This window comes from Caretta caretta, chromosome 2 (genome assembly GCF_965140235.1).
Source record: "Caretta caretta isolate rCarCar2 chromosome 2, rCarCar1.hap1, whole genome shotgun sequence".
NCBI classification, from domain to species: Eukaryota; Metazoa; Chordata; order Testudines; family Cheloniidae; genus Caretta; species Caretta caretta.
Genome location: NC_134207.1, coordinates 217288382 through 217424595, shown reverse-complemented (window position 1 = coordinate 217424595; position 136214 = coordinate 217288382). Strand labels below are relative to the sequence as shown.

Sequence of the window (136214 nt, the reverse complement as noted above, 5' to 3'; positions counted from 1 at the left end):
CATTATGCTTTAGTTTACCAAGTTGATAAAGGAAAATTCTATAACACCAGTGTATGAACAATAACTTAAAGGAAATGAAAAATAAAACTTATTCAAAATAAGTCTTGTACATGGTTTATTAAAATATACTGAAAACCCTTTCTCATTCTTAACACTTTCCACTCCCTTCCCCCCCCCCCAACATATAAACAGATTAATTTGTCACTAATGCCATTAGTCTGGTTTCTAAATGCACTTCCACTAACGTCAGTCCAAGAGTTATTGTCTTAATGGGCCAGAAAGTGGATGCTAGAATAACTTGTGGTGTGAGAGTTTTGAGTTTACAGTTTTAAATTTATAAGGATAGGAGGCAAAGGTGGGCGTAGTTAGGAGTCAGCTGGGATACCTTGGGGGCTGAGGGGAAGAGAGAAGTTTGTTTTGATCTCTGCCCAATGTGGAATTACTGATACCGCCCCCCCCCCCCCCCAAAAAAAAAAAAACAAAACAAAAAACCAGCAGATGTTTCTCTGATTCTGGAAGATAGGGCCAGGACACCAAGATTTTGGGGGTGAGGGGGGTCAGCTGTTAGGCAGTAAGTAACAAACCCTAGATGTAGGTGATATCTCATTAATGGGGGAAGAATGGTGTAGTTTGTGTCTGACTTGCAACTATAGTTTGGATCCAATGTTACAAAAGTCTAATAGCATTGTTCTCTTTTATGAATAAGATTAAGAATAGTTACATAGGCAGAATAAATAATTGTTGATGGAACATGTAAATGATTTGTAGCCTGTGAACAGAACGTGGCTAAGTGCAAATGAATTCATTTTGGTATGGTAAATTGAGGGGGCTAACAAAAGAAAAAATGAGGGTGGAATTTTCAGAGGCAACTAATGCAGTTAGGTGCCTGACTCCCATGGACTTTAGTGGGAACTAGATGCCTAACGGCTCTCAGAGCCTTTGTAAATCCTCTCCTCCCCTCCCCCTGCCCCCAGTTGTGAATCTGATATTTCATGCAAAAGAGAGGATGTTTTGAGTATATCCCTGCTATTTTCCTAGATTTCTGTAGCTGTCTTGCTTTATTCTTTGAGTGATTGACCATATACATTCCATTCTTGTTTTGTATGTGCACCTCACTGTTGGAAATTTTTCCCTCAGAGGTACTTGTTGGGGCAACTCGAGCATCTTCTGCTGCTGTGTGCCACTGCATGCCGGTATAAAAGGCCCCACCACCCCCAAGCTCCCTCTGCTCCTTCTCATTGCCTGTGATTGTTGTTGGAATCGCTTGACTTGCTTTAGCCAGTGCTCTGAGTATTCATTGTAAATTTACAATTGTAGATAGCTTTCTAGATTTATATTAGTACTTAGTGGAAGTTTTCATTTTTGCCTTCAGTTGGATTTTTTTTTTTCATTACTCTGCATTGATGGATGCCTTGCTCATCGAGCTTCAAGCCCTGCATCTCTTGTACTAGGCTGATGCCTTAGCTCCTTGAAGTCTCTTGGTGAAGCTCCTATTCTGGATCATTGCCAGAGCTGCAAAGACTTTCAGCCTTGGACAAAGTCAGAGAAGCCAGGATAAAGATTTTGCTCATTGAAGCAGTTTTAAGGCCTCTGTCAGAGCCTGGTCAGACAGACTCTTGAAGGACTATAAGACATGGTCAGACTCTGCACCAAATACCTTGGCATTGGCAACATAGGAGGCGCTCTCCTAACCAGAGTCTCAACAGTGCTCACCTTCCCCAGTGCCTAAGTGGCATAAGACTTCTACGTAGACTGCTGACAAGGGAAGCTTGCTACCACTGAAGTCATCTAGGCATGGGGATAAAAGTAGAGTGCAGCCAAAACCTAAGCCTTCCTCTTCTTTGGCATTGCAGAAGTCAGCACCATTGACTGACACCAAAACATGTGCTGTTGAGTCTGGTGCCTGAGGGAGCGCCTTCTACGGTCTCCTGAGGGAGCGCCTTCTGTGTGTAGCACCACACAGTCCTGAGACCATCTTGATACTGACATGCAAGAGGCATTTGGGGCCTTGAAAGATTTGCTGAGCCTTTTGGTGTCAGTTTCTCCAGAAGTGTGTAGTAGTAGGATTTTTGCTTGCATTTTGTATGATTTAGAATGAAGGATAAAGAGTATTGAGATGATGTAGCATGTATTAAATGTATTGGAGTATGATTTGATCATATCCTCCCAGCCACCCTTTTTGAAGAGCAGAAAGGAATGGCCTAATGGGCCATTTGGTAAAGATGCATCAGCCAGAATCTGTGTCTGGGCTGATTTCAAGGCAGTAACAGACATTTTAAGGTCACTATTTTGTTGTAGGTTTAGCATTTTAAAATAAGTAAAAGAATGCCATGATTGTTTTCTTGTGCATTGCAATTTGATGTTCCTATTCAAAATGTTCTGTGTAAATTCTGTTTTGTGAGTGAATGAGGAATGTATGTGTGAAGAGATACGTGTGAAGGCCATCACTGAGCCAGATGTAGGAGGGAGGAACCAGAAACAGATGCAAGGGTGCCAAGAGGCTGCAACACGCCCCTAATGAAATGTCAGAGGAGGGCAGATTGACGACTCTTAAGATGAGACAGGCCCTATCAATGGGGACAAGATTGCTGTGATAAAGAAGGACAAAAATTCAAGAAGACAAGCACTCGTCAAACAACAATTGATTACAGCATGACAGTGCAAAACTCATCGGTCCCAATGAAAGAAAATCACTATGTAAACAGGGTGCCTTGCCATGAAACTTTGGGTTCGTCCTGCCATGACTTTCCTGGTGCATTGTGTCGTGACTGACTGAACCCAGCTCCTCCCTACCGGTGGTCAACCTAGCTGGCCACTTGGTTTTCCAGACTTTGGACTGGTAACTATAACATTGACTGGTGGCACGGGGTGTGTGTGTGTGTGTGTGGTGTGATTGAATGTATATGCTAATTGTTGTTTCTTCAATAAATGCGGCGTATTGCCTTTTCTGCAGAAAAAGATCCCATGTGCTTCTTATAAGCATAACAAATGCAGAAGACTGTGTTCTCCGTACCAGCAGCACACAGGCGCCAGCAGCATCAGTGCAGTGCTCAGTACTGTCAACCATTGCCTCAAACTGCACGTCTGTACTATTGAAGGGGAAGTCTGCAATGATGGCTGCTCTGCGTTATTCAACTTGGCACTGGTCTCCTGGAGCAGCTCCTCCGTGGTCAGCAGAGGGAGAGTGTCGTCCTCTGAATCGGACATTGGCTCCTATGTTTCCCAGCTTTGGAGCCACTTTTGCTACTCCGTACTAAGACACTACTACACTGTTAGGAGACATCTGGGAGTATCATCAAGAGGGTGGCCAGGCTGGTCCCTGAGGCCCTCCACCAGTTCAATGGCCCTTTTTGGAATCCATGGGGTTTCCCCATTGTTTCTAGGTCATACATGATGTGTCTTTTTTGGGGGGGAGGGGGGTCCTTGGAGAGGCATGGGGCACCCACTCACTAGGCACTGCCTGTTCCTGAGCCCAGTACCGGGACCAGTAGTGAGCAGCAAGAGGTAGTGCAGGAGCACCCTGCTGGACAACTAGTGGAGAAAGAGCAGCCTCAGCCTGTGCTTCTCTCATCAGGAAAGGAGGAAGACTCCCCCGGGGTCATTTTGCCTCCCCCAATAACCGTGAGGCTCACCAAGAGCTGTTAGAGTGTGGCTTTAAGCCTAGGGATCAAGGTGGAGGTGGCTAAAGAATCCTTACACCACCTTGTTGACGTTTTGGCCACAGTAGGGCCTTTAAGAGTGGCCTTACCTATGAATGAGGCATTTATGAATCCTATTAAGGCTCTCTGGCATACCCCATCATGTCTTCCCCTTACCTCAAAAAGGGCCAAACATAAATACTATGTGCCTTCCCAGGGGTTGATTACCTGTATTGTCTCTCACACAACCTTCCCTGTTTCCATCCCTGGGCTCTGTGGTGGTGTCAGTGGACAATGAAATGGAACAAGGAGCAACCCCAAAATCAAAAGATGCAAAAAACCCTAGATCTGTTTGGTAGAAAGGTTTATTATACTGGGGGGTTGCAACTTAGGATTGCCAACCAGCAAGTACTTTTTGGGCTGGTGTGATTTGAATGTGTTGGACTCAATTTTAAAGCTTAGAGATATGCTTCCAAAGGATGCTAGGCATGAGTTCTTGTTAGTTGGTGAGGGGAAATCTGTAGCGAGATCTTTCCTGCAAGCTGTGCTGGATGCAGCAGAGTTGGCAGCTTGGTCCATGGCTTCTACAGTGGTCATGCACAGGAGCTCTTGGCTGTAGTCTTCAGAGCTTCCACAAGAAGTCTGACAGACTTTACAGGAGCTGCCTTTTGATGGGTCTACTCTGTTTTCAGAGCAAACTGTAAGCACCACAGCTTGAAGAACTGTAGGACAACTCTAAAGTCTTTGGGGTTGTCTGCTCCAGTCCTGTCCAGAAAGCACTTTCACCCACAGCAGACCTCTTCTGCCCTTGCTCCTTGGGAGGAACTGCAGAAAAAGCAGAGTAGTGGTTGCTGGCATAGACCTATTTCTCATTTTGCCTTTGCATCAATGCCTGCACCATCTAGACACCCAGGGGATGCTCAACAGGCATGTTGATGGACACTTGAGGATGCCATGCCAGATTCCATTTTTCCCAGATTTGCAAACTGCCTTTCCTACTTTCTCAGTGATTTGGTCCCGAATTACCTCAGATCACTGGGTATTAAGCACTGTGGAAGTGAGAGATACCATCCAATTTATTTCTACTCCTGCCTCCCATTCTCCCTTCCCATCTCTGTCAGAGACCACTCTCACAAGGAGCTTCTAATCCAGGATGGTGTCTCTCTGTAGAAGAGATTCCAGAGTGTGTCACAGGGAAGGAGTTCTATTTCTGTTGTTTCTTAATACTGAAACTAAAGAGAGGTCTCAGACCAATTTTAGACCTGTGCCAGCTCAACAAATATCTGAAAAAGATTGTTTCCATGCTCACCCTGGCTTCCATTATTCCCTCCCTGGAGACTGGTACGCCACCCTCGATTTTAAGAGATGCCTACTTTCACGTGGGAATTTATCAGGTTCATAGTGAAGAACTCTCATTACCAGTTCACTGTGCTGCCTTTTGGCCTGTCAGCAGCAACTTGGGTTTTCACAAAATGTATGTCTATGGTAGCAACATTTCTGAGGAGACTAGGAGTACAGGTCTATCCTTATCTGGTCAAACAGCTAGTCAAGGGCTAGTCCAGGGCTCAGGTTCAACTCATCCAGACAACCTTCAAAGCTCTAGGTCTACTGGTCATCTTTTCTAAGTCTACCCTTTGTGCAGTGCAGAGGATAGAGTTTATTGGAGCGGTGCTGGACTCTTACTGACACCAGAGCTTTTCTTCCATACACAAGAGTCCAAACTTGTGAATGCATCGCCGGACTCTTAAGTTGTCTGGCCTCCGTTTATTTACCAATTTGCCACCATCTGGACACTGTGCCCTCGCAAGTACTAACATTACTAAATTGGTGGGCGGACCCACACAATGTTTGGGCGGGCATTCCATTTGTCCACCCTTAGCCTTCGCTGAACTGATGATGGATGTGTTTGTCCTGGGATGGGGCGCTCATCTGGGCCCCCTCTGAACTAAAGGTTATGCACATGTCCATTCCATGACTTACCCTTCTACCCCTTGGTATTGGAGTTGTCTGCCAAGAAGGAACTGAGGTTGCTCGGGGGGCATCTGGATCCTTTATACTGGTGCGCAGTGGTGCATGGCAGCAAAGGGCACTCAAGCTGCTCTTATAGTTACCACTGAGAGAAATTTCGGGGTGTGCACACACCAAGGGTGGAATGGACAGGTGCACTGCATCTCGAAGAACAGCTACAAAAGGTTAGTACAGTAACTCTTCACTTAATGTTAGTCCTGATTAACATTGTTATGTTGCTGATCAATTAGGGAACATGCTCGTTTAAAGTTGCGCACTGCTCCCTTATAACGTTGTTTGGCAACCATCTGCTTTGTCCACTGTTTGCAGAAAGAGCAGCCCATTGCAACGAGCTGGTGGGGGTTTTGAACCAGGGTGGACCAGCAGCCCCCCATCAGTTCCCCTAAGTTCCCTGTGTGGCAGCCGCCCAGCAGGCTATCAATTGCCGGGCAGTTCAGTTGTCCCTCCCCCACTGCCGTGTGCTGCTCCTGCCCTCTTTGCCTTGCAGCTGCTCCCGGGAGCCTCCTGCTTGCTGTGTGGGCGGGAGAGAGATGAGGGGTGCTAATGTCAGGGTGTCCCCCTCCCCCGTTCCTGCCCTCCCCACCCCTGCTCCTTTACCTCATCTCCATAGAGTAGGGGGACACATGACAGGGCTCCAAACCAACGGAGCTTGCTCTCAGAAGCTGCTGTCTCAACTTGCTGATCAACTTAAAAAGGCAGTGTACTTAGAGTGGGGTCAGCATACTTAAAAGGGCAATGTGTTTCTCTCACACACACACACACTCTCTCTCTCTGTGTCTCTGTATCTCTCACACACATGGTGTGTGTCTCTCTGCCATGCTGTCTCCCCTCCCTCCATTTGTGCTGCCCTGTAGAGTGTGAGGCTACATTAACAACAATGTGTTAACCCTTGAGGGCTCAGCCGAGTGCTAGTTCATCATTTAGCAGCAAGGCATTCCCTGGGAAATATCCCACCCCCTTCCACCCTCTGACTTCGCCACCTCAACCAAGCTTCACAGTCATCATTGCTGTGTACAGTATTAAACTGTTTGTTTAAAACTTATACTCGTGTGTGTGTGTGTAACGTTGGTTAAGCCGGGCCCCCATGCCCTGAATATTGCTGGAGCACGGGCACCATGGGCCCATATAACTCCCTGTTCCTGGCTACAGGAACAAGGGATCACAGGTTGATGAATTGGTTGGTAGGGAAATCAGAAATGACCTTTGATAAAATATATGGGACTAAGAACTGTCTTATTGTTATGGAATTAGATACAGGAAACAGTCCAGCAAGTGGTGCTTCGGTCCAAGAGCTTCTTTGAGCTGATGTGATTTTTTTCACCAAAGATTGCATTCCTAGTGGTAAATGGTGCAGCCCTCGCCCCTGCCACCAATGAAACAAGTAGATTTATGTATGGAACCCCCTCCCTCCTTGGTTTAGAATAGTTTTGTTAGTTTTTACACACTGCAAGGCTCATCTTTTTATAAGGGCTTTAGCACCAGTAATTCGGGTGCATTATAGACATAATTAAGGGGCAAAAAAATAAAGTGAGCACCTAAGAAATGTTGCTTTAGTTAGGAGTACTGGTGACAATGAACAAGAAGAAAGAACCCAGACTCCCAGAGACCAGGTTTAGTTTGCAGGGCTAGCACTTGAGGGGGGACGGGGGAGAGCGGGGGGAGGAGAAGCGAGAGACACCCTTGTGCCTATAAGCTGAGCAAATTTTATAGCGTTTCATTGAGACAGACAAACGTAGAACCCTGGAAGCCTTTTTGCACAGAATACAGGTGCTCTTTAAATATGCAGCCCTCACTAACTAGCAATTGAAACATAGTCCTGTGTTTTTATAATTCCGAATAGATTGTTTTCTCAATGGGAATGTTTTCAGACCTTTATTCTGCAAAACAAGTGAATGCCCTTTGGAATACCTGTGGGGTAGAAAAAGAAAAATTAACTTGGCTGAACTATTTCACTAAGAAACATGGGTACTGCACCTTTGTAAAAAATAATGAAATGTGTATTTCTTTTGAATGCATTTATTGAACTAAAACCCCATTTTTAAGTTATTTTATGGTTAAACTGCAGTGGCACTGAAGCTACTGTGATTGTTTAAGAAAGTATTACATATCTCAAAATTAAAATGTGCATAAGTGGGAATGCATTCAACAGATCATTATGATTAGTTGTGTAAGTCATATGCAAACTGTTGATTAACTGGGGAAAGAGGAAAAAATGTATGGACTAGGGAGTAGTTTTAGCTTCTTGATTACATATGATGCATTTTATACCTTTTCCTAAAAGGGTATTTTTGCTTCTAGTTACTTTTAAACACAATAGTGACAAAAAATGACAAGAGCAAGGAAGTTTTATTATAATTTTAACACTGTCTTTTCATGCAGCCACTTTTGGTTTTCCTGAAGTTAATGCAAATCACTCCCACTCTTTAATAACACACTTCATCAGTGCACAAAAGTATATGGCACCATCTATTGAAAGAAAGCAGCACAGCATCTTAGTGTGCGTATATTACTGCTCCACTTATAAAAATGTATGGCACTAAAAGCACTGAATTATGAGTAGAGCACAGGCTGTCTTAAATTCTGTTCTAAAACACGAAACATCAGGGGAAAAGCCATAGTTATTTGTAAATCAATCACAGCGAGGCAACACAGGAAATCTTATGATGGTGGGAAGTCTGTGCCACTGATATCCCAAAGCAAAATACACTTTCTAATCTTTAGAAGGCTCACCTACTACTGTTATAAAGGTAACATCTGGGAGGTAGATTTTGTGGCTTAACCAACTCTTTGTATTGTTTCTCTCTCTATAGCCATCTCCAGATGAAATATCCATTTTATTCTTCTTTCAAACACCACACATGCACCATCACTTTCTAGACCAGACCTCAAGAATGATACGCACATTTTTCACGCACCTCGAGCGAGAGAGTTATACCGATATAGGTCTGTAATGTAGTGTTTACACCAGAACATAGCACTGATGCAGCTGCACCGCTGTAGTGCTGCTAGTGTGGACGCTCTAAGCGGACAGGAGAAAGCTCTCAAATTGACTTAATTACTCCAGTCCTCACGAGCAGCAGTAGCTATGTCGGCGGGAGAAGCTCTCTTGCTGACCTAGTACTTAGGTCGGTGTAACTTGCGTCGCTCAGGGGGTGGCTTATTCACACCCCTGAACGACATAACTTATACCGATGTAAGCTGTAGTGTGTACAAAGCCATAGTCACATACTTCCCTTGTGGGAGGCAGGGCAATGATTTCCTTTTAAAAACAAACAAACAAAACCAATATAGCACTGTCTAACCCTGGGTATATGTACCATCACACAAAATTAAAATCCTACAGAACCTACTAGTGCAAGATGTCACATTATTGGAACTACCTTTGTACTGAATCTTACATTTTGTGGGTGAAGTAGTCATCACAAATCAGCAGCCTGAAGCATTCAGATCAGTGGCTGTTACAATAAATCATTTCCTTCTATGAAAGAAGTCTTGTAGCATGACAGTTCAATTGCAATTTCTCACTACCAAGCACTTAAGGTAATAACGTGAATAAAAGTCTTGTGTCACTTCCCTCGGTTCCCCCTACCATCAGATATTTTCACTAGTGAAACAGAAGGTAGTACAACTTGAAGGAAATCCAGGCTAATCTTTAGGAAAACTTTTCCAACAAGGAGATTGGTTAGATGATGGAATAGCAGAAGCAGTAGTAGCCTTAGTATATGGGCTCTTTAATGTTGGCCAAAACAAATCTGAGATATGATGTAGAGAGCAATTCTGCATTTACAAGGAATGGCGCTAGGGACTTCACAAGCTCTATCACAATCAAAACTGCATAGTCTAAGCAAGCTTTGTTCAGAGTCACTAAAAACTGAACAGTTCGTATACACTATTCAAATCTAGAGTATACTTATTACTTGTTCAAACAGATTGTTACTGTATTGATAAGTTGATCATCTCATGTTATGTATGTTGTACTGCTCGTACAGGACATTTACAAAGATTGATACCTTAGGCTCCTGGTTTAAGGTTTTGCACAGTAAGGGAAAACAAACTACTTACAATGTAAACAATGAGAGAAGGAAAACCTAGGAGGGAGAGGGTGTGGGAAAGTCTGTGAGATAAAAGAACAAAAGTCGGGGCAAGTTAAATGCTAACCTTTTCGCTGTGTAATGGATTTGAAATATGTTTTGCCTGCCAATCTCCACAGAACACATATACGTCTGTGTGTGGTTTGGCCTCAGAGGTTTTGGTTAGGCCTCATCTCAAGTGGACAATTCCGTGTGCTATAATTTCCTCATGAAATGGATCAGCATTTTCAGGTCCTGCTAAAGCTGAGATTCCCTATCCAGTCTAAAAGTACTTGAAACTTAGATAAAACTGGTATTAAGGTCTTTGTTGATCTGTCCATCTGCCTGTCTTTTATTCAATGCTCATAACCATTGAATCAGAGCAATTCATATATTTTTATTTTTTCAATGTGTTTTATATGTATTGGGCCAGATTCTATTCCTTTATATTGACTTTGGCACAACTGGAGTGAAAACTGCCCAGAAGTCCATAGCTGGGATACCATTGGGTCTTTTACCAGTTGCACAAAGACCAGTGGTTTCATTGCAGGAAGACAGCCTGTAAATCCTATAAAGCCTTCATCACCCAGGAAATAAGAGGTGTTCTCCTCTACCCAAAGTACTAGGAATCAAAGTCTTATTTAGCAGTTCATTTGGTGTAGGTGAAACATCCTCACAGGAGACCTAACTGGTGTTTTGTTATGTCATTCTTGTTATTGTGTGGATGTGAAATACAAAAAATGTCTAGCTGTAGGTGTTCGTTAGCTACCAAGAAGTCTCTAGTTCTTATTTTCTTAGTATTTTTAGAGGTTCTTGATAAACTTTACTTTGCAGCTCAAAATCCACTGGAATATTGGATTTGGGATTTGAATTGTTCATGCCAGCTCCCCTAGGAAACATTCTCCTCCAGAGAGGTTACTCATACCTGGTCACAGCTTCTGAAGCTCCAGTTAAATGAATGTTTCCCTTTATAGAAATTTACTGCTAAAAAGTTGGTTAGTTTGAAGGTTTAGAAAGTAGATTCATCGGAATCAGGGCATTTCCATTCTTTGCACACAATCCATTGAGATAGTTAGTTAATAATTTTAGAACCTGATCCCTAGCAAATATCATAACAAAGATACATTTATTTAAAAAGTAGCCAGGCAAATATGGCAACTAGAATCTTCCCTGTGTCTGTCTGGCTAAGCATATCTGTCCTTCAAGAACATACCCAGGAAGAACATGAATGTGTAGACTGCCTGGGGTGTGAATGAAGTGTAAAGTCAGTTTGTCACAGAAGGGCAAAAACCAGAATGCCATGCTGAACCTGAATTTTGCAAATGGCCCGACTCTATAATGGGCTACTGTAGAACTCTGGAGTCAAACATCCCAGAATGTTACACAGTTCAAACCCTGTACCAAAATGTTGTTGCTTGAGTTCATCTCAATTTATTTCGTGGTTTGATACTTTTATTTCAGAAAACATGGTATAAATATGTGGCTATCGTGTGTGTGTAAAGAGGACTGATTTTTCAAAAGTACTCAATGAAATCAGTGGGAGCTGCTGGCTGTTTAGTACTTTTGAAAATTAGGCTATTTATTTAGATGGCTAAATATGGATTTAGGAGCCTAACTTTGAGCTCCTATATTTTAAGCTCTTGGCCGACTGTATTAGGTACGGTTATTTAGAACAGCAAATGCCTTGCCTTGTCTTTGCTGTTGGCAGGTGGTGATTGGAAAAAAGCACAATCTGGAGAAATTAAGAATGAAAAAACCTTCCACCAGTGAATTGACCAAAGAAATCAAGACTAGAATCAGCTCTCGCAAATCCTACAGTATTTATTTCTTGCATAGGGGTGTCAGTTGAAGGAACTGGAATACATATATAAAAATAAACTCTAGCCGTTTAATGAAACAAGATCTAATTCTCCTCTTATTTTTCTACTATGGATTCATTTCTTTGATAAAGCGCTTTTTTTCCAGAGGAAGGATAGTCACTTGGTAGTTTAATTTTCTCTTGCCTGTTACAAATCCCTTGATCATTTCCTTTGTCAGCTTAATCATTTAATTAGACGTATAAAACAAATCATTTTAAGTCATTTTGAAAAATTGAAGACCATGCTAATGAAATCTAAAATGTGCTCTGCATATGAAATGCAATCTTTTAAATATAACAAAGATGGAATATAATTAATTCTATAATTTTAATAGAATTTCAAGTAGTTGGACACACAGATAAACAGCCCTTATCCATGAGGAAAGGATGATCTATACCGATGAGAGCTTGCATCATCTGTGTTTCCATTTTAAAGGTACAAAATAAGCTCTATAAATCAGTACACCCAGGAAGAGTCATTTCACTTTAAAATAATTTTTAAATGTGTTTTGGACACTTACTTGAAAATTTAAAAAAAGAAAACGCCACCAAATTATTATTTTGGGGGAAGTGTCATGTCACATGTGTGCTAACTGTAACATCTTTTGGATTGCATAGAAACACTGTTAAGAGCATGTCTGCATTCAAAGTACCAAACCCATATTTGGTTTCCATCCCTGAAACATCTGAACACCGCATAGTTATTTATGGATTTATTCTCAACATCCCTGTGACCTAGGGAAGTATTATCCTGTTTTACAGCCTTGGGGAACTAAGGCACCCCAACCGTCACCCAAGAAGTCAGTGGCAGAGCTGGACCCAGATTTCCCAAAAACCAGTCAGTGGCTGAATCATAAACTATTCTTCCTCTCCTATTTTGGAATGGCCCCGAATGCTTAGGATGTTGAAAGCATCCTGTCCCATTTCTTTAATGCCCTGTGGTATATTTGCTTGGTCCTATAATAAAGGGTATGATAGGTGATGAACCACAGAGGTGAGAAAATCCAATTCCCTGCCACTGGAAAGTAGGCAATCCAATACTATGGGTATTCTGACACTGATCTCTGTAGATGTTGTTTGTTTCCCTTTGCATATTTATGCAACCGTTTAATCCAGATAACATAATGTTGAGGTCTGACAGCTCATGAACCACCAAATCCAGAATAAACTGCTATGCATCACTACTAAAGACAAAATAATTGATAGAAGATCTAACTAATTAATATGCATCAATGTATTGCAGTTTATTCTAGATTTTGGTGTATCATAAATGTAGACTTCAAAATGGTGGTTCAGATTATCCTTTTGCATAAGATTTGAATCCAGCCTATAAATTCATCATAGAATTGGGTTATGCCAAGTTAGTAGTGAACAAAAGTCATTGTTTGATGACTGCTCTTTACCTGGCACACACAATATAGGTTATCTCAGTAGGCAGAGGTTCAGATGACAAATGACACTTATTCCTAGGAACCTCAGCAGAGAAGTCAATGTCTTAACTGATATTCAGACAGTGTTATCACTGTTTTCCCAGGGAGATGGTCCCTCTAGGTTAGTGTAGGGGGGAAATGGTTTCTTGACCAAATAAAATTTAAATTAATCTGTAAGTAGGAGGTGCTTTTTGGTAGGTTCCCGTATGGGAGAAAATCCCATGTTAGGTCAGAGGCACTACAAAGCTTGGGGCACATCATTCTATTTATGGAAGAATTGCTGCCCATATTCATTTTCGGTGTAATTCCTAGTCACACAGTGCAATTACTCTAGGGATGAATGAGGATTTACATGCTAATACTTTCATTTGCATAAATACAATAAATAGCACACAGGAGGCACTTCACAGGTAGTAACTCAAATGATGACATCAACAGCTTGTGTTTGGCAAAGTTAGCCATATCTTTCGACAGGGTTTTTTTTGCCCCCTCACGCCCAGATAGCAGTATATTTGTAACACATAAAACACTGTAGCACCCAGCTGCTCATAGTATACATGATGAAAATATCTGACTTATAGGTATACATTACATAGTAGTGGACTCTATCTGAAAGCATATTAATTTAAAAGCTCCAACCTTCAATGAGGCTCTGTGGTAGCTGTGATATCACAGCCTGGTGGATGTTGGATCTATGCTTTGAGTCTCTGATGCACAACCAAATGATAGAGCATAAATTCATTTAAGTATTGACTATTTTTCTTGCCTATGTCTTTTGGGACAATAAGCAGAGAACCCTACACTTATTCCATTTACAAAATAAATGATCTGATCTTGCAGTGTGCAGGTGGACTGTTGTGCCTACGCAGAGTTGACCAGTGCCTAATAGTCTCAATTCACTGGTAATGGATGGGAACAGCCGGATAGGAACTAGACCATGAAGGAGAAGATCACATTTAGGAAATTCCCCAGAGTTTTGGAAAGAAATGCTTAATATTTGCAAAAGATGTGGAGGGATTTGGAGAAGAAAATAAGACTTGGAAAAGGATATTTTCCTCACTCACAAATTTCTATCCTTCAGGATTCACCTTTGGATGAGGAGTTCTCCAAGAAAGTTGTGTCATGATTATATGCTACTGCTTTTCTAGTTATTGTGCGTGAAGTGTGTGCCAGGTGTCAGGGAAAGCTACTACTATGTTTTGCAGGCTTCTTTGCTTATTAAAACATTGTAAGTATGTTCCATGCTGTGAAACTGTGCTTGTGTGTGTGTGAAATTTAGTTAAAATATATAGAGGTTATATACACCATTATAGATGGATCTATAGAGTAAATAAGCACACACAAAATATTTGAGCAAATACATATATTAATATACCTAAATTACCTACTAGCAAACCATAATCCATATGTCCCTGTGAACCTATAGATTTCAGTCAGAAAAAATGACCCCATATGACCACATTCTGCTAAAGCAGAGGACTGACAGGAAGAATTCATGAACTGAATCATGGGTCTAAAACAGATTAGCTACAGACCGGATCCAAAGCCCAGTGAAGTCACTGGAAAGACTCCCCTGACATACATGGGCTTTGGATCAGACCCTGTTTGAATCTCAGTAAGTCACTTAACCTTTCTGTATTTCAATTTATCTTTCTGTACAATGGGGGAATTAACTTACCAATTTGACAAAATTGTGAGGCTTAATAAATGTTTACAAAGTTCTTTGATATTCTTGGAAGAAAGTTTCTATATCAAGAATAGTAGTACATAACTAGATAATATTGCTCATTGGTTCTCATGAAACCAAAGTGACTGTTGCAGATTAACTGAATCTATTGTTCAAAGTTTCTTGTGCAATGGACAATATTCCCTCAGTGTTCTATTAATCATTTTTGGCATGATCTGGAAAGGCTGGCATCTCTACGGCTCAGATAAAATTTGCTCCCCACTTAGGAAGCAGCTCAGAGCCAGAACTGTAACCAAGTTATTTCTCCACATCCTTTTTCTGAGCAAAGGATGTTGATAGGGCTAAATTATAATGAATGTGATGTGAAATACTGTCTTTTGGAGATTCTGACCCATTTCACACTATCTCCTGCTGCATTTGACAGTCATAGTCATAAAGTTTAAGGTCAGAAGGGCCTATCGGATCAGCTAGCCTGACTCCCATATTACAAGCCAAAAACACCACCTAGCACCCAAACACTAAACCCAACAACCAAAATTAGGCCCAAGTATTACAGCGCACAGGAGACTAGTTTATTATGTGCCACAGGCAGAAAAGAGGAGGAACCGGAGTGCACCTATGTCTGTGACTCGTGCAGTGGCAGGGACATGATTAAGTGAAATAATCTCAGCAAGTGACCCGCACCTATATACTACAGAGGAAGGCAAAACAAAACACCCAAACCCCAAGCTCACTGCCAATCTGACCTGGGGGAAATTTTTTTCTTGATCCCACATGTGGCTATCAGTTATACCCTGAGCATATGAAGAAGAATCAGCCAACCCAAACACCTCCATAGCAAGATTTCCACCAAACTAAAGTTCGGGGGGGAGAGTGTGTATGGAATGGCACTAATATCAAAGTCCTGTGACATCCTTCAAAAATGATATTTATTTATTTGTAGAACCCCAAGCAGGATCAGACCCTCACTGTGCTCAGTGATGTGGTGTGAACATTTTGTACAATGTTCTCATTCTTTACAGACTCATTCTTCACAGTCCAGACTGGGGCTTCCAAATCATGTTGGAAGTGGCCCACGCTTACATAAGCTAAGTGTGGATAAAAAAATCTCACCCCATTTTGCATTGTTCTAGCAATGTGTGCTTGAATGTCCCATCACCAATCCAGGCCTCTAGATGTACTGTGGACAAACTGTAAACTTAATTTCCTTACATTAAGAAAAACAGGCTGAGAACCTGTCTCTCCTGCAGTTCTAATATTTTGAGGCCAAAATCAGAAGTCAGGCAGTGTAATTTATCCCATAGCAAAGGAGTGTACATGAGTCACATTTCATGTAACATGCATGGTGAGGTGCCAGCAGAGAGGGCGTAGCAGGTAAAACACCTGCCAAGCAGGCGTAAGTTAAAGTACTCCCTCCCCTCCTGCACACCACTTTATCCTACACTTTTTTATGGCCGCTCACTGTGCAAGTTACGCTGCCTTAGACTCTTTATCCCCACAGATACCTAGCTTATATTACGATATGCATCGCCTCTGTGTTTGGCCTATTTGTGTGCAATGTGCCATTGACCACGAGCTTCAGTACAAGTTTTAGAGGTTGTCTTACTTCAGTGGGCTTTTTTTCTTAAAATAATTTGTCATATTGGTATGTTTCCAACACCATGAACATGAAATGGCTATTAAATGCTGGTGTGGTCCAGTAACGTTCCAATGGGAGCTTCCTAGCAGTCTCAGCTTCATGACTCTCAAGGTACAGTCTTCACTTTATTTCCTCTGTACTGCCGAGCAGTGGAGCAGTGGTGAGATACAATTCTGGGTTCATTCGTGCTAAAATAAAAACAGCAACTCTTTCATCCATGGATCTTGAAGCACTGTATAAAGGCTGCTGAATGCAAATGACAAATAGGGAGACTGAGGGACAAGAGTGAAGTTTCTTGTGCAAGCAAGGTCACACAGCAAGAAAGGGGCAACACGGGGTGTAGAATTCAGATCTCCTGCCTCTCTCACCACTGTGCTCAGTCCATTAGGCCATACATTCCTCCTAACATCCCAGTCTCAAGCTTTGTATAGGTTTAACATAGAAGGCAAACACCTACGTTTGGTAATATCTTCATTTAAGGAATTAGTTTGTTGTTTTTGAGTCCTTATACAGTTTGTCGTATTATATGGCCATGCTGCCCTGATTCACTACTTGACTCATAGGCTTCACAGAGGCAAAGGAGCTCTTAAAAAGGAAGAACAGAAAGATCAATTTTGACTCTGAGGCATTCCTGGTGGATTTGGCTCCCTCTCTGAGTGTTAAGAATCAGTAAGAACTGCGTATGGCTTCTGATGTTTCCCGATGGGAAGCTGTCTAGACAACTTTATTTATTCTTTAGCAAAAACATTTTTACCTTTCCAAATTCCTCTACCCCATAATGATTATACCATTTTATGTGAACTCCCCACTGCGGCTCCCATCATCATGCCATATGTTTTAAGGACTAAACAAGATCTCTACACTGTTGTTTGTAGTGTTCATTGCCAAGACTAAAGGATATGGTTCTGATAAGACATCTGGTGAGCAAACCACTTTTGTTTTCCTTTAAATCAGAATGCTGTAGATGGGCCCTTTCAATCTCTCTCTTCCCCCCCCCCCCCCCCCAGCAAGCATAGCTGGGCTAGAAATCTTGTGAGGAAATGCACTCATAGCATTTATGACACTTTCTCCTTTGGGATTCATTTCTTTAAGGGATTGTATTTCAAGTCCCAAATTTAACCTTTTTGTAAATTCTTATAATCCAATCAAGCAATTTCTCTCTGCATTCTTAGTGTCTCTCATTATGTCACCAAGATCTAAAACTAAAAACCAATAACCAGTGTTGTAATAAGATGCACAATGCTTTGCACCCTGCTGACAGAGGACCAGGAAATAATGGGAGCATAATCTAACTTATTCCCAGAGTGAGGGTGACATCTTTTATGAGAGGCTGTGTGATCTAGAAGAACCTGCTTTCAGTGTGGCACTTGAAATAGGCTTTGCAACTGGCATGCTGTGTGGTGGTGGACAAGGGCGCCAGGATGGTTAAGTGGATAAAGCAGGAACAGGGAATCAAGAAATCAGGATTCTAGGCCTGACTCTACCACCGACCCATGGGGTGACCTTGGACAAGTCACTTACTCTGCTAGTTCATTAGTTTCCCTATGTGTGAAATGAGGGCAGGGTGAATGATATTTATCTGTTTCTACAAAGTGCTGTGAGATCTGTGGATGAAAACCCTATATAAATGCACAGTATTATCATTACTTAAATCGTCTGCTTCAGTTTCTCCATCTGTAATAATGACTGTTAGCCTTCCTCACATGTGGTGTTGTGAAACTGAATTTATTGCTGTTTATGTGACACTTCGGAGATGTGAAGCTTTAAGTTTTATCAGTTACGTCAATCGTACTAGTGCACAAACAAGCAAATAACCAGAATTAAAGGCAGATTCATCCAGGCTTGTGACTGTAGCAGGTGAGAGCCTATGAGCTGTGTTAATTTTAGCCCTTTTTAAAAAAAAATAGGAAAGAAAATGGAGTTTTGCCAAGTGGTGGAAAACGAAAGTCTGCAATTGGCATGAAACTGAATGTTATTTTCCAGATTCTAAAAGAGTGTTTCAAACAAGGGGCGGGGGGAGGAGGAGAGGGAGGGAGGGAGGGAGGGAGGTGAGGAAGGAGGGAGAAACTGAAACTATGTAAAGAGCACATAGCAATGCCACTTAAAAAATTAATATTTATTTTGGGGCCATAGTGCCCCCTGTTGGTCTCACAGAACTTGAGCTGCTTGAGTTTCAGGGTGTGTGCCGGACCTGAGGCAGTGGGTCTTTAAGGGAGGGAAGTTCCAGTTCTGTGGGGTGGATCCCAGGTAGGCAGCAATTTTGGGGGAGGAAAAAAAAATGTGTTTGCTGGAAAATGCCAATTTGTCTAAACTGAACCTTTTTTGAGGGAAAGTACCAGGTTCATTTAAATTTTGACAGAGAGGGAGAGATGACCTGAAAAACAGCTTTAGTCACACAAAAGCACATTGAAACTATTTTTAAAAGTTTTAAAATGACAATACATACACAAAAAGATATGAATAAAATAAAGTGCAGCATGTCTTCAGCACTGTTAAACATGGATACTGAGTATCATCACTACCAAGTTCACTCAAAATATTGTTAGCACACTAAGTCAACTGAAAAGTGTCCAGGTTACAAGTCAGTTTACAAAAGGTGTAATCAATCCACAGCCAGACCACAATCAGTGCGTGGAACAGACCCTAGCCCATCACCCTGCTCTACACCAGCCACTCTGTTCTGGAGGGGTTTCAAAGGGGCTAGTTTTGCCTAACCCATCAAAAAGTTAGCGAGGCAGGAAACTGGCTGAATGTGAGCACTCTGTCTCACTCTGAGAACAAACAGAAGCTTAGAGCAAACCAGTCTCAAACCACTGAAAAGCTGCTGCAAAAACCAAAGAGAAGAATCAAACAGGGCCAGTGTGGAGGGAAAAATGAAACACTGTGTTTGAAGCCAAACAGAAGGGGCACTGCACAGACACCTCAAGAGTAATATGATGCATAAAACAATTGTTTGCTTTGATGCTATGTAGAATCCTCCATTGCAACTCACTGGGGTACTTAGGTACAAGGTCCTCCAAGCTGGGGCTATAGAGTCACCCAAGGACAGAGGCCTCTTCCAAGCTGTATCAGGGAGATCTGAGAGGATGCCATAGTGCCGAACCTTGACACATATACCATAGAGCAGCTTCTTGGTCATGGCTGCAAAAGAAACATTCACCAAGAAGCTGCCAGGTATTGTTAAGACCATTATAGAATGTGGTAAATGTAGACTGTCATTGATGAGCAAACACAAGTGAGTGTCAAATCCCATCCCCCAAGTACAATGGCAGAGAATAAAAGCAAGGGACTTCCAGGCCAGCAAGAAGGCAGAGTACAGTAACCGCTGAACAGCCTGGAGGTGAAAGGCTGCCACCCTACTGACTACAGCAATAAGCCTTGGCTCCCTTCATCTAATGAAAGGAATAGCAAAGCAGGGCACAACCCGTGGTAACTATTTTTTTTAAAAAGGTAAATGTGCTTCTGAATCCAGAGGGGAATGTCCAGACACACTACATGGTGCCACAACACTGAGGCCACAAGATTGTTGGCAATCAAAACCTGCCCCCAGAAAAGCGTGTGCAGGAAGGAGCCAGCACCATTTCTGTGGGCGGCTTTGCACCTTCTTCTCAGCCCCCTCCCAGTTCCTTAGCATATATTGTTCAGATCTGAAAAAGACCCCCCAACACCTTAATCCCAGATGTGCCCCATTGCAATTGTTGGGGCAACAAAGGGGGACCGCTACATTGCCAAGAGCCCGGTAAGATCGAATTGCTCTTAGCCCAGTTAATGTGGGCAGAAGATGCCTGCTCAGACCCTTGTAAACAAGTGCAAAGTGCCTGCGTGTCAGTCTGTTAGGTATGATAAAAACTGAGATATCCTCCTCACAGACGAGCTGGGAAAGCATCTGTCACAGCAAGGCCAGTCAGATGGCTTCTGCAGAGCTGCAGGAATGGCTCTAAACTAAGAACATACAGCATCCCAGACAGAGGGCACCCCGATGAATGCCTCTGTGAACTGGGAAGCAGCGGCTAAGACCTCGGTTAATCTTTAGGACACTAAAACATTGTGATGCAATAAAGAAGGGTATGAAGAGAACATTGAGGCCCAATCCTGAACGCGTCTAACATTTTTAAAAGTCAGCAAGGGTTAACTCTAACAAAGGCCTCCTGGTCCATTTGAAATAAGCCTCATATCCAGATTACAAAGTTTGTTAACAGTAAAAACATCATGAATTAAAAACAAATGATCAAAAATTGAAGTGGATAAGAATATAATATGTTTGTACAGGGTGTATCAAAGAGTCCAAACAGTCCTTTGGTCAGTTAGCTAAGGACCTGGATAAAATCCTATAATCTGAGAAAAGCCATAGGTCTCCAGTTCTGTAAGTCACAGGAGTCCGCTTTATTGTGATCACTGCCCTGTGGCAACTGAGGGGCAGTTCTATCTCCTGGATACACTCCAGCACCACTAGAAAGATGATAAGATGCCAGAAATGCTTGTAGACTTCAGATGGCAGCCCATCAATATCTGGGGCCTTGCCTGTAGAGAGATGCTGGACTGCAACAGAGAGCTTCTGAAGCAACAGCAGGGCATCTAGGCACTGCTGTTCCTCATCACTCAGATGGGGTAATCCCTGGTGCAGTACCTCCATTGCTAACACATTACAGGCTTCAGTGAAGTACAGAGTACTGTAAAGAGAAACAGGTACTTTCTGGATCTCAGCAGGGTCAGCTGTCAGCTGACCAGCCAGCAGCCAGAAGCAAAAAATCAGCTGACGGTCTGTAGACTATTTCTCCAACCCAAAAAAGGACCTTGGGGGAATGTCAGTTTTGTACAGCTGAGTAAATGGGGCCTGAACCAGGGCTCCTTGCAGCTTCTCTTCCAACAAGCACCTCAGGAGCTGGTACTTCTTGGTTAAGGTTTGGTGAATCTGTACTGGGTCTCTAAGGTACCACAAGTACTCCTTTTCTTTTTGTGGATACAGACCAACACGGCTGCTACTCTGAAGGTTGCCATGAAGGCTCAAGCTGTCACGTTCCAGGGCACTCATGGCCTGATGCAAGGACCACATGGCATTCTGGGTATACTGCTGGCAGAAGTGTTGCATCTGGACCTTTCTGACATCCCACCATTGTCTCAGGGAGTCACAGAAGGGCTAGTATGGCTACCAAAGCTCCCAAAACATAGCAAATGTCTGGGTGAAATTAAAGTCCTAACTTGATATTAACGTGCCAGTGGGAAGCACAGGCAGAAAGAAAGGGAGAGACACTGACATGGACATAATGAGGATGAGACAAGTGAGTGGGAGATGTGGAAGATCGAACAACCGTATTCACACTGGTCTTCATGGTACAAAACTGATCCTATCTAGCCCCTCAGACATGGTTGGGAGTAGTCTTCAGTCAAGAATACTGGCTGACTGAGAGTGTGGATCCTCGTGGTTCCTGTCTAAAACACAATCTGCAGGGCAACTGAAATCCCCTCCCAGGACAATAATAGTATCAGGGTCACTGCCAAGCATTGTCATGGACACGTGTCTGGAGAAAGGAGACACGATCTCACCCCAGAGTAGGGGCACATGCAGTAAAAAGATTAAAAACAATAGTGCCAATAGTGTCTCCACTTGGAGGAGCCAGCCCTGCACAATCTCCTTCACAGAGAAGACCCATGCCCCTACACCCTGGGAAAAGAGAACAGCATTGACATTGGAGCCATCGCTCAGGAAAACTTCCCCTTCCCATTCCTTCAACTAGTCCCCCTGATTATCAGATTCTGAGTGCATCTCTTCAAAACAGACAATATCAGCCCATTTTTGTCTGGGAAATTCAAAAAGTTGTGCCCTTTTATGACCATTCTTACATCCATTAATATTTAGAGAGCCAAAGTTGTGAATAGCACTATAGAGACTAGGAGAGAACAGAGCAGCAGAGAGAAGCAATGGAAAGTGGAAATATTTTGAACAAAATGAGCCAAGGGGAAGTATGTATATCTTGAACTATCCTCACATGCTTCCTCACCTTGCTCAACAACTTTCTGAGATAGAAATGTTTCCTATGATCAGCTGACATATCTCTCAATGTAAGGGCAGGGAACAAAGCGCTGTACATCAGGGAAATAGGCCTCTACCTCAACTCCCCACTTCCCTTTAGTGCTATCCAAAAGCTTACTAATCTCCTTCACACACTATCCCCACTTCCCACCTAGCTGACTGGCTGGGACCTCAGGAACCAGTGAGGAGTCAGAGACCACCATCATCCTCTTCATCTCCCCCAGACTTCACCAGCTCAGAAGAACATTGAGGTGCCACTATAAGATTCTCATCATTCATGAAGTACATCAAGCAATTCAGTGGGAGCAGCTCACATATCTGTTTTCTCAAGAGTGCAAGGCAGTGCAACCCCAGGCTGGGATCCACTGTCATCACTCTAGCATGCAGGATCGGGAGCTGAGGACTCTACGTGCCAGGGGAAGATAGTACTCCACTGGGAGTGCAGGCATAGAGCAACCACCCAACAAAGCTATTCTCTTTCTCAAGGCACACATCTCCATAGTCAGCCTCTGCCAGCAGTTCAAGGTATATCTACACTGCAATGTAAGGGCAGGGTTAGTAGAACTTGAGTTAGCAGACCCTGGGTTTGTTAACCTAGGGTGTAAGCGTCTATGCTTATTTGTAACCCCAGGTTAGGAATTGTTGAACCCTGGGTCCCAACCTGGGATGCCAGTGTGTACATTGCCTTACATGGGCCCAAGTACAACCACCAGTATTGCAGACTTCCTAGTGCCTTTGCAAAATGTGGCTGCTCTTGCCCTTTTTTCATGGAGCACTATAGGAAAACTTGACTGTCCACAAAAACAACTGTCCAGCGGACAAAGAAAGTTGGCTCATAGGATTGTAGGATACTTTTGGGGGCCCTCCAGAGCATAAGTCAAGTGGGGCTGCATCTACATTCAGGCTCAGATCTTCCTTCCTTCCTTATGGGGTCCTGGGACCCATGATCCAAGCTCTGGGTTAGTGCAATTTGTGTGTTGATGTTGATGTGTTAGGCTTGAGCCTGAGTTTGAACCCTGGGCTTACACTGCAGTGTAGACATACCCTCAGAGGCCTCCAGAGTCTTAGCCCTTTTAGAAATAGTCCCACATAAATCTGTCTTGTCAGTCTGTTCTTCACTCCCATCTTGAGAACCTGTTTCTGCTTCTTCTGCACGGCAGGGCTTCTCAACCTCCAGGACTCACTTTTGTCCAGGCACAATTGCTGGGGTCATAATAGAGGGTTTTTCAGGGGGAGGGGGTGGGTGCTCCCTGGACAATGGTTGACCACATATGGTAATGGGAATTGATTGGCACTGCAGATGGAGGCTCTGTTTCCTGCTGGTCCCTTGATGTTCCAGCCCCTTCCCCACTATCCTGGGATTCTACATTCCCAGGGACGCTTGAGCCAGCAGTGCTGGCCAGCAACCTCTCAAATGATCAAGGTCACCACACAGAAAATGTTTCAAATTTCCAGAGGTAGCAAACACTGTATAATCTGCCCCATCTGTGTGCTTTGAAACCAAGTTCAAGGGCTGTTCAGAGTTATTTAGAACCACATAAACCTGGTGCCAGAATTACATAACACGCCTCACTTTTGGGTTCTTGCAACCTAATGGAATTATCCTAACAGCAGAAACTTATTTCCTGTAATGGGAGAGATCAGATACTAGCATCTGGTTGTGAAGGAGGGGCACTGGAAAAAACTACCTGAGTTGCTGGAGTAAACAAGGGAAAAACTTAAAAAAAAAAAAAAAAAAGATTCCTTGACCCAGAGTCCCTCCTGTACCAAACAAGTCACAAGCCACTCCTGGGCCAGGAAAATCACTATAGATCTGCTAATTTGAGATGCAGATTTTATAGTAGCACAGCCAGTAACCTTACCTACACTCAGCAACACGTGCTCCATATTGCAGGAGACAGCAGGCACACATGGAACCCCAAGCTTGCAGGTCACACTGCTAAACCCAGCTGAAGTGGACCCCATGGAGAACAGCTCTGCCCAGGAAAAATGTGTGTGGGGGGGAGATGAACAACACCCCTAAAACAAAGAAACAGCAAGTAATCAAAGCAAACACAGAGTAACAGAAATTCAGCTGGTGCACACAGCACATAACAAACACAGCCTCGCTCACAGAAACTCCCACAATCCCGAGAGAGAGTGAGAGCATGTGATCCACTCCAGAATAGCTCCGTGATGTGAGAGACTCAGGTTCAAGTTCCTGGTCTGAATCAGGTGAGCGCCCTACCCACTGGGCTGTTGGTTAGTCTAGGGGGGGTGAGTGGGTCTCTCTCTTTCTTTCCCACTTCCCGCTCAGCTCCAGTCCCAGAGCATCTCTGTAGGTAGCCTAAACATCTTGCCCTCTGGTTTTCCTTTCTTCCTTACAGCACAGCTTCCGCGAAACGTGTTTTGCCACTGGCTCTCTCTGCTGTGGCTGCATCCAACCCCCTCCATGGAGTGGTAATTATTTTTGGTCCTAGCATTACTAATCCCCTCTGGCTTTTGACAGAAATACCACCATATTGTCTGGAGAGTATCTCCTATAGAGTGACTCTTCTCTGGTTCCACCCTCTGGCCATCCCACAGCCCTCACAGCAAGGTGTGGCTGCATAGATATGCCTGTGGCCCTGTAGCAGAGGGCCCACATGAACAGCATGTTGCTTTGGCTCTGTGCCCTGTTCTGTTGTGAGTGCCTTCCATCTAGCCAAATAGAGAGGTACATGCTTAGGACCCTTGCTTATATTCTGAATTTGTTATGAGACAAGTTACTGTAGCTGAAAAGAAGTGTGCTTCAAAATGTTGAGGAATGGACAGCATGGTGTTTTCACCTGAATAGAAAAAGTTATAGTAAATAGCTCTAAATGGCCATCCCACATTCAAATAAAAATGATTCCAAACTAATGCTGTTGCTGAGAGACTACATTTATTGTTTACCATACACATGGAGTTCCAATTTCAGAGTTTTATCTAAAGATATTTCACGCTTAGACCCATTATTCTTAAAGGAAATGAAAGTGGCTTCATTAGCTATTTGTTTGGATGCACTTAATCTAAATGGATCCTGAGTTTCCACTGAGAAAAGCATATGCATGCAGTAAATCGTTGAAGGCTACAAAGGTTTATTCAGGAATGTAATGCCCATTTAATTGATCTATTCACAAATCAGAACAGAGAGACCAAGATTTATAAGGCTTCGACACAAGAATTAAATATGTGCCTTTTGTTTCAGGATGACATTTTCCTCCTCTCAAATTTAGTTGAAAATGCTGTAAACCTTTCAATTCAACACAGACTGACAAACCTCCTTTGTCCCTTTTTGGCCATCCATTGACTTTCTGTAAAGCCCAACAAGGAATCTCAGTCTTAATGGATAGTCCCTCTCTGCTGTGGGGTGAGAGAGAAGAAATAACATGAATTACTTATAAAGTTCACTGAGATACAGCCACTGACAAAAAGACTAATGACTAGCTTCTAGGCTTCGCTACTCTATTTTTTTCTCACATGCAGACTTTCATTACCAAACCACAAAGGTGTAAATGGGCTGAAAGTGTTTCTGGTGTCCTTGTATTCACACAGTGATGGAAAAGCTATCAAATAACATGAGACATGCATTTTTCACAGTGTCATGTTTTATTTTTAAATTGAGAAATATCAGGCACCGGAGAAGAATGAACCTACAGACTGGCATACACAGCCGTGGTGCTGCCTGCTTTCATCTCTTCTTTTCAATCCATGGTCCTGCTTACATCAAAATTAGGTGCAAAACATCCACTGGGAACAAGAACATCAGGTTCAGTCTTAATATTTTGGTATAAGATTTTTAATATAATGAAGGAAAAGTGGTAGGTGGATTCTGAAGTACCTGAGAGTGAAAGTTGGTGTTGCACCTTTGAAAGGCACAGCTCAGAACATGCAACCCCCATGGTTTTAAGGCACATTTTTGCCCTCCAAATCCTGAGCTGCTCCAGGGGCCGGAGCAATCCCCTGCGTAATACAGACACCCCTCAGGAGCCTTCTAAGTTATGGCAGCCTGTCCCTGGGCTGCCTGATGGGGTAGCAGTGCTACCCAGAATCTCCACAGCGCTACGTGTTGCAATTCCATCCCTGATGCATCCCTCCAGCATCCCAGTCGTGTCCCCTGTACTGGGGTTTTCAAGGGAGTCCTCTGAGAACAACCTGCTACTCTGCTCCTCTTGCTGGAAATATATTAAAACCTGTGCATAAGCTTTTATTCTTGGCATATGTAGAGATCATCAAGGGCAAGATAGAGTTTTGCTGAGGTTTTCTTGAGTTTTGTTAAAGTAATAAGCAACTACTATAATTGTTGCCAAATTGTTAAACTAACTGGGTACAGCTATCCAAGAACCTGGTATGTGAAAACTTCACAGGAAAAAAAAATGAGAGTATGTCATGAAATAAAGGAATTTGGGGATATTCCTGTCTGTGGTAACAGACTAAGGTATAGATACGGTTGGTAGTGAGTTAATATTTTTGGATCGGACTACACTGTGGCTGCGTCCCCAGATTAGGCAAAATTAATCTCTACCTGTTTGTTTGGGCTGTTATATGTTCACTTAGTAAACTTGATTGAGTGTAGTTATCCGATGACTTACCCATAAAAGGAATCCTAATGGAAACCAAAGGAGTGCTGCTCCACCTACGTGGGCTGGTCGTTCCTTATGACCTATTGTGTTGAAAGCATTTCACCCAAAAACAAATACGTCATTATATACATTGAATGAAGCCAAGTTCACAGATATATTAATTAAATAAATAGATTTTAGTTGGTCTGAACCTGTGAAGTACTGAGTGCTATCAACTCCCAGTTGGGGAGTGATTTCATTGCCAGTTGGGGGTCACCCCGAACTTTCCTGGAGGTGCTCACACCTGGCAGGGTTGGGCTCATAGTGAGGTTTTGCATATTTTCTTTTCAGACCTTGTTGGCAATGTTTACGAAGTGATATATTACTGTGGTGTTATCTACAACATATATTAAATTTGGAGCAAGGCTCATGCCTTTCTTTGTTGTCGCTGAAGACACACTTTAGGGGGCTATAAAATAGTGAATAATAATGTAACAAATACAGTAGTACAAAGCCATAAGTAGATTGCTATGCGATTCTATTATAAGTGTCAGGTTGCAGAGTAACAGCCGTGTTAGTCTGTATTCACAAAAAGAAAAGGAGTACTTGTGGCACCTTAGAGACTAACCAATTTATTTGAGCATAAACTTTCGTGAGCTACAGCTCACTTCATCGGAGCTCACGAAAGCTTATGCTCAAATAAACTGGTTAGTCTCTAAGGTGCCACAAGTACTCCGTTTCTTGTTATAAGTGTGAATCTCAAGCTGTGTGCACTTTTCAGATTAATTGAATCATTTCTCCCCTCCCTTTGCCTCCCGCACCCCGCAAAAAACCCAGACGTTTGAGGCTGTTTCTAGTTAATCTTGGCCATAATCACTTATTATCACCAAGTATTTTTTCTCAGTTCTCTGTTTCCTCCCTAATACTCAACCTATTAGGAAACAGGTTTTATTTTAATGCTTATTGTCTACTTTGATGACTTGCCCACAGTAAAACATGGAACAACTGGTTAATGTGGTGTTCTTCTGAAAAGGTTACCACTATATCTATGCTGTTATGTATTAGGCTGCAGATTGTTAATCTGATTTTAGAGAGTGAGCGTAAGTGGAGTGTGTCTCCATGCATGTGGGTTGGGAATTGAAGGGAGGGATATATATAGGCCAACAAGGCTTCCTGGCTTGCTTTATTAACAAATTTATAGCTCAGACAATAAAACTGGGGTCCTTCATTCTTCTGCTGGCTAGTGCGCTCTCTCCCCCTTCCCAAATGATGTAAAACCACACGGTGTTTCTCATACTTGTCATAGTAATAAAGAAAAATGTGCTTTGAACATACTTCTCTCTGTCTCATCTCAAGGGCAGAGTCTGAAATAGAACAATCTTAGCTGGGAAGTAAAATTTGGAAAAAAGAACATTGCCTTTCAATTGCATTAAAGAAAAAACAAATATCCATATGAATGCTAAACCTAATGTGAATGATTCTAAATGGTTCTCTATCTGTCTGAGGGCTTTCTACAGCACCCACTCCCTAGTATCCTCTCCTCTCCTGGCTAATCTAATCTGATTATGTACCCATCACTGTGGAATCGGAATTCTAAAAGAGAGACTTCTGTGACAAATACTTTGGAATGGGTATGTTGTATACTTACCTTAATGATCCCAATATTGTGTTTTATATTTCATTATAAAAATGTAATATAATTTTACATGCAATTAAACTAATGGCTGCTAACTCATTCTGGGCACTAAGGATACATCTATGATGTAAGCAAAGACATGTGACATGGCTGTGGCTGGCCAGGCAGCAGGCTTAGGCTGCAGGGCTAAAAAATGCAGTGTAGACATTTGGGCTCAGGCTGGAGCCCAGGGTCTGAAACCTCTAGCCTGACCTGAATGTCTACACTGCAATTTTTAGCCCCATAGCCTGAGCCCCATGATCCCGAGTCAGTTAAGCTGGGCTCTGAGACTTGGTGCCACAATTTTGTTATTGCACTGTAGAGATTCCCTAATATATATAGAGAGAATTAGCAATGGACCAAAGTAGTTTTTGTTTGCATTCTCTTCCCTATCCCAGATCCTGAACTTTGGCAGATTGGGTAAAATAGCACCCAAATCTGAACCATTGCTGGCTTGGGTATTGGTTCCACAAAACCCAGGTCCAGCTTCCTTGACCTACTTCTAATTTGAATACTTTAGGCTATTGCTTTCCCCTGTCAAGTATGGATCAAAAGATTCATTCGGCAAGAAAAATTAGAGGCTGAAGCCTCATCCTTTCCTTTGACCTTTACTACTACTACTACTACAGGGCCACACAGCCTGCTGCTCCTGTAGGCCTACCTGTACACCGAATGAGAGCGAGCAGCATATTAAGGTACTGCCTGTGGTATGTGTAGGCAGTGATAGAGGGCGCCAGAGATTCCTCAACCTGCAGTAATTTGGGCAGCGGGGAGGGCAGGATTTGTAGGGACTGGGGGAGAAGTAACAGGGACTAGAGGGGGGGCCAGAGATGGGGGGGCGATGGAGGGGTTATAGCCCCTGCACTCACAGCTCCTTTGTCCTTCAGTTATTTGTTAACCAGTCCCCACATCCCCTTCACACCTGACCCCAGAAGTTCACACACCCCTCCCAAGCCTTGGCTGGTAATCACTCCCTCGCTGCCACAATACCTAGGGCCCTTCTCCTTCCAGAGTCAATAATATTAGCAGAAATTGAGCTGATACAACTGTTGTGAACAGTTCCTGTCCCCTGCTCTCTTCTTGCTCCAGGTTCCTGTTTCTCCCTCCCCATCTTCAGTCCCCCAGGCCGGGGTTCCTGCTTTCCCAATCAGCAAAATTTCTTCCCCCACACACCCCTCTGGGGTCCTGCCTCCTCTAGCCACACACCCCTTCCCCTTCATACCTCTTTGGGTCCCTGCTTTCCCTGTCCCCATTGCTCCATCCTGCCAGGCCCTGCTGCTTCCCTTGCACCCCCATTTCCCCTCCACTCCACTCTATCCCTTCCCCACATCTCCACTCCCTCCCCTGGGATAAAGTCCTCCCTGTAAGGCTCTCTTATTCTGCTAGACTCCAGGCTAGAGCAAGTTAAATGGTTGAGGTAGGCAGCAGGAGGGGGTGCCAGAGAGATTTCGGTGCTTGCAGTGCCAGGCAGTCTGGAGCCCTGATTTTGCTCTGAATCAGGCTTTTCCCATCTTGTGGTGTTCACTAAAATCAATAGGGTTCTGCCCCTTGATGCCTAGAACATTCCATGAAATTTTGGAACTGATTGGATGCCGTGTTTCAAAGTTATCAAATTACGTACAGACAGAGAGATGCCTTGAAGCTGAATGTAGCATCTTACTTTGCTCATTCATTAAATTATAATTATTTTAATTACTTGTGTTGTGGTAGCACCTAAAGTGCCCCATCAGGAATCAGGGCCTCTTTTGTTAGGCACTGTACAAACACTTAATGAAAAGACAGTCCCTGTCTCAATGAAAATCTAGATAACAACAGAACACAAGTTTCAGAGTAACAGCCGTGTTAGTCTGTTTTCGCAAATAGAAAAGGAGTACTTGTGGCACCTTAGAGACTAACCAATTTATTTGAGCATAAGCTTTCGTGAGCTACAGCATACATGAATGCATGTATGCATCCGATGAAGTGAGCTGTAGCTCACGAAAGCTTATGCTCAAATAAATTGGTTAGTCTCTAACAGAACACAACTGATGGATGAAATAGGCAAACAGTGGGGGATGGATGAGATAAAACAAAATTTGGGGACTTAGATAAATGTTCTGGTTTTGGCCTAAAACCTGCAGTGGTTTTTGTTTTCCAAAAGTTCATCAGTTTTGCGGGTTTGTTTTGCAAAACCAAACCTATGGCTGTTTAGAGCTAGCTAAAAGAAGAGGAGTACTTGTGGCACCTTAGAGACTAACCAATTTATTTGAGCATAAGCTTTCGTGAGCTACAGCTCACTTCATCGGATGCATACTGTGGAAACTGCAGAAGACATTATATGATGTGCATGGTCTATGAACTATCATTAACCAGTTCTCACAGCAGCCTTTAAAACAAGTGTTAGTCTCTGCATTATACAAATAGGAAAACTGACATCAAGTGACTTGCCCAAAATCATGCACTAAATCAGTGGCAGGCTTGGAATTAGCACTGAGGTTTTCATTTTTTCCAGGCTATTTACTGAGCCCACACACTCAGTTTTAGCCAAATCCCCAAAGTTTTCTTTTCATTTTTGTAGGTGGAAAGGAAAGTGAGTGGTGTTTTCAGAAAAATAGTTTCAGTTTTGGCCCATTTCTAGGTGGAAGTCTAACTAACTGTTCATTCTGTTCCACAGGAGTTTTTGCTATCTCTCTTCACATCTTCAGCTCTACATAGCAAAGATCTGCATGAGAAATTCTGTATCAATTATTCAGGATTGTTACCTAACTAAACAGCAAGTGGAGTACACTGGCATTCTTACTATTCTGTACATGTTTATGTCTCTATTATATATTGTTCAAAGTTTGCACTTCCAAAATGCCCATTCATTATACTGTTTGGACATTTTAATTGTTGCTACGTAGTCTTCTTGCATCTAGTTAAACATGAACCAAATAAAAAAAATTGATAAATGTTGCTCAGATGAAGATCAGTGATACATCTGTGGCCAGCAAATGACCTAGTGCATATGGAAAGAAAAATCATTTTGGAAAAGGCAGCAAGTCACTGTTAATAAATAAATGGCAGGAAGTCATACTTCACATGGGACTATGATAATAGGAATGACACAGTAAAACAAATGCTAATAGCTGTGCAGGCATTCTGCTGGGGGCAAGTAATTGAGAGACACAGAAAGCAGTTTTAGGAATGCCATAAAATACATCACTGTTGGCTGTGTGATGGGACATGTCAAAAAGTCGCAGTCAGCTGAAACCTAACCCATATTTTCAGAACCATATTCCTGTGGCAGCTGGGACAATATTCCACAGATTCACCAGACAGTTGAGGCCCAGGAATGGCAGTCACAAGATAGATTTTAGGTATATACTCTGAAATTTGACTCTATTGTGTACATAAATTGTGAATAGCTCAGGTCTAAACACAACATATTGCACCCTAACGATACAATGTGATGTACTAAATGGGCTATTCATACCGTTGCTCAACTTGTTGTATTGCAAATCTATTCTATAATAGCCAAATGCTATGATTGCAAAAGGGACAGAAATTCTAAAAGTGTCAAATGATCTCCATTCACTGCTCTGATTTTTATTGTTAGTAACTTTTATATCCTCCTGCTAATATACTAAGGTACTGGGGAAAAAACTAACTGTGAATGTTATGATGTACCTTCCTATAGTGTTTCTTAGTCCTGGAAATATGTAGCATTTTTCTTTTTCAAACATGCAACTATTCATTAAATTATTTTTTCTCTCATTACAAGATAAGACAAGAGAGCGAAAATCATGTGTTAAGGTAGCCAGCCAGTCAGGCAGCGGCACAGACAGCTGCAGTGGCACGGGAGCCAGCAAACAGGGGAGTTTGAGTGGGAGCTCTGTTGGAGGAGAAGGTATTGTGGTGCTTGTTTGGGGTTTGGTTTTGCTGTGGGTGGTGGTGTTTTGGTGTGGTTTGTGTTTCCCAGATTAACAGGGTTTAGGGGGGAAGGCTATGACAGATGCAGAGGCAGCAATGGGAGCGACCCATGTCGTGGAAGACACAATGAGGATGACTGGATGTGGAAGCTGTGGTATGTACTTGATCCTGGAGGGGGTACCTGATAAGAGTTTTGTCTGCATGAAATGCCGTCTGAGAGAGCTGATGGAGGAAAAGATCTGAGGTTTGGAGATGCAGGTGGAAAGTCTGGTTGGGTTTAGGAAGGGGTTTGAGCAGATTATGGAGCAAAGACATGAGGTATCTGAAGGGAAAAGCTCAGACTTGCAGATGGAAGCAGGGCTGGGGAATTCTGAGGGGACACTGCGTGAGGAAAGTGGACAGTGGAAGTATGTGACTAAGAGAACCAAGCAGAGGAAAAGAAGGGTTAGTGAAGGAGAAATAGAGCTCAAGAACAGGTTTGCAGAGTTGAAAAATGAAGAAGGGGTTCAGCAGGTTGTCGCTGAAGGTGGAAGGGCAAGGGAGAAGAGCGGCTCGTCCAATAGGAAAAGGGGAAGAGTCAGTGGAGACTACACCAAATATGAGCCCCAGGAGGATACAGGATGGGTTGAAGAGGTTTACAAGGGAGAATAGGACTGGAAAGAACTTGCAGCCAGAGGGAACGGGGATAGATTGGAGAAGAGCACTGTCACCAGGAAAAGACACTATGTGATCAGGGACTCTTTACTGAGAAGAATAGACAGGCCTGTAACCAGAGCTGATCCAGAGAATAGAAGGGTGTGCTGTCTTCCAGGTGCTAAGATATGGGATGTAGACCTGAGTTTGAAAAGGATCCTAAAGGGAGCAGGAAAGAATCCCCTAATTATCCTTCATGTGGGAACAAATGATACGGCTAGATTCTTGCTGGAAAGTATTAAGGGAGACTATGCTAGGCTGGGAAAGACGCTTAAGGAACTTGAGACTCAGGTAATCTTTGCCTGTTCCTAGAGAAGGGCAACAAAGATGTGACAAGATTATGGCTATCAACAGATGGCTTAGGCAGTGGTGCTATAAGGCGGGCTTTGGGATGTATGGCCACTGGGAGGCATTCATGGACAGAGGACAGTTCTCTCGGGATGGACTTCATCTGAGTAGGGAAGGAAATAGACTTCTAGGATGGAGGCTGGCACAACTGATTAAGAGAGCTTTAAACTAGGAATTTAGGGGAGATGGTTGGGAGATGTCCAGGTAATCTCCACGCCGGATTTTAGCATTGAGAGGGAAGAAAACAAAGTAAGAAAGGATACAGCCGTGGGTAGGAGAATGGATATAAGGAGTAAGGGCAGTGTGGAGACCAGTCTAATAGGTTATACCAGCTGTAGAATGACCGTGCCTAATCGGGTACAGAATGTGAGCGAGGCCAAACAACCAAAAATTAAGATGTTTGTACACCAATGCGAGGAGCCTCGGTAACAAAATGGAGGAACTAGAGCTACTGGTGCAGGAAGTGAAACCAGATATTATAGGGATAACAGAAACATGGTGGAATAGTAGTCATGACTGGACTACAGGTATTGAAGGGTATTCACTGTTTAGGAAAGACTGAAATAAAGGTAAAGGTGGTAGAGTAGCATTGTATATCAGTGATGAGGTAGAATGTAGAGAAATAAGAAGCAATGGAATGGATACGACAGAGTCCGTCTGGGCAAAAATTACATTGGGGAAGAAAACTACTAGAGCCTCCCCTGGGATAGTGCTTGGGGTGTGCTATAGACCAACGGGATCTAATTTGGATATGGATAGAGCCGTCTTTAATGTTTTTAATGAAGTAAATACTAATGGAAACTGCATGATCATGGGAGACTTTAGCTTTCTAGATATAGACTGGAGGACGAGTGCTATTAATAATAATAGGGCTCAGATTTTCCTAGATGCGATAGCTGATGGATTCCTTCATCAAGTAGTTGCTGAACCGACTAGAGGGGAAGCCATTTTAGATTTGGTTTTGGTGAGTAGTGAGGACCTCATAAAAGAAATGGCTGTGGGGGATAATCTTGGTTCAAGTGATCATGAGCTAATTCAGTTCAAACTGAACGGAAGGATTAACAAAAATAAATCTGCAACTAGGATTTTTGATTTCAAAAGGGCTGACTTTCAAAAATTAAGGAAATTAGTTAGGGAAGTGGATTGGACTGAAGAACTTATGGATCTAAAGGCAGAGGAGGCCTGGGATTACTTTAAATCAAAGCTGCAGAAGCTATCAGAAGCCTGCATCCCAAGAAAAGGGAAAAAATTCATAGGCAGGAGTTGTAGACCAAGCTGAATGAGCAAGCATCTCAAAGAGGTGATTAAGAAAAAGCAGAAAGCATACAGGGAATGGAAGATGGGAGGGATCAGCAAGGAAAGCTACCTTATTGAGGTCAGAACATGTAGGGATAAAGTGAGACAGGCTAAAAGTCAAGTAGAGTTGGACCTTGCAAAGGGAATTAAAACCAATAGTAAAAGGTTCTATAGCCATATAAATAAGAAGAAAACAAAGAAAGAAGAAGTGGGACCGCTAAACACTGAGGATGGAGTGGAGGTTAAGGATAATCTAGGCATGGCCCAATATCTAAACAAATACTTTGCCTCAGTCTTTAATAAGGCTAAAGAGGATCTTAGGGATAATGGTAGCATGACAAATGGGAATGAGGATATGGAGGTAGATATTACCATATCTGAGGTACAAGCAAAACTCGAACAGCTTAATGGGACTAAATCGGGGGGCCCATATAATCTTCATCCAAGAATATTAAAGGAATTGGCACTCAAAACTGCAAGCCCGTTAGCAAGAATTTTTAATGAATCTGTAAACTCAGGGGTTGTACTGTATGACTGGAGAATTGCTAACATAGTTCCTATTTTTAAGAAAGGGAAAAAAGTGATCCGGGTAACTACAGGCCTGTTAGTTTGACATCTGTAGTATGCAAGGTCTTGGAAAAAGTTTTGAAGGAGAAAGTAGTTAAGGACATTGAAGTCAATGGTAAATGGGACAAAATACAACATGGTTTTACAAAAAGTAGATTGTGCCAAACCAACCTGATCTTCTTTGAGAAAGTAACAGATATTTTAGACAAAGGAAACGCAATGGATCTAATTTACCTAGATTTCAGTAAGGCGTTTGATACTGTGCCACATGGGGAAGTATTAGTTAAATTGGAAAAGATGGGGATCAATATGAAAATTGAAAGGTGGCTAAGGAATTGGTTAAAGGGGAGACTACAAAGGGTCCTACTGAAAGGTGAACTGTCAGGCTGGAGGGAGGTTACCAGTGGAGTTCCTCAGGGATCAGTTTTGGGACCAATCTTATTTAATCTTTTTATTACTGACCTTAGCCCAAAAAGTGGGAGTGTGCTAATAAAGTTTGCGGATGATACAAAGCTGGGAGATATTGCCAATTTAGAGCAGGACCAGGATATCATACAGGAGGATCTGGATGACCTTGTAAACTGGAGTAATAGTAATAGGATGAAATTTAATAGTGAGAAGTGTAAGGTTATGCATTTAGGGATTAACAACAAGAATTTTAGTTATAAACTGGGGACGTATCAATTAGAAGTAACGGAGGAGGAGAAGGACCTTGGAGTATTGGTTGATCATCGGATGACTATGAGCCGCCAATGTGTTATGGCCATCAAAAAAGCTAATGCGGTCTTGGGATGCATCAGGAGAGGTATCTCCAGTAGGGATAAGGAGGTGTTAGTACCGTTATACAAGGCACTGGTGAGATCTTACCTGGAATACTGTGTGCAGTTCTGGTCTCCCATGTTTCAGAAGGATGAATTCAAACTGGAACAGGTACGGAGAAGGGCGGCTAGGATGATCCGAGGAATGGAAAACTTGTCTTATGAAAGGAGACTCAAGGAGCTTGGCTTGTTTAGCCTAACTAAAAGAAGGTTGAGAGGGAGATATGATTGCTCTCTATAAATATATCAGAGGGATAAATACTGGAGAGGGAGAGGAATTATTTAAGCTCAGTACCAATGTGGACACAAGAACAAATGGATATAAACTGGTCATTGAGAAGTTTAGACTTGAAATTAGACGAAGGTTTCGAACCATCAGAGGAGTGAAGTTCTGGAATAGCCTTCCAAGGGAAGCAGTGGGGACAAAAGACCTATCTGGCTTTAAGATTAAACTCAATAAGTTTATGGAGGAGATGGTATGATGGGATAACATGGTTTTGGTAATTAAATATTCATGGTAAATAGGCCCAATGGCCTGTGATGGGATATTAGATGGGATGGGATCTGAGTTACCCAGGAAAGAATTTTCTGTCGTATCTGGCTGGTGAATCTTGCCCATATGCTCAGGGTTTAGCTGATCGCCATATTTGGGGTCGGGAAGGAATTTTCCTCCAGGGCAGATTGGAAGAGGCCCTGGAGGTTTTTCGCCTTCCTCTGTACATGGGTCACGGGTCACTTGCTGGAGGATTCTCTGCTCCTTCAAGTCTTTAAACCACGATTTGAGGACTTCAATAGCTCAGACATAGGTGAGAGGTTTTTCGCAGGAGTGGTGGGTGAAATTCTGTGGCCTGCGTTGTGCAGGAGGTCAGACTAGATGATCATAATGGTCCCTTCTGACCTAAATATCTATGAATCTATCTATGAACAGGAGTTAGTGCTTAGTCCTTGAGAGTTTTGCTTGAATAAAGGACTGTGGAATTGGATTCCATTGAAATTACTGGCCCCTAGAGTACTCAGCTGCTCTCAGAAGATTCTCAGGAAATTAAAGGTCTCTTTCACAGCACCAGCGCTCCCCCCCCCACCCCCTCCACACACACACACACACACTTTCTTTTTTTGCTACAAAGTGTTCCTTAAAATCCTTAAATCTTTCTCAGCTTTCAGGGATGACCTTGCATGCTGAGAATACCAAACGGTGTTGGAAGGCAACCTGCGCATCGAACAACAGGTTTTCAAATGTGCAGTGCTCGGACTGAGGAACCTGCCTGAAGTGGCCAGGTTTTCCAACGCTCTCAGCATCCTGCAGAGCAAAGAGAGCTGCTGAGCCCTTCCGAAAATCTGCCAGTTTGTGTATGTGCCAAATGGCAACTGAGTGCTTTTGAATGTCTGACCCTTGGGGCCTGAGTCAAAGCCCAGCACAGCCCTGAGCCCCGCTCATTGGCTTTAATAAGCTTCAGGCCAAGATCTTAGGGAGCATTATATGATCCGACATCTCTTTGGGGGTCAGTGCTACTCCCAATGGCCAGACACAGTGATTTCAGTAGTGTCAGGATCAAGATTTTCTTTTGTATTGCCCCAATATGATGCAATATTATTTTACAACTTTAAAACCAGGTGAAAAGCCGTCTTAGTCCCCTCCTGTTCACTGCAGGATTCTTAGCTTGGTTGTCACCAAATGTTTCTGAAAGATAAGATTAGAGCCTAAAAGAGATTACAGTGTGATGGCTGGATTACTAGCTGTTTGGAGTCACTAGAAAATAACACACATTTCAATCACTGTGTTCACTTATCTCTGAATAATTAAAAACAAACCTTCTGACCTTTGCTGTAATTTATTTCCAGAATTCAAAAGAACTCTTGCAGAGGTTGTGATCAGCTGGACTTAGGCATGCAAAAGCAGAAACAGCCTCACAAGGTGCTGAACTGTTTCCAGGAAGATTTGCTATTGTTATTAGTTTGTATAATTTGCGCTGAAGTAGTACTTACAGGCCCCAAGCAGAGAATGAGGTCCCATTGGTCTAAGTGTTATACACACACATAATTATGTGAAAGATGTGTAACTAATTGCAGCAATTAATTTTTGCCTTGGAGGTTTAAGTGAATATTTCCTTTTAAAACATTTCTTTATTCTGGAATACACAGCTAACTTACCTTGGAATGTGGCAGGTTTCTAGGCATACACCCAAGTGCTCCTCCACCTGAATTCAGAGGGTTGGAATAGCTGTAGAAATCTACCTCTGCCTGGTTTCTGCAGCTCTGATGGTGTCAGGAAAGCTGGGACGAGGATGTGCCAATAGTCACAATTCTACTTGTAGTAGGTCTTGATCTCACTGGACCTACTTAGCCAACCTGACAAGAATGTACCAGACTGATTCCATCTAGTAGCTAAAGTAAGTCCTGTCAAACACCATGCGCTTAGGTAGCATATTGGTCCTGCTAGCCAAACACCCAGGACCTGCCTGGAAACTGACAGTGAGTTATGTTCTGGAATGATATTTCTAGGAGTTACAAAACATGCTATGTATGGTCTCTAGCTGTAATTTATGTGTTAGATAGAGGAATTAATGATAGAGTGTGCAAAAACCAAGTCTGGCCTTGTACACATGTATTACTATGAAGACACAAATGTCTTTGCTCTGCACCTGCACATTGGGGATTAGTATGCACTTACCTTTGCACACAAATATCTGATGTGTGTGCGCAAATTGTAATTGCAAACGGGCGTGTGAACAATCCCTGATTTCTGCTTACCTAAATCAGCCATACACCTGCTAGAAAATATTTTTCCTTTTTTGTAGCAGAATAACAATGACATTATTCAGTATATTTCAAATGCCACTCTAGCTCAGTTGGTTTAAAACGTATTCAGACAACAAGCAAAGAAATGATGCTGGCCATAAGTCGTTATTATCTGAAAGCTGTGACATGGTCTTCATCTGGAAAACTGTCATGATCAATTGTGCAAAACTGCACGATTTCCCACTGATTGATGTGCTAAATTGTAGATAGAATAATGATTAAAGCCTGCTACAAATCATTTGAACATCTACCTACTAGTGTGACTGCGGGTTGATAGACAAAAAGTCAGCTCTTGTGACGTTTATGAATGAGTAGGTGCTTTAATTCTATTGTAGTTTTTATGCATAATCATTTTGTGACTTCCCCATATGGCCCCCCTTTCATATTTTCTGTGGGAATTTAGCATTTTCTTGTAAACCAGCATTTTGACTGCTAGGTAGGAACCACTAGCATGTTTTGTGGCCCTGAGAGCAGATAGAGGTTGTGTAGCATTGGCAAAGCCAGATTTTGATACACTTACTGCAGTTGCAGAGTACATGATTTCATAAGAAAACAAGTTGAAGTTAATGATTAAGGTGAGTTGGGATAGCTGAATCTTGCCCTCAATAAATAATGGGGAATGATTATCATTGTTTCAAATCAGGTTCTTCAGGCCCCCTCCATAAAACATCTGCAGTCAAATGTTGGAAGGAGCTTGTCCTTATTTTGCCCGATGAACAGCGCTTTATATGTAAAGCCATTTCTACATCATACAGCTAGAACTGCTCAGGATTTTTTGGACGGAACATTTATTTGTTGCAAAATGATGATTAGTTGAAACCAAGCCAGTCATTGGGAAAGGTTTCTCAGATCTAGGAAGGAGTTGAGAGAGAGACTCCCAGACCAGCCTCTCACTAGGAACGTAGGAGACGCAAGTTCAAGTCCCTCCTTCCAAAGGTCATGGTCTCATCTCTGCGTGAGTGGGATTTTTTGAAATATCAAATTATCACAGGATGAGCAAACTATTTCCCCCCAGGGCAACATACCACTAATCACTGAGGGCTAAATTATGGCTTCACCACAAACACTGAGCACAGGCAAATTCCACTTCCTTGTCCACCCTCGCTTGGGTAATCTGTGCTAGCCATATACTTAATGTAGATTTCTGCCATCAGCATGTCAGCACAGCTGTGTTGGTCAGGGTGTTGGGAGGGGAGGGAGCCGTAGCTCTGTCCACCCTCCTTCCCTGACCACCCACTTCGCACCTACCTACATAGAAGGGGGAATAGCGGTCTTGTAGAGGCTGCATAATGCTGCTACCCATGATGCTGGTGGCCAGCCCAAATGGAGTAAAAGCGTGGCTTGCACTGCGTTACTCCCCTGCGTGGGAGCATTAGATGGGCCAGACTCAGGTCCTGATAAATCCTGTCACAAAAAGCTGGTAGTGAAAATATAAGAAACAACAGTACTGTACAATATGCAGCTTTATTTTTATTTTACAATTTGCAAATAAGTATCAAATGTAATTCCTCAGTGTCTGTGTTTTCTTGTCTCCATTCGCCGAGCTGTTCACACAACCCAGTTCAACAGCGCCCGTTAGACATCCTTTTGTGTTTGGTTTTCATTTTTAAGACAAAAGGGTTTTATGGTTCCTTGTTTAAATTAGACCTCTGTGGAGTCTGACACAAGCCCTTTAACATGCAGAAATGCATACGGCAAACTTGGTAAACCCTTAGATTAATTTAGATGCACAAAGATAGTGACTCCGCCTAATCCTTAATACCACAGACAATGGTAAAACAAATTTATTTAATTCAATGAGACACCCAGGCAAGTTTATTTAATACACTCTATGCATCTAATTAGCTCCATAGGCAGGACAGTTGCCATATTTTACTTTAAGGATATTTTCTTTCATGTTAATTCTTTTAAGACCCTCAAAGGAAGCTCAGAGGGAACTGGGAAAAGCCTCTTAATAACCCAGACCATCAGCAATCCTCTTTGGGGGGAGAGGTAGAGATGGGACAGATGATAGCAAATAGATAACAATTTAGAAATGAGGCTCTGCACCTGAATAATAAATAATGTAGGACCAGCCATTAAAACTGAAAAAGAATCACACACGACCGAATTGTTGCAAGGTATGACAGTGTCATAAAGATTGGTGGTGACATGTAAAAAACATAAGGGTATGTTCTGGTGAGCGTATTAAACAGAAGAATGAAAAATAAATTTTATGATGGAGTATAACTAAGATTTTTGGCAAAAGCTTTATTAAGGGCTAGATTATAAAATTATAATCTGCCCTGAGAAAGAGGCAGGAGCAGACCGGAGACAAATGGTGACTAAGATTTTTGGCAAAAGCTTTATTAAGGGCTAGATTATAAAATTATAATCTGCCCTGAGAAAGAGGCAGGAGCAGACCGGAGACAAATGGTGACTCAGAGTTCCATTTCTTCCCCTGTTCTGGGGGGGAGGAATAAGTTACTTCACTCCATTTGATGAAGGAAAGTACCCCCACATCTTACTGGCTTAGTCAGCATCTCTGGCCAGTGAATAGGAGATGGAGCCAGACATCCTCTCATTTCCCAGCCTTGTTGCCCACTTACTGACAGGAGGTAATATTACATATGTAGCCCCTACTCTGCCCACCACAGTTGGAATCTCACCATGAGCAGCCAAGTAAAGGGGGTCTAACTGTGTGGCCAAATAAAGGCTGTGACCGTCTTAACTCCCAGGAGTTTGATCATCCCCTTTCTGTGGCATTAATACTACAAAAATGCAGAGGTCTGTACAGCTAGGGATTCACATAGCCACATGCACATTGGAATCCCATAACGATCTATACTGAAGTGGGGTTGCCTGGGTACAAGTGAGTGGAGAATTTTGCCCATCGTATGCAAAGATATTCGCTTTGCACCTGTAGATTCACCTTGCTCATTCATATGATGTAATATAACACCTGGTTAAAACATTACTTTCCTTATCAACAGGCTAAATCCAGTTTTGTTAAGATCATGTCATATATGCATGCGTATTACTCCGTACACCCAAAAACCCCATTTGCTCAGAATTGAGTTTGCTTGTATCAATTTTTCCACAGGAAATTGGTGCTTTCGTTACTGCAATCAACAGATTGGTTACCTGTTTTAATCTCTTCAAGAAGAAGGGAAAGAACCAATAGCCAGATTTAAAAAGATATTTAGGTACCTAACGATGCAGCTAGGAAGCTAGTAGGATTTTCAAAAGTGCCCATTCCCATAAGAACCCCAAATGTCCCAGGCTTCCTATGTATAAAGGGGATCAAAGCAGGTTACTAAACCAGAATGTGTTTTCAAAGGAAAAAATATTCTTGTCTTTATTCCTTAAAGCAATTAAGCCAATTTTTATTTCCAATGAAAATTAATTAAGTTTTCAGATCACGATGCCACTTACTTAAGACAAATGATTAACCTCCATTTCATGACACTCTTTCAGAAGAAAGAGTACCAGAAATAGGATTGCTACAATAAGGGCTCTGTTTAATTTAAATGAGAATTAAACTACAGTAGTGTATAAATTATGCTATCCATCAGAGTACTGTAGAGTACAATTACGAGGTTTTTTCACTCGTCTCTAGACAGTTTGTACCAGTGCTTCTACAAGTATTTATCATTTTAGGTGTTTAAAACTTACCTTATAAATTCCTTCTGGGGTGAATCTTGGCAAAGAACATGTGAATCTGCTCTGGGTAATATTTAAATGATAGAAAATCTTATAGCCCATAAAAGCTATGGAAGTCATAAAAAGAAAAGGACACATTTTCTGATCATCTTTGCTTTCCTGTAACTGAAAAATTGTTCACATCTGAAGTGAAGTTTGTTGACAATTTGCTTGTAAAATGGCTCATTAGAAGCAGCACACTCTAATGGCTTGGGGGACAATGTGATTTTTGGCACGTCACTTCCCCTCTTTTGCTTCAGTTTCCATTTGTATAATGGTGATAATTACCTCTGCAAGGCACTTTGGAATTATTATATATGTGGTAAATGTAGTTATTATTAACACCTTTGGATATTTAGGTGCGTGGTGTGCAGAGAAATGAACATAGGAAGTGTTTAGCAAGCTGTCTTCTAGCCTGCTGTCCTAGCCACTGTTTAACAATGACTAACTATCCTGCCCACCTGCTAAAATGATTCAGCTGTGTCAGGCACCCATATGAATGCTAGAAGACAATTGCAGAATGGATCATACAGATCCCCTCCATGTTAAAATATCCTAAATTTTCCTGGTCTAGGAGACAAGTGTCCCCAGGTCACTCCTGAATGGTGAGTATCGTAGTGTTAATAAATACAAATCACACTCACCTCAAACTTCATGTGTTCTCAGTCGGTCATGAATTAGTGAGTTTTTGTATCATCTTTTTAATTCATAATAAAAATCAGATGGTGATTGTTGTTATCTTCATATTGAAGCCCTATGGGCCTCAGTACTGAGGAGAGTAGTTACATGAGGACTGTATGTTTACCGTTACATTCCAAGGGGTTAGTTTTGGATCCTAGTGCAAGGATGTTCAGATGTTTCATATAATTAGGATAGCTCCAGCTCTGATTTGCAAGGTATCTATAGGTATGGGAGAAGGACTACTGAGGTAGCAAAACAATATTGTGGTGTAGCAGTTCTCTTCTTATAAAGGGCTCTGTAGATAGAATCACAGAATTTTAGCCATACACATTCAGATGTTCCATTTACTGAAACCAGGTCCCGTAGAATTTATTATGTTGTCCCTGGAACATGTCATTTTCACTCATTTCAGATAATTAACACTTATTTCCAATTTCTTATGGTTGATTTTACATTTAAACCCCACAAATCCAATATATTTGTTTCTTACCTGTTGGTGAAGATACTGTAACATTGAAATCCTCATTACAAACCTGAATGATTTCTATAGGGGGTATCTTCCAAGCAAGGGGATAGAGGGTGAAAGCCTTTCTAAATGTTATGGGCCAAATTCAGAGGCATCCACATATTATGGGCCAAATTCTATCCGAGTGTATACTTTGTTCAGCCCCATTAATTTTAATAGTTGCACAGGATGTAATTCTTGGAATAATTTATCCTGTGCGCTTCTGAAACAAGCAGAATGCTGTTCAAGCAGCTTCATTATCACTTCTGGTTTATTCACACAAGGTCTCTAGCCCTGAAAAGTTGGCACGGTCCTCAACACGGGAGCCTTCTGCCCTAGGGCTTTTACTGTAAGCCTCTTTCTACCCATTCTTTACCCACGCTAAGTATATTAGTCTTATTCAAACAACACAAAATCTCATTTCATATTGCCAAGGAAGCTGTTTAGCACTCTGTTCTGACTTTCTTAAAACATTTTCCAAATATTCATTAAATCTCAGAGCACCCACATACAGTTACTATTATAACCACTTGATTGATGAAGGCGAGAAATTAAGCATCTTGCCCAAGATCAAACAGTCAGTGTGATCAGTGATCTGGAAGAAAAATAAAATCTTTGTTGGTGAAGTTTGCAGATGACACACAAGTTGGTAAAGTGGTAAATAATAAGGACAGGGTCAGTTCTTCAGAATAAGCTGATTTCAACCTTTTACACTTTCAGACTTAATACATAGAGTCCAGACAAAGGAGAATTTGGAGTCACATATTACTAGAATTTCAACAGAAGCTTTTTTGACAGTTTAGGTCAACATATAGGGAGAAAAAAACCAGGAAAATAGAAATAAAGCATGTGATGGCTTCACTGTTCCCTTCTGGTTCTTATGATTTATTTAATATCACAGTCAACTTTTTAAATACAGATGGATCCCTGTATTCCTCTCCTGTCACTGAATTGCACTATTTTCTCATCTTCTCTAGGCATCTCTTTCACAGGTTCTGTCCAAAGGTAAATGAGCACTTCCCTCCTAATCCCTACCCCGCCTCAATTTTCTTCCCAGATGGCCTTCCTAAAATGCAAAGTGTTTCCTGAGACTTCATCTGAGATAAATATGGTTTATGATGAAAATCTGATGCAGCTGTTGAGGAGAGAGTATCTCTATTCTTCATGCGTTCTGCAGCCTTTTTTGTTGCTGACAGCTAAAAGATGTGCAGCATAAGTCACAAATCAGAAGCCCCATCTTGCATGGTTTGGATTATAGCAGAGTGATTATTCTTTGCAAATAAATTCTCTGATAACATTTAGTCCTTCTCTCTACTATAAAATCATTCAGCAATCCATCCGGATTTTGGTGAATGAATTTGTTATTCAGAAACAAATGTCAGATTATGGAGTTTTTCCAATTGTTCATTTTGGTACTTGGCTATCCATTACTGATCACTGTTATTGATTGCCTAAATCACATGCTGTTGTCCCTTTTCTTTGATTGGATGACTGAGAAGTTTAAATTGGAAAAATAACACAGCAAATGCTGAACAGCGAATAACAAATAGTGAATCGCAAATCCTTTTGTTTGCATCCAAATACACTTCGCTGCATGTGAATACAGGTATTCAAATGAAGAACAGCATTCCCTAAAGAGTAATGTGAACAAAACCTCATTCACATGAATATTAATATTTAGCAAATAAAGGACATGAATATGATTGAATCAAGGAGCCATTCATAGCAATTAAACTCTCCAAACACTGTTTTGCAGTATTTGACCACTCCCTCCTATTCACTGGGAGCCCTTTGAGAATCAGATTAATTTTAAAAATGTAAGTGCCTTATTTAAAAAAAGTTATATTAGCATAATTTCACATGGTCTTACACCTTCTCTATTTATGCAGGAAAAATATTAGTTCTACTGCAGTGGCACCCAGACAGGAGTGCATTGGGCTAGACATTATACACACATGCAGTAAAAGAGAATCTTTACCCTGAAGACCTTATAGTTGAATTTGGCACAAGATGCAACAAGTGAGTGTAGCAAACAACAGGAGACAGTGGGGTGGAAGGGGAAGGAAAATGAGGGAACAGTACCGAGATCCCAAAGGTTGGCTGTGTGAATAATTTAAGAGTTGGATCCTAAATATTTAAAAGCCTTTTTTCAATAAATAGTGTCCGTTATCCTCTACTGCCACAGCTAGTTATCGCCACTATGCCAATTTCCTTTATGCTTCAAAGCAGAAGAGAGTCTTGAGGGTTTGAAAGAAAAGGGGGGTGGCCTTATGGAACCTCAATAACACTGGAATTACGGAACAAAGAGAAAGAAGCAAGGGGAACGAGTGTAGAACATTCTGTATGGTCTTCACGGAAGAGCCTTGGCTTCTCACTTCAAAAAATGCAGGCAAACTCTTGCTCCTGTCATTCTTTTCCTTCCCAAAATATTTGTAAATAGAAAAGGAGGACTTGTGGCACCTTAGAGACTAACAAATTTATTTGACCATAAGCTTTCGTGAGCTACAGCTCACTTCATTGGATGCATTCAGTGGAAAATACAGTGGGGAGATTTATATACACAGAGAACATGAAACAATGGGTGTTATCATACACACTGTAAGGAGAGTGATCACTTAAGATGAGCTAATACCAGCAGAAGAGTGGGGGTGGGGGTGGAGGGTGAAGAAAACCTTTTGTAGTGATAATCAAGGTGGGCCATTTCCAGCAGTTGACAGGAATGTCTGAGGAACGGGGGCGGGGCGGGGGGATAAACATGGGGAAAGTTTTACTTTGTGTAATGACCCATCCACTCCCAGTCTCTATTCAAGCCTAAGTTAATTATATCCAGTTTGCAAATTAATTCCAATTCAGCAGTCTCTCGTTGGAGTCTGTTTTTGAAGTCTTTTTGTTGTAATATTGCCACTTTTAGGTCTGTAATCGAGTGACCAGAGAGATTTTACATAGAGACTGTCCAGTTTGCCCAATGTACATGGCAGAGGGGCATTGCTGGCACATGATGGCATATGTCACATTGGTAGATGTGCAGGTGACATGCCACTGTGGTTACATTGGGTTGGTACCTTTCTCAGAGCCATGCTTACAAGACGAAGTAAGCAAAATTCATCCTTGGTGTTACCTATCCAATAACGGAGAACTGAGCTCACAGTATGGTTAACTCAGAGAGAGGTCCCCCAAATGCCCTCCTTTATTTACCCCAGTTTTGAGGGATTCAAATAATATGACAGTAGAAACAGATACCACTTGTCTTTCCTATCAATTTACTGTAGCAGATACATGTTAACTAACATTTTTTCTATTCTGTCTGGAAGCTAAAGTCAACCTATAGTTTGGAGAAACATCTAGTTAAAGCCATAGCAAATGTAACATTTTTTCATTATAGTAACAAGTATCTTGATATTTACCGCACCTCCTTTCACTGTTGCATGATAGAGTCCAATTTCAACCTCCTCTTACCCCCAACCAGGAAATGCTATGGCTGTCACTAAAGAATCACTTCGTCCACTAGTCCAAGACCATGACGGATCAGGTAAAAAGGCTAAGGAGACAAAGTTACCTTTCCTTTGTATGTCCTTGTGTGGGAGAGAAGAAAATTAACTAATCTCAATGAGTGTCCTTGATGGAGCATGAGACGAAGGGTCTCATTTACCCATTTATCTTTTTGCATAGATAATCTTACCAGAGAAAGCATTCATGCATTCCCTTGAGAATCCTAAGGAGTTTGGTTCCATATTAACAGATAGATGAAGTGTGCCCAACCCAGGGGGCTTGATTCTGTAGGCACCTCACAAGGTGAAGCCCTATATTAGTCTCTTCCTGGAATGCACAAGTTTACTTCAGCAACTATTTCAAACACAGCTACTATAAAGTTATACCACAATAATGTTTATGGGACAATTGCCTTTTTTAGCCAACGCACTAGGAATTGAACTGGGGAACCTCCAGAGTTAAAGGCATGAGCTACTGCAACTTGAGCTGAAAAGCCAAGCCCCTGTAGCAGAGGCTGTAATATTTCATATCCTCTGTGGATCAGCACAGCAGGGTACCTTTAACAAATCCTCACTAGTGTGCTATACATGTGACTATGCATACATTATGTCAGTCCTTAGATTCTGATTGACACTCTAGGCGCTATTAATGCTATGTCCACACTGCACTGTAATGCGGACTACAGATGTGTGAATTGCGTAGCGCACCAAGTTGCCGTACAACTATCCCATGTGGACGGTGCTGGTGTGAACTAAAAAACACCTAGTTCATGTGAACATAATCCTCTTTCAAATCAGACTATGTTAACATGAACTAGGTACCTTTTGGTTTGTGCCAGCAGAATCCACATGGGACAGCTAGAGTGCAACTCTTTGGTGCAATATGCAATTCACACCTCTGAAGTCTGCACAGTAGTTCAGTGTAGACACTCCCTAATAAAATACATATCATTGAGCCTTCAACATATTTCAGAGACAAAAACTAAATCTTGTTTAAAACAAAATGGATTGAGGACTGAACCAAATACTGTATAAATACCATTATGCCTTCATACGGAACAAGAAATAAATTCACATCATCCATCTTGGCATACATTGGAGTTGCTTTTAACAAATACTGACTATAAACTGCTACACTCAGAAACCTTTGAGTAATGACTTAGAAATTTTACACACCAAGTTAAATAGTGTAATTTAGGTCTGGAGGTTTTTTTTTGCATGGGGACGGGGGAGATTTTCAAAGGGCACAAATGGCAGTTATATATTTTATATATTTCAATATATATATTTCAATAACCCCATTGAAAATTGATGGGAGTTGGGAGTCTCCATAACTGATAATTTAGTAATTATTATTATTATTATTGTTTTAAGAAGCATCGGCCACTCTTTTAAATCAGATAGGTCATGATATCAGAGTAAATTCCATTATTTCTGCAAGCATGACAAAAATTGAGGGAATATGGGATAAATTGCATTTTACTTTGCAATTTTGATCTCCTCACCTGCATTATGCTCAAGTAATCCCAGTCAGAAATATTTCTAACGTTTTTAATCTCTGAAAATACCCTTTAAATAACCTATTCCTATTCAGCAAAGTACTTAAGTATGTGCAGGAAAGGGGATAGGTGGAAAGGCTGCTGCAAACAATTGATCATCAGACAGACAGTAGTACCCAGAAGCTCTGACTTCCCCAGTTCCAGGGGGAGTGCTCAACTTGTAGCCCATTAAGTCAATTTGCTAGCTGCTATATTGCAATAATGTGTTTTCTTCATTGGTTTGAATGACTATATTATTTTCTTGGGTTTTGTTTATGCCTAAGTCCATTGTATGTTATTCATAATAGTTGGCTATAATGCAAGGAACCTACAGGCCTGTATCCTGTATGATTAGCTAGAGCTAGTCAGTATGAGTGTTTGTAACCTTTGGCATAGATAAATGGCCTATTGATTACACCTCTTGACTTTGGGGAACTGAATGGGGAAGCGAACAAAGAACTGAATATGTTTACCATTGGTCTGGAAAAGACCGCTAACCACAGGGTACACTGCAGAACACGGAAGTCATAAGTTAGGCCAAGGAAAATGGTTTTGGGCATGAGATAATCAATATTAATAAGTATGAATATATGTTATAATATGTTAACCTATAGAGTAAGTGTACCCGAAGATTTATCTAGGTGAGGAAATAAAATGTGGGCATGATAGGTTGGGCCTTGATTAAGGCAATGCCAGAATCTTATAAGAGGGCTCAGATCATTGGCGAGCCATAATAAACTAGCCCATAAACTCAGGTCAATAGACTCCCGCTTTGCCCGAGGCCCCGCCCCCACTCCACCCCTTCCCCCAAACCCCCACCCCACACCTCTTCCTGCCCTCGCTTCAGCCAGCATCAGACTCTGGTTGCTGTTGTGTTAATACATATACTGTAAGTGTTAGATACATGCTCCTTGTGCTTTAATACAAAGAACAACTCAAAAGAAGAACTTGGCATAGTCCAGGGGGGTGAGGGAGAGAGGAGGGTCTGGCCCAAGGTGTATTATTGTTAGTTATAGGTTGCCCAAAATAGAATACCCTCCCCCAAAATGAATAAGGCCTGATTCTCCCATTGAATTCAATAGGATGCTTACAATTAATTAATTAATTAATTAATTAATTAATGTGCTTAAGTGCTTTACTGAATCAGGGCCTAAGGACTCAATTCTAGAGTTCTGCAAATAATTGATTTTTCACTTTGATGGCTGATTTAAAAAACTCAGAAGAAAAACTCACCTGGGGTCAAACAAAAGATTTCAGTTTTGAGGGGTTTTTTTGTAAATTGAAGTAAATTTTGAATAAAAAAAATCAAAAATTTAATTTTTGACTGTCAAAATGGTTAGATTTTTTTTTCAGTTTTTGTTGTTGTCATTGTAGATGGAAACAATTTGGCAAATTCCATATCCATTTGCAAAATGTTTTGGTTGCCTCAAATCTGCATTTTTTTCAGTGAAAAAACCTTTAGGTCAAAAAAATTTGACCCATCTCTACTGTATCCTGTCATCTTTTCTCACACTAAGTAGTTCCTTACTCTACTCTGGTAAATGTAAGGGCAGCAGAATCAAAAAACTATGCTAATACACATATGAACATTTAAAACAATTGGTAGAAATTCTGTTAATATTTAAGCAATATATTTAATCTCAATTTTAATAATAAAATCTTGTAACTAAAGAGCACATTGTAAAGCTTAAGAAAATCAAACAGAAATAAATGCTAATAATTAATTACTGGTGAGATTAAAAATTCAGTCTGTCAGCTTCCTCAGATTTGTGCTACAATGAGAAAGTGAGCTATTAACTCTAATTATCTGCTGGATTTGTTCAGTGCCTGTGGTGGTCTTTTGCATTAAGTTGTAAAGGAGGGTGTCAGACTGGTGGGGAATGCATGGGACAGTGTAGTATCTTTGTTCTCCTGGTTGGACAGGATCAAGATGCCAGGAGGGTAAGTGCCCAGATTTATGTTTCATTTGCACCTGAGGTAACTCAAATGCTAACAGTGCCTGAGGACTGTAAATGTGCTCAGATGGCAGCCTAATTCGAGATCTGTGGGAATGAAATCTTTTGCCAGACCTGTGACTGCAGTCTGCTCAGACTGATTATGATTGGCTGAATGTGTAAGAAGTAGTTGGGAACAACCTCATATGCCATAAAAGCCATTTAATGTGAAGAAACAGACTTTCTCCTGGTTAAAATGGCACCATTGCTTTTCTATTAGGATGATAAAATGGAATTGGATTATACACCCTGTATGCAGTGACTGCAAGAATAATGGAAATGTTCTGAATGAGCTTGAGGTATAACTGCAAAGCCAATAAAAAAGTCTAAAAAGGAGTAACGGGCTGATAATTGTGCAAATGACAGTGCTACAGTAAAAGTGGAGGAGCTGCTCTATAGCTGGTGACATTAATTCAAAGCGAAGTGCTATCAGATTACTTTGAGCTACAGTGTTGTAGGTCCATTAAGGATTGTATGACTCTACACAGGATGGGTCGCTCATAGAACTTTTAAGTGAACAGTAGCTACAGGAATGCATTTAGATTATTCTTTTTTAAATCTTTACATATATAGGCCAGAACCTCAACTGAGAGAAAACTGGCAAAGCTCTGTTATGGACCTACACTGATTTATGCCACCGGAAGATATGACCCTCAATCCTCAATATTTTATATCCCACATCAGGTTACTAGTATCCTCGTTCTATTGATGCCAACATTTATGATGTGTGAGGGAGGAAAGCCCTCCTTTCCTTCTTAATTTTTCTTATGCTCTTAATTAATCCAACATATTTAAAGTGTAGCAAGGAACTTCTTTTTTTTAATCCATTCTTCCTTTTCAGAAATTTTCCTCAGGGGTGTTGGAGTGATGGGGCTTATGTGTCTGTTGGAATCTGCAGCTGTCCAGCTGGATGGGTTGGTGGAACATGGCATTTAAGTAAAATACTCTGATATTTCTTTTTTCAGTATTTTATGTATTTGTTTGAACTACTGTTTTAGTATTCAGAGCATCAATGAAAAAGCCCTGACAAAGCCACAAATGAATGACCCCGTCCTAGTCTGTCAGGGCTACCTTTGTGTCATGGTGCCCCCAGATATCTAAGCAAGGTGGCAAATACATGGCTTGTGTGCTTGGTAAAGGGCTCTAAGTCATTGGTTCAAATCTAAGTTTTGGTTGGTAGTCACCAAAAATTATTATCTAATGCCTTTTGTGGGCCTACATGAAATGTATTTTGTGGTCTCAGATCAGTTCTTAGTCAACAAGTTTCCACATCACAAAGAAACCCACCACTGGTACTAGTTGGCAGTGTCATTAGAGAGGCCAAGGACTTAATGGACATGGGAAATGACACATCCTCTTGCACTAGAGGTGTTTGCTCCTACAGTTTGACAGGTTATTGTTGGGGGACATCCTGTGTTCCTCTTGATCCAAGGGAAAATAAAGGACCGCAGTAAGTAGGGCTGTTAGTCCAATACCATTCCCAAGCACTTATGCCCAGATCCTCAAAGATATTTAAGCACCTAGCTCCCAAAGGCACCTAGACCTCTGAGGATCTGGGACTTACCTCTGTTGATCCACAATAAGAGCCATTCATCTTTCCAAACAGTGATTCATATAAAGAGGGAAGGCTCATAAAATTTTAATCCACTCAGAGCTGCCCCATATGCTCTGTAACAACATTGCTCTGAGGCAGCCACCAGGAGGTACTATATTTGGAGAGTCGATGGTGCAGACTTCCATCCTGCTGGTTCAGAGACCGAGAGAATTGCTATCTAGAGACTGTCCTTGAACTCGGTCTCCTGTGTGGTAGCACTCATTGCTACCCTTTGAGTCTCTGGATTAATCTTCTGGGTTAATCTTTTTGAAATGAATGATGCCCCGTGAAAAAGAACTGTTTATGAAATCCCAGAGTCATATGGGCCCTGGATTCCAAGCACTGCAGAAACACTAATGCAGCTGATATTGTCTAGGAGATCTTACAAATAAATGCTATAATCTACTCACTTATAGGAGGGACACCACCAATCAGATCGCTGATGAAACAATTTATCACTTGTTCTATCTAATGCAGGCAGACAGAGGTACAGAGGTTGCCCTGAGGTTCAAGGGCAGATGAGGGACATTTTGTGGAGATATTACAAAATGCCTGGTGCCAAAGATTTCAGTTAGTTACAGTCTTGTGGAATAGACAGTGATAGAAAGGATCAAACTCTTCACATTCTGTTGATTTTTTTGAGACTGCATCAGTTGTGGGGCTAGTGATCATTTCAGGAACAGCAGTCACCAAACAACTGTCACTTTGAACTTCACTTCTGGGGCTTGTGCCAACAGCAAATTACAACACCCCCCACCTGGGCTGATGTAGCTGGCACCTTGTGGGGTGGGGCCAACGCACTGTCTGTTCACTGCCTCTCCCTACCCACTTGCTCTGGGAGGCATTCAGGAAGTAGCACCTGCTTACTCCAGTATGCCCAGAGCCAAAGTTCAGGTAGCCCTTGGAGCTATAACAGGAATTCTTGTTCTTCTTATGCCCCCATGCAGGCATATAGCCCAAGTCACAATCCAGCCTTAGAGGGAGAACTGGATTTAAGTTTTATATTTTATCTGCTTATAAGATGGAGAGGACAGAAAAGGAGAAATGGAGTGTGAGTGAAATTAGACACTACATGACTGGATCCCAGTGAGGCACATGAGGGTAGAATTCAAAGACAGTCATTGCTTACAGTACTTCCATTATGTTTTTATTGATATTGTCCCAGTACTATCACTAGGGAACAATTCTGCTACTACAATGAGACATGCAAGAAAAATTAAACTGTGTTGTATGGTAGATGTACCATATATCTGGTGTCTCATTTCAGTTGTCTGTAAAATGCCTTGTCAACATGGAGGGAAATGTGTAGTGCAAATATGTGCAGATGTCGTTTGCTATACTCTGGTCAACAGTGTACAAAGAAGAGAAATGAATGAGCCATCTTCCTCTGGAGATGGGCTGTGTTGCTTTAATGAGTATGGAAGAGAGGGAGGTGATTTAAAAAAACAACCCCTAATTGGTCTTAAATAGCTTTTATTTCAAGTATTTTAAAGAAAAGCTCTTCTGTATGAAAGGGAAAGTATTTTTAAAATATTCCAGACAAAGCAAATGAATATGTATCCAAGTACTTTTGTGTCCTTTATAAGTAGAATAATTTTGTCAGTGGGTGTAATTGATGTTGAAGTAAATATTTCCTTTGGAATAAAGCATTTACTTACCTTTTTTCTTATTTATTTCTCTTTGATTACCATAAATAGAAGCATTGTCGCTCATGAATAAGCTCCCTACATTAATAGCTGACAATAATAAACATTTGTGTTTTTAAAACCTTTTGTTCATCTTTATGTTCAAAAGTACATTGTAGCTGGAGTGATACTTAGCTTTAATAATGACAGGTTTCAGAGGAACAGCCGTGTTAGTCTGTGAAAGCTCATGCTCAAATAAATTGGTTAGTCTCTAAGGTGCCACAAGTACTCCTTTTCTTTTAGCTTTAATAAGATCATCCAGCCACAAGGGGGCACTCTTCTCTGTGGTAGGAATAGGACATTTATAGAAGATTGGAGTGCTCTGCTATAGCAGTGGTCTCCTGTAAACAGAATGGATCTCACAGTAGGAAATAGTGGAAGGAGGCTGCACTTCTCTGGGAACAGCAGCAAGCTGTAAAGCATGTTGCTGATGTCTTCCTCAATCACTGAGCATTGCTTTGTGTGATTAGCAATACAAATAAAATAATTAGGATCATGATCAGTCATAGTTTAATGCCTATTTTTATAGGGTCAGGATCTGCAATCACCTTCCTAAATTTTAGTTCTGTACAGATAAAATGCGAAGCCTCTAGCCATCTTAGGTGCTTACATAGCCTCCATTACCATTGTTGGGGACACTGGGGCATGGCCACTAGGTAACTCGAGGGGATGGAAGACCACGAGTGTCGATGAAGCCCCCGTGCACTAAGTCCAAGTGTCCTTGCCCCCCCCCCCCCGGCCTGGAGGCACTCGCAGCAGTTATGCGTACTAGGTCCAAGTGTCCTTGGCCCCCCCGCCTGGAGGCACACACAGCAGTTATGCTGAGGATCTGCAACAATATGTTGCAGAGTCAGACTGCCTGCAACTAAACAAGGCCAAACAGGGCAGATATGGAAGAACAATGCTGAATAAAGCAGCTTTATGTATAGTTTAACAAATGATACAGAGAACAAGGAAACTAGCTGGGAACTGGATTGGCTGGCTATATGGATACTTAGGGCAGCTTGCTATTGGATAAGTATGCTGAAAAAAGGATGTATAAAAGCCTGTGTAACTTCCTGCTCCGGATACAGGATTTGCGATTCTAGTCTCCCTGTACCTTTTTGAAGCTTCAAATAAACTTTTCTGCTTCTCCACCCCGTTGTGATTATTGAGTGAAGCTCACCGGATAACGACCCCCCTGCTGTTGTTTTGCCTCTCGGCACTGTGTGCCGGCAACACCATAATACCCAAACCCTTCACAGTCCTTAATATATTTATTTTCACAACACCCCTGTGAGGTAGGGAAGTGCTGTTATCCCCATTTTGGCACACAGGAAGTCAGTGACAGAGTAGGAAACTGAATCCAAGTCTCCCAAGTCCCAGTCTAGCACCATATCCACTAGACAATCCTTCCTCTCTGAAGAATACCCCCTTATGATAGCAGTATGGGTGGAGGTGTCAGCGTAGCCATTGAAGAGAGAAGCTACTGAGGCTACAGCATGAGGATGGGGAGCAGCACCAGCATTCCACTAAAACAAGTCAACACTGGTCAAAATTTTGTCCAAAATGTTTCACATTTTTTAAAGAACTATTTTCACCATTTTCCAAGTAGCTCTTCCAGTAAGCATGAGTAGGGAAGAGGTGTCCAACCAGAGACATTGACTTTATGTAGGATGACTTCAAATGAGACTTCGGGTTTGCTCCTATCAACCTATGGAAGTGCCTATATGTAATCGCGAGCTGCCTCGAGGGTGCTTCAACTTTAACAGATACAGGGTGACCGGAGTGGAGGAAGTATTTCTCATGCTTTCAGTTGCCACCAAGCTTTATCCAGAGGCAGATGAAAAGCAGGGACACTCTCTCATTTGCTGTCTGCCCCAGGGGTTGGGCTGAGCACACTTTCAGAGCTCTCACATTCTGAGAAAAAGGGCAAATGAAGGACGTTGATAGAATATATGTGGGACAGTTAGTGTGTCTGTTACAATTTGCCATCTGTAGACAATTTTGCTCCCCCACTCTGCCACCAGGGCCTCTCTCTTGTGGTCAAATGCAGAAGCCTTCTACTGAGGAGAGATGCACATCATGTGCTGTCTCCTGGAGACTTTACTCATGGTGTTTCTTGGGCTGCAGGGAAGAGAGAGAGAAAGGGACAGAGCATGACTGCAAAAATGGGTGTTGGACTTGCAGAGCTAATCCCCGGAACTGCCAGGAGGAGACAGCCACATATGTGACTCACTAGTTTGAAATGATTAAAAGTCAGGCAAACAGTAATGCGGCTGCAAAAGGACTTCACTTCTAATATTGTCAGACCCCAAAAGTATACAGGCAGAGAAAATTCACATAACCCAATCCACAAAGAGCTTAGAAAAGCAGCAGGCAATCAATGGACAAGGCACAATTGTGACTACTAAGTGTTCAAGCAAGAATTCTAAGTAATCTATCTATATTTAAAAGCCATTTTTATGGAGATGGAAGGAATTTGATTTTTAAGTATTTGCCACTGGAATAAGCTTTATTTAAAGTAAAAAATAGAATATTCTGAACTACAAAAAAAATTAGAATATTTTTGGAGTTGTCATTCAAACTGATGGAAGCCTTCCGGACCTACAATACTGAATACAAAACACAATTAGAATATCCTTCGGCTGTTTCTGGGCCATGTCTAAAAGAACTATGACTTAGGCCCTTTAACTTCATGGAACATTTTAGCAAATGAAGTATGATGGGTTTATTTCTGGCTTGACAGCAAAGTTTTTTAACTTGCTGAAAACATGAGTGGTTATTTTTTAAAATATAGCTGGAATGTAGCACCATCTACTGGCTAAAGTGACTTCTACTCTTTCTCGGAATTTTAATTAAATGAATTCTTATTTAATAGTTATATTAGACAGGTTTCAGAGTAGCAGCCGTGTTAGTCTGTATTCGCAAAAAGAAAAAGAGTGCTCGTGGCACCTTAGAGACCAACAAATTTATTTGCGCATAAGCTTTTGTGAGCTACAGCGAAGTGAGCTGTAGCTCACGAAAGCTTATGCTCAAATAAATTTGTTAGTCTCTAAGGTGCCACAAGTCCTCCTTTTCTTTTTTAGTTATATTAGAGTAACAACTAGAGTCCAGGCAAACTTATAGTAAAAGATAGGCTGATCCCCAAAATGTTTCTGAGTATTAGACTATGCCACTCAGAGACAACAGTGCCCAATTTTTGTTGTTCTTTGGAAGATTTAATACATCCACCATTTCCAGGGTATAGATTTCTGGAGATGAATCTATCTTCATATTTCCAACTGTGGAAAGACACTTATGTACACTGCTCCAACACTTTAATCATTTCTGGCCAGGAAAATTCTGTGGCACAGGTTGGCAGCATCGCCTACATTTACTGTAGTCTGCTACACCTGTTTTATATAGATGCGCCATGTCCAGTACAATCTGTTGTTTAAGAGTTTGTTCTGGAAAGATTGTAGTGGTATTGAGCTGGCTGTATTTTTGATTTGCTGCCATATTTTTTGCTATTTTTTTCCTGCTAATTAGATACTTCATTTCCTACTTATTTTTCCCCTCCAGTGTCTGTGGATACAACAAAGAATTAAGCCACTTGTTTTGTATTGCCTCTAAAGTTTCCTTTAATATGAAACTTCTTAATAAAATATTTTTTCCATGTACAGCCTAACTACTGGTACTATTTGAGTGCAGTAACTTAAAGAATGTGCCAGATGATACTAATTACATAAGAAATAGAAAGAATCTAATTGGCCAGAAATGAAATCTTCTGTCCAATATATTTGATATTGTGTCCACCCACATTAATAATTTTTACTGTGAACTGAAACTTTGGATTTTCTCAAACGGGGCTGAATAATGAACTTGAAAAAAACCAAGCTGGTGAGTATCTTAAGTTGTCATGATATACTCCTGGTTGTATTGATTGCAGACCCTTGAGAAAAAAAGAATCCTTTAATGTGCCAAATGGAGCTGTTAAATCACTTTCTATGTTGAGCTATGGTTGTATGTATCACCTCTGTGAAGCAGATCATTTTACAAGTGGCACATGTGAAAAGTTAGGTAGTAGACGTACAAGTCTAGGAAACCTATTGCTTTCCTTCATGAGGTCTTTAGAGTTTTGTGTGAAAAGGTGTCTTTTTTCCTCCAGAAAACATTCAAAATATTCTTTCCAAGATAGCAGGAGAAGGCTTCATAGCTAACTTGCCTGTTAAATACAAGAGTTCCGGTTCTGTACTCATCTCTGTAATTTCAATCTGATTAAATAGGGAGCTGGAATCTGCTGTCAGAGTCCAATATCTTGTGGTTCAAAGTGTTTTCAGTATATAAGAAAACCATGTTAAGAAAGTTAGCAGAGACAGTAGGATTCATGGAAGCCTAATTAATTAATTAATTAATTCTAGGCCTCTTTTTCTCTGCTCCTGCCCTTTCTGAGCTACAATTTTTGATCCAAAGGCCATTGAAATAGATGGAAAGCCGCCCACTGAAGTTAGTGAGTTCTGTGGGCTAAGGGCCATAGTGAGATATTTTACAGGAAAGACTATAATCTTCAGCAAGAGCAGCCACTGACAGTCACTAGAAGATCCACAGTTGTGCCAAATTCTCCTTCACTCCAAGACAGATCATGTTTGTAGGAGGCCCTGCAGCACACCAAAATACAGATCTGTAAGGCTTATTTCAGATTGTATTATGGAACCTTTGGACCACATGTTCAACCCCTCTGACATAAGCCCTTTGTGCTAGTTCTTTATATGCACTTGCTTCCTCATTATCACCTTATTAAACTTCACATCTGTATCATCAGATCATTGTACTGTAGCTTTTAATTCAATTTCTAGTGTATCCTTCAAAAGTATAAAACCACCCGGCCTGCTGCACTGAGATTTCATATCAAAGCAATCTATTCACTCATTGCATGAATAATTTCTCCAATTTCTATTAATATTAAAGGGAGTCATGATTGTAAATAATATCAATGGAAAATATACTTTTCTGAGATAGGTTTCAGAGTAGCAGCCGGGTTAGTCTGTATTCGCAAAAAGAAAAGGAGTACTTGAGGCACCTGAGAGACTAACAAATTTATTTGAGCTCTAAGGTGCCACAAGTACTCCTTTTCTTTTTTTCTGAGGTAGTATATTTTAAATGTTTAAATCAAGACAACCTATGAAAATAAATTTTCAGTCTTATAACAAAGTAGTAATACATGTACACAAAGACACTTACAATAAACAAATGTTATTTAATGTACATGATTTACAATCTGGTGAAAAAAAACACCCCACCCCACCATTACAATGCAGTTTTGAAAAATCTTACTTTATGTACACACTAATGATTTTTTCCTTTGTTTCACAATCCAATTTTGGTTGTTGGGTTTAGTGTGCAGAGGCTGGGTGGTGTGGGTGAGGGTGACCAGGGATATGCAGGGGAGTCAGACTCGATAAGCTGGTGGCTCTTTCTAGCCTTAAAACTTTGATACATTCATTGAAAAATATAGTACAGCGCTTTGCTGTTGTTTTTAGATTTTAATTAGTGTACACCAACTCTGCTGTGTTTTGGTTTGCATAGCTTGCTTTTCAAAAAATTGATGAAGTTAATTATAGTGTGTTAGAGGCACTGAAAATAAGTTGGAAATCCTAAAGACGAGGATTTTATGAACGAGAGTTTTATACAGCATGAACCCATAGCAAGATGTACAGCCTCAGAGTCGCTCGTAAGTGGAGGGATGTGCAAAACAAAAAACCCCTCTAAAACAGTAAATCAGATACAACTCCTTTCTTTTATTTTTTTAAAAAACAATGCTGTAATTAAATGTTATAGGTTTGTTACAAGCTTGCTCTATTGGCACGTATATATTTTTAAAAAGTTTTAAAAATCTTAAGGTTGTTTATTCATGGAATATGGAAAAACCCCAGGGGATTGGTTCCAGCAGTTGCCAAAATGGTGGAGGGTGGTAGCATTTGGTCTTTGCTCACACAGATTTCTAAAGAGTAGAAAAGGGAAATAATTCAGTTGAGTAGATTTTAAATATGAGAGAAATTTCTCCCAGCAAATCTGGATATCTGCCATTTAGATGCTGGGATTTAAGGAAGCTGTTGAAAAGCAGACACAGCAGCTTGCCTGCATCTTAAAATGCCAGTGGGAAATTGAAAAGGCTTTTGAAACACACCACAGTGGGATGCATAGCAATCCACAGGTAGTATGCGGGAAGGAGGCTGACATCTGAGAATGCCAACTTATTTTAGAAAAGAGACTGAACAGGACTATGTAGGAGAAGAAGAATCTACACCGAGAGCTGCTGAACAGCCATAGGGTAGGTGACCCCTCTAACCTGGGAGTCAACATCCTGTGACAGCAGCCCACAAAATGGCAAAATCCTACCAATTCCAAACTGGACTCTGGGAAAGAGCAGACCATACAAATTTGGCATCCCTCAGCAGAATCTGAGGTCATGAAACTTCCTTTTAGTAAACATATAATTAAACACTGAAAACTGAATTGCCTCTCCTAGCTAAGGTGAGATACGCATCATTCAGCAGTGCTCTGCTGGCTGCCCCAGGGACTAAAATGGCTTTTCACTCTTTGCTGGTGGGGACAAAATGTCTAGAACAGCACACGCAGGTTAGAATCTAACCCTGAAAACACTCTGACTGTGGTGGAGGCAGCTGCTCACAATTGCCTGGAATTCTAGGTAGTGGTAGTGGTCTCCAGTATTATTACCCACTTACCACTTGTAATCTGCTGCTCTCAATGGATACACTGCTTTTTCTTTTATTGAAACAGAGTGTGAGTGTGTGCACACACAGTGTCCTCTGCCTCGCCACCCTACACTCTGATCCATTCACTGCACTCTTCACCATTTCCACCCTTTCAAGGCCTAGCATTGAAGACTCTCTGGACACAAACACTGCCACACCTGCAGGATTTACAGAGCTAGAACACTGTCCCCTGGAAAGGTTTCAGGACGCATATATTCCCCACCCTCTCAAATCCCACCTTTACGCAAGGTTAGGGGAGGAACAACAGGAACAACACAGAACAGGAATAATCCTACAACTGGCTCCTTAGTCTAGTCCCAAAGCACTAACAAAAAAAGAAACTGAAAATAGCTATCTCAAACTCTGGCTGATGAATGCAGAGTTCAGCGAACCATTAAACTGGCACCATTCTGGATTTGATTTTGGATTAGACACATTCCCTTGTCTGCATAATTGACATCTGGTTTATTTTAGCCCAGCTACTCCTTGCAGGCTACACAGCACAGCACAAACCAAGGTAGATCACAGACAAGCCAAATGGAGGAAAATAGTCCCGGTTCCCTCAGCCCTCCGATGCAGAAGACACTCCACTCCAGAAACAAAATCAGAAGACCAAAAAGAATCCAGTGTTTGACAGCTTTCCAGAGGGAGAGCTTGCTGACTTCCTAGAGGTTCTAATGGTGCAGTTGATCTGCATGATGCTGAAATCCTCCAGGTTCATTGCTCTTAAGAGACCTCAGTTTCCATGTAGCTAATGCCAAAGACACTCTAGAATCCAATCTCTTTTCCATTATCAATACTACAGATTTCACATGGACCATCTCCAGACTCTCACTCTCTGCTCGTAACACAGTGGGAAGACTCTTCAGCCTATGAGTGTGCTGATATCGAAACCACCGCATGTCTCGTTGTCCTGATCTGGCCACCATTTCATATAGGGAAAGATCAGGGCCTTCACAGGGGAAAAGACTGGAAACTTTTCTTAAGGAAAGCTGACAGTCACTTTTAGATCCTTCAAATTAGCAGAGGAGAGCCTGCAGTCATAGGCTATGCAGAGGCCAGCACTGGGACAGGGCACTATGCGTGGAACAAATGAAAAAAGTCAGAAATAACTTGATGTGGACTATAGCCACGTATGCGAGATGTTTCCACAAGGAGGAGTCATCAATTCTTAAACTAAACTCTGTAAAAATGCTTATTTGTGATCATTTTTTTAGAAGATCATGGCTCTTTAGTTACAGTCCTTGTTTTCTAAAAGGGCTGATAGATAACTTGAGGAAAATTGCTGAGTTGAGAAGATCCTTTTACTTGAATATAGTATTTTCACTTATTAACTTTTTAAAGCATTTTCTTGAAAAGCCCATTGTTTACATTTATGGCAATTCCATTATCTCACAGATATTTTGAAATGATGACCATGCACAGAAGCATAGGTGCAGTCAGATGTAAGCATTGAACTGTTTCAACCTACCCTAACATAACAGTTTTACATTAAATTTAATTAAAAATGGATGTTGAGTGTATCAATAGTCTCGAGACACTATGGCACGTGTGAATGATACAATAGGAACCTAGAGCCTTTTTCACATGTTCATTACAGGCAGGGGATTGTTGAACCAACAGAACTTGCTCTTTAATATCAATGTGTGAAAACAAACTGCTATATTTCAGGACCTGATCCTGTCAGGTGCTGCCTTCCTGCTGCTAGGAGATGCTTAGATTAGGTCCCAAGAAAGGACATTCACTACAGATCACTGTTCCAGTGACTGTTTCTCCAGACATTAGCTGACCAGGGGTTTGGTGTTTGTATCATCTACAATACCTAAAAGTCCAACAGAGAATCAGAGGCCGTGGTTTCTGAGTGTGAGGTAGCAATAAAATGAGGATTTACAACAGATTATTACATTTCTGCTCTTAGTATGTTATTGTTCTACTGCTGTTTAAAAATTAATGTCCTTGGCTTTAAAATCATAATGAATACTTTAAAGGCATGCTTCACGATATCATTCCCTTTGTTTAAATAAACTTCATTCATTATTGACTTCAAAGCCTCTTTCTAGTTTCATGTGCCTCTTAGTCCATACAACATGGTCTGGTAATCCATGTACTTGATTTTCTTCAACCATGATGTCTCTGTACCTTGGGAAAAATAAAAGATTTTAGTGTACTCAGAACACTCTGTGCTTTCATCATAAACTTTAACAAGCAGTTTCCAATGAATATTTGCCTTCCCAACACACTCAGAAATGGAATATTGAATACTCATCCATTAAGCTTGTTTAGTTTTTTTGAAAAATAAGCTACCTTTCCAAAAATAGAGAGAAGCATAGTTGGAAGCAAATACTCTTTGCAATGGTATATACTGTACTGTTGGTATTAAATAGAAAACATTTATTACTCAGACCAAATCATCTATTTACACAGTCTATACAAAATTTAATAATAGATTAAACCTTTCAAGATGTCCATAAAGGGATCTTTGAATCAAAGTTATTTCATGAGCACTGAATTTTTTATTATCAGGTACTGATATATAAATTAAGCTCCCTTCAAAAACTTGCATTACAGACATTAAAACCCAACAAAGTAACAATACTTCACACAAATAGAGCTTTACATTTTCAAAAAGTTGTATGATTTCTCACACCAACTGATAAATACTTTGGCCCATCCCTAGTAATTAGCTAACAACTCCCACCCCAAATTAGATTCTTTGGTGAAAACAGAACCTGGATTTGAATTACCAATCTTTTTAGTTTTGAAAAACAAAACGTGGCTTTCAAACAATTTACAAAACAAGTTTTTGTGAAACCAAAACCACTGCAGTTTTTCCATTTCTTTTGCCCTCTGTTCCTTTATTATATTGTGTACCCATAATGTAATTACCTGTAGTTTCTTTGCACAGATGACTCCAGTATAACCAGGACGACAAGAGCACACATTAGGCAGCACACACCTACCACCTAAGAGACATTTCTGACTGCACACAGCTGAAATATAAAAAGGTATATGGCTTTAATCTCAAAAACAGAGTAGCTGCTTTTTAAAATAAAATGGCCCCAATATTGGGTTATGCCATGACCTCTGTGTACTCGTTCTGCTGACCAGGGGCCATAAGCCCAATAGATCTCTTCACTGAGGAATACCCCCTTGTGTAAGGGGGATTCCTTGGTGCCGTAGGGCCAGCAGAATGTCCCTATGCCACCTCCCTTCACAGCCCTCATGGTAGATACATACTTGGGGCATAATTGAGAGAGGGAAGGGGGCATGGCTGGGGCTTGGCCAGACCATACTGTGATCTGACTGTTCTGGGCTATTGTCATGGCCCCTAAGGGTTGTTGCAGCAGTGTGAGCAGATCACCAAGGACTGCAATGCTCCCTGGCCACCTCCAGCTACTTTGGGCTGCAAAATGGTACATAGCCACCACTACCCTTCATCTCACTTATGCATCGACACTGGGGCCAAAATGCAAAATCAAATGAAGACAGGAGTCACGGGTACAATGTATGTCTGTACAATTAATAGTCATTAACTTTGTTGAAGCAACATCAATGTCCTTTTTTTAAGGGTTAAAAATCATGTCAGACTTACGTGTTTGACACTGAACCCCTTCCCACTGTGGAAGGCAATGACACATGCTTGGTCCAATACATTCTCCGCCGTTCTTACATTTCTGAAGACAAATAGCTTCATACCCCGCCCCCCAAAAAAAGATATGTTAAATTCTTTCACTCCAATATTGCCCATAATGTGCAGCGTGCTGACCCCCTTCCCCACACACACCCCGGAAGATGCCAGCTCATCCCTGAGAAGCTCACAATCTAAGGCTACGTCTACGCTATGAGCTAAAGGTTTCATTCCCCTGCTTGTGTACACATCCCCGTGCTAGTTTTTATTGAGCTTGTGAGAGTATAAGTAGCAGTGAAGCCTCAGTAGCCCTGGCAGTGGCAGTGGAGACATGACTGAATCATGTGGAGTACAACGAGCATGAAATTGGTGGGTATGTACTTGGCATAGGTCAGCCATATCTCCGCTGCTGCTAACAGCTAGTGAGACTAGACTGCTACTTATACTCGTGTTAGCTCGATGAGAACTAGCGCGAGTATGTGTACACAAACAGCGAAATCATACCCTTAGTTCGTAGTGAAGGTGTAGCCTAAGAGAGGGCGGGGAAGGAATATAATCAAAGCACAGACCATTTTTAACATACATGGTATTTAATGATTATAAAATAGTATACACTTTAAAAATAAAAACACTTCACATCACCAATATTCATCTCCCTTCAACCTGTCCCTTAGCAGATGGCCAAATTCTAGTAGGCACCCTGGAAGATGAGGGTTTTGAAGGAGGAGAAGTTCAGTGGCTTTACGGATCAGTTCAGGAAGGGTGTTCTATACATAAGGGCCAACATGGAAGGTGCCAAGCCCATTGTGAGGGAAGTGGATAAGTGGACAATCAATTCTGGCATCATTGACAGAGAAGGAGTAATAATGCACCAAGAGATAAAATCTCAAGGTTTTCAAGTGTACAACAGGTTACAGAATTTAAGCCTAACTTTAAAAGATTTTAACAAAGCTTGCCAGGGCTTTATGTAAGCATAAGGGGAAATGTGATAAAGAGTCAAAAACATATAAGGAGAGAGAAACAGAGCAATGAACAGCCTGGAAGGTGAAGACAAGTTCAAGAAGCTTGAACTTGGGGGAGGGAGGGCAACACAGCCAAGGGATGTGAAGATTCATAGATATTTAGGTCAGAAGGGACCATTATGATCATCTAGTCTGACCTCCTGCACAAAGCAGGCCACAGAATTTCACCCACCACTCCTGCAAAAAACCTCTTACCTATGTCTGTGCTATTGAAGTCCTCAAATCGTGGTTTAAAAACTTCAAGGAGCAGAGAATCCTCCAGCAAGTGACCCGTGCCCCATGCTACAGAGGAAGGTGAAAAACCTCCAGGGCCTCTTCCAATCTGCCCTGGAGGAAAATTCCTTCCCGACCCCAAATATGGCGATCAGCTAAACGCTGAGCATATGGGCAAGATTCATCAGCCAGATACTACAGAAAATTCTTTCCTGGGTAACTCAGATCCAACCCCATCTAATATCCCATCACAGGCCATTGGGCCTATTTACCATGAATATTTAATTACCAAATCCATGTTATCCCATCATACCATCTCCTCCATAAACTTATCGAGTTTAATCTTAAAGCCAGATAGATCTTTTGCCCCCACTGCTTCCCTTGGAAGGCTATTCCAAAACTTCACTCCTCTGATGGTTAGAAACCTTTGTCTAATTTCTAGTCTAAATTTCCTTGTGGCCAGTTTATATCCATTTGTTCTTGTGTCCAATTGGTACTGAGCTTAAATAATTCCTCTCCCTCGCTGGTATTTATCCCTCTGATATATTTACAGAGAGCAATCATATCTCCCTCTAAACCTTCTTTTAGTTAAGCTAAACAAGCCAAGCTCCTTGAGTCTCCTTTCATAAGACAATTTTTCCATTCCTCGTATCATCCTAGTAGCCCTTCTCTGTACCTGTTCCAGTTTGAATTCATCCTTCTTAAACATGGGAGACCAGAACTGCACACAGTATTCCAGGTGAGGTCTCACCAGTGCCTTGTATAACGGTACTAAAACCTCCTTATCCCTACTGAAAATACCTCTCCTGATGCATCCCAAGACCGCATTAGCGGTGAGGTGATCAGAACAATGAGTAAAGAGGATTCTCTTAGCTGCATTTTGAATTAACTGGAAGTGGGACAAGGTGTGTGCCACAGAAGAACAGGTTACAGTTGTAAAGATGTAAGATAATTAGGGTTTAGACAGGAGTTTTAGCTATGTGGACAAAAAGAAAATGTTAGGTTTTTTTAAGAGATGCTTTGTCCAATACAAAAGAACTTTTAGACTAAATTCCCTGCTGACTTGACCCTGTTAAAGTCAAAAGGGTTGTGTAGGTGTAACTAGGGGCTGAATTTGTCCTGATATTTTTAAAAGTCGAAAATATGAAGAGAATTAATATATATATATATGGAAGTACAAATATGGGTGTTTAATGATATGTGTTTCTGAAAGAAAAGATATTTAGGGCCGGATTTTGCTCTCACACAGTGTAATTCCTATTGACTTAAATGAAGTTCCTCTTGATTTACCCTGCTGTCAATGAAATCAGGATTAACTCCAACGAGAGACTTCTGAATTGGAATTAATTTGCAAACTGGATACAATTAACTTAGGCTTGAATAAAGACTGGAAGTGGATGTGTCATTACACAAAGTAAAACTATTTCCCCATGTTTATTCCCCCCCCCCCACTGTTCCTCACACGTTCTTGTCAACTGCTGGAAATGGCCCACCTTGATTATCACTACAAAAGGTCGTCCCCCCACTCTCCTGCTAGTAATAGCTCACCTTAATTGATCACTCTTGTTACAGTGTGTATGGTAACACTCATTGTTTCATATTCTCTGTGTATATACAATCTCCCCACTGTATTTTCCACTACATGCATCCGATGAAGTGAGCTGTAGCTCACGAAAGCTTATGCTCAAATAAATTTGTTAGTCTCTAAGGTGCCACAAGTACTCCTTTTCTTTTTGTGGATACAGACTAATATGGCTGCTACTCTGAAATCTGAAAAGTCTCTTACAGACAGTTTGGGTGTGAGCACTGGAAACATGGAGCTTTTAACGTCAACAATAATGGAAATAGAAGGGAAAAATATTACATGCTACTCTCGAACAGAAGGTATGTCCTGTTTTCATGGTTTAAACTGAAACCTCCACGGCTTTGGCTCAGTAGTACAGATATCACATCCTGCATTTTGATGTGGGTCTGTAATCAGAGGAAAAAGTGTCCCCCTGTCCCCCTCCAAGCTGTTTGGTACTATCTTCATGTCTTTTTCTGGACAGAACTGTCAGTTACATTATTTAGCCAAATATTTCCTTTAATAAGTTTTAGCATGTTAGTTATAAGATACTTACGTGTATTACATCGTTTTCCTCTCCACCCTGAGGGGCAAGAGCAAATATTTGGCCTCACACATCTGCCTCCATTCATGCACATTGGGTCACAGACACCTTAAATTAAATATCATTTACTGATTAGTGAAAATAATGAACCTGAGAGCATTTCACCAATTGCTTCTGGATCCTGGAAGCATTTTGATGTTGTCTTACTTTTTTCACATCTTCTGCCAGTGTACCCATCAGGACAGGTGCACACATTATTTCTCATGCAGTGGCCACCATTCTTACAGGGAGGGTAGCAAACAGCTAAAAGATACAAATGTGGGAATAAGGCATAGCTTCATGCATTGTATACTATAGGAAGGAATAGCTTTTTGCTCCTTCTTATATTGCATACTATCCTAACTAAATAGATTGTAACCACTATTAAGATGCACATCTATTAGCAATCTTTCTAGGATATTTATATTTAGCAAAATCCTGCCCGTCTGGCAGGAGCCATATTGACATGGAGCAGTGCCTATTCTGTAGCAGATACAGGACCCATTCTACAACCATAGGGTAGGATGGCTCAGGGCTCGCAGCTGCACTGCAGGATGCTGTGCATGCTAGTATCCCTGATAGCCAAGGCTACGATTTTGTCATGGAGGTCGTAGAAGTCACGGAATCTGTGACTTCCAAAGAAGTCCATGACTTCAGCCCACAGTGGCAGGGAGCTGCATGGTACCCGCTGCCCGTGGTGGTGGGGGCCCCCCACGGTCTGAGCCACCTTGTGCAATGGAGGCCCCCACAGCTCCTGGCCGCTGTGGACCAGGGAGACCCTGCAGCTCCCGGCTGCTGTGGGTGTCAGGGTGACTCCAGAGCTCCAGGCCACCGTGGGCAGCAGGGGGCTTGAGGGTGGGTGAACTCGCAGCTCCTTGCTGGCCCCCCTGCAGCTTCCAGCCGCCTTGGGCAGCAGGAATCCTGCAGCTGCCCAGCGCTCCCCATTTTCTCATTGATATTTTTAGTAAAAGTCAGGGACAGGTCATGGACTTCCGTGAAGTTTTCTTTATTGTCCGTGACTCGTCTGTGACTTTTACTAAAAATATCCATGACAAAATCTTAGCCTTACTGAAAGCAGTGTGCAGGCTAGCTAGCTAAGGGCCCAGTCATACCCCACAGCCAACAGTCCTTTGTACAATTGTGACTGGCTTTTGTACGGGTGCAAAAGCACAGGGCAAGCAAAGTTCCATGCATCCTCCCTCCTTGGGCGTTCACACAAGGGGCCAGCCACAATCTGGCCAGTATAAACAATGAAATCTTAAGAAAATCTCTGTCTTTCACCTATGTTACTTTACTGAGAGTTTTTAAATTCTTGAGAGTGTCCTTTTAGAGGCAGGCATCTTCCTGTGTCTTCTCAAAAAAGAAAAGTAAGAGAAAAATTATTACCATTCTGACACTGGGCACCAAAGAATCCCTTTGGACAGAGGCAAACATTTGGCTTAGTACAGGAGCCACCATTGAGGCATACGGGGTCACACACCGCTACAGAACAGCAGAAGGAAAAACAAAGCAATGTAAGAACTGCATCGCCACATATGGGTGATGAAATAGCTTGCTTTTACTGCAAGGACAGGGTGTTAATGACTGACATGATTACGATGAATCTAAAAGACAGCGGGTGAAAGAACTGAAATGCCATTCCCTGCAAATTCTGCAGGCTGTGCTAAGAAATGAACGAACAGTTGGAGGCACATGGGGTCGCTAGGCTTCCACAGCAGTAGCAGCAGCTCCTGCCCCCAGCTTGAGCCAAAGGATTCAGAAGTTTGAGCAATGGGAATCCCTTCTGCTTCTGGTAGGCCCCTGAGTGTGGAACTTTTGCAAAGCAGTTCCCTGTGGAGAATAACCAATTTTACCTGTATTGCATGTAGGTCCGTACCAGCCAGCTTTACACTGGCAGACATCTGGAGTGAGACATTCACCACCATTTTCACAGTGTCTGTTGCAAACCACTATAATCCAGAAAATCAGGGGGAAAAAAACCCATAAGGTGAGAAAACAGTACAAAAGAGTTTGTTACAATTTTATATCTATGAGAAACCTCCTTGATTTCTCAGTTCTTCCCCAGATATGAGCATGGATATTGCATTGATACTAATGGGAGTTACACACCAATCCATCGCTTGAAGCTTCATTTAAGATTAAACCTGTCTCAATGCCATATAGGAGCTTGACACCAGATTGGAAGATGTCAAAAAAAGTCCCATTCTGACCAGATGCTCCTGGCCTGGATTTGTCTAATAATCACCTTTCCAAGCAACAAATGGTACAACAACATCAAGTGATGGTTTCCTGAATTAATGCTAACTTCAAGATACTTCACTATGGTCTCCTTCCTTGCTTTTTCATTTCTCAGAGGTCAGATGTAAACCCTGCAAAGACCTGATACTTCTGGTAAGGAGGAGCCTTTTAGGAGTAGTCATGGCTTCAGAGCGCCACAAGTCAGCTCTTCAAGTCACAGTTCCTTCTTCTGGGATCTTATAATCTCAAAAAAAGCAGTAATTATTGACATGGCAATTGAAAACCAAAAGGATCAACAGACTTGAGGATTCCAAGAGCAACAAAGAGAGGAATTTACCTAATCCACAGGCAAATTCATTGGCATGTTGAGGAGGGCAGTAGCCCAGTAGAATTTCTGATTTCTAAGCAAGGACCTTTCAGTGAGTAATGACTTGTGTGCAAATTAACCAAAATACTGGTTTGAACACTTGGAGCATCTAAGGCCAGATACAGCTAATATGAAACACAGTATCTCATTTGGGACTAAACTATTCAAACTGGCCAGCTATAATTCCCACCAAAGGTCTCCATTTTGCATTCCAAGTCAGAGGATGAGTCCATTAATTTGCTGTTATATTCAGTGATCTTACACACCACTGACCTAGCATTTACTAATATCAGCCTCAGAATGAGGACCATCCCAACAGCTTAAGGAAGGGCCATTTAGGAATCCAGAAACAGTAACCAGCTGACAAAAATTACAGTTGTTCTGGATTATGTCCTAACCTCAACTCTAAATCCATCTCCCTGAGCAACTAACCGTAATAATAATAAATTATTAAGCACATACATAAAGTTTCACATCTTCAAAGTGCTGTACAAACATTATTTAATTGATGCTAGTAAGCCGCAGTTCTAGTAGCCTTCAGACAATCATCTTGGATTTTACTATATGCTAACAGCAGATACAGTGCATCAGAAATGTAAAGCATTGTTTGTTTTAATACATCCAAGTGCAGGGGAATAAAAGTTATTATATTCTTGATTTCTACATTTTTGTTTGCTTACTTGTTTCACACCTGGGTCCCACAAAACCATAAGGGCAGGTGCAGAGATTTCTGGCCAAGCATGTGCCTCCATGTTGACACAGTGGTTTACAGTGTGCTGCAGATACAGAATTATGTTGTTCAAGAAGTCAGCTCTAAAAATATCTATTAAAATTGTTTATCTTTTAGCGATAACTAAAGATAACATTTGTATCAGCAAAAATAACTGGAAATAAAATGAAGACTTGTTGATGAAATAACAACAGAGCACCTCCTTCTTTCCACAGTGACAAAGTGTAGAAAGGGCCAAATTCTGCCTGATGAGCACATGCAGCTTGTTATGGGCCAAATTTGCCACAAGTATGAGTGGTCACAGCTCCACTGAAATCAATAGTGGTACACCCATGCATGTCAGCAATTAACTTGGCCCACTGTCTTCAATGGGAGCCATCTGTGCATCTGAGGGCACAGTTTGGCTCAAAGGGACTGGTCTTCATTTTATCAAAAATTATTAAAAGTGCACAGAGGAGAGAGGGACAGGCCTGAGAACCACGTCCAATTTCAAACTAAAATATTAAGCATGGTTTGTGCACTTGGCACTCTGTACTCAGATGGGAGTACAAACGTCCACCATCAATTTTTAGCTTGCTGATTCTTATATTTTAAGGACATGGCAGAATGGGGTTTAAACTTTATATTCTTACAAAAATGATTAATCCCTAATTGTCTGTGTATGCATGTGTGTGTGTGTGTGTATATATATATGTAGATATAATATAGCATCCAAATTTATTGATAATGTCATAAATAAAACTGAGAACCAAAATTCTTTTCGCCTTTACAGCTCACTAAATTTAGGAACATCTCACCACAAACAATCTTCATGGGAGATTTCAATATTATGAAAGGTACCATATGTTTTACGATGACATGATAAAAGTCTTCAAATATGTAAAAGATTGTTAAAAAGAGGAGGGTGATAAATTGTTCTCCTTAACCACTGAAGACAGGACAAGAAGTAATGGGCTCAGACGGCAGCTGCAGATTTGGGTTACACATTATGAAAAATTTCCTAACTGTAAGGGTAGTGAAATACTGGAACAAATTACCTAGGGAGACCGGAATCTCCCTCCGGTTTTTAAGAACAGGTTAGACAAACACCTGTCAGGGTATAATACTTAATCCTGCCTCAATTCAGGGGACTGAATTAGATGACTTATCAAGGTCCATTACAGTCCTACATTTCTATTATTTCATTTCTATGATAGTTCTAGGAGTTGTGTAAAACAACAGACATCCCTCCCCCTGTCAGGATGAATACTCACAGTAGTGACAGTCAATCAGGGGACAACTTTTTTGGACTCTATGATTCTAATTTTAAGGAGACAGACTAATTACCTTCCTCACAGGTTGATCCATTGTATCCTGGGAGACATTCACAGACACTGGGCTTCGTGCATTTCCCATGGTTTTTACAGTCAGGTTGACATACAGCTGTGCAAAATCAACACATGATTTTAGACACTTTCATTCACACATACTAGTTAGATGGGGTAAATTCAATGTACCATACTCACCACTCTGACAGTTATAACCAGAGTAGCCACGTTTGCATTTGCAAATATTGGGTGCCACGCACTCCATGTTTTTACCACATGCATGCCTACATATTGCTGAAAGGCAATAAGAAATAAGAACAGAGTAATAAGGAAAATGACAGCAGCACTTCAGCATAATGAAGTCTTGCCTAACATGATTATATTATAAACACGTTGCATTGAATCAGCTAAGACCCTTGACGTTAAGCATGGAAGCTAATGGACACTGAACAAACATTTTTTTTAAAATGCATTCATAGAACCGAACGTCTTACCATTTTTAATAGTGAAATAATAGACAATTTGAAGCTATTTTCTTATCAGCCATTATACAGTAACACTATCTTTTTTAAAAATTATAAAAATGTCACAGATTCTTCACTGTAAAATATTTAGTATAATGATCAGCAATACCTCTGCAAGCGACACCATCTCCATAATAACCATAAGGACAACGACCGCATTTGAAGCTTCCATTGTGGCTTGGTTCACAGAGAACTCCAGGAAAACAAGGTAAATCAGCACAAGTTAATGCCTTAGGCACGGCTGTTGTATCTGATTCCTGATCTGTGCCAGGCACTTTTGGTGGGACAGTGATTCCAACAAAACCAGACTGTAAAAGACTGTCCTTACGCTTGACCGATGGGTGTTGAACTTTATGACTATTTCCTCCTTTTAATACTCTGCTCATTATGGAGGGTATGTTTGTTTTGCTGCTAAGCAATGTGTCCTTTCTAGTCTCTATAGGATTGTAAGCCTCAGATTGTGTCATTGTCGTCTTATCACGTAATACTGGATTGTTCCTAAAAGATGGCGTTGTCATAGTCTTCATGGCAGAGCTTTCTCCTGTGTTATCTAGCTGGTCACTGATAGCAGTGAAGGTATGGCCAATGTATCTGGTACTTGCAAACTGGTCAAAAGTGGTTATTTGAGAATTAATTCGCTTCCTTGGTGTGTTTGTTTTCACTGTGGAGGTTGAGGGGGTGCTGCTGGCCCTTTGCACAGAAATAAAACTTTTGGCAACATCTTTAGGACTGGGAGTAAAACTTGTGGCATTAGGAACTCTCTCAATGGATGACTGTTGATAACCTACAAAAAATCACAGAAGAAAAAAAGTACAGAAATATTATAAGACATTTTTTGTATGGGGATATCCAGATCCAACAGAATATGTTCTGTGCCTCACAAACCCTTCATCCACACTTGCTAGGCCAGAATAAATACACTCAATAGGATTTAAGCCCAAAGAATGGCCCCTAAGCAGCCAGGATCAGCAAAGCACAGGGCACTCTAGCTATGTCCTCACCCTCCCTGACATGGCCTCTCTGCTGGGAAGGTTAGAACAGAACAGCCCAGCTCTGGCATACAACCAGGGATTCTCCCCCGCCCCCACACACAAACACACCAGGGCAATGAGCAACTGTTCTGTTAGGAAAGATTACCAACCTCTTTGTGTTGCTGGGGACTGAGTATCTGGACCAGAGAGTTTAGTTTAAGATAAAGTGATTGCTTGCTATTATAACCCTGCACATATATGTCAAGCCAACCCAAGCCCAGAGTTTAAAAAGCCAAATACAGTTATTATTTTGAAATAGCATAAGCCGTAGGAAATGGTTGCCAGTAATACTCATAAAAATGCCCATAAAATTTAAAAGGCATATTGTTTAATGAAAAAAGTGCTATGAAATAAGAGCTGTTTCACATTATTAAAATCCAGAGATTAATGACGTCTATATTTTTGCTTGTAATTCAGCTATGCTACTACATTATTCCAACTGGTCCGCACCACAAGATTTTGTTGTTATTGTTCCAAGTTATTTGATATTTTTGCAATATAAAACTCTGCCTCCGCACACCAGTTCATGCTTATAATCCATCAGAAACTTTGACAGACAAAAACAAATACAAATATTTCAGCAAGTCCTATTACAAAGCTACGAAGCTGAATATGAATATCAACTTCAGTGAGGCAAAGTCCTGTGTAAGAGCGCATGTTTATCAACAAAGTTTACATCTGGAAAGTAGAGCTGTCACCCTATCTTTAGCTTGCAAGTCTTGATATAATAACCATTACTGATTCTCTGCACCAAGACTGATTGTTGGCAAGCATACTGTACACTGGTGTTTTATAATAGACCGCTGTACTAGATAATTCCCTCTGATTTAAATTTTTTGCATATTCCAATTTTAATCTTTTCCTCTTTTCACTGTACAGTGATAAATGTTTATTAGGTCCAAATGGGCATTATATAGGTTCCTAGCTGGGCTCACTCAGGGTATGTCTACACTGCAACAAAACATCTGGGGATGGCCCGTGTCAGCTGACTGAGGCTCATGGGGCTCAGGCTGTGTGGTTATAAAATTTAAGTGTAGACATTCAGGCTTGGGTGGGAGGGTTCCAAAGCAGAGGCTCCAGCCTGAGCCCAAATGTCTACACTGCAATTTCATAGCCCTGCAGCCAGAGCCCTGCAAGCTCGAGTCAGCTGATGTGGGCTAGCCGCTGGTGTTTTATTGCAATGCAGATATACCCTACGGGTTTCAGTAGAGTATCATCTGCTGGCTGTGAACTCTTAAAGCCTTTCAATTAACTGAGATTTCAGTTAATTAAAATTGTCCTGATTAAACATTAAGTAGAGTAAGGAAATCATTTTAAGGTATTACAAGTTGAAGGATTTGTTCATGGATTTTAATAACATAGCCTGGGATGTAGTGTGCGCACATGTGTAAAATGTATAGTCACAGAGGTCCTGAAAACCATTTCTAGTAATTGAATGGTTGAATTTTTCATAATATGCATGGAGATAAAGGGTCAGATCTTGAGCCTCTCTGAGAGTGGCACAAAGTGAATGGAAAGTGACCTTCTCCTACTCCCCTGGCCACCTTCTGTTAGTCCCTCTTGCCCTACAAGGGTCCGAGAGGGCATACAGGGGGCGGAAGGGAGTACAACCAGAGCATCAAACTGAGCTGGCAAAATGGCTTGTATGGGGCCTTTGCAGATGCCACAGCAGTCCGGAGGCAGCTTACCCTGGTGGCTGAACTGGCCAGGAAATTTCCTGAGAACGTAGCTTGACAAGGCACAGAGTTGAAAAGCCAGGTATAAAAGTTAAAGGAGTTTTTGAGGTTAGAATTTGGAGTTCATTTGCAATACTCCTCACCTATGTATTTCGTTTAAGAATTAAAATGGCACTCAGTATAATACCATAAACCACTGTCTGTTTCCCACAACAGATGTCCCCTCCCTATCCACATGTTATCTCTTGTATAGCACTAGGCAGGCACACAGACAAAATACAACATGTACACTACCCCTCATTACAGTATCAATCAGGTGACTTTGCTATCCTAAGTGACGTTTTCATGTTGAAATTTTAGAATAGGAATAAGAATGCAGCCCAACTAACGAATATATTCGGTTTCCTTTTAATCTTAAAAATTCATGTGAATAACATAAAATTGACTGGTAGCTTTACTTGCCAGATACATTCTCATCAGTATGTGCATCAGCAATTCCATTTTCTTCATGAAAAATGTAATCTTCACCCTCATTCCTTCCCATTTCTTCAGTGTCATCCTCTCTTTCATCATAAACATCTTCAAAGCTTTCCGGAACCAAAAGATGTGAGGGAACATCACTTTTCAATTTTGTTTCAACTGCATATAAAACGTTAGCAGAGTTAAAATGCTAGTAAAATAAAATACCTCAAGATTCTGAAAGGTCAGATGAACAGGATGGGGGGAAAAGGGTTCTCAATAGTTTTTGTAAAAGAACATAACCATAACAAAACTTGAATTATTCAGTAGTTGCAACATTACATAATCTTGCAGGCACGTTGGGAAGTTATTTGTTTGATTTGAACAAATGTAATTAGATTTCTTAAAAAATAATTAGGATATTTGGTCAATAAATGCACATGGTAACAAAACATTGTGTGTTAATGGGAAGTATCCTAGTTCTATAATATTAAATATCTGCAAAATATTTACAATTCCTTTTTCTAAACATCTGAAGAAGCATTTAATAGATAAATGGGCTGGTGAAAACTGGGTGTAGTTCCAAAGAATTAAACAGAGCTACTTCGATTTTTACCAGCTGTGTATCTGGTCTAGCTGTCTACTGTCACATAAGGGGAATTATAAACCTAATATCTGACTTAGCAACGATACATTTTGATGAAAAGTATACAAGATACCTGTCAGCACTCTAATATGTTATTGTTTGAAATATGCATCAGACCAAAGACTCCTAATGTAAGGTGATTACTGTATTATAGGGAAAGGTTATTTTACCAAGGCATATCTTCCCATCTCCATGTAGACCTTTTGGGCATGGACCACAAAAATAGGAACCAAAAGTATTGAAGCAAAATACTCCAGGGAAGCAAGGCTTAGATGCACATTCATCAATATCTTCTTGGCAATCTCTACCTAAATTGAAATACAGACTTTTAGAGTATCACTTTACTTAACTTTGGCTGTACATTTAAATAAAGTGGAATTTATGTGGGCAGTGAAATAGAAAACAAATTCCACATATAAGTACCAACTGCACAAATTCTGCAGGTCTGCCATTAAACCGTATTTCCATTAAACAGTGAATATTTTCCTTATTGTAGAATATACATAGAGGGAGGGTTTTGTGGGCTACAATTCAGCAAAGCACTTAAGCATGTGCTTAACTTTAACCATGTCTATGGTCCCAATGAAGTCAAACCCACTATTTATGTGCTTAATGGCAACGCTGAATTGGGGAAGAAAGTGTGAGATCATTTGCTCTTAACAGACATTATCAGCCACAATATTAATCACTTGTTATAATACAGTCAGATTTCAGAGTAGCAGCCGTGTTAGTCTCTATCTGCAAAAAAAGAAAAGGAAGACTTGTGGCACCTTAGAGACTAACAAATTTATTTGAGCATAAGCTTCCGTGAGCTGTAGCTCACGAAAGCTTATGCTCAAATAAATTTGTTAGTCTCTAATATAGTCAGAGTGACTCATCATTCTTATAATTAAAAAGCACAAAAATGATTACCTGTGTTGTGTTTGAAATGAATAAAAAATATGAGCACAGATAAACAAGTATATGTTCCGGCATGCTCTGCACGTCCTTTTTAAAGGGAGATAGAATTGGATGGTGATTTCTGAATGGATTCACAGATCTGACTTGGGGGATCCACTGCCAAACTTATAAACCATTCCTCCATGCTGAAGCACAGGGATGCCCATGCTGTGCCCCACAAGCTACAGAGTATACAGACCTCCTGCGTAGAATCCCTGCATCCTGCTCCTTTGCACACTGGAAATGCAGTTGTTCCATTGATTCAGGGACTTCTAGTTAGGCTGCAAGATCTTCCCCTAAATCCTTTGATTTCCTATACCTACTTACGCTCAGCAAGTAACTATACTTGTTTGGGGTCAAATTGTGCCCTCAGTTATACACATGCTGTTTCACTGACTTCAGTGGGCTGGTGCAGGTGTAAATGAGAAAAGAATTTGGCAGAATGCTTTTGTTTCTTTCAAATATCAGAGCAACTGATTCACAGAAGAAAATTTAAACCCAATATATATGATCTTTATTAGGTCAGCCTCTTCAGTCTGCAGTGGCCAGTGAACAACTTATTACAGTCATAATGATTTGGCCTTACAGATTGAGTCAGCTGGGGTGAGATTCACAGCTGAATAGTTTTTGTGACAGAATAGTGTCATATAGCCGAGATTATGCACACAGATGCAAGAAAAATATTAAAGTCGCTGAATATAATATAGTACTTGGTATTATATCACAAGAGTATAATACTTTTCTTCATATTATCACAACAAATTAATTTCAATCTATACAAGTAAAGTAAAAACAAGTAAAAAACAATTAAAAGTTGTTATCTATGAAAAAAGAAAAATAATAATTTACCCTGCAGCCCAGGTGTGCATTCACAGTAGTAGCTGTTTATCCCATCAACACATCTGCCAATACCACAGGGATTAGATTTACAATCATCAAAATTCACTTGACAGAGGTCACCTTCAAAACCAGGCAGACAGACACACAGGTATTTTCCACTTCCAGATGGGAAATGTGTATTTGTCACACATGACCCACCATTTAAACAATCACACGATTTCACATTGACCTACAAGACAAGCCCAATAAAAACATATTACTGGTTATAAACTACCAATTAGTTTTGTCACTGGGTATCTTATAGGTTAGGAATTAGTGTGGATTGTTTGACTGTAATATTTATTACCTCTATTATTACTATAGTCTCAGCATTGCAATCATCTGTCAAAGAAAATGTCAATTTCTGTGAACTCTTTGCCACAGCTTTCCATATAAGGAGTCCAGAAGGGGAAAGGCTTGCACCTTGAGGGCCAGAATCCAACGTAAAAAGGATGGCAGAGCCTTCTGGATCTGATGCCATAAACTGGTACACAAAATTTTCCCCATAAAATGTCTGTAGTGTGCCTTGCAAAGTTGGAAGCACAGGAGGCTCATTGTCTGCAACAAAGTAGACATTTTCTCTTTTAAACAACAGTTAAAACATATTTATAAATATGAAAAGGGAAAATTTTCTTCAAAAGAGTCTATTCTGACTTTGATGAATGCAATTAATTCTTCTTAACTTTAATGGTACTTAAATGGCACAGAAAAAAGGCCCTTTTATCATAACTTTAACAAAGCTTATAACCCAATTATTTATTATATAGAAAAAATATTGCAGAAAGCTTATTTTATCTGAATGTACAAAGAACCCCAAACCCCTTGAACCACCTGGACATATACTTTGATTCTCTATAAATATGAACATAAACCTGCACTTGAATTACATTTTGTAAATGAAAGTATCAGACTCCACAAAGCCCAGAAATGGTTTACATTTTCCTTGAGGAATCTATCTATCTATCATGTCTCTTATGGGACAAGAGCAGTGTCACCTCTTGAGCAACTTGAATGAAAAACTCTGCCACTAAGATCCAGATCCACTAACATCAATGGGAGTTCTGCATGCAGACCGCTTGCTGAATATGGCTTAACTTGAAGATGATGCTCTTTAACTATGAGATTCTGTTAAAGAACATACACATTTAGAACTACATTTTCAGAAATGAACTCTATTTATGTGATTGCAATTTTGAGCCTGCAGATAGTCGTGTGAATGGGCACAAAAACGGATTTCATGTCCACAGTAAATTTCATGTGAAAATAGTCTGTGATCAAATACCACAGTGATGGGACCCTGCATTTAAAAGATAGTTATTCATCCAACAGCCTGTCTGAAGAAATATATCAGGTAGTTAGAATTCCATTTGCTATCATTTATGTTTACAAAGTTAAAGGCACAAATGTTTGTGGACATTTTTTGTATTGTTGTAAGGCACAATAATATTGGACTATTTGAGGCCCAGCAGAAAACTGGGGCCTTATCTAAATTATTCTTTCCACAATCACATTAGATAAATTACATAGAACTCCTCAGAATAGTTATTTTGTTAAATGTGAAAGAAAATTTAGTTAGAAATTCTATCCTGCACATGCCTATTCTGCAAAACAATAATAATACCCAGTTCTTATATAGTGCTGTTCTTTAGTAGATCTCAAAACAGAATATTCTATTGTCAGAATGCAAGATGCAAAATTAGAGTATATAGTAAGTCAAGCAGGTATGCAGTCCTGACTGAGATCCATAGCCTAGCTGGGCCCTCAGAACACAAAGAACTAAGTGAATCCCATGGAGCAAGGCCACGCATAGCAGCAGCTGTAGAGATCCCATCCCATGAGTCACTGACTCTACCTCCTACTCATATATTGCAGTGGGGAGTAGGGAGGCATGGATCAGCGTTCATGTCGCACTCCCTGTCAGTACCTGGCCCGGGCTGGGGAAGCTAATGAACCAACTAGCGGACCAAATTTGGTGATGAATCCTGGTCATGTGCCAGCTGAGGCATGTTGTGCACACACTAAGAAGTGGGAGAGTGACATCAGGAATCTAGTGCCAACCTTGACTTTCCAGTGGGAGAGGCAGGTTCTCAATGGCTGAGTGGCAGCAAAGGAGTCAGTGAAAGTGAGGAGTCTGAACTAGATCACTGCACATAAACGGAGACACCTGTTGTCAGGAATGGGTCCGTTGGTACCAAGGAATTTCTCACTGAGACTATCAGAAGACAGAGAGGGCTTAGCTCCAACTCCCCACCTATTCACCAGCTAATTTCTGGTATACTGTCACTGGGCTCCTCATTTAATCTGGTTCCTCTTCTCCTCCCCCTCCCTCACAAGCAGCTCTAAGGGGATTACTAAAGCCCCAGGGCTGCAGTAGCTGTCATGCTCCATGCACATGATGGGGTGGGAGGGAGAGAGAGAGAGAGAGAGAGAGAAAGGAGATACGGTCTACAGCAGTTCAGTGAGTGGATAAGGGCACCGCATCTTCATGAGCTCCTAGCCCTCTTCAGCAGCACTGTGGGACTCAGTTTGTATAAATGTATATTAAGACCCTATGAAGTTAGTTTTCTCCTACTTATTTTTTCTTTTAATTGTATCTGAAAACAACCAGTGACTATTCTTTCAACGTGTAATCATTAAGTCGATTTCTATATTGTTAGTGTACATGGTACAGTAGGTGAAGTGTGTCAAACCTTTAACAGGTTGCTGTCCCCAAGATCATACTATGCAGAACAAAATGCACAGAGAATGGTGAGAATATATTATTGAATAATGGACTGATTTTCATTAAGTCCTGTGTGTGAAAATAGGCACTCGCCTCCACTTACTGCAAATGTATCAGGTCACCAGAGTTGTGCACGGGTACCAATCTGGTCATGTGCTCACATGTGCAAGTTTGTGCACTAAGAGCCTGATTCAAAGCCCACTGAAGTCAATAGAATCTTTCCCCTGACTTCAATGGGCTTTGAATCAGGGTCGTAGTCAGCGCCCATTTCACATGCACCGTTTAACAGAAGTCATAATCAATATTTTGCTTGTATCAACACAATTTTGAAACACCACCACTTCATTAGGTATCAGCCTAATTCCTGTGAGAGGCTCCAGGACAAATTTGAACTTACTTTCAGTAACTGACCAAGTTAACTTTGAGATGTCAGGTCTGCAGAGTAAGCATGGGCTGGTAGGATTTGTATCTCCTTCCCCATAACAGAGGCCATCTATGTTGCATGTTTTCTCCTTAACAGAAATATCAATGTAATTGATTAAATGTTTACGATTTTCTCTTGGTTCTCAAACAATAAATCTTTATGTACTGTAAAATGTCAGAGAAAGAAAATCTACTCTAACTTAACAATTTAATTGAATAAAGTATTCATTTTTGTTTGGGAATGAATTTGAGGGCAACATTTTCAAAGCTGCCTCATCCCAATATCTAAATCTGCGCTTGTAAATTTTGTGCATGAAAAATCCCCACTGTTACAACCTGGACATCTGATTTATAATATTGTATACACTTCTTGCACTTTCCCCTGATAACTTCCTGATTCTTTGAAGATATCTCAAAATGCATCATTCTATGACAACACTGACATTGTCCATTGCATGCACAGCCTTAAGACTTCTAGGATCAAATTTATCCCTGGTGTAATGTCAGTGAAATGAACAGTTGCACCAGGGATAAATTTGGTCCCTGGTCTTTGTGATGTCACAAGCTAATGTACTATTTTGCTGAAGTGGGAAATACTAAGGTGATGTCACAGAAGGAAAAACTGAATTTTAATAAATTCACTTTATTGATTATCTGAATGCCCCCATCCAAGCCCCATAGCCTGGATGGTGGAGGCCTGCAGCAGATAAACCTGTGCTTCATTCAATTTCACTCTTTTCTGCAGTTGACCATGAATGCCAGGAACACCTTTAGAGCTAGAATATTGTATTTATCTACTTGTCTTAGAAGGGCCTGGTGGTGCATAGCGACATCCTCTCAGAGCAAGCTCAGGGGCACAGATGGACAGTAGTCCTCACTGGCTTGGTGCAAAGCAGGATTGCTCAGCTTGCTCCCCTCATTGCAAGACTTCTCCGGTGGCTGCTGGTCTGGAGTGAGGGAGGTGCATGGCCTTACTTCCTCCACTCTTGTGGGTGCACCAACAGAGCAGTTTCTGTGCTCAGTTGTGAAAGGCCCATGTGTAGGCTGCACAAGTAGAAAGAAGCTCTTTGTCCCTCCCTTTCCTGCCTGCCTATGGATGGCGCTATCATCATCTGGCTCCTCACCTATGTGCATAATTCCATGGGCATCAGTGGGAGCTCCATGCATGGGTCTACAGCAGTTTATGTATCTAATTGGTTTCATGAGTACTATCTGAAGGGACACGATGGATGAAGCTATTTTAGGGCCAATTTGCTCACAAGAACAGACTTACTTTAACTTCAATCGTGCTTTTGTAGGACAGATTCTGATACCCGTTTTTATTCATAGTATGTGGTCCCTTACTTCACAAATAGTTGAATTAACTATTTGTGGAATAAAGTATGATTCATTATTCACCATGAATAAGGAAAGGAGTACTTGTGGCACCTTAGAGACTAACCAATTTATTTGAGCATAAGCTTTTGTGAGCTACAGCTCACTTCATCGGATGCGCAAATGAATAAGGGTATCTGAATCTGACTCTGTCTGAGTGAGGCAAGCAGTATTTAACAAATAATAGTCTATGGTGTGAACACATGTATTACACATCTTCCAAGAACTCAGTTGGCCTTTATATTTGTTTCCTAGCTCAAACTAAGATGCAAATATTCAAAATAAGCATAAATAATAATGAAGCACATACCTTTAATGTACATAACCCAGTTGCCTGTGGTTCACATGTTTGACAAGCTCCATCAAATAATGTTATTGTTTTAGGATTGCTATAAATGAATCCATCATTAGAAATCTGTAAGATTTTACAATAATAATGCAATAAATTATACCAATATATCCAGCAAAGATTCTAGTACTATTTCACAAATGGCAACATATAAATACCAATTTGTATTTTAATAATAATAATTGTATCTCAAAATTGCTATTTGAAAGGACTGTGGGTACCTTGATTTGCCACCTTGCAATAGGTTTGTCATCAACCTGATCCATGACATCAGATTGCTGACCATCAGTCGGCAGTTGGCAATCGACCGTTCTTGTGTTTTGGAAGGCAGATGGCATAAACACAGGTTCTCCCAGGATCCATTTACTGTCACTGTACTAAATTAAAGGATAGAATGCCTGTTTTTTCATATCAATGCATTCTGAAAACATGTTTATAACAGAGAACATGTACAGAACATTATTAAAATACATCTGTCTTTTCTAGGGTTAGTCACACTTTGGAAAGGTGAAGTGCTATGGAAGTGCTAAGTATGATTATTTATTGATGAATTTAGGTCTTAGCTTAGGTCTTCTGTGTCTAATTAAAAGTGCTAATTTGGAACTGAAGGCCCAGATTCATCCCTGCAGTGAGGCCATTTGGTACCACATGTCCAGAAGATAATGGATCTAAAGCTGGAGCAGCTGGCCAGGATCATGCAAGCTTGTGGCGCCGAGCTTCTTTAGTAGTGTAGAGGTGGGAAAGCAGTGCCTAAACCGCCCCTCCTCCCAGTTCCCAGTATGTGGGCAAGGCTGGGGTGAAGGGAATGGGATTGGGTCTTCCCTGAGTCCTAGTTATTATATCAACCCCTCTGGGTTATTGGCTGCCAGCCATTAAGCTCTTCTAAACTTCACCACGGGGCCAACCCACTTTATAGTTGTCCTTGGCTCGAGGAGCCACAAATGCTGTTTAAAGCTACCTTTGTACATCCCTATGCTGAGTAACAGTGTGCGGTCCTTGGCCATAGTCAAGGATCTGGCCTTAGAGTCCAATATAATGGAACAGAGATGATAATGCTATAGGGCCTTGTCTTGAAGTCCTTAGTCAGACAAAACAGTTCTTGACATCAGTGGGAGGGTTTTGTGAGTGAGTAATACAGAATTGTACTCATAACTGTGATGCTCGCAGATCAAGTGCCAGCTCATGCCATGGTCCCCATGTCTCCACTGAATGACAAATACACAGCTGGAACCTGTCTGGCTCACCTGTGTGTTGGTATTGCTAAAAGAGGTATTAGAATTATAAGAAGGTTTAGACTTTATAGAATGCTTGTAAGCTGCTGCATGCATTAATTTCACTTATAATATCTGTATCGCATATTATAAGATATTATTTGAGTATTTGCATTGTAAGACTCTGTAACTGTGTAAATCACCAGACAGGAGAGTGAGACATTAACTAGTGTAAAATGCTGATTTCCAACAGAAAGTGTTACATTCTGGCCGACAAGGAAGGCCCATCAACATCAGATGGACTAGAGTGGAACATTAAAGAGGAAAGAAGACTTTGTTGTTTACTCTCTCCACCTCCATAAAGATGAGGCTTGCAAGTGGATTCCTTCCATCAGCTGAGTTTTCCCCTCAGAGCAGCAGGAGGAAGGGAATAAAAACCCCTAACAAAAGGAACTGTATCTTTACGTTGCTTGGACTCTGGGAGGCAAGGATTACTAGGCATATGCAAAAGATCCCCAGTGCTTTAGGGTTAGCCCTAAAGGACATATAGACCTTGCTTATTCTAGAAGCTACCATTACTTTGGAAACTTAAGATTGTAACTCATTTGTATATGTATGTTTACCTACTTTAAACTTGAAAATAACTCTCGCAGTTCCTTTTCCCATATAATAAATCTTTAGATAGTTTATTACAGGACTGGCTACAAGCACCGTCTTACCTGAGGTAACTGATTGGTCCTTTGGGACTCGGAGTAACCTGAATATTGCTGTGATCCGTGGTATAAGAGACCATCTGTCACAAAGTTAAGCTTACCGAGGTGGCAAGACAGAGGATTACCCAAGGGGACTGTCTGTGACTCCATGTTAAGGTTATTATAGTGCCTGAGGAGTTTGCACTTCATAATTTGTTGGTGAAATCTAAGTGTACATCTCACAACAAATTTGGGTTTTGTGCCAGGCTTTCTAACTGTCTCCCCTGAGACTGGTACTCACACTCTTGAGTCACTATAGGACAGCTTGACAATAACTAGATGCATTAGTTGTATGATCAGATGAACCCATCACATAGTTTAATACAAAATAGTTAGACACACTGAAAGAGATGGTTCACAATGTATCCGAATTAATTTGTTTTTACAAAAATATTAAATATTTGTTGGTCTGACACACACAAAAATAACCTCACACAAAATCTCTTTTGCTGTAAAGATGGAAATCTCATCATGGGTCAAATTTAACTTGACTTTTTAAACAGTTAACCTTTTTCCAATATAATTGGACTGTTATTTTGCTAATTGTTTTTTTCCCCATATATGAATTATTTTGGTTCTGATATAAAGATATTCTGTCTTTCTTTCTTGACTTCCTTTTTTAAAAGGAATGTGGCAAGAATGATTAATCTATAATTACACTGAAGGAAAAAAAGCTAATAGAAATAGTAATAAAAGTACAATTTTGACAGCATTTACCCTGATAACCTTTGAAATCTGAAGCAGACATTTTCCACAGGAGTCTTTTTGTTACCAATCCTGGGAATTCAGAGGTATGAATTTGCTACAGAAACATGTTAATTTTTTTTTAAATTACAAAGCAAGATGTCAGGGGTATTGAGACAAAGTATGTTCCCAGGTCTACGTGCATGTACAATTTCATGCAAATTAGACTGAATCTTACTCTGTATTTTGCTTCTGTGGGCTAAACTGTCTCGCCCCCTACCAAACCTGAGTAAATTTCCCCAATGTATCTGTGTAATCATAGACTCACTTGTCATGGCCCCCAAAATCTCCTGCTATGGCACAGATTGCTGCCCTACAGAGCAGTGCCTAGCTGCTCCTGGGAGTGTGGAATACTCCTATGCAAGCTCCCCAGAGTCATCTTTATTTCCACCATGCACCAAACACACTTCCTTCCTTCTCTCTATCAGGATTGACCCTCTTGGGGAATAAGGATGGATTTGGCCTTTAACCAGAAGTGAGAAAGTGAAGAACAAGAATTTTTTCCAGGTTTAGCTAAATATTTCTTCATTAATGAGATGCCTGCTAAAATGATTCCTCTAGGTGACGTAGGAGCAAGTAGGTCTGTCCCAAAGCACAGAGGGGCTGGTTCCAATGGACCAATTTTTACACTGTTGCAACTCTGACAACAGGGTAACTCCTAATTTATACCACTGTAATTATACAGGGCAGATAGCCCCGAAAGTAAAAAAAATTCCAATACTTGGTATTCTCAGGACAATACCTCAGATTCCCCATCAAGCCTGATCCTGTACAAATATTAGCAGTGGGGCTCATTTTCTAACTTAGCTCAAGTCAGTGCTAGAAGTGTCAATAAAAGTGATTTATGATAAAGATTTTGTAGCTGGGAACCAAATGTGCTTCCACAGAGAGTGTTATAACGGAAAACCTTGCCATGAGGTGAGAGTGAGACATATCAAACTGTGATAAGCGAACTCTCAATAATTGCCTCACTGGGGGCTTGATCTGAAGGGCTTTTAACCTAATGGAGTGTAAATTTGCTGCTGACTTTCTCATTTTGAACCAACATGTAGATAAGTGGATCCATGTTGTGCTCAAGAAATAGCTATTGCCTGCATTCTATAATCTGTCAAAATAATCATAGCATCTGTAGGAACTAGTTGAGTAAAAGTTTCTTGTCTCAAAAAGGAAAGTTTCCCACTGAATACACTCCAAACAAAATCCCACATAAGTGAAAAGCAATTTTACTTTGGAGCTTTCTCAGTCTCTAGTCCAAGATCAAGAGGCCAACTCTTTATTGCAACATGACGACTTCAGGCTTTCCAATATTTATGAGTTAATCAGGTGTCCTGGGCAATTCGAGCATTCTGTCTACCTAAATTCCTCTTGTAATTTCATTAACATGTGTTACAGTATGTTGGATCATATTAAGGAAGTTCTGTATTAAAATCACAAATGAGTTTGATTCCCCATAGTTTAAATTCCAGGGTATTACTAATTAAGAGGTCTCTTGGTTTTTGGTACTGTTTCTCTCCCTCTATGTGTGAAACTTGCAAGCTGCTAATTGAGTTAGTACATTCTAAGACAGAGTCTGTTCTCAAAGCAATTCACACAGAGAGAGACTCAAAGCAATACTCTGTAACAACAGAAACAGCACCCAGAGACTCCCCGCCCTTTTGTTGTATTAACAATTGTGATTAAAATAGAGACAGAGGATGTATGTGGATGGATGCTTGGTGTGGATAATAACTGAATGATCAGGGAGGTGCCAGCCTAAGAATCCAGTGTCCATTGGCTGAAGAAGGCGTCAAGTGGAAATCACCAGAGGACCCCTGGAGGGCAGACTAGAATCCACCCAACAGCCTCAAGAATGGGAGAACCAAAAAACAAGATAACATCTAGCAGCATGGAGCCATCAGGAATGTGCTATCTGCTGACTGATTCAGCAACAGCATGATGAAGCAATTCCCATAGACTGGCATAGGAAGAAATTCCTATAAAAATGGACTCTAGAAAGTAAGAACTTTGGGGGTCTGAGTCTGCAAACCAACTTCCAGGAGCATCAGATGAGCATCTGACAAGGCCCTGCTCCCTCCTCATGTCCAGGCCACCTGGCCAGTGGCTTGACATGAGCAACTCTAAGGCTGGTAACTATGATAACAACCTTGCAGAACCTGTGTGTGTGTGTGTGTGTGAATGAATGTGTGAATAAATATGAGATTGAATGGAATGTTATAGCTATAACTAACTGCTTACTATGATTCTTTCTGTAGTCACAATAAATGTGGTATTTTGCCTTTTCCCCTTTAATAAGATCCCGCTGGTTTTTATTTTATTGGTATAACAAACATTCTTAATTTCCTGTCCTAAACTATTATTAAACAGCTGCTGTATTTTACCCAAGAGTGTGGCAAAAATTGCACCTCCATTTTTATAATAGAAACATTTTATTTCAAAATGCCGTTTCAAGCATCAGGCTCCAACCTGGAGAAATTAGAGGTGTCCTTCAGCCAGCTGCCTTGCCCTCCAAATAACGGGACTCTATCCTTCTCTGTAAGGACTTTTCTTTTCAACCACCTGCTCACTACTGAAACTCCCCAACATAGGGCTACCCTTGTACAGATATATTTCTCAGCATGCTTTTCTGATAATTGGCTGCTGTTTCCTCATATATCTCTCTCTCTCAACTGTAAAAATTCCTATTATGTTTTCTATTTCTCTTGCCATTGAGGAGATGGCAGTCTTACAAGGAGTTGAGTGCCTACTGTAAAGTGCTGAGTATATTTGCTCTCAGCTTCCATTGCATGATTGGACCCTGTGTGCATTAATATAAATGCCCTCTATTCTGCCCAGGCAATTAGAAATTAATCCCAGTGCTCTGAAAAGTTCAAATATATTATTACTGTGTAAATGACAAACCTGTAGTTTGATAATTTCACATTTCAGACTGGGTGACTCCCTGAAACCTTGGCCAAAAGCTCTCACAGATGTACAGTCATACTGTCGAACATCACACAATCCATCATTCTCCAGCTCTGTAATTTCTGGAACCTGACCTTTGAAGTAAAGATCAGTAAGTGAAAGTCAACAAATTAACTGATTAACACACATTTAAGCTATGTAAAGCATAACACATCTCTCTGTCTATAATATACATATCTTAGAAGAAAGAGTAAACAATATTGCCCTGCCTGGTCTGTCTTCAGCATTTCATTTTGTCTGGTTAAAATGTTTAAATGAGAATTCAGATACAATTTTAGAATGACAGAAATCTGTCATACAGCAGATATGGGAAAGAGATATACAAATATGGTACAACATCTTGTAGATCTAAATTAGAGATCCAACCAAAGAAAGAAATTAACTGGAACGTTTTATATTTCCTATTCAGCTCTACTTTTGATAGGGGAGGAAATGTTCATGCTGCCAAGAAGTGGCTGGGCATGTGTCAGGTCTGCTTCTCATTTATAGTAACATACCTTTACACTCCTCTGGCAGTATAAAGTGTAACTGAGAATCAGGCCCTAACATCAGAAATGGTAGAAATGGAAATGGATGGGGGAAAGGAGTCCACAGCCCAAACCTAACTGTTTTCTTTTTGATGTAGATACTCTCCTAAAATAGTTTGCTGTCAGGGAAGCAGCTCCTCCAAAATAAAAAAGTATTCTACTGCCACTTAATGATCAGGGCTCTTAAAGAAGTTAAAAATAGGGAATGGATATGTGTGACAGCTCTCCTTGACAGAAGACAGTGTGTGAAATATGCTACTCTCCTCAGCTAGTAGTCTAGATTGTATATTCAGTGAGAGTTGTCAATATTTTAATTCTGACATGCCAGAAACTGAGTCTGTGGCTTGCCCTTGGGAAACCAGGAGGCAGAACAGATAACACATATAGCTGTTATTGAAATGAAGTTGTGGGATAATGAGTAGGCTCACTGTAGGGAATGATTGTCAGTGTGCAAAAGCAGGGGAGAAAAGCAATAAAATGAGCTGGTCTGGCACAAAACCCAAGAACATTGTATAAGTAAAGCTTCCTGTATTGTTCTACTTACCAGACAACACACTGCAGTCATATGAGCTAAAGCCTTGAAAACAGGCACAGCCCCATTCTACACACTGTCCATTACCACTGCAGAGATTGGGGCATTTTAATGCTAAGAGAAGGTCTTCAATTGACCCCTGAAATCCTTGTGTGTTGTAATTTATTTCTTCCAAAACCCTCTTTTCACATTCATTCTCTAAAAGGGCCATGCCTGCTTCTGACCAGCTGAGATCATCCTTCAGCAATAGATCTTTAAAACACATATCTACTGTATCCTCTATCCGCCTGCCAAGAAGAGCAGTGCAAGATCTGCCTATGCTAGAGTTAGCTATTGTCTGCTTGCATAATGCCAAGGCGTTGGACTCAGTGAGGCCAGAAGGTGTGGGCCAAGAAGGGAAAAATTCTTGGTGTGTGTCAGGGGTATGGTCCTCTGGAAAAAAATAGCTAAACCCTTCCAGGTCCGTTTGGCTGAGACTTTGGAATGGAAATACAGAAAAATATTCATAATAATGCTGGCGCTTCCATCTATTTCTGACAGGCTGTCTTTTGTGGAGATGGCTGTCATACTTCTGTTTATTTCTTCTACTCAAGCTCAATAAGCCTTGTTTTTCTGTTCCAGTGTCTTCCCTTGAATTTGTAGCTGTATGTGGTAGGGTTTGTGTGTGATGTTTGGTTTGATTAACAGATTGGTCTTCTCCGGACAGAAGAGCAGAAGAATCCTTTTCACGTGAAGATGAACGTCTGCTTAAGCGCCTGATAAGCTCAACAGAGCTAAAATACTCAGCAGTGACATCCAGTCCTGGTATCAAAGAAAGAAACTTAACATTTTCACTTTCTTTGCAAGATGAAGCAAATTCTCTTTGAGAAACAGAATCCAATTTATTCACCGATTCATATAATCCAGGATCATCAACTGTGCAACTACAGAAGGGTGTTTTCTTGGATGAACTTAAAGAACTTGGTGTTTTGTCAAACAAACTGTCTCCTGGTGAAATTCTATAAAAGAAGGGGAAAAGAAACATGAATATACTGCAAATTGTTATGTCGCTGAATTGTTTTATTTTAGAAGTCCACAGTGTTGTTTACACCACTGGACCCTAGATTATAGTAGATACTGAATATCACCATATAGCCTTTCAAAATTTTGAGTGACCTAATTAAATTACAAAACCATGAGAATAAATTTTGATAATATGATTAAAATGCATGAATAAATGCGTTGGTTTGTGTGGTACACCTGGTTATATTGTTTAATAGCCTTTTAAGGGCTTGGCTACACTTGCGAGTTAGAGCACATTAAAGGAACCCCAGGCGCTAGCTCACTACCTGTTCACACTGGCAAAACAGGTAGAGCACTCTGACTCCGCAGCTAGAGCGCTCCTGGTACTCCCCCTCGGCAAGTGGAATAACTTTTGGTGCGCCCCTGCTGGAGCGCCGCGGCACCAGTGTGGAGGCCCTGGTCTGTTAGTGCGCTTTGATCAGCCTCCAGAAGTGTCCCACAATGCCTGTTCTAACCACTCTGGTATCACTTTGAACTCTACTGCCCTGCCCTCAGGTGACCAACTGTCAGACCCACCCTTTAAATTCTCTGGGAATTTTGAAAATCCCCTTCCTGTTTGCTCAGCCAGGCGTGGAATGCTCTCAGCAAATCTTTCCAGGTGACCATACCTCCACGCGCCAGGCAATCCCCGGTATGGAGCAATGGCGAGGTGCAGGACCTCATCAGTGTTTGGGGGAGGAAGCTGTCCAGTCCCAGCTGCGCTCCAGCCGTAGGAATTACGATACCTTCGGGCAGATATCAAGGGACATGATGGAAAGGGGCCATGACCGGGATGCACTGCAGTGCAGGATTAACATGAAGGAGCTGCGGAACGCCTACCGCAAAACCCGCGAGGCAAACCACTGCTCCAGTGCTGCCCCCGCGACCTGCTGTTTCTACAAAGAGCTGGATCTGATACTTGGGGGCGACCCCACCTCCATTCCAAGGACCACCATGGACACTTCAGAGCCCAGTGCAACAAGGCAGGAGGAGGAGGAGAAGCAAAGCTGGAGTGAGGGTGCTGAGGCAGAAGAAGACACCTGGGAATCCCTAGATGCATGCAGCCAGGAGCTGTTCTCAAACCAGGAGGAAGGTAGCCAGTCGTGGCAGCTGGTGCTTGGGGAAGGACAAACACCAGAGGAGGTTCCTGGTAAACGGTTTTTATTTTGGGAAGGAAGTTATTCTGTGCAGGCTCTTGGGGTGAGGAGGGTTAGGGCTGCATGCATGCCTAGATGCGGAATACGGCATTGATGTGCTCTCTCACATCGCGGTAATTGGCCTCAGTGATCTTTGCAAAGGTCTAATCCAGAACTTGGGCAATGCGCTTGCACTGGTTTCTCGGGAGAGCCACTGTGGTCCTTGTTCCAGTAAGGCTAACTTGTCCGCGCCACTGTGCCGTGAGGGGTGAGGGGACCCTTGCTGCACACACAGGCAAGCTGCATATGGGCCAGGGAGGAAGCCGCATTGCAGTAGAAGACCCTCCCTTGCTTCCCAGGTCACCCTCAGCAGTGAGATATCTTCCAGGATGAACTCCTGTTTAAAATGTGGGGACAGTGTTCAGTATAGCGGGCCCTGCTGTTGTCGGTAGCTACCGGTGTGGTACTCTGCTCTTGTTCGATGATGATAACAGTTGGCTGCATGAGTGTTCCCTCTGTGTGCTGTCCCAGCTCTGCGCAGATAGCTAACACAGCAGACCCCAAGAGAACCTCCCAAAATCACAGACTCTAGTAAGGTACGAAGGAACGTCGGCCAGGTTTATTGTCAAACGAAGCACAGTAATAGTTCCCTATAGACTCTACAGGGCATACTATGAATTTGTGCTCCCTGGCAATGGACACAGCTCAGTCAGTCGCAGGACACTCCACTGCCCCCTAGTTCAAACGAATCTATCCATCATGTTGTCCTTTTGACCCTGTCTTTAAGATGCACCTGCCTGTTCCTTGTTGTATCTGTGGAGTGTTCTGATGCTGTCTTGGCACAAGTTCCTCTCACACAGTTATGTGTGTGTGTGCACATGCTTCTAACAACCTTTTCTTGCCAACTTCTGTGAGTGGGACCTGCCTCTGGCTCACAGCCCAGCTTTGCTTAACACTGCCTTGGAGTACTTTGGTTCAGGCTTTACTTTGGTTCAGGCTTCAGGCCTCAGACTGGGCCTCTGATACAAGAATTTATGTTTCAGAGCCTCCCCTTACTACACCTGCTACTGTTGACTCTCCCCAAGGCACAGAAACCCAGAGGACAGTACAGACGTGAAACAATCAGTCACACTTGACCCTGTGCTTACTCACCATTTTGGGGCTCCCGTGGGTTATGTGCGCTCGCTTTGGGATGGACAAATTATGCTATTGTGTAGACTGTGCTTGTCCTTAAGTATGGGGCAATCATTGCTCTGTCTGGCGTGAACAATGCTGCCTCTGTTAAGTGTTGCATTTTGCCTTTACAGATGCAACCTTGAGATCTCAGCCGTCCGTGTTATTACCGGCCGAAAGACTCCAAAAAATCAGAAAGAGGCCATGTAGAAGCAAGGAAGACATGTTGCATGAAGTAATGCAGCATTCAAGTAATGAAAATCAAAAAGTGCAGGAGTGGCAGGACAGTGAAAGGAGGATCCGCCAGTAGAATGAGGAGCGCCGGCACAAAAGCGCGGTGCTCCGGCAGCAAAGCACGGATCGGCTGATAAGCATAATGGAGCGCCAAGCGGACTCTATCCAGGCGCTCGTAGCCATGCAGGTGGAGCACTACCGCGCCCGCCCACCCCTGCAGCCCTTGTCCCAAAACTCTTTCCCTTGTGCCCCCCATGTCACCTCCAACCCACTTTCCCCAACATCCAGGTTCTTACCGCCACCAGCTGCCTCCAACATCTGTAGCTTCACCACCCAGCCCTGAAAACTATGACTCTTACCCACTGCACTCAACCCCTATCACCATGCAGTAAACCCATCCTGAACTGCAGCACTCATTGCACTGAACTCCAGTCAGGAAGGCTGAGTATGATAACAGGACATACGCAAATCTGTGATTGTACAGTTCCCCAACCCACCCCATTGCCCTTTCTGTTTCCCAAGCAGTTGTGTTTCTTTTCAATAAATCAATTTTCTTTTCAATAAATGGATTTTTTGGCTTTGAAAACATTCTTTATTGTTGCATAAAGTAAAAGATACCTTAGCCCAGGAAAGAAACAGGCATTGCAAATCAGTGTAGCAAACACAGATTCCTACTAACATTGGAACCATTGCACTTCACTCCCGTGCAAGTCACCAGACATTACTGGTGGCTTTCAGCCTCAAATTGCTCCCTAACCCTTGCAGCCCCGCGCTGGGCCTGTCTAATAGCCCTGCTTTCTGGCTGTTCAAATTCAGCCTTCAGGTGTTGAACCTCTGAGTTCCATGCCTGAGTGACTTGTTCACCCTTCCCTTCATAAATGTTATGGAGGGTACAGCACGCGGATATAAACGCAGGGATGCTGTCATCGGCCAGGTCCAGTTTCCCATACAGAGAGCCCCAGCGGCTCTTTAAACGGCCAAAAGCACACTCCACAGTCATTCTACACTGGCTCAACCTGTTGTTGAACCGCTCCTTGCTGCTGTCAAGGCTCCCTGTGTAGGGTTTCATGAGCCATGGCATTAAAGGGTACGGTGGGTCTCCAAGGATCACAACGGGCATTTTGACTTCCCCTATGGTGATCTTCTGGTCTGGGAAAAAAGTCCCAGCTTGCAGCTTCCTGAACAGGCCAGTGTTCTGAAAGATGAATGCGTCATGCACCTTTCCAGACCAGCCTGCATTAATGTCAATGAAATGGCCTGCGTTAATGTCAATGAAATGCCCACAGTGATCCACAAGCACCTGGAGAACCATAGAGAAATACCCCTTCAGATTAACGTACTCAGAAGGTAGGTGGGCTGGTGCCAGAATTGGAATATGCGTGCCATCTATCGCCCCTCAGCAGTTAGGGAAACCCATTTCTGCAAAGCCATCCACAATGTCATGCACGTTACCCAGAGTCATGGTTCTTCTGAGCAGGATGCGATTAACGGCCCTGCAAACTCACATCAACACGATTCCAACGGTTGACTTTCCCAATCCAAACTGCTTAGCAACTGATCAGTTGCTGTCTGGAGTTGCCAGCTTCCAGATTGCATAGCCACTCGCTTCTCCACCATCAGGGCAACTCTCAATCTTGTGTCCTTGCGCTGCAGGGTGCGGGCGAGCTCCTCACACAGTCCCATGGAAGTGGCTTTTCTCATCCAAAAGTTCTGCAGCCACTGCTCGTCATCCCAGACTTGTTTGACGATGTGACCACTCAGTACTTGTTTCCCGAGCCCAAAAGCGGCGTTCCACGGTGGTGAGCATGTCCGTGAATGCCACAAGCAAACTCGTGTCATATGCGTTACTCGAGTTGATATCATCGTCGGAGTCCTCAATGTCACTTTGGATCATAACCAAACGTGACGTGCTGGCGAGACTCGTCAGCATACTTCTCAGCAGTTTGGGCTCCATTCCCGCAGACCAAAAGGGAAGACAGAGCGCGCAGGACAAAAAACATTGAAAGATGGCGCCAAATGTGGATGGAAGCACAGGGATTGCTGGGATGCAAACTGATGCATCACGGGGCGTTGGGACAGGACCCAGAATGCCCCGGCCCTCCAACCCCCTTCCCACAAGCCACAGCGCCAGAATGGGAAGAGGTGCTCTGTGGGATAGCTGCCCATAATGCACCGCTCCCAATGCCGCTGCAAGTGCCGCAAATGTGGCCACGCCAGTGCACTTGCAGCTGTCAGTATGGACAGACTGTAGCACTTTCCCTATTGTGCTCTCTGAAAGTGGGTTTAACTCAAAGTGCTCTACATCTGCAAGTGTAGCCATGCCCCTAAATGGCAATTAATCCTCAAGCATTAATTTGTCACATCAATAATTAGTGCCATAAAATAATTAAATTTCTATAGTTTCTTTCCGTGATTAAATATCAACCAATAATGCTGGGAAGATTTTGTAATAAGACAAGTTTTCAGAGTATGTAGGGGAAAAGCTGAATTGAAAATTAAGAAATTTCTGCAGGGGATTGATATTTGATTGAAGTAAATGGTTTTTCTTACCTCCACTCATTAATAAAAGTAAGATGAGCATTAGAATTCTTTGGGATTTCGATCCCATTCACAGTGTGGTAGTCATTCTCTGCGTCTCCATCAAATGAGCCGCAAAGTCCTAAAGTGTTCTTATAATCTGAACTGGGCGCCCGGAGTGTCAGACTCATTCCCCATTCACTCACATCAGCACGAATGAAAGCTCCAGAAGAAAATGAGATCTAAAAAGGGATTGATATTACCACAACAAATAGAAACAACTAATTATTAGGTATAAAATATCAGACAACAGGGGAAACAAATAGGGAAGTGCCAGGTATATAGCAGTTAAACTCCTCATCTGACTAACCTTTCCAGAACTATTTTTATATTGCATCTCACAGTCAAACCCTACAAGCCAGTGTGGTAATTTCATGGCCACATAACCTTCATGACTGTCAGATATATTATACATTGTAGTCCTGTAGGACTTCATGGTTGTTAGCAGGGATAAAATGGAGGACCAACTGCTCCAAAAACACAAGGAGCCAGAGATCAGCTAAGCATAGAGAAGATCAAGTCACTCCATGTATGCTGGCACCAGGGAGAGGGGACATACAGGTGCCACCAGAGGATCACCTAACACTGGGGTCACGCTCAACCTTCTAGCTGGCTGTGCTGGCTTTAAGACCAGAATCTGATGGTAGTATGGTGCAAAGTCACCTTCTACACATGAGAAGCTGGACCTAAATGCTCCAGAATAACTCAAGAGAATCTCAGAGTTTTATTATTTTAGTTCAAACATCCCTGCAATCTATTTGAAAAGGAATTATGTGTTTTAAGAGCAAAATCTTCTGGATAGATGTAATAAGATATTTTCATAGATTAATATGGCCAGAAGGGACCATGGTGATCATCTATTCTGACTTCCTGCATAACACAGGCCATAGGACTTCCCTGAATTAATTCCTGTTTGAACTAGAGCATATCATTTAAAAAGCATCCAATCCTGATTTAAAAATTGCCAGTGATGGACAATCCACCACAAGCCTTGGTAAATTTCTCCCAGGGTTAATTATCCACACTGTTCAAAAGTTTTGTCTTATTTCCAGTCTGAACTGGTCTAGCTTCAACTTCCAGATACTGGATTTGAATAGGGACAGTCTTTCAGTAGATAAAGTGACAATGCTTTACCCATAATTATTTTTCTTCAATGCTAAGCAATATTTCTGTCAGTTTAATGTGGAAAATGCTTTATTAGAAAAAAAGTTGATAATTAAATTGCAGCAAGCAGGTAAAGAACATAATCATTCTTCATTAAACTGGTTTATTTCTTCTGTAATCAGAAACAGTTAGGTCTAGGCAAAAGGAAAAATAAGGATGCTTGTACATACATAGAATAGCAAAAAGTGTTACTCTTGCATGGTAATTAATAGTACAAGAGATGACTGGCACGGGATTAGTAGCTGAAGCAAGGAGATGGGACTTTACAACTCCTGGTTTTCACTCCCAATTCTGCCGTTGACTCACTGAGTAAATTTGGTCAAACTGGTTAACCTCTCTATGTCTCAGTTTCCCTAGAATGGGGATAATGATACTTTTCTACCTTATAGAGGTGTATTGATTAATTGATTCATATTTGGGCTCTTCAGATGAAGTATACGAGATAAATGAAAATCTGGCCACTTTTATTTCAGTGTCTAAATGCGGATTTTGCCACCCACATTTAAAATGTTGCTCTTGGTTCTTAATTTACTAAAATTGTCATGCAGCTGGAATATCTAAAATTATAAAGCACTGAGGCCTAAACATTTTCTTTGTAATTCAGGCTTCAAAGGATAATCTCCTCTTGACATGTGTATGTAATTTTCAAGAGCAGCGGTGGGACTCATCCATGTGTTCTGGAAGGATATTTTATCCTTTTGATTCAATGGGATTAGAGTTGTAAGATAGGCTTTATTGTACTGTTTCACTATAGAAGATAACACAGGCTTTGGCAGTATGAATTGGCAGAAATACCTTCCAAAATGAATAACACCACAGCAAATAATATTTACCGTGACTTTTCTTCCTAGATAGGATTCAGTGATCCTGATATTGCTTCCCATTATGTCTCTACTCTTTACAGATAAATGTGGCTGTGACTCATGTAGTTGACCGCTGCACATGTCAAATGCAATTATATCACTTCCTTCTTTGGCAACAAAGCCACAGTTACATGATGCTGGGAAGTGAAGGCTGCCACAGTCCCACTGGCGCACATGAACTTCAAAATCCCGAGATGTACTCTTATAGAGCACAAATGTTCCAGTTTTAAAATTATCGTACAACCTGGGAGCAAAAGAAAAGCATGTGACATCATCTTCATCTTCAAGTATAATAAAAAGCTGCAACATGCTTTGTCAAAAACTTTGCCTCTAAGATACAAATTTCTAATATTTTATTTGCACTGTCTACTGTTTTCCTTACAAAGTGATCTCCATGCTCTAAGTAAACCAAACATTAAAGTTAAAAATAAATTTAAAAAACCTTTTTTTGTTCTAGAAATCAGCATAATGACTTGTTACATGGAGAGAGCTGTAAATCAAAAATTTAAAATAAGAGAGATCAGAGTATATTAAAAGTAGACTTCACTGGAGCTGCAGTGGGAGGTGCAGAACAACATCTGGGAGGGTGGAAGGATGGGCAGGTGGTGTAGAAGTGGGGAGTGAATGTATGTATGGAAAGATAGCCAGGAGGACAAGAGGGTTTTACATCAAAGATTGGCAGTGTCAAGAGAAGCACTTTCAACCTTTTGATATGAGAGAGGCCATTACGTGTCTCTAAAGGGTTAAATGATTTAAACAGGAGGAGCCTAAACTGTCAGGTGGGGAGTGTTACTGAAGTGTGTAAATACCACGTACAAAAATGGTTTAGAGGATCACAGACTTGGGTAAGGGTCAGTTCAAACTCAACAGCAACAGAACAGCAATGTGCATATTCTTGGAGACACAAAAAATGGTTTAGCTTAAACACAAGTCGTGGCTTTTTTCTCAGGAGGGAATTTTCTGTTCCTACAAGGATAAGCATTCAATTTACCGGTATTAAATTAAACAAATGGAAGATTGTTTGGAAGCTAACAGTATGTCAGGACATATATAGTGTCTGAAATTTAACTACAACATAAATAGTGTTTAATTTTTGCTATATGCACAGTGACCTAGTAGACATAGTGCATATGTGGTTGGGATGGCCATCCTACTGGGTTTGCAAGGCATTAGCTAGTGATTCACTAAAGACAATTGCTGTGTACTTCTTGTTTACAGCTTGTAAATAAAGAGGTTGCATTGTTTATTCCAAATCATCAGCCTCTCTCTTTTTGGCAGCATGCTTTCAGCAAGAGAATACCATTATAAATCACAAACAAGCCCAATCCTGCAGTATCTCCATGGTTAAATTGCCCACTGAAGAGAAGTGTCCTGTGAAGCTAACTCTCACTGAAGTAGGAATGACAGAATCAAGCTCATTGTTTTGTTTGTTTTTTACTGCTCGTAACATAAGGCCCTCTGTGAAGAACATGCTAATAAAATTTTTGCTCATGTGAGACTATGCTGCAACACAGTTGGACTCAGGGAAGGAATCTCTAGCCCCAATATACACTGTAGGGCCATCCAGTAGCTGACCCAATCCTGGTAAGAGAAGATGCATTTCTCCCATCCTAAATGGGGTTCACCCTGTGGCTCTATACTATGTGTGGATGAGCATCCTTGTTTGGGGACCACATGTTCCCTTCCAGTCAGCCCTGTTACCCTGACAAGAACCAATGGGAACATTTTTCCTGTGGTGCTCAGGCAGTGCATAGTTTGTCCTGCATGGATTCTCTTCTGCCTTGACCCTCCCCATGCATTAGAAATGCCATAGAAGTGGGAAAAGTACAACAGAACTTGCACTCATTGAGGGCACGGAAGCTGCTCTGTCCCTGTGTGAAAAGGCTTTGTGGTGATGTGTGAAAGGCAGCTAGGCATATGACTGGCTCAAATAGCATTAACCCATACACCACTTTGCTAAGTAAATTATAGGTAGTTGCTAGGAGACTGTGCTGATGGAGTGGCTGTTCACTGTCTCAACCCCTCCCATTCAGCCAATCCTCCTGAAATGTGTGTGTTTTATCGTACACATATATAGAGAGTGAGCAAGAGCGCCTACAGGTAGCCACCATTCCTCCGCTGGCATGCTCCCCAGCCACACTTCACAGGAACAATACAATTTGCCTCACTCTATTGCCATGCAGCAAAGAAAAGCATCTTGCCTTTAGAAATACAAATAATAGAAGCATTACTATGAAGTCCGTACAAACTGAAACATGTTTATCCCTATTGTTTTGGGGATGAATGTGTGGAGGAGACGGGGGAAATGTACAATAAGCAATTTAACAGTGTTGCTAATATAAGTTCATGAAATCATTTATAATTAAAAGTAGCAATCCAATGATTACCTGCCATCAAATGTAATTATATGTGGGTCAGTAAATGAGTAGCAGTAGGCAGAGGGAAGATCCTTTACTGTAATCTTCAAAACAAAGAGATTCACAGTAAGTAACTGTTATCAAGTCAGGCAATAAATTACATAATCTATGTACTAATACTAATATCACATATTAGTTACTGATCTTAAAACACCAGTTTGCTTTATAATCAATCCATTTTCAAATCTCTTTCCAAATTTTATTTTTTACTATTCTCAGTGGTCAAGTTAGCTTTAAAATATTAATATTTTTTAATTCAAAAGACAAATAGTTCCATTCAAATGAAAATGGAAAACTTCTCCATTAGAAATTACAGTGTGATTCAACACAGCCTGACTGAAGCCAGTGGAGGTGCTGGCCCTTTCTTTTTTAAAAGATTTTAATGTGATGGTTTTCAACCTGTATGCCTTCTGGGATGTAGCGGTTCCACAGGAAATTGTCACTTAATATAGGTTCCACCATAATCTTGGTAACTCTGTCTCCATCCTGAGCAAAATCTGTCACAGCAGTGAAATGAACAATAACCTGGCTACAGGTTCCATTAATGCAGGGTTTCTGAAGAAGATCCACATCACAGGAAGAAAGAGCCAAGTTTAAACCTAGCTGCTCTTTATCTGTTTTAATGAAAACCAATCATTAGTGACTTATTTAGAGGAAAAATCAAATCAGAAGGTATTTTGTCCCTTTAGTGTTTGCTTGAGAAACCAATAAAGATTTTGCTGGTACTGTGTAAGTAAACAATGAAACAGTAAGGCCTTCTACTTTCCTGATATTTTGGTAATGCTAAAGCTACCTGGATCTCCATTCACAGATAAGTTATTGGTCTTGGATTCTACATCTATAACCATATACACAAAACCACAGGTCCAGTCCTACAGTCTTTCCCCAAGCAAAACTTTCATGGAAGTCAACAGGAGTTCTGCTCAACTGCAGAAAAAGTATAATAATGGCTAAGAGTAAAGACTGCAGGACTAAGTGCTATAATAAGCAAGAGCAATGCAATGAGTCATGGGGAGAATCTTTCATTCTGAATTTCCTTTGCTTGCACTGGCTGATGTGATAAAATTAGCAATGTGCAAACGCAGGGTCCAGTCCTGTTCCCATTGAAGTTAATGGCAGGGGGGCTGATGGACTGCCTGTAGGAGTCAACTGAAAGCCTTCTATTAATTGCAGTGGGTGTTGGATCAGGCTTTTGCTTCCCAAGACCTTGAATGGCAGCAGATTTGACCTTTGACTTTTTTGTGCTAATATATACTATATAACATATCCCATAATTTACAACCACACCAAAAACATCTGAAATCTAAAGAGAAGGTTTAGAAGTACATATTCAAAGTGGTAAACATAATAAAAATTAGGACAATACTTACCTTGATCAATAGTATTTAATTTTAATGAGATTTTGCAGTCATTTTCAAGTTGGCTAAATTTGGGACAAGAAATAGGAATTCTACTTTCTATTGTCAGTCTGTATTCTTTCCCATCTTCTGATATATTGAGTGACTCAGGATGCAGCTGGCATATAAAAAAGCACACTAAGAATGCAAATATTTACTTGAGATTATCTTACTCTGTGAACTACAGTAGTAACACAAAATTGCATTTTCTGTATAACTTTTGAAAAGTTAAAATACAATTTTTACAGCTGTACAAAACAAATATGCTGTCTATAAAGTCGTCTCCTAGTGAAAGCAAAATACTGAAGAAAACAAAAACATTATATTTCTCTTAGAACCTGTCTCTGTAAACTAGCAATATAGATCCTTGTATACAGGGGTGAAAGTAATTTAAAGGACTTACTAGTACTCCGGAGTCCTGAGCGGGGGAGCGGGGCCTCAACCGGAAGAGGCGGGGCCTTTAAATACCCCCGCCCTTTGAATCAAGATTTAAAGGCCCTAGGGCTCCAGCTGGGAGCCCTGGGGCCTTTAAATCACCCCTGGAGCTACCAGCTGCAGAGGCAGCTGGGAGCCCCGGGGTGATTTAAAGGGCCCCAGACTCTGGCCACCACTTCTGCAGCGGAACTCCGGGTCCTTTAAATCACCGCGAGAGCCCTGCCGCTGCTACCCCAGGGCTCCAGCTGCGGGGCTCGGGTGGTGCTTTAAAGGGCCCGGGGGCTCCGGCCACTGCGGGAGCCCTGGGGCTTCGGGAGGGTGCTTTAAAGGGCCCGGGGCTCCCCACAGCGGCCAGAGCCCCTGGCTCTTTAAATCACCGCCGGAGCCCTGCCACTGCTACCCTGGGGCTCCAGCAGTGAGGCTCAGGGGGCGCTTTAAAAAAGGGCCCAGGGGCTGCGGCTGCTGCGGAGAGCCCAGGGGGCGCTTTAAAGGGCCCGGGGCTCCCCACAGCGGTTGGAGCCCCAGGCCCTTTAAAGCGCGGCTGGAGCCCTGCCACTGCTACCCTGGGCCTCCGGCAGTGGGGCTCGGGGTGGGGTGGCGGGGAGAAGGGGCTCTAAAGGGCCCAGGGCTCCCCACAGCGGCCAGAGCCCCTGGGCCCTTTAAAACGCCCCCCTTTAAAGGGCCCTTTAAAGCTCCGAGCCCCGCTGCTGGAGCCCCAGGGTAGCGGCGGCAGTGCTCTGGCCGTGCTTTAAAAGGCCCGGGGCTCCTCCTGCTCTGGGGAGCCCGGGGCCCTTTAAAGCGCCAGCCAGGGGAAGCCGGTCTGGTCTGGCACGACATACTGGCTCTTGCCGGTACGCCGTACCGGACCGTACTGGCTTACTTTCACCTCTGCTTGTATAGTACACGTAAGAGAATATGGTTAGGGCTAATTTACAAAGAACGCTTAAATTGAGCTATCAATACAGGATCCAATTGTGCATGCAAAAATTGTGTGGAAAAGAAAATATGTTCACATTTCACAAAGCATACTGCAGAACTTAGTAGAACATGGGTCCTGATCCTGCCGAGATTTATGCATGTGCTTAACTTTATACACTGTGAGTAATCCCATTCACAGTGCATAAAGTTACGCATGTATATAAGTCTGTGCAGAATTGTGGCCTTGATTCCTAGCCAGTGGAACAGTCCCTAGGGGGGCATTCTAGCTGGCATCAGTGACTGCAGAGGCATAAAAGTAGCTTAGGAGGCAACTTTGCCTCCCCCACCTCCCATGGAACTTGAGCTCCGCACAGTTGAAGTTTGTTCCTTATTAGTTCACTATCAATCCATTCGGAGTGTCCGGGGTCATACATTTTCTTGTTGCTTACTTGGTCCCACCTTCTCTTCATTTAGCATCTTTAGCAAGTGTGATTAGAATAAAAAAGCACAAAAGAAATAACAGCATTTGAAGTTGAGTTCTGTCATCATCTACTGATGCCAGAGTTTTTAATAGGCAAATAATCTTTTAGAATATTTGCAATATTGCTACAACTGTAATGAACAACAATAATTAGAAAAGCTTTTGTTGCAAGAGAGTAGAATATTGTTTCCCTTCCAAAATACCTTAATGCCAGCAAAAAATTCACTGCTCTCAACAGGTGGGCTTTGTATATCTGGTTTTTCCAAGAAAAAAGTAGAACTGCTACAGAAGATCTGCAAACAAAGGTAAAACAGGAGTAACAGAACAACAGTTTTTTAAATGGCCATGTGGCCTATGTAGGATTGGTAATTTACCATGACTACTAAGCAACTGGCCTTCTGATTGGCTACTAATGCAAAGTCACTACCGAACAGCCCAGGTAAAATGGTAGGGAAATGTTTTTACATCTTTTATTTTTTGGAGGGGGGTGCTGGAACAATTTATATCGTGGGGATGCTGAAAGCCATTGAACCAAATTGTATACCTTGTGTATGATGGAAACTACTTCAAGCCAGCAGCACCCCCAGCACCCCTAGTTCCAGCACCTATGGGGGGGGGTGAGGAGAGAGCATTAACCCTAATTTTAACATTGATGGATAGAAAGCATCTTGTTGTTAACCCCTCTGTTCTTATAAAAAGTACTGGGGGTTCTGCGGGCTTTATCCTGCTCCCACTGAAGTAACAGCATAACTTTAATTGGTTTTAATGATGCAGGACCAAGCCCATAATGTTCATGAGTCATCAAGTGTTTCACTTTACATCTAACCAAAAAGACAGATCCTCCAACAACACACTGGCCTGACCACCATATCAGACCCGTGGTTTGTTACTAATTCAGGAGAAGTGCCTCGTGCTGAATCACGAGCACCACTTGCTGCAGCAGCTAGACATTATAGGCTCTTACCTCCATACCGATCCATCCCAAACTCACTTTATTTACAGGATTTTACAAACTCACAGTAGAAGGTAGCAAAGATGCAAGTTCAAGCTAACAGGGGCACAATGCACACTGTACATAGATTGATAGCCCCAAGACCATGATGGCCATAATCACTACTCATGTACCCATGAGGTTTCTGCACTCAGATTGGCATCACTGATTATAAACAACAACTGGAGGCACAGGACTGCTGCCAAGAAAATCTGTACAGAAAGACGTTGGTACCCTGCCTTTAATATTTACTGTTGCTATCTGCTGAGCATATATGAAATGATAGGTTGGTAGATAAAATGGCCACTGAGGACAATAATATATTTACAAATATACAAAAAGATTCTATTAAACATACCCTGTCTCCGAGTCTGAGGTTTATGCCATCCAGTTCTAACAGTGAGAATGCCTGAACTGTTGTCTCTCGTCTCAGTTCTTCTTTGAAGTCTTCAGAAGCCAGCCTGGACCAAGTTACAATAAATCCCACTGAACTATTTGCAAGAGGAACATCAAAAGTACACCGTAAGTAAACACTGGCTTCAACCAACTCTGCCACAACTTCCAGTGAAGTAGGAGGTGGTGGTGGTGGGGATGGAGATGATGAAGGAGACAGTCTACCTACCACAAAACATAAAATGTACAAATAAAAACAGAACAAAAACATAATTTGTGAATTTCATTCTGAGGAGAATCAATATTAGTTTATGTTGACTGAACTCACATTGAGAAAGTTTTAAATATCAGTTATAAAAGTAAGAATGTTTACTCTTTCCATATATAGACTTCTTTTGCAATTACATTTTACAAAGTCAGTGAAATAAAGAAATCTGGTGAGAATCACAATGAGAAAAAAAAATTCTTTTTGCTCGTGATTAAAATAAGAAAAGTCCTTTTTCAGATATTGATTACTCATAGACTGGAGGGAAGGGTGAAAGAATTAAAGAAGACTCGATATATTCTTTATAAGAACATTTGGATAGCAAAACTACCACAGCTTCTTCAAGAGAGGGGAGGGGAGGAAGGTAAAATGGAGTGAAATAAAAGGCAACAACAAAATCTTGCCAGAGAGCCAAAAGTAACAAGCACAGCAATTCGACTGGCTGAGAGGAACAACTACTTAGCCTGTAAACAAAACTAGGAATGGTCTAAGTGTAGTGGGACAGTTGTAGGCAGCAGAGTTTGCAAGAAAGTGGTGCTGTTGAGAGCCAGCATTTAGGTACGAAAGGAATCTGCAAATCAAAGTAACTTGTAAATCAACATTATTAACCATGATTATTACTTATTTAGTACTTGTGTATGGAGTCATAATGTGAATCACATTTTACACAGCAATTACAATCTAAGGCCCTGCAACAGATCATATGGAGAGATCTTAGGGCCCCAAGGATTTCCACTGAAAACATTGCCAGATGCACATGTGCAACTCCAGATTAATAAAAACATAAATATAATAGATTATGACTAAACAGAAATATTTACTGAGGGTACATCTATACTGGAACCCCCTCCACCTCCGCAAAGCAATGAAAAACCCTAAATATGTTGACAGTATTCCTTTCATGGATAGACATTGAGATGTGTATTTGGTATAAGTGCCTGAAAAAGCACTAAAAGTTCAATTTTTATTATAAAACTATTAAACCTGAAAAATAAGTTTAATATTTTAAAGTTCCTTTCAGAATGTCTCAGACCCTGGGCTCCAACCCAAGTGGGAACACCTACACTGCTATTTTTAGACCTGTAGCGAGAGCTCTGTGAGCCCAAGACAGTTGACCCGGGCTCTGAGGCTCACCTCCATAGTTGTTTTATTTTGCAGTGCAGGCGTACCCTGAGATACAAGCTGTTTCTTACCTGATTACTAACGATGCTGTTTTAATTTCTTCTAGGCAAAAGGACAAGACACTTCATTTACCAACAATAAATGTAAAAAATATAACAAAATCTTGAAATTATTAGGTCCTGGGTATAAAGAAAATCTTGAAAGTCAAGACAAAATACTTACTATTACAGACACCTTGAGTTTTCACTTCCCCAGGTTCACATCTTTGTGGTTTTGCTTCTGAAACAACAATAAAGAAGTTCCTTAAGTAGTATATCTATAAATAGATTAATTATATACCAGTTTTCTTAAAATATTGCTGCATGTTAAGTAATGATAAATATAATTAAAACACTAATTAAAGGCTAACTCTGGTATCTGCAAATAGATCAATCCTCACTATCAGGATCACATAGGACAGTGATGAGAGTCCGTACAAAACCCTAAGATGGATATATCAAATAAATAGGTTGTGTCAAGGGGCAGGGCATGGAGCACCGACACTGCCCTCCCACACTGGCTAATACAGAGACTGTTTTTCAGCATGTTCCCCTGGATTTTGGCTAGTGATTAACCAGGAGCTAAAGCACGCCCTCAATAGGGATACTTTTCTGAATAAGAGCCTAAATGCTTTATGGATTAATTCAGACCTATGACTTAGCTGAATTCCATGTAAATTAATTTTGAAAAATGATCTCTCCTACAGTGGCCTAAGAGATATAGCATTTGTGCAATTGCCATTATGCAATTTGTGCAATATGCAGCAAGAAAATCTCTCCTGACTCTTAATGAGCACAACAGCAGTGGTGCCTTGATTAAACATGAAAATACTTGGACATTTGGAAACATTTTAAAAAGCAGCTAGACACTCATAAGGTAAAAGAGAAAGACTGAGATCCAACCACACTGAAACACTCATGAGTTAGCAAGAATGGGGAGCAGATTATGCTATTCCATAATCCAATGATACAAAGTTTGTATTTGTTTCTCATCTCATCTGGCAATTGCTTTTTGAAAACTGGCATTTTGCAGCTGTTAAATGCTAACGAGGAAACAGCAGACAAGGCAGCAAGAAAAGCACAAAAGTAAAAAGGACTTTGCTTGTATGCTTTCAGTTATTAGGAAGAGGCAGGTATTAGTAATGGGTGATTCGATCATTAGAAACATAGATAGCTGGGTTTGCGATGACCAGGAGAACCGCATGGTGACTTGCCTACCTGGTGTGAAGGTTGCGGATCTCTTGAGACATCTAGATAGACTTATGTGCAGTGCTGGGGAAGAGCCGGTGGTCATAGTAAATATAGGTATCAGTGACATAGGGGTGAGGGATAGGAGAGAGCTCCTGGAGGACAAAATTAGGCTGCTAGGCAAGAGTTTGAAGTCCAGGACCTCCATGGTAGCATTCTCTGAAATGCTTCCAGTTCCACGCACAGGGCCAGTTAGACAGGCAGAACTGCAGGGTCTCAATGCGTGGATGAGATGATGGTGTAGGGAGGAGAAGTTTAGATTTATTAGGAACTGGGGAAACTTTTGGGAAAGGGGGAGCCTATACAGGAAGGATGGGCTCCATCTAAACCAAAATGGAACCAGATTGTTGGCACTTAAAATTAAAAAGGTCGAAGAGCAGTTTTTAAACTAAGGGCTGGAGGAAAGCCGACAGGTGTGGAGGAGCATGTAGTTCGGACAGAGACATCCCTTACGGGACAATGGAGATTGTCTAAGTCCTAGTAAGGAGGAGAGTATAGAAGATGATAAAATACATGTAGGCTCTAATAAGAAACAGTCAAATGAAAAAAAGTCTCATTCAATTACATCATGTAATGGGAAACAGCTAAAAAGTGACAAGTTTTTAAAGTGCTTATATACCAATGCTAGAAGTCTAAATAATAAGATGGGTGAACTAGAGTGCCTAGTATTAAATGAGGACATTGATATAGTACGCATCACAGAAACTTGATGGAATAAGTATAATCAATGGGACACAGTAATACTAGGGTACAAAATATATTGGAAGGACAGAACAGGTTGTGCTGGTGGGGGTGTGGCACTACATGTGAAAGAAAGTGTAGAATGAAATGAAGTAAAAATCTTAAATGAGCCCAACAGTACAATAGAATCTTTATGGATAGTAATTTCATGCTTCAATAATAAGAATATAGCACTAAGGATATATTACTGACCACCTGACCAGAATAGTGATAGTGATTGCAAAATGCTCAGGGAGATTAGAGAGGCTATTAAAATAAAAAACTCAATAATAATGGGGGATTTCAACTACCCCCATATTGACTGGGTACATATCACCTCAGGAAGGGATGCAGAGATAAAGTTTCTTGATATCTTAAATGACTGCTTCTTGGAGCAGCTAGTCCTGGAACGCACAAAACGAGAGGCAATTCTTGATTTAGTCCTAAGTGGAGCACAGGATCAGGTCCAAGAGCTGGACCGCTTGGTAATAGTGACCATAATATAATTATATTTAACATCCCTGTGGTGGGGAAAACACCACAGCGGCCCAACACTGTAGCATTTAATTTCAGAAAGGGGACTACACAAAAATTAGGAGGTTAGTTAAACAGGAATTAAAAGGTACAACGCCAAAATGAAATCCCTGAAATCTGCATGGAAGCTTTTTAAAGACACCATAATAGAGGTTCAAATTAAATGTATACCCCAACTTAAAAAACACAGTAAAAGAACCAAAAAAAGAGCCACCATGGCTAAAAAACAAAGTAAAAGAAGCAGTGAGAGGCAAAAAGGCATCCTTTAAAAAGTGGAAGTAAAATCCTAGTGAGGAAAATAGAAAGGAGCATAAACTCTGGCAAATGAAATGTAAAAATATAATTAGGAAGGCCAAAAAAGAATTTGAAGAACAGCTAGCCAAACACTCAAAAAGTAATACCAAAAAATGTTTACGTACATCAGAACCAGGAAGCTTGCTAAACAACCAGTGGGACCACTGGACGATCGAGTTGCTAAAGGAGCACTCAAGAACGACAAGGCCATTGCGGAGAATCTAAATGAATTCTTTGCATCGGTCTTCACAGTTGAGGATGTGAGGGAGGTTCCCAAACCTGAGCCATTCTTTTTAGGTGACAAATCTGAGGAACTGTTCCAGATTGAGGTGTCATTAGAGGAGGTTTTGGAACAAATTGATAAACTAAATAGTAATAAGTCACCAGGACCAGATGTTCTGAAGGAACTCAAATGTGAACTTGCAGGACTACTAACTCAGCTTAAATCAGCTTCTGTACCAAATGACTGGAGGATAACCACAGGCCAGTAAGCCTGACTTCAATACCGGGAAAACTGGTTGAAACTATAGTAAAGAACAAAATTGTCAGACACACAGATGAACATAATTTGTTGGAGAATAGCCAACATGGCTTTTGCAAAGGAAAATCATGCCTCACCAATCTACTACAATTCTTTGAGGGCAGTCAACAAGCACGGGGACAAGGGGGATCCAGTGGATATAGTATAATAGATTTTCAGAAAGCCTTTGACAAGGTTCCTCACCAAAGGAAGGCTATTAAGCAAAGTAAGTAGTCATGGAATAAAAGGGAAGGTCCTCTCATGGACTGGTAACTGGTTAAAAGATAGGAAACAAAAGGTAGGAATAAATGGTCAGTTTTCAGAATGGAGAGAAGTAAATAATGGTGTCCCCCAGGGGTCTGTACTGGGTCCAGTCCTATTTAACCTATTCATAAATGATCTGGAAAAAGGGGTAAACAGTGAGGTGGTAAAATTTGCAGATGATACAAAACTACTCAAGATAGTTAAGTCCCAGGCAGACTGTGAATAGTTATAAAAGGATCTCTCAAAACTGGGTGACTGGGCAACAAAATGGCAGATGAAATTCAGTGTTGATAAATGCAAAGTAATGCACATTGGAAAACATAATCCCAACTATACATATAAATGATGGGGTCTAAATTAGCTGTTACCACTCAAGAAAGAGCTCTTGGAGTCATTGTTGAGAGATCTCTGAAAACATCCATGCAATGTGCAGCAGCAGTCAAAAAAGCAAACAGAATGCTGGGAATAATTAAGAAAGGGATAGATAATAGGACAGAAAATATCATGTTGCCTCTATATAAATCCATGGTACGCCCACATCTTGAATACTGTGTGCAGATATGGTCGCCCACCTCAAAAAAGATATATTGGAATTGGAAAAGGTTCAGAAAAGGGCAACAAAAATGATTAGGGGTATGAGGAGAGATTAATAAGAGTGGGACTTTTCAGCTTGGAAAAGAGACAGCTAAGGTAATATATGATTGAGGTCTATAAAATCATGACTGGTGTAGAGAAAGTGGATAAGGAAGTGTTGTTTACTACTTTTCATAACACAAGAACTAGGAGTCACCAAATGAAATTAATAGGCAGCAAGTTTAAAACAAATAAAGGAAGTATTTCTTCACACAATCCACAGTCAACCTGTGGAACTCCTTGCCAGAGAATGTTGTGAAGGCCAAGACCATAACAGGGATCAAAAAAGAACTAGATAAATTCATGGAGGATAGGTCCACCAATGGCTATTAGCCAGGATGGGCAAGAATGGTGTCCCTAGCCTCTGTTTGCCAGAAGCTGGGAGTGAGTGACAGGGGATGGATCACTTGATGATTACCTGTTCTGTTCATTCCCTCTGGGGCACCTGGCATTGGCCACTGTCAGAAAACAGGATACTGGGCTAGATGGACCTTTGGTCTGACCCAGTATGGCCGTTCTTATGAAAATATGACAAAATTCAGTCCATGTCTACACAAGAGAGCACAGTGGCACAAGCGTACCGATGCAACTGCACCGCTGTAAGATCTCCCATTTAGCCACTCTATAGTGATGGGAGAGAGCTCTCCCATCGATGTAATTAAACCACCCCCAACAAGCAGCAGTAGCTATGTCAGCGGGAAACACTCTTCCGCTGACATAGCACTGTACACACTGGCTCTTCTGTCGGTGTAACTTACATCACTCAGGGTGTTTTTTCACACCTCTGTGCAGCATAATTTATATGACAAAAGTGCTAGTGTTGACATAGCCCCAGTAAAGCTGCAGAAAGAAGTTCTTGGCTTCAAAACGTGCTTCAGGCTCAGAGCACCCATGCAGCTACCCTTTGCCAGGTACTGCTGTTACTCTCCTATATCAGATTAATAGTGGGAGTTTGAGGCCCATGAAATCCATTGACCAGATCTCTAACTGGTGTCTCACACCCTCTCTCTCCCTTTTTTAGTAGAAGAAACTTTTCTGTTAACAGAGTCATCAGATGTAAATGGAACTTTTCTAATCTATTACGTCATGTCATGAGGTACACTCTCTACTAGGGTGCCTTCTCCTGACGGCTTGGAAATTAGCTTCTTCCAGATCCAACCTCACCTTCCGTTGTTTGCCAGCAGCACCGCTCTCCCTCTCTCTGACTCGGGTGCTCCCTCCTCATAGCTTGCCCCTCCAACAAAGTCACTATGTGTTTTCCCCCATCCAGGGTATCAAAATCCCAAAGGACAAACCATCCCAGGCAGTCTCCAAATCCGCTGCCCTCAGTGGCTGTCGGGGAACCCAGACCTGTCCTCTATTCCTGGTTCCAGCTTAGGGACCTGCTAATCAGCAGCCAATATCTGCAAGATCTCACCTTGCTGCCATTTCGCTAATGCCTTTTCCTACTCTGCCTCTCTCAAGCTTCTGCTTCATCACACTTCTGGGTAACCCTTCCTTCATGGCCTGGATACCCAGGGTTCCTATTCTCCCCCTAGGTTTCCTTCCTTCCCTCACCTATGTCCAGAGAATAGCTATAGACTCCCTCACTGCAGCCCTTTTCTGCTGCCATCTTCTTGGCTTTATACTAGGCTCATCTGTTCCTTTTCTGCTTGGCTCCATCAGCAATCCAGGGTTACTTAGGCCATCTAATTTCCCTCAGTTGTGACTTATACACTTAACTGGCCCCTTCTCAGCCTCATTAACCCTTCCTAGGCTAGTGTGGTGTGAATACCGCATCACAAGTTGTTTATAAAATAATGTGATTTAGTGCATTAGCAGATCTGTATTAATTAAAATAATATATAAGGCAGCGGTACTCAACCTGCGACCGCATGCGGCTCAATTAACAGACAGCTGCAGCCCAGCTATGTGCAAAAAAAATTTCAAAATTTGCCACTCTGGTCTGGCAGGGGGCGGGGCTGGCGTCTTGCAGCCTGCACCAGCGCTCCTGCCAGCAGGGGGCTGGTGAGTGCCGCAGTGGGGCAGAGGGCTAGAAAGTGGGTCTGTGGGTAGTGCGGGCTCTGGGAACTAGGGGTTTGCCCCAGGTTTTAGGTGCTCCTGGCCCCGCTTCTCGTGTGCTGGCTGCCGGCCCCACTGGGCACTCCACTCCTGGCTCGGTGCTGGGGATCCCGGCTGCTACCCAGCCTTGCAGAGTGGGGTCCAGTTCTGGCTCCTGCCCGGCCCCACACAGCAGGATTTGGGGTCCGGCTGCCTGGCCTGTACCAAGGGCTCTGCTCCTGGCCCTGCTCTGAACAGGGGCTCTGGGCATAGGGGACTGTGGGTGGTCTTTAGGGTGGAGGGGTGTGGTTCTCAATCTGCAGCTTACAATTAACAGGTTGAGAACCACTGCTATAAGGTAAAATATCTGTACATTTCCATACATGATAGAGTAGACTACTCTGATTTGCTACTAATGCAGTACATTAGCACAAATTCCTAAATTCTAAGAGTTTGATTGGTGAGATTTTTCCCTAGTTATCCAAAATCACTTGAATCAGAGTTTTTGTGAAGATGACATTAAAGACCAAATTTTCAAAGTGGCCTTAACCCCGCCTTTAAATTTGCATCTGCAAAAAGACTGTACAAAATTGATAGTACAAATATAGGTCCCAATTTAAGCACATGCTTAAGTGCTTTCCTGAATCAGGACCCGGGGCGGCTCTACCAATTTTGCCACCCCAAGCAGTTGCCGCCGAACTGCCGCTGCCTCAACAGCAGCGGAGCTGCCGCCAAATTGCCGCCGCGGGACATGGACCGCCATCCCATTCTGAATGCCGCCCCAAGCACCTGCTTGGAAAGCTGGTGCTTGGAGCCGGCCCTGATCAGAACCCTCTAGCCCATGTGATGGGGTGCTGTACTGGCATAGGGACCTGTGCTAAAAAATCTAATTGCAGAATAAGGATCCTAGCAGACACTTGATCATTTGGGACTAGTTGCAATTCCCTTGGGAACACCAGGTGGTCTTTACAGGTACTCTACAAAGATATTTTTCCAGTTCTTTTACACCCCATTTATACAAACACATTTGTTATTTGTTGGTGTTTCCAACTTAAATTTTTTTTAATAAAATGTGCATACTCTTCAGAAAGAAAAGTTTAATTATAGCAAGACACAAGAGGTATTTTACTAGTGGATCAAACCACTAATAACTGATATATGCAAAGTTGAATTTCTTGTATTTTTAAATACCCAATAACTCAACAAAATATATTCATACATATAGTTTTATCTCACCATGGTATCTCAACAAATTATTGATCTACACTATCAATATTACAAGTAAAGGCTACGGGAAAAATTCTAAATGTATGTTTTCACTCAATATGACGCCAAATCAAGCAAGGAACAACACATTAAAATAATGAATGCCATATCAAAAAAATGAGTAAGAGATATTTACTAACACACACAGATTTTGTAGAATGATAGGATGTGCTTCCTCACCTTCTGCACAATACCCCATACATCCTTGGGTGGGCTGTAGCAAATAAACAAAGAATTCTCCACAGTTCCTCACACTGACAGGGATTCGGAAAAGGCAGCAGTCTTTTGTAGTGCTGAAGAAAAACTGCCACGTTGCACAAGCTGTTAATTGTTTGATCTCACCAGGTAGAGGCATGGATTCTGACTCCATCAGAGATAACCAGACAGGGGCTTGCGTTCCACAGTGATTCATCTTTAGCACGAAAAAAAAGCAGTTTAAAATAGTTAATACAGTACCAAGCTGCTCTGGTGTTTAATGCAAGGTTCATATGCTTTTAACTATTTTACTACACCAGCTTTTAGTAAATGGGGAATTCATCTCCACATGGGAAATGTGTGTGGTGTTTTTTCATAGTTGAATGCAAATACACAATATACACAAATATTGGGCAAGTCACTTAATCACTCTGTCCCTCGGTTCCCCATCTTTAAAATGGGGGTAATAGTGCTTCCCTACCTCACAGCAGTCTTGTTAGGACAAATTCATTACTGTTAAGAGACACTCTTATATTACGGTGATGAGCGCCATAGAGAAGCCTATACATACATTTTAAGCCCTGCTGTACTTTATCTAACTAATGATTCTACTGGGCATAAATTGCTTTTCTCACCTGTGGGTCCACACAGGTTTCACTCTTGTCAGTCCTACTGCTTAATATACATGTAAGGCTGTTAGGGCAGATTGTGAGATGCTGTGGGCTGCCATACCACACATCTGAAGAAGAACCCCTGTGTTCTACATCCGCTCATCAAAAGCAGATGACGTAATTCCTGTGATGTGCAAATGTTTGAGTGATATAGGGACCCATATGCAACGGGTTGGTTCAGGCTAAAACTGGCTATCAAACAGAGGACATGCTAGTTGAATGAAGAAAGAATTTTGAAGATTTTTTTTGAAGAATTTTTAAGGTCAACTCTGCCATTGACCTATTGTGATAACTGAGTGTACCAATTTACCCTAATTGTGACTTCAACTCCAAAAAGTGAGTGTAAGTGAATAAGTTATTGTAATAACCTAGAATAACAAATACCGATGGGAAAAGGTGCAAAAGCAAGACAGAAAGGCCTACTGATATAACTCAGGGACTGTGTTAACATCATGTTAACATCATGCTTGGTAAACAAGAGAAGTGGGGAACCAGAAATCAGTGAACCAAAACTGGTGTGGCTGAAACTAGGCCTGACTGGACAAAATAAGGAGTAGATGAGCTATTCGACCCATCAGTCCCTTTTGGGTTCCTTAAAGAAAGAGACTTTGAGAGAAAAACTGGCTACTGGAAAGAGCTTCACTAGCCCCACCTTCTTCACCTTAATCCTGAGTAATGCCTGACAAGACCAGGCCAGAGAGAGAGGAAGCCAGAGGAAATCTCCAACTTCACTGGCTCCAGATAAACTCCAACCACCACCTGAGATGCAAGACTTTGTCCCTCCCCTCACCCCCATGTGTCCTTTTCCTTCCCTACCGTATTTTGTCTCTTTCCCCTCTCTCTCCTTTTTCCTTCTGTGTTACAAGAGTCTGGCTTAGCTGGGCAAGATTGCATATTCTGCACCACTGCCATAAGTCTGTGACCAAGAAGGCACCTAAAAGCAGTGCTCTACGCAGCCTGATACTGGTACAAGTTTGCCAGATCTCGGAGTGGCTGATATGACCATGTACTGTGCCCGTGCTTTTTTCAACAGTGAGGTTATAAGTGAGAGTCAACATAAGAGACAGAAGCTACATTTTCTATCTTTACAGTTCTTTCCTCTCCCCCTTTTGAGTCTGTTTGTCTTGTTTTGTCATCTTCAGAAATGGGATTGTTAACAAGATCAACAACTCCAGCCCATCTCAACCAAACTTCTTCTCTTTTCCTCAAAAGGACAATTATTACCACATTTGCAACCAGCTAAGACTGTCCAACCAGCGGGGTTTCCATTCTAAAAACTCTCTCCAGGTAAAGGGAAGGGGAACAAAGTATATAGTTAAGAATAAAGTCTTATTTAATACTGTACATTTCAAGTTCTTTAACTATTTTTCCTTTGGTTTTGTATCTTTAATAAAAGGTTAGAAGGAATGCGTTTGGCATGGTAATAAGCAGACGGAGGTCTCTGTAAGCCAAACGCCAAACCTTCTTTAATACTGTTTAGTGTTAGACAGTGACTGGATTATGTTAACACCTTTAGCCCATATATTCCATCTAAATTAATACAACAGATCTGCTGTGTGATCTTGTGCAAGACACTTCACCTCTTTGTGCCTGTTTTTTCTTCCACCACTTTGCCTACCTTGTTTATTTATGTTGTGAGCTTGGTAGAGCAGTGATTATCTCTCATTATATGTTTGCACAGTACCTAGAACAATGGGCTCCAATCTCATTTGAGATCTTTAGATTCTAATGTCATACAAATAATAAAAATAGCAACACAAAAATTAAAATGGATAAAAGCAGACAGACAGTATTTTTAAATAATTTGTGAAATACCACCTGTCACATCTCACCACAGAATGGAATTTTTCTGGGAAAATTAGTAATAAATAAATAAATAAATAAATAAAAAATCACACACACAAACCAGTGTAGTTGCAGTGCGATTCATAGCTTAACAAAGATATTAGTCATGGGCATTGCCATGAGAACAAATCTGGAAGTTATGGAGATGGTTCTAATCCACTAAAGCATGAGACTCCAAATTTTCCCAATCACACGAGAGCAGCGGTTCTCAAACTGTGGGTTGGGACCCCAAAGCGGGTCACGACCCCGTTTTAATGGGGTCACCAGGGCTGGCATTAAACTTGCTGGGGTCTGGGTCCAAAGCCCGAGCCCCACCGTCCAGGGCCGAAGCCCAAGGCCCACTGTCCTGGGCTGAAGCCCAAGCATGAGCCCCACTGCCCAGGGCTGAAGCTGAAGCCCGAGGGCTTCAGCCCTGGGTGTCAGGACTCAGGTTACTGGCCTCCCATCTGGGGCTTTGGCTTTGCTCCCCCCCTCCCACCTGAGGTGGCAGGGCTCAGGCAGGCTCAGGCTTTGGTCCCCCCCTTCTGGGGTCATGTAGTTATTTTTGTTTTCAGAAGGGGACTGCAGTGCAATGAAGTTAGAGAACCCCTGCACTAGAGCAAAAGAAACTGGAGCATGAGAGTAGCCTAAGCTCTTTGGGGCAGGGATCAACTTTCTGTTCTGTGTTGTACAGCACCTAGCACAAGAGGCCCTGGACTATGACTAGGGCTCCTAGGCGCTATGGCAATGCAAATAATAAATAATAATAGCAATAATAATAAAGGTAATGGTTCTGAGTTTACCAGACTAAGCACTCATGTTAAAAGGTCCCCTCTCTAAATATGGTGTTCTACTGAAAGACATCTGAGAAGAAACACCTTGAGGACATAGGTATATTATTCTCTTTCTCCAGAACATTTATTTTATAATAAAAATGGAAAACCACCTTGCTGCTAAAGAGTTAGTGCAGTGATGTTAAAACCAGCACTTGGAAAAAACTCACATGAAGATCATGGACCTGAAATTCTGAGCTTTGTATGACCTTTGGAGAAGTCTCAGTCTGGTCTTCTCCAGCAGGATCTGGGATCACCTTTTACCTCAGATGACTTCCTGATAGAGTGAACTGTGATGGCCTACAAAGAATTTGTTCTTATACAGACACACTAAGCCTACCACAGAAGATAATGATCACAGAAGGAAGTTTTATCTCTTGAATCTAGGAGGTCATAAGCCCAACATTAACCTACCAGGTGAACAGAGTCCAGTGAGATGAGATTTTGTTTTAAAGAAAGTCTGGAACAGAGCGTTTGGCTGAGTTTGAATCTCTGGCAAAGAGTTCATTGTAGCTCAAATTAAAAGTTTTCTAATAGTCAGAGGGACTCAAAATGAAAGGAATTTTCAAAACAAACTTTCATTTTTTTACTTGAGTTGTTTTATTTTGGCCCACGAGATTAGATATATATATACAGATGTGTTTTTGCCAGTAAGTATAGAAAAAACAGTTTATAAATGACATGTACTGCTTAGGTAAAGAGCCAGGTTTTTTTCAATCTATCAGTTATGCTCTGACACTCTATATTGCATTGTATATGTTTTTAAAATGTGTTTTTTAAAAAGAATTAAATATTTGGGTTTAAATTTTCAAATTGGCCTCTGCAAATATACAAAAAAAATGGATGAATACCTGTTTGTTTGCACAACTATGTCAGTTAGACGTGCAATTACCCAGTCAACGTACTATCACAAGGTTGGAGAGAATTTGGGCCCAACTTCATCTGTGCCTGGTTTACCCCACGCATTATGGGAGTGACAGTCCATAAAGCAAGTGACTGACAGCTAGGCTAGCTAAGAGATAAACTACAGCCCGTGCTGTGCGTGGAAACGGAGCTGGCAGGAACAACAGTGTGGTGGGAGGCACTCCAGGAACTAGAGAAAGACCAGTGAGGGCTTCCTGTGGGAATCCAATGTGGAGTGCTAGGAGGAAAACTATGTGCTGGGGAGGCTCCTCCATAATCAATGGGGATTCCCTATGGTGAACAGGTGCTGGAACTAGGTCTGCTGGGGCACCCCCTGGCTTGAAGTGGTTTCCATCATACATAGGGTTTACAAATTGGTTCAGTGGCTCTCAGCATCCCCACTATACAAATTGTTCCACCAACCCTGCTATGGGGAGGAGGTGAGGAAGGAGCCTAGGTAAGTCTTGGCAGAAGGTGACAGAGAACAGGCTAAGAGCCTGGTTACAGAAGGATCCTAGGGAAGAGAAATTGTTGCATAGGTATCTTAATGCCAGATTGGGTAAGTGACCCTATTATACATACCGAAGGTTATTTTTTAGAAATAATTTATTATGGAGATGCTGGTTGTGGCTTCACAGTTAAGTTTGAGTTCCAGTTTGAACTTAGAGCAAGGATTCAACTGCTTTGTAACGTATGAAAAGTAAAGTGCATCCTCCCCTAAACTTACAGTTGTAAAAACAGAATACTTGTACAGAAAATTTACCAGTAATTGATTAGTTTGTATTAAAACTAATCTTAAGATATGTCCTTTAAGAAATTTAGCTTCTGTGTCTTTTCCTTGTTCTGAATGATCTTGTTAATGGAATAATGTAGAAACTTCAAACATTTTACATGGTTAAAATTAATTGAAATGTTGTGCACAAGTTATATTTGAAGAAATTAGGCTCCTGGGGTATGGCTACACAGCAGTTAAACACCCACGGCTGGCTTGGGTCAGTTGACTCAGGCTCGCAGGGTTCAGGCTGTGGGATTATAAAATTGCAGGGTAGACATTCAGGCTCAGATGGAGTCTGGGCTTTGGGGCTCTCCCCAGCCGTGGGGTCCCAGAACTCGGGCTCCAGCACAAGCCCAAATGTCTACACTGCAATTTTACAGCCCTGGAGCCTGAGCCCCGTGAGCCCAAGTCAGCTGACATGGGGCAGCTGTGGGTGTTTAATTGCTGTGTAGACATATCCTTAGTGACCATATTTTATAATCACTATGACTACATGGGCTACAGACAGGGTAAGGTCAACAGCTCAGAAAAGTCTTAAGTGGGGCCATTGTGATAGCACCACTCCTCCTCCATAGCTAATTTGCAGGTAACAATTCTATTGGTTATAATGAGTTAGTGATAAAAGGAACACAGGACAAATATGTCAAGAGTTCTCATTGGTAGATGACTTGGCTCATCTTTCACTGTTGTTTACAGATTCTGTCAGGGATTCTCAGACTCATTTCACTGTGATTCCCTTCTGACAACAAAAATTACTATGCGACCCCTGGAGGAGGGAACAAAGCCTGAGCCCGACTGAGCCCTGCCGCCCTGGGTGGGGGAAGCCAAACCCAAAGCCCGAGACAAACCGCCCCAGTGGGGGGGCCAAAGTCGAAGCCCAAGGGCTTCAGTCCCGGGTGGCGGGCCTGTAACCTGAGCCCCGCTGTCCAGGGATGAAGCCCTTGGGCTTTGGCTTCCGCCCTGGGAGGTGGGGCTCGGGCTTCAGCTTCAGCCCCAGGCCATAGCAAGTCTAATGTCAGACCTGGTCACCCCATTAAATGGGGTCCTGACCCACTTTGGGTCCTGACCCACTGTTTTAAACCATAGTTGTATACTAGCTTGGGCATCAGGGCTTGAAAAGCCCCCCTGACACTGCTGCTCTGGCTCCGCTCTGCACCAAGGCAGCACCGCAGGGGGATCTGAGGCATGAGCACAGGAGTCCAGAGACATCAGGCTCTGAAATGAGCTTCCCCTGCCCTTCCTTTCATATAACATCGGTCTCTGTAACACAGCCCTCTACACTAATAAATCAATAGCAAATGAAGAGTCAGAATCACTGCTACACTTCAGCTGCTTTGTGCTACTCTTAAAACACAGAGCTATAAATCCCTTTTAATCAGCCAGTCTGCAATGGCTCTTTTATTCTGCATTGGTGTACTGGTGAAGTTTTAAAGTTTTGTTTTAAAGTTGATCCCACATATTTTCAAATCATTAGAAGAAATATCACATAGTAGCATTCTCTTTTCTTGTTTACTATGACAGTTTTAATTTAAAAAAGACCATGGAAATTCCAAGACAAAACTCTTTTAAAATGGAGTTAAGGTTGAGAGTATCTGTCAGTAATTTAAGGATAAAAACATTACAGAGATATTGTAATAATCCCAAAAACAAGCACTGCAAACCTAGGAAATCCAGAGTTAAGGATGACTCTTGTATCTGATGTGATTTTAGGGGTCAGAGGCAAACTAATCTTAGCTCTTTCTCATTTACCTTTATCGGAGCAACATTTTATGACTAATATCTTCTCCTAAAGTGTACATTTTAAAATTAGCTCACTAGGAGGGGAATCAAGGGGCTAAAATCATGTATACTGCTTTGAACATTTTTAAGTAAACCACTAGCCTTACATTTGTGTTTTAAAACCTTAATATCCCTAAATAGACTAGCATCAAGAAAGCCCACCTAGTAGTGGCTGTAAATTTCAGCTGGTTAAATGCTAAAAAATGAATTTAATTTGCTCTCCCTGCTGTTCTGTTTTTGGGCAGAGGTACACTAATGATGTGATGTCCCTGCAATTGTGAGTCTCCTACTCTAGCCTGCTTGGTGCTGTACAAGCTTTCAGCAAGCTAGATTGTGACTTCACCTTTTTGTCCTACTAATAAGTATTCTTAATTATTTTCCTTTTGATAGGTACCTATCCTATTATGAAAATTTTAAGAAAAATCATGTGTTAAATCTGAAATACAAAATGCGGTGCACCAATACCTCCACACACTTGGTTGGCATCTCAGCTGGCTTATCAAATATTAGAAAGCGGTACCATCCTGGTGTTAGTGAATGGTCACATATGAGATCTTGAATAGCTGATTGCTGTAGTTGTGATGAATCAAAATCAACGCTTCGGTAAGGACTCTGAAGGATCTGATGTCCACTAGGGTAACATTCAAGAGCTGTGGAAACAAATATAAGATAATATTTAAGATATAATCTGTCTGTCAAATAAATATTATTATAGAAGGTTTTAAATCCTCTTAACTAGAAAACATGAAAATACTACAGTATTGCTAGCCAAATTTTATTGCACTTGGGGCCTGATCTGTTGGTTTTTGGGTTGGCAAAAAAGAGGAACAATTAAACATGAAGATATGAAGAAATCTTATGTGTGAAGGATGGGAACAGTGTGGTGACTAACCCTAAAGAGGTATGGAAAGAACATTTTCAAAGGCTGTAAAATGAGAAGAGAGAGTTGCTAGTGAATGTAACCCTGACAAGTATGGGGAAGTCTCAAAAGGTACTGATCTCTGTAGAGACAGAAACACTGAATAAGATGAAGAAAGGTAAAGCAACTGGTGAAGATAAGTCTTGATATGATCAAGACAGTTGGAGATATTGGAGTAAAGTGGATTCAAAGATTACTATATGTTTGCTGGGATCAAGATAGGATACCAGATGGCTTGAGAATGGAATTGATTATGCCTCTTTGCAAGAGTAAGGGAGATACAAACACCAATCGGGGCATCACTCTGTTAAGTCAGTCTCTGAAAGTCACTGAGAGAGCTCTGGAGGCAAGGTTAAGGTGCAATGTAGAGTAAAATATAGGAGAGGAGCAATAAGGCCTTAGGAAGGGATGACAGATGCAATATTTGCAATGAAACAGAAGTTTGAAAGAATGATAAATGAAGAGTGGAACTGCTACATAGCATATATTGATGCTGAGAAAGCATATGATTTGGCTCAATGGGAGCAGATGTAGGGACTATTGAAATGGATGGGAGGGAGGTCTCATGAAGTGGAGAGAAGCTGTACTGAGTGTCAACAGCTAAGGTGCTAACAACATAGGGAATTTCGGAAAATTCTGAGATGACAGTGATATTGAGACAAGGCAGTGTGCGATGTCCACTTCTCTTTATCCTAGTTATGGAGTTAATTAGTAGGAGAACCAAGCCTGTGGAGACAAAGAGAAAACTGATGTATGCTGTTGATCTGGGCCTTTTGGCTGACAGCAAAGAGGAATTGATAAATATGGTATCAGAGCAGACATCTGTGTTTGAAGACCATGGTTTGAAGGTAAACACCCAGAAAACTGAAGTTATGCAAGTAGGGAAGGTGGAAGAAGAGCTGTTGATTGAAGTGTCCAGACAAAGCTGAATCAAAAGAAAGAACTGTGTACTTGGGAAGTACATTTAATGCCATCAGGGAGAGATTTGGAGAACTGAAAAGAAGAATTCAGTGTGAATGGATGAAAGCAAAAAACGTAACAGGAGTACTGAGGGACCAGTACCAAACTGAAAGGAAAAATGTATGCTGTGTGTATTCCAAACTGCTCTACGGTTTGGAAACAGTGAGTCTTATGGAGATGGAAGAAAAGAAGATACAGGTTGCTGAAAATAATATACTGAAGAGAATGTCAGGCAAGTGGAGGGTATATGGAGTGTGCATGGAAGAAATTAGAGGGAAGATGAACTTCGAGCTCTCAATGATAGATAGGCTGGCAAGCGCATGTCTGAGGTAGGGTGGTCATTTGATAAGAATGGAAAAAGAACAATCAGCAAAGAAAGCATGGGAGGAAGAGAACAGCAAGAAAGGATGTGGAAGGCCAAGAATAAAATGGAAAGACACTGTCAAGAAATATTTGAAGAGAAAAGGACTGAAACTCCAAGAGGAATTGTGGGCAACTCCAACACAGTGAAAAGAGGAAAAGGAGTTGAGAAGTGAAGTGGGGCCTGATCTATACCCCATAAAAGTCAGCGGGACTATTTCCGTTATCTTCAACGGGCTTTGGATCAGGCCCCAAAACTCTGATCTTGTTAGTGCCAAATTAAGTTATATTTGTCAAATACAGTAAGAGTCTGTTTTCACTACAAAATAATCATGTGTTAGCACAATTCTTTGCCATGATTAATGGTATCTGTATTATAATGGCTGTTTTCTTATCTTTATGGACAGCAAACATGATCTGATAACTATGTTAGTCTTTAAGCCTAGCTCAAAGAATTATGGAGGCCATGGTTATGTAAATACTGCAAAAAGCACTTTTGCTCAAGGTGTTAACTTCATAATTCATTTGTTGTACATGAAACCTTTTAATCTAAAATAGGAGAAGGTGGTCAAGAATATAATAGGAAAGTAAAAATCTTACTCCTAAAGGACTAAGGACTCTCCAAAGGTCCCTTGCACTCAATCTATCTTTTCACAGTGTGGTCAACTGAAACTGACATATGACAGCAGAAACCCATACATGACGAGCAAGATTACTCCTAATTGCACAAGAACACCATATATGTGCAGGCAATTCCCACAAACGGGTGTGGAAATGGGTAGACATTTAGTTACATACACAAAAGGCTATCTGACTCACACAATAAATTGTAGCAAGTGTAATTACAACTATGGATGCACAGGCATGGATATATTTTTGCACGTCTAAGTGATGTTCTAGCCTCAGAGTCTTAAAACTGCAGTTACTAAAGCCAACAAGAGGCACTCCACCAACAAAATGTGAAGGAAATTTTAACCACAGCTTTTAAAAAGGTGGAAACATTTCCAGGAAATAAAACAATAAAAGCTTTGAGCTTCTGATCTTGAGACATTGGGATGGCTTTGCTGATCTATTAAAAGTAAGAAGCTTCTTGTTGATGGAATTTCTACAGATAAAACCATATATAATAAATCTGTGAATGGCTGCTCTTTCTTAAGAAAGGAAGCTAGATTGTGAAAATACCTAAACTTTAAAAATATTAAAACTATATTGCTTATTAAAAATACCAGATTGATACTGCCAGCAATAGATAGTCTCTCTCTACTCACAGAAGAGGTAAAGAATAATCTTTAGGAGTGAAAGGATGGTGCAGACTGCCTTTTGTGAAACTACTAAAAAAGGCACCAGTTGGTGCCAATTGTTAAGGTGTTTCTTCATATATGGACTCATACATTTAATCTTAACACTCACCATACTAGAACCATAAGTCAAGTAGAACTATAAACCAAGCAAATGGAGTGGAGCTGACCTGCTATTTGAATACTAGCAGTGTGAACCACAACTGTTTCTTCAATTTTTGTATCTTTATGTGTTGAATCTTTATTTGCAAGTTGTATGATGCAATTGGCTCATATTGATATATATATTCTATGTGAGATATATAGGATAAAAGAATGTATCCATTTAATTCACTGTGGCATTGGTAATAAAAAAATTTCATATCACTGTTCTGATAAACGTACTTGTGAGTAAGCTTCCCAAATCACATAATCCTCTCTTTCTAATGCAGAAGATGTCCTAGTGGAACAAAAGATCTCATCTCTTTCAAGCAGAATATAAGGATCCTGCAGTCTTCCAAAGACTGGTTATTTAATCTGTTATGCCTTTAGGCAACTCAAGCACATACCAATAGCTTTATCTTCCACCATCTAAGTGCAGATGGAAGTGGATGTGATGGACTATGTCACTACTGTATTTTTTTGCACTGTTTGCAATACCCTGTAGGCTATTCATGTCCATACAGGATGACCTTACGGAGAATTTATCCTTCATCGGAATTTGAGGGAAACCCTTGTGAGAATCAAAGGTCAGTCATGTCTATTATTCAAATGTTCTCTAAACAGGCTTCAACATAAGTAGCTCATGAACCATAATCAGAATTTTCATTCTGTCTTCTATCTTTTATATGTTTCTTCTGCCTACACAATGTGGCAGTGCCTTCAGTGGTTCCCTTTCTGTAACTGAATCTCTTCTCTAACAATTAGTACTAATTATTTTCTCCATGACTACGTATAGTGTTTGAGTCAAATTACACATCAGACAAACCTTTCATTTTACTGAAATCTTAATTTGATATGCAGATATCATACTGATTATGCATATCACTTCTACCTCTTGGCATAGTGTCAGAGTAATTATAAACTTTTTCCTATCAAAAGGTCACAGGATCATTAATCCTAAAATAAAGATCAGATAATAATGGATATTTTTACTTAGTTCACAGCATTATGCATATGGTTTGTGAATGTGATCCAGCTATTCACATACGCAACTTTTTGCTGTCTTTGGAGATATGCTAACTTTTCCGTATCTCTCATTTTGAAATATTATGTTGCATATTATAACATCTGGTTGCATTCTGGTCCCACTCTGCAATACAGCTGCAAATGACTGTCATGATCAGGGATATTAACTAACTGTTCTTTGTGTGTGCAATGTTTGCGTTGTATAACTGGATACTCTAGGAAACTAGCATATACAATTTTTTGTTTTTAAATTGCACATTGCGAACAACTGTCGTCTGTATTCACTATGCCTGAAATTCACCTTTGCAGCAGGCTGACACAAGGCTTATGCATTAAAAACTAAGGCTGGTTGAAATATTTCAATAAAAATTCTTTTAATGGAAAACTGGGTTTTTCAATTAAACAAATTTGTTAGTGAAAAGAGCTTTCTGATGAAAATGTTAAGTTTTTATTGAAAAAAATGGGCTGAAAGCTGGAAAATTGGGGGGGGGGGTGCTTGGCTCAAAGTTTTCCATTTTTTCAATGAAAAGTCAAAATTTTCAGTGGGAATTTTTTTTCTGGCCAGCCCTACTAAAGATCCACTTAAGACTTCTACATATGGCTTACACAGTCATGCATAGCCTAGTGTTGAACCTTTGCCTAGGAATTAGTTTCACTCTAAAGACTTTTAAAGTAATGGTGAGACTTTCAAAAGTGCTCAGCCCATACAACCTTAATTCTGCCCCCTTCTGCTCATGCATTATGGAACCCCAGCTAATTATATAATCAGATCTTTTTTTTATTCCACAGGACTCCTGTCTAATTCAGTACCCAGGATGGATGGCGCTCATCGAATGGATATCTATTCAATAGTTGGCTGTTTTTTATCCTCATTATTCAATGTGTGGTTTCAAAACTTATTTACTTCACGTCATCGAAACCCTGCACTGAATATAGACTTATTCATTGCCTCATGGAATTTTCTATGTCAATGAACTCCGTAGAAACAAGAGCAGTAATTGCATGGGCAACTTCAGTTCTGGCATTTTCTGTCTTTGAGTGGCAAAGAGTCCTGTGGCATCTGATAGACTAACAGACATATTGGAGCATAAGTTTTTGTGGGTGAATACCCACTTCGACAGATAAGCTTATGCTCCAATACGTCTGTTAATCTATAAGGTGCCACAGGACTCTTTGCCGCTTTTACAGATCCAGACTAAAATGGCTACCCCTCTGTCTTTGAGTGTCTGACTTTGCAACATTAACATTCTTTTAACAGAGGTATTGGTGTCTTTTGTATATAATTTCCTACATTTTTTAAAAAGAAAACTGAAAAAACAGAAATTCCATCATGGATCATGAGCAGGGTTGGAACCTTTAAACACACAGCACAGACCTCTGCCACCGGAACTTGCAAATCAACTGATAACAACAATAGGCTGTATTCTCTATGTGGAACAGTCACTAGAAAATAGGGTGACCATATTTCCCAAAGAGAAAAACCAGCCACTTGACTGAGGGACCCCCCACCACATGCTGTTGCCTGGGTGCTGGAACCCTGCGGGAGTCCCATCAGGAGGTTGTTACCTAGGTGCTGGAACACTGTGGATGGGTCCCCGCATGCTGGAACACTGCTTCCCCCACTCCAGCCCTGCCTCCCCCTGCTGGGGGCTGGCATCTCTGCTCATCCCTTCTGCACTGCACCCCACTTTTTTGACAAAAGTGGGCATTTGTCCTGTTTGCTCTTGTCAACTGATCAAGTCAGCAAGGACAAACGGGACAAATGCCTCCTTTTGGAAAAGAAGTCGGGACAGCCAGGACAGGGCTTAAAAGTGGGACTGTCCCAGCCAAAACAGGATGTAAGGTCACCCTACTAAAAGGGGACTAAACCCACACTTTGCCAGGTAGGTTCACAGCTATTTGTTGATGGTATTGTCAGGCCTGCAGAACCTGAAATTGAACTGAGGATTCTTGAAGGGCATATTCTCTACAAATGAGACTCTTCTGCTGCTCCTCCTACCAGCCACCTAACCTGCTCCTGTCTTCCCTCCCACATTCTTCTCCTTACCTCCGCATCTGTTTCAGGCTGCTTCCCCTTAGTTCTCACTTTCTGCATAAGTCCTAACAGGGGAGCACTGAGAGCACAGGAGAGAGTTTCTCTGCTCCCAATTCCAGTGCCTGGCACCACAGTGCCCCTAGCAGCCAGGAGGTGCAATGAGAAAGTCCCTTGTTAAAACATGCTCAATGTGGCTGGTACAGAGTTCTGAAGGGGTGGACCATGCTCAGTACAGACAGAAAATTTGGAGAATTTTGCTGACCAGAAACTAACAAAACTCTCAACTGAGCATGTGCAAACAGTAATTTTCATAGGCTTATAACTCAGTCAAATTTTGATGGATTCTGACAAGGACAGAAAAAGTCACTTTGAGACAGCAAGGTGACACTCCTTCCTTGCCTTCCATGCCAAACTTCAACTGCCTGCTCCAAATCATGGCAACACTAGAGAGACTCAATTAAACAGTTATAAATATTTTTAACGTGGGCCAAACATTTTCCTTTAATCTTGTTCTCAGAAATAGATTAACCTTTTTGCTGAAACTTTCCAAAAAAGTTCTGCCTGAGGCCAACACCTGGCAAATTTCAACCCCAAAAGTTAAAACTGGCAAAGTTATAAGCAACTGAAAACAAGGTCTGATAATGGAAAGTTGTCAGGCAACCTAAACTATAGGCAGTGCTACCAGCACTGCCTATCATGGGGCATATGTAGGAAATGTTTTCATATACAAATGTGCAAATATATATAGATATTAAAAACAAATTATGACATGCCATTGGAGGAACCTATTTGCAATAGTCATAAAATGACACTCCAGGAAAATAAGAAGTAATCTCAAGAGCTTAATTTGCAATATAATAAAATATGCCATTATGTGAAAATCATCTTTTCCTGACAGAGTGCAATACAATCAGATACATCAAAAGATTCATCTTTGTTCTCTCTCTCTCTTTTTGGGGGAAGAGGGAGGGACATTTAAAAAATCTTACCATGTTTAGTAAGGGTAAGTACTTTAATAGAAAGTTTACATTTTAACTATTTGGTTTTAAGATAATTAAAGAAATCTTACAGTTAAACTATAAAACTGCACAGTAGAGTAACATCACAGACTTGACTTAAATTTAAAATAAAGAAATCCAAAATTTGGATTGGGAATCTAATTCTCTCTCATAGATGCAAAACAGAAATAATTCAGTTAAAATCACTGGAGCTACACTGGTGTAATTTACAAAATTACAAAAAAACCAATGTCAGGAAAATCAGCTCTTTTTGAGAGAAACTCAAACTCTCCTATTTTGTCTAGGTACTATAGCACATATTTTCTGATGAAAAACAGTACAGTGAGACTCATGGAAAAATATGCAAATATTTGTTAAAATTTGAGTTTCTCTTTCATATTCAATGGGCATTTCCCCAAACACCTGCACACTTTCCCATGCATCCACACCACTATTTAACAGAAGGTTCTGAGCTTCAAGGAAGATTCAACCTCATTGTTTCTCAGTTCTAATATTTATTCTAACATTTTCTTCAGGAATGCTATGCTTCCTGTGCCAAGGCTTACTCATTATAGGCTCGATCCTGCAAGTTGCTGAGCACTCTGGCACTGATCCAGGAAAGTGCTTACAACTGTGCTTGACTTTAAGAACATGTAGTCCCGTTGGCTATCCTAATGTCTGCGATATATAAAATAGAACTGTTACAGAGCCTTTATCCATCGCAGCACTGTTCGGCAATGGAGATGAAATAATACATATTTCCATAAAATCACTCTTTCAAAAAACTAGACGTGAGATATATAAAAATAGCTACTGCTCTAGTTTTAATTATGAATTAAATTGTTACAGATGTTAGAACTCTTGCAGCCTATTATGTTGACAATTTGAGTTTTTAACATTCTTAAATATTTATATGACACTTAAAAATGTGTAAACATGTTAACATAATACAGTGTAATGGTTCAGCATATAACATACTATTCTATCAATTCTTTATGTGGATTTTCCCCCAAAAAATACTAAAATAAGAAATGTTTAAGACATCTTATAACTCACAACAATCCTTAATTCTTGGTTTTGCAGAGGTCTCAGGTCAGGGTGTGACAATACATACCACATGTGCTGCAATAGTTAAGGATAATAGGACATGTTTAAGAAAAGAGTGGAGAGAAGTTAAGAATGTTAAACGATTTTAAATTATGCATTTCCTTTCTAGAGGTTGATTGTAATAGCAACATAATACTGAAAAAGAATTTTTCAGAATTTCTCTAGTTCATTAAATTTTCCTCTTCCAGTAAAGTTAGTTATATATAATTACCAGACTGGAAAGTCAATATAAATTTAAGTGGAAACAAAGGAGAAGAGGAGGGACACTACTGACGGGAGTCTTCATGATTTGGAGTGCATGGCTCCCGCTGGAGACTGGTAAAACAGTATTTTTACTAAGGGTCTGATTCAAAGCCTGCTGAAGTAATGGGAGGCTTTATATCAAAATCAATTGTCACTGGATCAGGCTCTTAATGTATACATGTGCTTGAAGAAACTATGGCTAATGGGTCAATTAGGCTCTGCCTACACTACAGACCTTACAGTGGCACAGCTGTACTGCTGCAGCTCCGCCGTTGTAAGATCTCCCGTGTAGCCGATCTATGCCAGCGGGAAAGAGCTCTCCCGCCGGCATAATTAAACCACAAGCAGCAGTATCTATGTTAGAGGGAGAGCATCTCCCACCAACACAGCGCTGTCCACGCTGGCGCTTTGGTTGGTGAAACTTTTGTTAGTCGGGGTGTGTTTTTTCACACCTCTGACAGACAAAAGTTTTACTGACAAAAGTGCTAGTATAGACAAAGCCTTGGGCATTATTGTAGTCAGAAAATCTACTTGAGTTAAACAGTATTTTCCCCAACACCTTGGTCAGCTTTATTTCAATAGTCAGTGCTTACGCTGCCAGGATAAGGAATGACTATTGCAGAGCAGTTCATTTCCCAGCATTGGAGACATAACACCCCCGCCCCAAGGAAGAACAGGAGCAAGTACCTGCCATCCCTGAACCGGCTGAACAAAGCAGAAGCTGGGTGTTCCTGGCAAAATCTGGCGTTCAGAGAATTGGCAGAAGTCATGGGGAAGTTGAAAATTTCTGGACAAAGTATCAAGTAGAGGGAGGGAGAAGACTAAGCAATTGCTTAGGGCCCTGTGCAGCTCAAGGACCTTCTCCCTCCCCCCCCACCCGCTTTTTTATGTGTGAGGGGAGCAAAATGTTCCTGCTTAGGGCCCCCAGTGGTCTATCGCCCCCTCTGAGCAAACAGCTAATGGTACAAGGGATTTGAAAGAACTGGGGAAGCAGCGGGGTGGAGAGTTCCCACCTGAGTGGCCCCAGTCTGGGGGGCGTCAAGGTGGGTCGTCGTCCCCTTAAAGCTGGTCCCAGTCTGTCCATGATTTTGGAGTCTTTGCTTCAGGGATAGCTCCAAGGCTGCTCCCAACCCCACCCCCGCACTCGCACTCGCTACATCCAGCACCCCCGCGCCACCCCTTACCTTGCTGGCAGGGCGCTGCCTTCAGGCCCAGCAGCACCAGCCCAAGCCAGAGGGGCCAGGCTCGCAGCGCCGGGAGTTGCATTGCCCAGAAGGCGGCTACTCTCAGAAGGGTGCTGGGGGCTTCCTCCCTTCAGTCCCCCGCAGCCTCCTGCCCCGGCGCTCAGCAGAGCAGCCTGGCGCCGCTCTAACTCTGTGCCTGCGCCTGGAGGGGCGGGGGCTGCTGGCGCTAAGGTGCCTCCACAAGGCGAAGGCACCGCGAGCCAGCCCGGTCCCGGGACGGCCTCACGCGCCCGCTCCGGCTCCCGGGAAGCAGCAGCCGCAGCCGCCGGAGCTGGCGCGAAGCGGAGCAGGGAGGGGAGCGCGGGGAAGGAGCTGCGGCCGGCAGGGGCTGTGGGGCGCGCTCTCCCGGCGGTCTCTGCTGCCGCTCGCCAGCTTCTCGGCTGACGCGTGGCCTCCGGACACAGGCACTTGTGACGCCGGGGAGCGCCCAGTGCCTGCCGCCGAGCCGCGCTGGGAGCTGTCCGCTCTGGCGTGCCTTCGTTCCCCGGCGCTGCAGCTGGCTTGTGAAATCCCCGAGCTGCGTGGGACACTCCCCAGTTTTGGTTGGTGGGATTCTGTGTTTTCCATCCGACCTTTCCCCTGCCCTGCATGTCAGTTCGGCCAAGGTGTCCGCAGACCGAGAAAATGGGTCCTCCACTTCGCTCCCCACCCTGGGGCTCCCGGTTTCACAGAAGTGGGACCCCGTTTTTGATTATGTAATGAAATGCAAAAAAAGCCAGTTTCAGCTAGCTTTATTGTTAGATTTTGAACACTTCTCTAAAACGCCAGAACGTACAACAGCAAAAGACCCAAACACTGGAGTAACTTTCATAAGCTGCAGTGTTTGAGTTCATTATCTTAGCATAAGAGTTAAAGCATCTCTTTACGGTGACAGATTTTCAAAGAAGGCTGCAAAGCTCCCATATTTGCAAATGGCTTGTAAGTTATTTGTGTCCATTAACAAATTATCCATTCTGCACAGGCATTTAAGTGTTTTTGCTGGCAAATGCAGGAGCACAGCAAGTACATACACTTTTGCAGAATTTCCCTGTTGCCCTCCCCTTTGCAAAGGAAGCCCTAAAATAAATAAATGGCACTGACACCTGTAAGTCTGGAAGTATGATCACTGTATACACAGGTTTCAGAGTAACAGCTGTGTTAGTCTGTATTCGCAAAAAGAAAAGGAGTACTTGTGGCACCTTAGAGACTAACCAATTTATTTGAGCATAAGCTTTCCTGAGCTGCATCCCATGAAGTGAGCTGTAGCTCACGAAAGCTTATGCTCAAATAAATTGGTTAGTCTCTAAGGTGCCACAAGTACTCCTTTTCTTTTCACTGTATACACAGGACACCTAAAACTTAAACAACATATTCCATTCTACTAAACTTCTGCAAAGAAAACTATTATTCTACAGAGACTGTTGTAAAGCAGGCACTGAGGTCTGCTGGGGCTCTGCAGAGAGGTGCTATTTGACCCTAGTGAAATTCTGTATTCAACATTCTGAAATAGTGGAGCAAGAAAACCTTTAAGTGTTAGTGTTAACCTTTAAGCCAGTGTTAGACTCCAGGAGCCCAGAGCAGAAAGCTGAAGCCAGAACCCCGCCATGTGAGGCTGAAGCCAAAGCCAAAGTCCAAGCAACTTGGGCCCCCTGTGGCTCCTGCCCTGCTTGCTACCCACTAGCGCTGGCCCCGGCTTTTAATCTATATGTAGAAAAACAGTTGCTGTGCCACAGGTGGCCTGTGGAGTTTTTATAGCATGTTGGGGGGGCCTCAGAAAGAAAAAGATTAACAACCCTTACTCTAAGGGATTTTAGTGCAGAATTGGGATCTTTGGTTCTAGATCACATTTCAGTATACAGCACCAGATCAGTATGAACTGAGAATGCTCATTTGTTATATGCATTTATTTATTGAATTCATTCTATGGCTAATTTTACACCATCATAAGAGGTTAAATTTGCTAATGTGGATTCCACTGGCTTTGCTAAAAATTGTAAGGCTTTTGAGTGGCATTTGTTTTTCAAAATGCTTTTAAAATTTTCACAGAGGATTTTTAACACTACCTTGTAAATGTACTCCATGTTGACACTGTTTAACTTTTATAAATAATGACATCTTTAGTGTATTTTGGCTCCTAATTCTCTTTCATGTTTGACCTGTTGTATATACTGTATTTGACTTATGTACTCAAAGACTTCATTATAGTAATCTAATGTAACGTGGTTTGGATAAGCAATACAAGATTTAATCTAAATTGTGGAATACATATGTATAATATTTAGGGGCTGATCTAAAGCCAAATGAAATCAAATGAAGTCTTTTCATTGACTTCAATGGGCTTTGGCTCAAGCCCTTACCATTTTATGGCTCTCAAGTATTTTTCCTATTTGGTACATAATGGCTTGAAACCTAACACATGCAGGTCTATAAATAGTGTATTCAGAATGTACCAGGACATCTGAGTCTGGAAACATAAAACCCTTTGGTTTATGGGATTCTAATTTTTATTTTTTATTAACCTAATGTGATATAGCAGTGACATGTGTAATTGTACCAATCATTTAGGTCTGGTATGCTCCCACACATTCATTTTTATCTTTTTGTGTTTATCTTTGTGTGTGCACTCAAATTGCTTAACTATAATGAACATAAAGTGGAAAAAATATAGGCCGTTGTGATGGTTCTCTGTGTTCCCAGGACCGCAAGTCACTGAGGTACCCCCTGCCTCTAGCAAGAGATAGCGTTACCTGTGATGGCAGCCCTAATGCCACCAGCCTGTTAGCTACTCAAGCAGTCTCCTTTGGTCTGTGCCAGCCTGGATTTTGCCTTACAGGTTAACAATAGGTGCACCCCAGTCCCTGAATCCCTTTGAAACATTCCCCAGGCCCTGTATCCCTTTGAAACATTCTCTTGTAACTTCCAGTCCCTGGGTCTGGCTAGTCAGAGAATTCCCAGATCCTCTGCCACAAAGGAGCTACATACCCCAGTTTATTACTTTTACCTTAAATCATCACCCCTGTGGGTTTGTCATGTTTAAAATAAGACAGCGCTTATGAGCACTTATAATAGAACAAAGATTAATTTAAGTGAAAATAGAGTTTCCACTAGAAACAAGATAGCAATAGCAACAAAAGGTTACAATACAAAACAAAATAATAAAACAAACTAGGGCCTACACTTATTAATAGTTACCTTTCTTATCTAATAAAGTAGGGTCTCCCCAAAGTTTAGTCTGTTGTAGAGCTTGCTGGCTTCACCGGAACCAGGATCCAAACTTTCATGGAAACACTCCTGCTCCACAAGATGTTTCCTCAGTGAATGGATGCAGAAGACCTCTCTCTCCTCTGTGATACAGAAACAACCTTTTGTCCTTGTTCAGAGACAGGGTGATCCCATGGTTGTTGTAAAGTCACTTTTTAACCTCCTAGTAGTTTTGATTGTTTGCAGTTGTCTCTGATGGTTTTCATTGATAGTCTTGGGATACAGTAAAGCTACACAAATGAGCCTTACATTACATCACTGGCTAACCAGGGATGGGTGACAACTCCCTCCTTAAATGGGCCAGCACCAAGGCATATTATTCCTGGTGACTAACTTCTACTCCAAGACCATAAAGCATACTTTCCATATAGTTATGTTATTCCTTAAATATTACCTGAACATACATCTCTCAATGACTGAGTCTTGATAAGCTATGAGTTTTCGGTAGATACCTTACTGCAGGGATCGGCAACCTTTGGCCTGCGATCCGCCAGAGTAAGCCCTCTGGTGGGCCAGACCGGTTTGTTTACCTGCTGCGTCCTCAGGTTCGGCCAGTCGCAGCTCCCACTGGCCCGCGCCACTTCCCGCAGCCCCCATTGGCTTGGAACAGCGAACCGTGGCCAGTGGGAGCTGCGATTGGCCAAACCTGCAGACGCGACAGATAAACAAACCAGCCCGGCCTGCCAGAGGGCTTACCCTGGCAGGCCGCGGGCCAAAGGTTGCCGATCCCTGCCTTACTTTTAGCCCTTATGGGTTTGGTGTAGTAGGTTTGACATGTTTAAAATAAGAGTTGTTTGCACAGAACAAGGGACCCTTTGCCAAGGGATCTATGTGTCACACCTCAGTCTGTAATCATTACTCACATGGGCCCTGATACAGCAAAACACTTTAGCATGTACTTAAGTCTTAATGATTTCAGTGGGACTTAAATATGTGGTTAAAGTTAAGCATTGGTTAAACATTCTCTTCCTGAATAGGGATGATTTCCAGAATCAGGGCCATACATTTCAGTAAAGCTGCTCATGGGAGTAAAGATTTGGCCCAATAGCCTTGATCTTGCAAACTCTTGTGTATATGCTTAATGTTATGCTCATGAGTAATCCCATTGACTTGACTGCTAAGCACGTGTGTTTGCAGCATTGAGGCCTGTATTTGTCCTTGTCAC

At 41.5% G+C, this 136214-nt stretch overlaps 1 protein-coding gene across 2 annotated transcripts; it reads right to left on the bottom strand.

The window, feature by feature from the left end:
- Nucleotides 1-59390: 59390 nt before the first annotated feature.
- On the bottom strand, nucleotides 59391-132413 carry VWDE (von Willebrand factor D and EGF domains). 2 transcript variants are annotated; one of them, XM_048837198.2, is made up of 31 exons: nucleotides 131750-132413; nucleotides 121944-122128; nucleotides 114679-114910; nucleotides 107164-107220; nucleotides 105520-105779; nucleotides 104374-104463; nucleotides 102310-102454; nucleotides 101339-101553; nucleotides 100910-100983; nucleotides 98493-98766; nucleotides 96469-96677; nucleotides 90347-91332; nucleotides 89213-89349; nucleotides 83829-83984; nucleotides 83569-83673; nucleotides 81859-81973; nucleotides 79047-79297; nucleotides 78710-78929; nucleotides 77092-77229; nucleotides 76279-76455; nucleotides 73219-73893; nucleotides 72784-72879; nucleotides 72605-72700; nucleotides 71229-71324; nucleotides 69797-69892; nucleotides 69330-69425; nucleotides 68112-68207; nucleotides 67917-68012; nucleotides 64526-64621; nucleotides 63820-63923; nucleotides 59391-63072 (listed from the first exon to the last, which is right to left on the bottom strand). In XM_048837198.2, the coding sequence occupies exons 1-31, from the start codon at nucleotides 131829-131831 to the stop codon at nucleotides 63052-63054; spliced, it is 5676 nt and encodes a 1891-aa protein (XP_048693155.2). In that variant the 5' UTR covers nucleotides 131832-132413; the 3' UTR covers nucleotides 59391-63051. The 2 variants fall into 2 exon arrangements, with proteins under 2 accessions (XP_048693155.2, XP_074981937.1); XM_075125836.1 differs by lacking the exon at nucleotides 64526-64621.
- Between the last annotated feature and the right edge of the window lie 3801 nt (nucleotides 132414-136214).

Bases quoted from the DNA above. Each gene is read 5' to 3' on its own strand.
- VWDE (XM_048837198.2), bottom strand. From the start codon at position 131,831: ATGCAACTCCCGGCGCTGCGAGCCTGGCCCCTCTGGCTTGGGCTGGTG. The intron at 114,911-121,943 runs GTATTGGTGCAC...TTCGTGCTAAAG, and splicing joins TGCCAACCAAGTGTGTGGAG to ATGAATCACTGTGGAACGCA. The intron at 81,974-83,568 runs GTATGTGCTTCA...ATTTCTGTTAAG, and splicing joins CTGGGTTATGTACATTAAAG to GAGAAAACATGCAACATAGA.